This window comes from Lepidochelys kempii, chromosome 19, assembly GCF_965140285.1.
Source record: "Lepidochelys kempii isolate rLepKem1 chromosome 19, rLepKem1.hap1, whole genome shotgun sequence".
In the NCBI taxonomy this organism is placed as follows: Eukaryota; Metazoa; Chordata; order Testudines; family Cheloniidae; genus Lepidochelys; species Lepidochelys kempii.
Window position 1 is genome coordinate 8,728,577 of NC_136398.1, and position 144,179 is coordinate 8,872,755.

Below are 144,179 nucleotides of genomic sequence, written 5' to 3' on the forward strand. Positions count from 1 at the left end.
CTTACACAGCCCTCAGGGTGTGAGTTAAATGCCTTAGTGGGCCAAACCTCTAGCTTGTGTAAATGAGCAGAGCTCCGACGACGAGCTGAGGACTTGCTTGTAGCTCCTCAGGGGTCAGGCACTGGGGCCAGGGGAAGCGTTGGGATTGAGTCTGTGTATTTGGACAACACTGGTGAGCAGCACGAGGAAATCGAACAGGCGGGAGGCACCGCAGAGACTTGTAACCATACATTTATTATTCCACGTGGAAAGGCCTTAAAATGATTACACAGATGCCTGACAAGATAATCACGTACATTTGATAAGAACATCGACGTTTATAATAGAAAAGCAGAACTGGCCACTTCGCTATGGCTTCTTACAAACTCGAGTCCACCTATTCACAAGATAGGCTAAGAAGAGGGGGTCTGATCCTGCGCTCGCTGAAGCTAAAAGCAGCAGACTCCTGCTAATGACTTCAGTGGGAGCAGACCCCCGCCCCTCCCCAGTGACAAGTGCTACAGGTAAAAAGATGGGTTACATATTAAATATAGGGAGTTACCTTCAAGTAGGCCTGGTATATTACACAAATAACCACATTATTTGGTGTTACTAGCATTTTTGCAATGTCCATCATAAAATTCCATTTAAACAAAACAAATCTCTGCCATCTTTAGCTACAGAAAGAGCGTCCTTCTAGTCTCATTTTTTTGGTTGTTTCTGGCTTTGACCCTGCACACACAAGTATAGGAAGCATTATTAAGAACTGGATCCTTCAACATATTTAAGAATTATATTATTCTAACAAATAAGACCAAAAAATTAGATTTTACAGTTAAATATTTCATAAGCCAGACAAAGGTTTTACTGTACAAGCGATTGTGCATTTAAAAAAAAAACAACAAAAAAGCAAATGATAGTGCAAAGCAAATTCTTTTGGCCAGTTTTGCGACCATTTGCATAAAATTGAGGTGTCTGTATTTACACCTTCATATGACAATATGTCATAAAGGAACATAGTTGCAGATATATATATATTTTTTTGGTTTTAAATACTCCATGAACACCATTAAATTGGTATGAAGAATTCCTTATTTTCTTTGTGCTTTCTATCAGTGGAACTATTGTACTGATAAACTTGAACGCATCAGAAGACAGGCTGCCATAGTCCAGTTTGACAGACAGATAGCAATCAAGAGGCATGGGCTTGCTGTTTGCTAAGGCAAGTGGAGTTTGCAGTTTTTAAATCCATGAGTGGTCATTGCAGCTTTACAACTAAATCTAGGTACATATGATTTGATGTCCCAATCCCATATTTAAATGGTAATGCATTTTATGTCACTTGATTGCTGGAAAGATACCCACTGAGATTTGACAAGCCAACCATCTTTGCTTTAGCTGTGGTGCATAGGATGGGATTTTCAAAGGCGCTCAAGGTCTCATTGAAATTCAACCTTAACTCACTCAAACATAAGCAGCCAGATGCCAAATAATTCTCATGATAACTTAAAAAAACCCACTGAGTAGTAGGAGTTTCATAATCAGTTAAGGGAAAAAAAGGGGCAACTCTTGGCTTGTTCTACATCACCTTGCCGGAGAGATGCTTACCGCTTGGCTTGTTCTACATCACCCTGCCAGAGGGATGCTTACCGCTTGGCTTGTTCTACATCGCCCTGCCGGAGAGATGCTTACCCCCAGCCACGGGCTCTGTTAAATACTCACAGGGTTAGTATGAATTTAGAACTATGCTTCAGCATTATTATTAATATATCTCCTCTGAAGTGGCCACATAACTAGAGGAGACCTCTAGTTCACATCCTGAAGCACCCAACTCCCACGGGGTCTTCCTATTTAATAGGACTGGGAATCTAATTCTAAGCCCTGACTCTCCATCACCCTTCGCCGTGTGCAGTCATTTACACCAGTGCAAAGTGGAGGGAAAATGCTTCTGCTTTAGTAGCCTTTTGTATCCATTAACACAGGAGCAGGACCCCCCTCTGCTTAAAGTACCTCTTGCAACACACAAGTCCTGGGTTCTGTTCCCATCCCTGCCACCGGTGTGCTACATTCAGTGACCTAGAGTGGGAGCTCTTACAACCCAGCTGCCGGCTGAAGTGGCAAACTGTTATCCAGGCAAACGTACCTTATTCACAGGAGTCGTCTCATCGTCTTCAATGGAACAACTAGTGTGAGTAAGGTTATGTTAGGACCAGGCCCTAATTCCTGTTTGAAGCACAGGGAACTAATTTATGTCAGCTAGCAATGCGGAGGGGCAGCGTGGTCCAGGGAGATCCCAAGGACCCAGGAATGCTGGCTTCTAGCCCAGACTCTGCCACAGAGCTCCTGTGTGATGTCCCCTGTTTACTTCCCTACGCGTTGTCTATTTCAGTTGTAAGGTCACTGTGGAGGATAGTCACTATGTATCTGTACAGCACTCAGCACGATGGGGCGTAATCTCCGCCGAGGCCTCTAGCGGCTGCTCTGTTACCAGTGGTAAGCGTGGGTCAGGAGTGCCACTGTATGTGGCCTTCAACGAATCCCTCTACCTCAATTTACCTGTCTGTAAAATGGGGATAATAACAGTGCCCTAAATCACCACAGGGGTTGTGATACGAGGCATAATTATGCTAAGCACTTTGAGATGAGAAGTGCTATATAGTATGATTTCATTTGTCTAAAATAAAGCCAGGGGGTTACGTTTTATTTAAAATTGAGGGGTCAGTCAAATCTCAGTCAGTACTTCAAGAATCAGCCGACAATCTCTTTTCTTTAAGCACAAACGCATGGTGTGTAGAGCCACTCTGGGTGTAAAAATGGATGCGAATCATAAAATAAATACTAAGTATTGCCACAGCTGCCTGCGTTCCACCTGGAAATGAGCGAGGAGAAGCCGCTACGCTGGATTTCATATAATTCCAAAGGCTTCCGCGTCCTCTTTGCAGCAAACGTGTTTGTAAGTGCACCTCACACGCTGGATTGTCCCAAACGCCTTCTTCGTCTCGGACGCAACCATCGAGACTAACTAGAAGTAGCAAGGAATTAACGTCCAGGTCAGGACGAAAGGAAAACACATTGTGTTAAAAAATTACATCTCATGTAAACATATGGGAAGGGGATTGGGGAGGTCGTCAAGCGTGGGATCAGCCATGTTACTGTTGAAAACAAACAAACAAACAAAAATCACAATACAACCACTTTCAAAATCATATCACAGCACTTGTTCACATGGCTGATACCTGCTCACTCGCTAGCAATGTTCTTCAGAGCCTTAACTGCGTCAGCGAGAGCCAGTCACACCTGTTTTGCTGTAAACAAGACTCACGTCTCAGCTGATGCGGGCAGCTCTGGTTTGTTTGGTGATTAAAGGCCCTTTTCCGGAGGGGGCGAGTGGCTAAGGCTTCTTAGTTCGTTCTTCCTGCATTTGCAGAGAGATGGACTGGCTGATTTCTGGGGCCTTTTTAAAATTTTCTCTTAACACCTATGATTCTGCAGGAGGACAGGGGTTTTTTTGGTTAAGAGCGAGATGATGGATAGGCATTCTGAACATAGCCACAGCTGGGCAATTAACAAACATCTGATTCCACACACTCCTATATACAATCCACCCATTTCAAAGTGACCAAAGGAACCTCACTGAGTGACCAATTCAAGCCTTGTGGACGTGTGTTTTGAACTGTATACAGCTCTGGTCCATCTTTGCTTGCCAATTACCTATATTGGTGAGGGAAGGATCCTGATTTGCCTTCAGATTGGGAGACGTCCCGTGCTAGGCCTCATTTTGATCTATTTGCGATTGACAGGAGTAACACATTGATGGGCGTTTTATTTGGTTCAAGTTACACGTGCCTCCTTGAGTCCTTCCTAGTAGGGTCTCCAGACAGATTCATCCATCCTCCCGGTAGTCGTCATGGCTGTAGGCGAGTTACTGTGACTACCATCCGCATCAACGCCATCATTCTGATTAGCAAGGTTGGGATTCATTAAGTTGTTGCCCACTGAGGCACTCGTGCAGGAGGACAGCATCCTTGTGGGTGAGCGCTCACCTCCCGCCACCATGGAGAATTGGTACGATCCGGACGACGTACCGTAGTACAAATGGTAAGGGGAAGGGTTGGTTTGGAAGGGTCCACTTTGGTTCTGGGTGGAGCCAGGGTAGGGTGGCGGAAGGTAAGTGTGGTGGAAGCGGGTCGTGGTGGGCATGCTGGTCATGCTGATGCCACTGATCCCTGAGGCTGAGGGCGTCGCGGGGTAAGGGAAGGCCGCTGACATCGCGCCGGGGTAATGCATCCGGGGGTCGGAAAACCTGGTCTCGGTCAGGGTCGGCAGTGTGGGAAAGGAGCGATCAAACTGACGTGGGTCAGAGAAGGGGCTCAGATCCGACGTGCCTGTTTGCAAGAAAAAAGAACATTGGCTGGTTAGGCTTTTCCTGCTGGAAAACAAAGACCACAGCTGACGGGCGCAGCTTTAGGGTGTACTTGGGGCTGACGCTTAACGGGAGAGTGAGTGATTTGTCCAAACAGGGTCCTGTGAGCAACAAGTCCAAAGGTCTATTCCTGCCTCTGCAACAGGAAAAAAGCCACACTGATCTAAACACCTTTATACGGATAGAACTGCATCCACACCATGGGACTGCACTGACTCCATAAAGGGATTGCATCCACACTTACGGGACTGCACTGACTTAACTGTATTGGTTTCTAAACTGGGTACAAAAGTGATAGGAAAACTGGGTGCAGACCAGCCCTCGCAACCAGCATTAGGCCTATCGTTATCCTTTCTCAATGGCGAGAGGATTGCAGCCTTTACTCAAATCAATCCGTGAAACAGAAGACATTCTAACCTATGCCTCATAAATAAACAATTTAGGAATGTGAACAACAAAACACAAAGTAGGGATCTAACACCAATCAGCAGTTGCGTAACAAAGTCGTTTTGCCTAGTAGCTAGAGCACCGGACAAGGGCTTAGGAAACCTGGGTTTTATGCCTGCCTCTGGTCTGCTGAGTGATCGTGTGCAAGTTACTTCAGCTCCCTGTGCCTCAGTTTCCCTATCTATAAAATGGGGCCAATGTGCTTGGTAAAAGCTCTTTGAGTTCTACTGATGGGGAGGGTGAGGTATCTTTGCTTGTATACTCTGCACAGCACTGTATGGTACTCTACAGCATGGTTCACAGCCTGGTGTTGGTGCAGTCGTCCTTGCGTCTCCAGCACAAGAAATAAAATTCACAGTAAGAGGCACGTCCTAAATCTGCAGTTAAGCAGAGTTGTGGAAGCTACAAAAAGTCATTTGTTTAGGCCAGTCCGGTTTCCTGCCCTAAAAGCTGTTGTTTCTTATCCACGAAAGAACGGGGATAAGCTTATTTCTCTAGTGGTTTATCCGTCTCCAGCAGAAAAAAAAAAAGCTATAAACACAAAAAAATTGTTTAGCCATTGCGTGGGCTGTGTAGCAAATAAACCGGCACAGGGCCCCAGACAGCCAGTCCCTGAGCCAGTCAGTCAGGCCCCCTTGGTGTACACACACGCACAAACAGAGCCAGGGAGGGAAAGCCGGAGTCTAGGCCAGGTCGTTAAGCCTTCGTGTGGGTGGCCTGTTCAGGCTGATAGCATCAGGGGATGGAGCTGATAAACATACAGCTGAAAGCTCCCAGGCTGAGCCACCATGTCCCTGCTGCTTTTTGCCTCTGAGGGGATATAAAAAGAGTGGAAAACTTGGTCCTTCTGGCCGAAAGTCTGATGGAGGGGCAGGGAGGCCGATATAAAGGGGCGTCCCCTCTAATTCCCTCAGACATTGGGGCAGCCCCCATCTGTTTGGGGGGAGGTCAAGGAAATTGTCCACCACTGCAAACCCAAAGGATTTCCCAGGCAGACCAAGCTAGGAAAGGGAGTCCAAGATGGCATAGTTCCCAGGGGAGCACTGGTCCTTCTCATGACTGTGCCAGACTTCGGCGGCTGCCTTAAGATCTGTGGCTTCTCCCCCTGGATTCCAGCACGTCTGTGGGCTTGGGGGACCTGCTACAAAGCAAAGATGAGCCGAGGTGGTATGAGTCACTGCAAAGCCCAGGTGCTCAAGGGCCGAGTGTTGCCCACCCTGGGTTGACCCGCCTGCAGTTCATTGCGTGGGGAGGGCAAGAGTTAGCCTCATGGTTCTTGCCACAATGGTGAAAGCTGCTGCTGGGCCAGTTACAACCTCACAGCCCCTGTGGGTGGGTCAGAGAGTGGGCAAGACGTCTTCCCAGCATCTCCACTTCTGGGCCCTTGAACTATTCCTGTTCTAACCGAGCAGCAGCAGGAGAATGGAGCTGGCCAAAGGAGGTACAAGAAAGGGGCTTCCCTCAGCCCCATTCCAAACACCACCTTTGCGGGAGACTACAGTGGAAAGCAGCTCTCCTCAGACCCATGGTCTCCATGCAACATGTCCTTAGAGTCCCAGCCCGAGCCACAGGCTGGCTAGCCCCACTGCTTTCAATGGAGTGGCACCCCCTTACACCAGCTCTGAATCTGGCCCATAGGGTCAACCCTGGCTGCTCTTTCTCAATCCCTGGACCAGAACACTGTCGTTTTTTCACTGTAGCTTTTTTCTGTCATGACAAAATACAAGTGATGGGATCTTTCTCCATACACGTCTACACCGAGGGCGCTTTGTAGGTTGCACTGTATCCCTATGATATGAGCGTCCTGATCACCAAACAGTGACATGTTAATGGATTAGGAGGAGGGCAATAATACACTTAGAAGCTGTGTTTCTGATCTGCCTTACACGCGTGTGATTCGACTAACTTTTATAGCTTAACTCCTGATTTGCACTGGTCTAAGCAGCTGGTCTAAAGCTACAGCCCACAATCAGAGCTGGCCTGTGGCTTTGTATCAGAAGCAGAATTAGAACAATGAGATCCTTGCAAGCGGGTAGGAGCGGAGACTTATTTTAAAGGGGAGCAGATAGATTAGGCTACCCAGGAGTGGATGTGAGGTGCAGTGTAGGTACACTGCCTTTTTCTTAAATATGAGGCTAATAAATAAAGCCCAACCTTGATAGTGCTTTTTCAACCCAAAATGCTTTACAAATTATATGTATATATTGTAAAGCAGAACAAAATCCATCCATCCACCACCAAAATACAGCCCAGCAATGTTACTCAGCAGTTTGGGACGGGAAGTGAAGAAGAGGGTCCTGTCTTACCATGAATGCAGGGGGGGAATCTTAGGGCAGGAGAAGGGAATTATTCATGTTGGAATTTGTCCAGTATCTCCTGGCTAACACCCTTATGCTACTGGGAAAGGCACTGTGCGATTGTTAACCATTGCAAATGACCGAAGGACCTTCACTTTACATCTCATCCTAAAGGCAGGACCTCTGGCTGCACAATATCCTCCCAGGAAGCCATGAATCCACAAAAGAGATCTCCCATTCGAGCATTGGCCTGTCTAGACCTGCTTAGCTTTTGACACCTGATAAGTTCCCAATACAAGAAGATGGTACGGCTGCGTAAAAGGAACCGAGCCGTTCTGCAATAAGGGGAAGAGCACCACCTATTGCATCACAGCCCGTGGGGGGCCCCCCCTCCCCATCGCTTCCTGCACATGCAATTTCATTTGTCATCTTTGGACTCTTCTCAGGGAAGCAGCCTCCAAATTTGCTACATTTCTCCCAGGGTTAGGCCATCCCTAGGAATTCAGCTTCACCCGGTCGTCCAATACAGATGGTGACCATCTCACTTCAGATGGTGAGCAGACCCACCAAGCCATGTACCACGAGCTGAGCCAAGAGGGAGTTACCTCCCTTCATTATATTTCATATACCCATAAATAACAGTCCATAAAAAGCAAATTGAAATAAAAGATAAGTTCTCAGGGCGCATTTCCCTTTGCCTCCATAATATACTCAAAAGGGGGTTATTTTTAAGCCAACTTCTTATTGGTCTATACTTGCACCGCTTGGGAATCCATACTTGCTACTATTTAGATGCAACTGTATCAAAGTGTTAATTAAAGGCCCTGTGCAGGGAGCTCTATGGAAAAGGACATGGGTAGAATATGAGGGTTGGATGGGACCTCAGGTGGTCATCTAGTCTAACCCCCTACTCAAAGCAGGACCAATCCCCAGTTTTGGGCCAGAACCCTAAATGGCTGCCTCAAGGATTGAACTCACATCCCTGGGTTTAAGCAGGCCAATGCTCAAACCACTGAGCTATCCCTCCCCCATAGATAGGTCTATGGAAACTCCTTCTACGGCATGCAAATACTGCTAGCTTTCCAGGTGTCAGCTCTTACACCTCAGAACAAGCCAGTGACACAGAGATAATGAGCCAGATGCAATGGAATTAAACCAGGGCTGAATCTGGATCGGTATGCTGCCCTCTGTACATAATGCATGCTCATTAGCATTGAGTCCTTGCATGTTAAGTAGTGGTATGAGTCTCATCTTGACTCAACTTAAACTACAATGTACACTTTGCAGGCTCGCTGCAACACACCTACGCCTCTTAGACAACTGTCTATATCTATACACCTCTGACCGCCGAAATACAGCCACCTCAGTGCCAGCATGCCACAGTGCAGAGCGGTTTAACCAGGAAGTGAAGACGCATATCTTAGCCATCTGAAACTATGGAAGGAACAGGAGGGGGCTGGACCTAACTCCTCATGCTGGAATTTAGCCAGGAGACCTGTGCTAACATCATGCTTGCAAACAGTGGTCAGGACCTGGGTTTAACGTCTTATCCGGAAGAAGGTTTCAGCTTTTACAGAGCAGCAGTAAAACTAGCCCTGATTGTTTGTTTTTTTAATTCTCATCCTTCATCTCTGGGGGCGTTGTCCTGCCAGGAAAATCCAAACAGTGGCCACGGAACAACACACCACCTCCCTGTATAATGGCATTCTTTGTGTTCTGATTCCCCACTCCCCCCCGCCATCCCACCCACCTTTCTAATACAAAGGGGGAGAAATGGCGCCATCCTGGAGCTGTAGACACTTTACACCGCCAGCCAACTGGAAAGTGGGAAATATCCTTAGGGCAGATCCTGCCCAAACAGGGCAGATGGGGGAGGTTGACGGGCTGTAGGGATGGGAAAAAGTTTCCTAGTGTGCTGAATAGCAGTGTTAGCTCTGTTTATAGCCACTCTTGGGTTGTATAACAACCTCCCAGGGATCAGAACGGGTGTGCTGCGGATTAGCGCTCCCACGGAATATCCCCGACTGCTTGGGTGCCCGTTGCCTGCACTCCCGGACCGGGCAAGGCCCCGCTTTGCACAGCCACGTGTACGACTAGGTATCATCAGGCCTTTACGGCTGTGATAGCACCCATTCCAACAAGGAGTTAACACAAACTCCGGGCTTTAAGCTCAGGTTTTCTGAGGGGAAAGGCATTACCCGCCAGGCCTTACCGATTGAAGCTTTTTGTCCCTCACCGAGAGACACACTAAGGGGTAACTGAGTAAGGGACATGTGTCTATATTGCCTGCAAGCCACTGCCCCACCGTGCTAGCCAAACCCTGCCCCAGGCTGTCAAAACTGCAGCTGCTGAATGAGCGACAGCCCCTAGCGACAGAATGGGACACGGGCTGGACAGAAGTGGGGCTGGTGTAGTGAAGCTAAAGCAATGCAGGTGTAACACACCAGTGACTGCGTGCTACAGGTCCCCCCACTGTGCCACCCCACAGATAATATGAGCTGCTATGATCCGGCCCCTGCCTAGGGAACCTTGTTTCTGGTGCGCCCGACGTAGCCGCTCCTGCCTTTCGTTCCGGCAGGCTCCTGTTCAACCTGTGGTGCGTTAGCCAAAGTAAGAGTCATCCCGTAAGCCTGGCATGCGTCATGTGGCTAGACAGCCCCGTGGCTCGCATCCAGAGCCCACCCTGAGACCGAATCAGGCCTGTGCCTGGATGCTCTTCCCACGCTGCAGCGTTTGGCACCAGACCTGCCTTGCACAGGCCGCTCTGTGGACTGTGCCAAGCGGCACTCAGCCGCCAACTGATGCGATGTTGGGGTGCATCTTTGGGCCACTGTGGGGAGAGTGTTCCTACTTTCACACGGGACACTAGACTCTGGCCCCACTTGGACTTGATCAAAGGACCCTTGGCTACAAACCCTGCAGCTCTCCCATGCTGGGTGACCGGCTCTTTGTGAAGCACTAGTCGCTTTTATGTCAGGCCTCTTTTCCAAGCGGCGCCCATCAGATGGCAATACCCCTGCAAAGTGATCAACACCTGGACGAGAGCTGACATTCTGTCCGCTAGAGGGCAGTGGTGCACACAGACCCCATTCTGGACACTTTTAGACAACGACACACAGGTTGCAAGTGGAGACAAAAGATGATCTTGTGGCAAAGACACCGTCCAGGAGCTCTGGATTCACTTCCCAACTCTGCTGCAGCCTCTCTGTATCACTGTGAACACGTTATTTAGTCTCCCTCTGCCTCAGTGTCCCCCATAAAATGGAGATACTAATAATATATTATTTCCCCCATCCAGGGTCAGGCTCGTCTGTTTAGACTGTGAGCTCTGTGTGGCGGGAACTCTCTCTAAGTATGTGTACTTACAGTGCCTAGCACAATGGGACCCTGCTCTCAGTTGCGGGCTCTAGGCCCCGCTGTCATACGTATAATGGTGAACCTGTGTTTCTGCAGCATTCAGCCAACTCTATCCCACAAGAACAAACCGAACAACAGAGCCTGAAGTTTTATACAAGTAATAAGCACAATTAGTTCGCAAACGATGAACTGGAATTCATCACCAAGCTAAAATTTTCCCTACATATTTGCTGGGCATCATTGTCCTCTAATGAAATTTGGAAGCATGTTCATCTTGCCCGAGTTCCTAGTCTGCTCCTGCTGCTCTCAGAAGAGTCACCCCTGACGTTCTGAATCATAATAGACTTGACAAGTTCCAAATAGAACAGCTGTATTAATTTCAGGTTTCAGAGTCACAGCCGTGTTAGTCTGTATTCGCAAAAAGAAAAGGAGGACTTGTGGCACCTCAGAGACTAACCAGTTTATTTGAGCATAAACTTTCGTGAGCTACAGCTCACTTCATCGGATGCATACTGTGGAAAGTGTAGAAGATCTTTTTATATACACACAAAGCATGAAAAAATACCTCCTCCCACCCCACTCTCCTGCTGGTAATAGTTTATCTAAAGTGACCACTCTCCTTACGTGTATGATAATCAAGTTGGGCCATTTCCAGCACAAATCCAGGTTTTCTCACCCCCCCGCCACACAAACCCATTCTCCTGCTGGTAATAGCTTATCTAAAGTGACCACTCTCCTTACAATGTGTATGATAATCAAGGTGGGCCATTTCCAGCACAAATCCAGGGTTTAACAAAAACGTCTAGGGGGGTGGTAGGAAAAAACAAGGGGAAATAGGTTACCTTGCATAATGACTTAGAGACTGGGAGTGGCTAAGTCATTATGTAAGGTAACCTATTTCCCCTTGTTTTTTCCAACCCCCCCCCGCCCCGCGACGTTCTTGTTAAACCCTGGATTTGTGCTGGAAATGGCCCACCGTGATTATCATACACATTGTAAGGAGAGTGATCACTTTAGATAAGCTATTACCAGCAGGAGAGTGGGGTGGGAGGAGGTATTTTTTCATGCTTTGTGTGTATATAAAAAGATCTTCTACACTTTCCACAGTATGCATCCGATGAAGTGAGCTGTAGCTCACGAAAGCTTATGCTCAAATAAATTGGTCAGTCTCTAAGGTGCCACAAGTACTCCTTTTCTTTTAGCTGTATTAATGTATTAGCTGTATTGACACGGTCTCCCACAGTATTCTTGTCAGCAAGTTAAAGAAGTACGGGCTGGATGAATGCACTATAAGGTGGGTAGAAAGCTGGCTAGATTGTCGGGCTCAACGGGTAGTGATCAATGGCTCCATGTCTAGTTGGCAGCCGGTATCAAGTGGAGTGCCCCAGGGGTCGGTCCTGGGGCCGGTTTTGTTCAATATCTTCATAAATGATCTGGAGGATGGTGTGGATTGCACTCTCAGCAAATTTGCGGATGATACTAAACTGGGAGGAGTGGTAGATACGCTGGAGGGCAGGGATAGGATACAGAGGGACCTAGACAAATTGGAGGATTGGGCCAAAAGAAATCTGATGCGGTTCAATAAGGATAAGTGCAGGGTCCTGCACTTAGGACGGAAGAACCCAATGCACAGCTACAGACTAGGGACTGAATGGCTAGGCAGCAGTTCTGCGGAAAAGGACCTGGGGTGACAGTGGACGAGAAGCTGGATATGAGTCAGCAGTGTGCCCTTGTTGCCAAGAAGGCCAATGACATTTTGGGATGTATAAGTAGGGGCATAGCAAGCAGATCGAGGGATGTGATCGTCCCCCTCTATTCGACATTGGTGAGGCCTCATCTGGAGTACTGTGTCCAGTTTTGGGCCCCACACTACAAGAAGGATGTGGATAAATTGGAAAGAGTCCAGCGAAGGGCAACAAAAATGATTAGGGGTCTGGAACACATGACTTATGAGGAGAGGCTGAGGGAACTGGGATTGTTTAGTCTGCAGAAGAGAAGAATGAGGGGGGATTTGATAGCTGCTTTCAACTACCTGAGAGGTGGTTCCAGAGAGGATGGCTCTAGACTATTCTCAGTGGTAGAAGAGGACAGGACAAGGAGTAATGGTCTCAAGTTGCAGTGGGGGAGGTTTAGGTTGGATATTAGGAAAAACTTTTTCACTAGGAGGGTGGTGAAACACTGGAATGCGTTACCTAGGGAGGTGGTGGAATCTCCTTCCTTAGAAGTTTTTAAGGTCAGGCTTGACAAAGCCCTGGCTGGGATGATTTAATTGGGGATTGGTCCTGCTTTTGAGCAGGGGGTTGGACTAGATGACCTCCTGAGGTCCCTTCCAACCCTGATATTCTATGATTCTATGCGTTCCATAACCACCTATTGCAACAGCAAAAGAACCTTCTGTCACATTAAACAAGTGATCAAGGGGCAATCTAGAGTGAACATACCATTTGCACAACCAACTCAGCGCATGCCAGGAAAGTCGGAGTTAGTACCTTGTATCTACACTCTCCTCACCAGCCCTTCACTCCGTTTGAAATCAGAGCTGCTTTTTAAACTCTCTCTCTCTCTCTCACACACACACACAATCCACTGCATGCAACACACGCAGCTGCAACGCGTTGCATCTGCAAATTTACGATGGCTTGACTTGGTTTATAGCTGTCCAGCCCCTTCGCTTTTTAGACCCTGGCAATTTGAGCTTGAGTATTTCAGCTGTCCAGTTGCCAATCAAAATATTTGAAGGAAATGTTTATTTTCTTCTCGAAATCACACCAGCTGCTGCACTAACTGAATAAGCCCATTTAGATGTAAGAATTTAACCATTGTAAGATTGACTCGAGTGCCCAACTACTCCAAAATCTGACCCAGTCGCCCAGCGGAAATGTCAGTGTTTTGGATGGGAGATTGGGGAAGCGTGGAATGTGTATTAAATAAAAGCCATGGAGAGGTCAAAGCCCTGACTGCTAATGTCACTGTCTCGTAGGTGGGCTTGTTCTGGCATCGGGATGGTGTGGAGGAGCAGGCCAGCAAGACACCCTATTTTGTGCCAGTGAAATATGCATGTCTTAAAGCCCCCCCCTTCCCCCCTGCTTTTGCCACGCTTCAGACAAACCAGCTTTCAAAGCCATGTAGCTCTTTTCCAGCTAAAGCAGCTGAGCCCAAGTGACAGAGTGACTTCAGTGTCCTGCCAGCTTGGGAGCCCATATAGGCCTTTTCTGGCATTGAGGAGCTAAAGGACAAGCGCTGTACCAAATGCCTGCTTATGAACGGCAGCAAAGCCCGCGTGGGTCAGCAGCGGGAGCCGCCGGCTCACGAGGCGCCCGCACGGGGACGCTTTGTGTCCCGCAGCAGGAGGGAGGCGCGTCTCTGATGCGGGGAAGAAGGTTCTGCCTCCTCACTGAAGAGCTGCTAGCTGCCCCAGGAGGGCTGGGCAACCCAAAGCCGAGCCTCGCTGCCTTTCGGGGCCTGCACCGTTCCCACTGGACCTGATCCCCTGCCGAGCAGGGACATTCTGGGGAATGGGGGGGTCCAGCCTCCACGGGGGCCTGCAGCACGCCTCGGGATACCTGCTCTGGCGTGGAAGTAGCAAGAGCCGCTAACAACAGTGAATTGCAGTGCGGTGAAGCCACAGCAGCTCGGGTCGCAGCAGCCCTGGCTAGCCACTCGACTAGCCACTGGCTAGCCCTGGCTAGCCACTCGACACGCGGCTTCCCTGCCATTGTTCTAGCGAGCTCGGGGACGTCTGCACGTGCTCCAGTCACCCCTCGGACTGAAGTGTAGCCAAAGTTCAGGGCACATGGGCCGGGGGGAGGGGCGGGGGGGAACAGGGGATCCACTAATGAATAGGTGACTGGCTTAGGTTACAAGGAGGACGGATTTATTTGGGGGCCATGGGAAGTCCCTGGGGTATAAATAATATCGGCGTACAGAGGAGGAAAGGGGGCAGAGGAAAGTGTAGGCCGAACACTAGCGAACACGTCTTACCGTGAAGGCGAAGAGCCAGTGGGAAAGCAGCGACGCTTTGCCCGGCCCGTCATCAAAAGTGCTCCATACCGTGACCGGGTAAAACTGTCAGCTTCGCCAGGAGGTGATTTAGATGCCCAAGTCCCATTTCCAAGAGTGAATTAGGCGTGGAGAGTGGCAGTCACAAGGGTCTTTAAGTGCCTAACTCCCACTGAAACATGGGCGTTAAGTGCCGCAACACTGTCGGGAATCCCACCCTGTGGTGCTTTTGAAAATTTTGCCTGCCATAAAGTGTCATGAGCCTCATTTTATAGATGGAGAAACTGAGGCACAGACAGGTAACATGTCTTCCCCAAGTAAGTCAGCAGCAAAGCACTGTATGTGTGTGTGTGTTTCCAGGCACACACATACACGTTCTGTTTTCACACATACACAACAGAGCTGATAGATATAGAGAGCGAGAGAGTCAATGGAAAACTTGATAAAGTTTTAAAAAGATTTTTTTCAGCTTGACTATAGCTGTGTGATGTGTGTATGTACATGCCTTGCAAAATTGACATGAAAAATCCAGCCCAGGGGGGAAAAAAAACCTACTTTCCTGCCATATGGCATGATGATTGATGACAATGTAAACACGAATGATATTTTACACTTCTGTATATAATGTGTGTGTGTCAAAGACAGCGAGCGGTGGGGGAGAAAACTGCATCTCTACATCTCTCTGTGCCTCTGATTCTTTTCCCCCCTGTCCCTTCTAGTTTTTGTTCTCCTTGTACCTAAATTGTCTTCCAACATTCTTCTCTCCCTGCTCTTTTGTACTTCTAATGGCTGGTCCACCTGGGCGTATGGGCAGTAGGTGGTCCACAGAGGGTCCACCTGGGCGTATGGGCAGTAGGTGGTCCACAGAGGGTCCACCTGGGCGTATGGGCAGTAGGTGGTCCACAGAGAGAGACAGTTTGTTCTCTGGAATATCAAATCCTCCTGCTTTCTAGAGAGGAGTCCAAACCCTCCCTTAAACGCCCATCCTCATGGCTACTTGTCACCTCTCACATCTGTGAGCGAGTGCATTTACTTTCAAGTCAGAGTCAACAAAGAAGGTGAGAAAAAAAATGGTGAATGTTTCTGGAAAGAAAACAGAACAGAGTTTATTTTGGGGCATTGAAAAGCCAAGGTGTGAACAGCGTCCGTTGCAACCAGCAAAGCGGTTGTTCTGTATCTGATATAACTAACTCATGAACTACATGTGATTACTTCCTCTGCTGTGTCTGAAATACCATACAGCTTATCTGAGCATCTCAGGGGTACTTGCTCGAGCGTGTAAAGAACATTTACGACTTGAAACCTTCTGTTTTTGTAAATGTCTTGAAATTTAGAGCTATATGAACACACACAGAGCCCTCCGATCTACTCACCAAAATCCACCCCCACCAGCTTCTTTGTTCCCAGGTCCTTAAATTGACACACCTCAGCTTTGCTGGGCACCGGAGCTCACATTCCCAAAGCTATTTAGGTGCCTCACTCCCATGGATCTACCATGGGAGTGAGGCACCCAGGTATCTTTGTGAATCTGGGCCTAGGCTAGCAGCATTCTAGCCCACATTTCACTATGCACCTGTATTGCAAAGAGCAGCAAAAGCCCTGACTGGCTGGTATTCGGTGAGACTGACAGCCTGCAGCCCGACTACCTCACGAGCTGTGTGTCAGGTCAAAGCTTGGAGAGGGGAGACCCCTTAAGGAACGCCATGGTGATTCAGTACGCAGCACTTAGTTTGCTCTGTGGCCCCCAAACCTGCATCAGAACACAGTAGCACAGACCTGTGCAATGAGGCAGAGACCTACCGACTGTGCAATCTTCTTCTGGGGGGGTCTGGGCTAGATGATGTCAGTGAAGCATCAAGAGCTAAGTCAGTGTGGACTGAAGGAAAACCAAGATCCTGACCACTAAAGATCCCACGACCCACCCGCAAGAGAAGAGCTGTTAACCCTAGTATCGATGCCAAATTGCAGGTGCAAACAAAGAGGGTGTTTTGTTTCACTTCATAAATTGTTGCTGGTAAACAGTTGCCATGCTCTAATCCAGTGGTGGCTGCACATCAGTGATTCCTTTGCATACTCTTTATGAAATAAAGTGCTTAAGTGCTATTATTGTGTCTCATCGTGATGCTGCATTTCTTTACTAGGTTATATTCCATCTTTAAACATTTTAAACTCGATTCATTTCAGGGAGTATTGTCCAATGTGCAAATCTAATTCACTGGCTCAGAAGAGCAATTTAAAGACAGAGGAATACTCAGAGATAGAAAGAAGGCAGGAAACCCATCTTGGTATGTTCCTTCCTTTGAGGCGAAAATTATAGCCCACATTTTATTTTCTTCCCACTAATGCTTGCCTAACTTCCTTTGGAAACAATTTAGTAGCTGCCCAAGAAACAGCTATTTTAAAGCAACTATAAGTCAATCTGGATGGGCTCCTGGAGGACGAGGGAGCAGAAATGAACAGTATTGGCTAGGTCTATAATTTAGAATTTAACCTTAGAACAGCCACATTGCGTTTCTGAGGCCAGGTCTACACTACAGTCATTGCAATGGCCCAGCGATGGCTCAGCAGCTGTGATGATGCAGGGCTGTAATGTAGACACTTGCTACCTTGCCAGAAGGAGGTTTTCCATCACTGTAGTTAATCCATCTTTCTGAGAGGCAGGAGCTAGGTCAATGGAAGAATTCGCCAGTTGACCTAGCCCCTATACACTTGGGGCGGGGAGAGGGTTAGGTTGACCTCATCACACCATTCAGAATGCAACATTTTTCATAGCCCTGAGCCATGTAGCTAGGTCAACCTAATTTTGAAATGTAGACCATGCCTGAAAAACTGGGGTACTAGCAGGCTATTCCACGAGACCTATTAAAAGTAATACAGTACTTTACAAACATAAAAAGAGGGGGAAGGAAGATTTTCTTTAAGTGAATATGGTAAAGCATTCTTCTGTGGCCTAATCTGTACTTGACAAATTGTCCTGGGTTTAACTAAATTGATCTAAAATCAACCTGGTGAGAACCCCTAATGTAGCTGCACCATGAGCGGGACTTTCAGCATTGGCTTCGCCCTCTTTCCTTTGAAGTCAATGGATGCTAGGCAGCAAAGTTAGGTTTGCAAATTGCCCAAATAAGCCAGACTAATTTAAGCTGGAACTAAACTAGTTGAAGTGCATTTACACAAGGTGCTGCACTGGTTCTAACGAGATCAATTTAATTAAACCAGTGCAATTTTTCTAATGTAGCAGAGACCCGTGTCTCCCTGGTCCTTTCCAGGGGATTTGCAAGAAAGGTGACTTATATTTCATTTTTATTTTGGATCCTTAAAAAGCATCCTATTTGTGCACACAGGTAGTCTCTATTACCACATGTCCCTCTGACTGGTATCACCGTACGCCCTGCTACAGGCGTGATATTCGCACTCCCTGACGAAACCTTGTCTTTACACTATACTGTGAACACTTCAGGCTGAGGGCTGTCTCCTTTTATGTGTTTGAACAGCACCTCGCACAACTGGGTCCCCGATCTCAACTAGAGGCTTTGGCCGCTACCGCTGTCTGCCTGAGTCTGCGGGCAGTTTGAAACAATAACTCTGTGAGCTACCCCCAGGATCCTCCCAGGGGTCTTGACTTTGAACCCTAATTTGGCTTGTTTAAAAGTCACCCTTGATAATTATTTCGCTGCTGGCCATTTTAGGAGAACTGGCAAGCTACTAAACTATTGTTGGATGCCTGTGTTGGGGGAGCAGCTCCTGAGAGTTTCTGGGCTGGGGCATGAGGAATGCAAACTCCCCTGCACCATATTTAAAGTCGCTTCCATTCCCAACCCAAATCAGGGAAGGAAGAAGAAATGCAGCCACGTCCCCCATGTCCCAAAAGCCTCCCTTGTCCCACGGTCCCCAGGACACCAAAATGGACTCCCCTGGGGATTGAAAACCCGAAGCCCCCCTGCAGTGGTGGGCAAAACATCCTCCTTCTTCCTAGTAGCTTCTACGAGGCCGTCGTGCCTTGTCATTGCCAAACTCTGCAGCACCCTGAAAATGTGGGTGAGGTGGGGAGGGCACGTTAAATGAATTGAATAGCAACATAGAAAAATAACAGGGGACCCCGCTGGGATTGTACTGGATGAATGGGGTTGCAGGGGGTTGTGATGCTTAATCCAGGGGTCCCTGCTATGTAACGTGGGCTGCAATTGGACACAGGGCCTTGCCCAGGAGTCATTTCTAACCAGGCTACCTTCTTGGCTTACAAGTCATCACCAAGCGAATCCCACTGTGTTACCTGCAGTAGCCTGGTCTTGGGGAAGAATGGCCTTATGGATTACGCACAGCCCTGGGACTCAGGAGCCCTGGGTTCTAGTCCTAGCTCCAGCACTGACTTACTGGGTGACCTTGGGCAAATCGCTACATTGCTCTATGCCTCAGTTTCCCCAGCTATAAAATAAGGCTATTAATAAGCTTGGAAGGGACCACTCCAATTATCTACCCTGAATTCCCACCCAGCACAAGCCATTAATAGTAATGAGCTCACAGGGCTGCTTACAAGGATCGATGGGTTTACTGGCCTTCTTAAAAGTCAAGTGCTAGGTGACACAGACCCGATTCTCACGGGTGCTGAGCGGCTTCCATTGACATCAGCTGGAGCTGGGGGGTGGGGAGGGGGCTGCTTGGTGCCTGTAAAAATCACGCCCCATCATTCTGTGGAATACCACTGGCATATGGCCGGAGCCCACACCCACCCTAGTCAACGGAAAGATTCTCATTAGCAACAATGGGATGAGAGCCGGATCAGGTTCTTCCGCATTTGGGTTCACTCCAGCAACTGGCCAGCCAACCCAGGGAAACAATTTTGAAACACCCAACAGGAAGGTGACAACGTTTCTTGTTTTCAAAGGAGCCTCCCTCCCTTTCCCCCCGCCCCACCCCCGCAACAACTGATACTAACGAGACCCATGTCAGTTATGCGGCAGTGAGTCATTCATGAAGCCCCTACAGCCCAGGGGCCCGGACGGCAGCTAGAGGAAACATGTTGCAAGTGCGTGTATAAATCATGTCACACTTTGCTTTGTCACCGTCTTTGGCGCAAGGAGAAGGGCGCTTGAGGTTTGGTATATGTTTGGGTCAGATTGGCAGTTTGCAGTAAGGACGCATCTTGTCTCAATTCTAAAAAGGTAGGAAAATTCCACACACGAGAAAACCAAATTCTGCCGGTCTAAAGGCACACCGCCCCATCCACTTGTGTTACGCCATTGCTGGAAGAGACAGCAGTGTGAGTTTTTGAAATCCATCGCTCACACACACATCGTTATTTTTAAAAGCCACCATTTTGGGGTGGTTTGCTCTAAAAACAAGATGCCCTGTTCTCAGCTGCCCTCAAGGCATGGGTAGGTGGAGGTGGGCGGACGTTTGTGCCCCAGTCCCCGGGCTGATTCTGCACCGATCTGGTTCCCCAAGATGCCGATGGCCCCCAAGACCTGTTCCTGCAGCCAGGGATTGCACAAGTGCTGAGATGTCCTTTTTCCTGACCATGGTGACACATCCACAGCCAGTGGGCTGGCATAGCATACGGATATCACAGGAAGAATCCCCCATGACAGCGTAATCCTCACATCTGGATCCACTGGCTTTGAGTCTGTTTTGTGTTACTTCAGGCTTGTCCACACATGAACATTAATCCAGAATAAAGTAAAGTATGAATTTAAAGCAGATTAACTATTCCTGATTAACTCCATGTGTGGATCCTGTTGCTCAGGAATAAGAGTGCCTGATTCTGAATTATTTTAACCCAGGGATGAAGGCACTCACATTCCGGACTAAGAGCATCCACACACACAGTTAACCAGGCATAGCTGCCCCAGAATAACTCTCCATGTAGACAAACCCTTAGTACTCTAGAATGCTGGGTTGCATAGTATCTCAGGCCCTGCCCCACTCCTATTGAATCATTGGTAATGTTCCCACTGACTTCAGTAGAGCAGAACCAGGCCCATATTTTGGACAGAGAGAAAGAAAGAATCCTGGGGAAAGCTAGTCAACTATTAGGACAATTACATTTTTTCCTAGTACCACAGCTATTTGCTACCATTCAGACTGCCTTCACTGAACAACGTGACCTCAGAACAGCCTCAGGGAGTCTGACATATGTTCCTTTAACATAGCGTTTAATTTTTGGAGGCTGATCAACTATTCTAGTTAAGAGACAAAACCCGCAAGGTAAGGACCTAAGACAAATAGAAAAGAAAAAAGAAACAAAGATGGGAAATTCAGCAACACGGAGCTGTGTCTGTGCACGCCCCATAATAAGGGAAAAATTTCAAACCGTTCTAATGATAGCTTGGCATTTCACAGTGCATGGGAGAGCCAAGTTTTTAAAACCTCAGATTTCACAGGGCTTGCTCGAGAAATATTGGGCCAGATCTTCTACAGAAGTTCACTAGAATTAACTCAGCTCTGCTGAAGTCAATGGAGCTATGCTGATTTATGTACCAGAGCTGATGATCTTGCCTCGCTTATTTAACACACTGCAGAGCCAGATGCTGACCTTAGTTACTCTGGTGTAAACCGAGAGCAACCCCTTTGTCTCCAGTTGCATTTACACTGGTGCCAAGTGAAAGCAGACTGTGGCCTGACGAGGGATGGTAACAGGAGTAAACTGCAGTTGCATGCAGATATATGAAGGGCCTGATTCTCTTCTCACTAATGCTGGTGTACACCAGGACTGACCCCACTGAAATGAATGGCATTTAACGGTGTGAAACTGACGGAAGTGAGAAGACAATCAGGCGCTCTGAACTTGGGCATGGGTAAACTTTCCTTATGTACTTCCTCACCGGCCCACCAGAAATGATCAGGTTTTTCTCTTCCTGAGAGGTTTTTCATTTTTAGATTTAACCTCAGGATGATTGTTTTACGGGGACGGTGTGGGGGGTGGAGGAAGAGGGAGGCTATTTATAAACGCCAGGGGCTGCCTCAGTGAAAGGCTTGTGCAGAGGGTCAGATTCTGCTCTAAATTACCCCAGCGTTAACGCCAGAGTCACTCCATCAACCTCAGCTGGAAAGTAGGGTCTGGACCAGTATGTCCGTTTTCTATGCAATTTACAGACCGGAGCAGAAGCCTCGGCGGTGGCAGGCAGCGTGGAGGCAGGTGGGAGGGTTTTTCCACATGGCCAAAGCTGGAGCTGGCTCTGTCTCGGTTTGAGCAAGGCCTGGAGAATGAGGAAAAGGGTTGGCATGTACATAGGCAGGCCCAGAACACTGATCCTCCAGTGACTAGAGCAAGTGAGAGTCATAGCTCAAAAGTCCCCTATGCAACTCCAAGCAGGCATTGCCCACCCGAGGGGATTGTGTGTAGGCCCACTCAGGTTACAGTCGAATGCTGCTCTTCTAGTCCATATTGCTTCCCATTTTCTTTTGCTGGTGACGGTCACAAAACTTACCCCACATTGCCCAGAATAGGGCCATAGCCCATAGGTGCCCATTAACAATTTATGTTCCAGAAAGAAGATTCACTCAATCCCTATTGACAATCTGCAGCGACACACATGGGTAGCCAAACTGCATCCCAGAGAAGAAGGATTTCCCAGTGGTCAGGGTGCTTGCCTAGGACTGGGAAGACCTGAGGGTGGGGGGGGGGGTGTCAAAGGCTGGCTCTGCCACTGATTCTCTGTATGACCTTGGGCAACTCATTTAGTCTCTCTGTGCCCCTGTTTCCCATCTAGTCCATGGGAATAATGGCACTGCCCTACCACACAGCAGTGTTGTGAGGCTAGTTTGAAGATTCTGAGCTGCTACGACAATGGGAACTGTCTAAATACCATAGATAGCTTCCAGCATCTCCCCCTTGGCCCTCCCAACCTGTGTCATCTCTTTACACTTCAGAGTGAATCGTCTTCTTATACGTGTTACCTAAGAACGTGCCAAGACATGAGAAAAATTACAGGCCTGTTAACTCTTCTATTATTCTTGGCAGGGTTGAGTTCTAATGGCCTGGGCAAAAATTACGATCGTTGTGAATCACATGTGTGTCTGTGAGGGGCTTTATAATTATTATTGGTTATAGTTTGTGTTAAGTCAAAAGGACACTCTCAAGATAAAACGTTACAAAACAGATTTAGCTCCTGCTTACACTGGGGCAAATCCAGAGTAGCTCTGTTAACTTTACTGCAGTAACGCCATGTAACTGGGCACAGAATTTGCCCCCCTGTATTTTTTTAAAGTTCCTGATACCTTAGATTATCAAAAAGGAAAGAATGTTACACACCTAATTGGCTTTTCACCATTTCTGTTGTTGCTTGGCCTTTTGCATTTCAGTGAAATTATCCTGGCCAGTTTCACTTTGATTTCGAGTCAGTATCACTACCTGATTCTCAGGCACTTGCCCAAAACCGTTATGTAGGTTTTCAACAGGGGAACATGTCAGTTTTTAAAATACATATATATGCATAAAGTGAATCTTTTTAAATCATGAAAGAGCACGATATCTATGAGGTCTCTAAAATTTCCCTCCTCTAAACAAAACTTAAACAATGGTTGTAAAACGAGTTGGCAGCATCCCTTTAATAGGCGATACTAATCTTAATTAAATTTCCCAGGAGAGCTCGTCAAAAAAAATGATAATTTCAATTAAAAGAATCTAAATAAAATTTTCACTGAATTTTAGTTGTAGTTATTTACCTGCTTTGGAGCTGGGGTATAATTTTCAAAGGTGCTTAAGTGACTTAGCCGCCTAAGTCTCATTGACTGTCAACGACGTAGGTTCCTAAAGCCCTGATCCTGAAAGATATGTAGGCTCCTAACTCCCATTGGTTTCTAAGGGAGTGTGGCACCTAACTAATTTTTAGAGTCTGGGCCTAAAAACTTAAGTCACTTTTGAAAACGGGATTTAGGGACTTTTTAAAAATTTATCCCACTAAACGAAAATGTGAAATTTCAATTTTTTCATCAAAAATTTGAATTTTGAAAAAAAAAGTAACAAAATTATAGCTGAAAATTTAATTTTGTTTCTCATTCAACCCTTTTATTACTTTATATGTAATTTCCACTGGGAGAAAATGATGTGATTATAAATCACAGAAGTAAGAGGTGGGATAAAAAAACCGAGAACATTAAGCAAGCAAGTCTCAGGGGACGGGTCGCTGCAATGCAGGACAGTCTATTTTCAAATGCTTAGCCCAATCTAGCAATGAAATCCGAACCCTGTGCATGCTTGGAAGAACACACTGACATCTCCAGGTTAATTATCTATAGGCATAAGTAGCGATTTGTGCATTTTCACTTGCAAACACCTTGGATGCCCTCTCTCATTTAATGTGACCTTCCATCATGAGAGAATTCAAAGGGGAGCTAGAGGGAGTGCAGACCCCACCCCATCTGAAGGCGCCGCCTCTGACTTGGCTGGTGCAGTGAGAGAGAGATCTCCTCCTGTTTCAACCTCTTTTGACCCCTGCTGTCTCCTTTCTGAACTCTCAATCCTGCCATTTCCCCAACAGCAGTTTAACCCCTCCCACATGGGGACCTTAGGCCCCTCCCACATGGGGGGCAGGGTTAATACATCATCTGGCACACTCAAGGTTGGGGAAAGGGAGAGAAATTCCACCTCTCATGAACTGCACAAGGAAGATTCCTGGCAGAATCTGGGACACATTATCCAAGTCAGCCTAAGGGACTCAAGTGTCAAGGCAGGTGAGTGCTAATGAACCCAACCCGGTTACCTTGTATTGGAGTCTGAGTCTGTGACCCAAAGTGGCCTGGGGCGGTCAGGGATCCTCGGGGGTTGGGAGTTGTTGGGGTAACTCTCATAGTCTGGCGCAGACGTTCCAGTTCGCTATAGCGGTCTGTGTAGGGCTTGGCTTGGTCTTCTAGCTTTTGTCTGTGCCCTGAAACATTGTGAGAAAATCCGAGATGTAATCAATTACCCTTTGGCTAGAGAGCCCTTGTCAATAAAAAGTGAGACTAGTACAACAGGTTACAGTTTGGTCGTATTACTTGTATTGCGGTAGCATGTAGAGGACCCCAACTGAGATCAGGTCCTGTCGTGCTAGGCACTGTACGGACACATAGTAAGAGACAGTCCCTGTCCCAAAGAGTTTACAATCTAAACAGCAAGAGTGAGAGGGGAAACTGAGGCATGGGCGGAGAGGAAGTGACTTGCCCAAGGTCACCCAGCAGTCAGTGGCGGAGCTAATGGGGACTGGGGAAGGGGTGACTGCCCCCTTTAGTGGTATGTGTGGTGCCTTTTCCAGCATATTATACACAGAGGCCGCTCTAGGCATAGGCAAGTTAGGCAGTTGCCTAGGGCAGCAGATCCAAGGCAAGTTGGAGCATGAGCTATCCCGTACTAGCCTGTCACGGTGCAGAATAACTACCTGTGGGCACTGAGACGCTCTTTCACAGTTCCTTAGTGTGCTTTGATCTAGTCCTTTTTGAAACAGGACCAGATCAAGGCATGTTAACAAACTGCTAACAGGTGTCAGCAGAATGCAGACAGTGTGCATCCTGCATGCATTAACACACGCGCAGAGGCCTCGGCATGGACCATACTGCAGGAGAGGAGAGGAGAGGAGAGGAGAGGAGAGGAGAGGAGAGCCGAGCCGAGCCGAGCCGAGCCGAGCCGAGCCGAGCCTGGCCTGGCCTGGCCCGGCCCGGCCCCAGGTGGCCCCTCCCTCTCAACATCTAGAGAAAGACTATGTCCTCTTATAAAGGCCAGCTGGGCCCTGATTGGGGAGTGGCCTCAGCTGTGGCTGTTTCCCCAATCAGCCGAGGCCTGCTGCTTTCCCTAGCAGCAGCCCTCTTGCAGCCTCAGCCCTCTCCCAGGGCTGATTTCAAGTCCTTCAGGGCAGAAGCAGGTGACCACCCCGCTACAGCCCCCAAGCTCTACCTTCACCCCCTCTGCTCCTAACCCTCCAGGATCCTGCTACCCATTTCCCCTCGTGTCCAGCCCCCACCCCCACCTTCCTGGTTGCAAAACCCAGCTCCCCGACTGCCAGGTTGAGAACAGGAAGCCAGGTCTCCTGAGTCCTGATGCCCTCCATGTTGCCCTAGTCACCAGGCCCTACAACGGCTCTTAATTCATTTGGGAAAAGAAATGGAAACAGATGCAAATGACTGTAAATGCCATTTCTTGGCACAGCCACTACACGCCTGGGAAATAAGTAAAGGACAAGCTGAATTAAAAATATCTTCATTGTCCTTGCTCATTGCACAAACGACAGAGTATTTCACTGCAGTCCCCAGGAGTCAAACTGTTCACAGAGAACTAGGAAGGAAAGATGTGATGGCTAAGCCACAGCAGTGGGAGTCTGGAGAACTGGCTTTGACACAGTCACTGTGTGCACGATCTTGGACATCCACTGTGCTGCTCTCGGCCTCAGTTTTCTCATCTGTAAAATGGGGAGAATGTTCAGCTGCTTCACTGAGGTACTGCACCAAGCAAGGAATGCTTGTAAAGTACTTTGAGATCCTCAGACAGAGGCTGCTAGGGCAGGGGGATAATCATTCAATTGATGCCAGTCAGCCTGAAGCAAAGGGAGCATGGAATGCACTTGCCACACCATTTTCACATTTGACTGTCTCAGTCAACATGAAACGTCCTCTCTCTCTCTGGGCCAGATTCCAATCTCAGTTACACCAGCGCACACCTGGAGTGACTCCAGGGAAACCAGCAGAGTTGTTTCAGATTTACATCTGCACACTCCACACGCTCTCGGGCTGAAGTATACAAGTCCGCCTGATGAACCAACACTTCGCACATCTGCAGCACATCCAAGGACCTCAAAGCGAAGATGGGTAACACGTTATCCCAGTTTCAAAGGAGGGGCAACAAAGGGGAAGGCAACACGAGGAGTTAGTAGGGGAGGATTTTTGACTCACTGCAGATCACAGCTGCACGTTATCTGATGCAACCAAATAACATAATGTACAGGGACCGAAATGCAACTTCAGCTGGCTTTTAAAAAGGGACACACTCAGCTCTTAAAGGCCCCACATTAACTGCTCCATATTTGCTCCTCCCTCCCCCCACACATACGGTTATAGTATCTCAAGTTACAATTTACAGCCAAGTAGAATGAAAGTAGTTCCCACACTTCCGCTTTACAGATCTTCTGACCACTGTCTCACTATCTTGCATTGGTTCGTCTCATCTCACTCACGTCTGCATTCTGCAGTCGCCCTGTGCCTGGATCTCCACAAGCATGTAGGTGAGGGAAGGATCCTGTTGGGGTCTGAGTGTGAGATCGGAGCCTCACTTTGTAAAGCTCATTGTAAATGTATAGTCCTACATCTCTTATTGCTCATCATAGTTATTGAACTCAAACCTCGTATTCCAAGGGACACTGTCGACTAGTTTAAAGCTCCAAATTCAGCCAATGAATAAATTTGCTGATACTTCCTCTGAAATCAGTGGGAACGGCACCAATCTATTGAAAGGCAGAAGGACCCTCCTTAGATTTGTCATAAAAGGGGCATGTGGGTGTTTTATCCATATCAGGGATAGGAACAAAATAACAACAAGAGGAATAAAAATATTTCCATTTTTTAAATCAATGTCTCTTTCCCACTTCTCTTTCTCTGCCCCCTCATTCTCCTGATGTGTTGCAGACCCAAACATAGCACCACCAGGCTAGTAATGGGAACCAGAAAGCAAAAATGGTTAAAAATGGATTCCAAGCTATGTGGAAGTGAGAAAAGCTCTATTCTAATCTGCACAGGTCCTTATACTATGCTCACCACCAAAATACTGTGGGCATCAGCTTCCAGTTGTGCATTAAGCAACAAGACTGACATCTGTCACGTTTGGTCTCTCGCTTGTCAGGGGGAGTGGCGCACGCAGTGAAGTCTCCTGTTTTGGTATTTTAGAAGTGGCTAGTGATTCTGGGTTCCTCACTTAAACATCTTAAAAAGGACTGATTTCCAGACAGTGCTGAGCACCTGCTCTCTGCAAACCTGGCCTCTTTAAGGTGTCTTGAGCTGAGCCCCCCCGGATGGAGGTGCCTAAAATCAGTAGTCACTTTTGAAAAATTGAAGCCAAGGGGCCATCTACCCTATGAAACTGACAATGGTAAAGCACGGTGACTTAGCAGAATGGAAGCCAACTCTGTTATACAACTCTGTTGTTTGGCCTGTTGACCCTGTAGCTAGGGTTTCAAAGGTGGCTTAGCGCCATTCCTATAGGCAGGGCCCAACTGTGCAAAACAAATTGAAGAAAGAAGCACATGAGTTAAAAAAAAAACCCAGCCTCCACAAATAACAAGCAGATTTTTGCACACCCTGTGCTGCTGAGACTTCCTGTCACTTTTCTCTAGAGCTGGGAACGTCAGACTATGTCATGCAAGAGCGGAGTCACTATTAATGTGCTTCTTTCATGAGAACGTCCCCAGCTTTTGATTTCTGCAGCGGCTCATTGTATTAAAGCCCTTCACCATCAAACCACACTCAACACACAGAGGAAACCCACACGGACAAATTAACATGACTGCTGCACCCTAAAGAAAAGGAAGATAGTTTCCAAGCTCTGCAAACTCTGGGCTTTGTCTGAAGCCCATTGAAGTCAGTGAGAGTCTTTCCATTGACTTCTAAGAGTCTTGGCTCAAGTCCCAAGAACCCAATCCCAAGAGGTGTTGAGTCTTTTGCATACGGAACCCATCACTGCACTGCTGGGGTGTATTTTTGCCACCAGATAGCCCGCAAGGTTATAGCATTTTGCTCTCAGATGTCACCCAGCGGTCTCTCCTCCAGCTTAGCAGTCACATTCTGAAACAAATACAAGTAAATGGTGACTCATGTCTTTACGGAAATGTTAAGTCCTGATGTAACAAAACACAGACAGCTACTGACTTGATCTGCCTCTTGTCAACAAGGAAGAAGTTTTTAAAGACAGATGCAGTTTCCCAGTCAGGTAACTTTGACATGCAGCATGATATTAACCATGACAGGTCACCTTATATCACTGATGTACTAAGATCAGTATCACTACATCAAACAAAAACAACTCCATTGAATATTTTCCATATGAAAGAATCGATGTGAATCTGACACTCTGATCAATAATAAAAAGCACGTTGGAAGTTCTGGGTGTTTCCTTGGAATGGCGACAGTGAAATACTGTACATAAGCCAATGAAACTGTAGCCCTTAAAGCTATGCTTTAAAGACATGCTTTCTGCATTAAAACATTTCAAAGGCAAAATAGGCCCTTCTCTTTCTGTTAGAACTTTGGAAACTGACAAGGCTTCAGAAACTCCCTGATTGGAACTTTTCATGTGCCTGTGTGGGGTCTCCCCATGGTTCTACACAAGCATCTCATTTCCCTAGATTGCTAAGGAGCCAAATCACCATCGTTTTGAACGTGTCTGCGCGACTGCAGAGCCTAGCTAGCACTTGACTCTGTGTTAGACCAAAGGTAGAAATAGATCCCCAGGTCCAAAATCTCCATCCGGGTTTTGAACGCTTCCAGAGTTCAGCTCTGCAGTGTTTGGTCTGGCCCATTAGGAAGATAGGAGCCATTTGCAAAATACAGCTATGCATCCCCAAGCTTGAATGCTCAGCTCAGGGGTTTTGGCCCACACCCCAGTCGAACAGTAGGTGCAGCTATCATTGTGAAGGGCAGGGAACTTTTCTTTTCTCTCAGTGACTTTGGAATTCAGATGTCACAGTCATTTAGTGCGACCTCCCCATCAACATTGGCCCTTGCACAGCGATGGTGGTCAGGGGGAGATAGTTTTTCTAAGCAAAGACTTGTCACCACTGAAGTTGGTCAGTGTAAACTCTTAAAGGTGTTTGGCTTTTTCAGGAAAGGGAGGGGCACGCGTGACTTTTGCATTTCATTTGCCTGGTTTCCGCTAAGAAGAAGGGGGTGGTAAGAAAAAAAATCCTGCTAACTTGCAATGCCCCCTTAACTAGCTTGTCCTCAGCTGAAGTGGCTTTAACTGGAGCATCATCAGTGGAAAAGTTCTTAATTCACCCATCCTTAAATGGAGACTGCGCTGAAGGAAACCCCATCAGAGGTGTTCTCATCTGAGATGCCCTTAAACAAAGGCATTGTTAAAATACCAACAGCAAATTCTAATGGTTAGACATGAAAATGGCAAAGTAAGGACCAGATTCTGCCTCTCTTACCCACCCTGGTTAGTTCCTTGTTCTATGAGACATTCTGTTGATTTCAATGGCGTTATTACACGTGGTAAGTGGTCACCGATGGATGAAATTCATTCCTGTGCAGACAGCCACTGCAAGGCTTATGTCCCACTTAACACCTTGATATAGCCCCTTCAGTGGGTCACAGATGTTGCGCTGGGCCTCTGCAGGGTGTGAACTTCACCTCGAGCTGAGCACCAGCTATACAATCAGGTCCCCAGTGTGTCCTGTGTAGACACAAGCTGGATTTGAAATGACTAGCCTCCTCCATAGGGCCTGAGTTATGTGATCTCCACAGTCTCAATCAGGACAGATGGCGAAAGAGAGTTTATTTGCGCGCTCCTATCCATTAAAAATGGCACTGCTGATTTTTACCTGCGGGCTGAGACGAAGCGTGGGAGATGCCACGTTACAAGGACTCGCGCTGAGAAAAGTATGAGCAACCGAAAGAGTTGCGGGAGGGAAAGAACGGAAATTGGAACTCAGCCTTGACCATAGCATCTGCTGTTGGAAGGAGCACACATCCGCCGTTCACACATCTGCAGCTAGGGCTCTGCCTGTCAGCCTACCTGTGCAGGATGGCGAATGGCAAGCTGTTTGGGCTGGCTTTATAAAGTGAAGCCCAGACATTAAAGGGAGGGGGAAGGGAAGGACCCGTCTTTTCGCCGGCCTAACAAAGTCCACCACAGATAACTGATTATGCACATGTTTGAAGTTGGCTTGCTTACGCCATTCGGAAAGCGAATCAGTCACGCCGAGTCTTTGCTTTGGCTTCCTCCTGGCTTCTCAAGACACTGCCGCTACTGTCCTTTCCCAGCCTTGAAAGAAAGAGCAAAGTGTCGCAACACCCTTCAGCCCGCCTGATCTGTCGGAAGATTTACACTGACTTTAACAACCAAAGGAAAATAATATTGAAGGGCGGGAGGGAGAGGTTGATGATAATTTATAAAGATTTTTTAGCCTGTGGTGGTCTGTGATGAATGGCTGCCTATAAAGGGATGAAAATAAATATCCCTTTTTGAAGGAAATAGATTGGCTCCAGTCCAGCTGGCAGGGAGCAGAGAGAGATATGTTGCATTTACAGTAGGTCTTTACTGTCTGAACTCAGAACAGTGGGAGAGATGTTCATTATACACGGCCTGGTGCTGATTAGCTGAATTTAAAACCAGCCGACTGGTCCGTCGCCGCCTTACTCTCCTTTCGTGGTTGGGAAGCCCTTTAACTCTTTCTCTGCTCCTTCCACCCTTCCCCGCCCCCACCGGGCTGACTGATGTGGCTGTTTATGGAGCAGACTCTTCTGGCTGGTTTTGTGCTGGCGGTGTTTTAGTCTATCTCCTCAGATCCAAAAACCTATTTAATACCCTGAAAAAACAGGTCCCTGCTGCAGGTGCCTGTGTGTCCACCTAGGCTGCTATTTTCAAAAGGGCCTAAGTGACATTCCATGTTCAGAAGGGATTTAGACACTTAAGAGTCTCAGTCCCATCGACTGATGACGCAAGTCAGAATAAAAGCACTTTGCCGGGGGAACTATGTGGGTGGTGTGACGAATGGGAACCTCCACCTTCAGTCTGGGCAGAGCACAGAACACCTGCCCAGTAGCTCCAGCAGCCCAGAGGCTGCCTTCGAGGTGCACTCCCACATAGGAGGCTGGGATCAGGCGGATCTGTGCAGTTCACAGACCCGCTGGCCATACCCCTGCTGTGCCATCGGAACCTGCAGGCGGCGTCTACAGCATCTCTGCTTCCTAACCCACGCGATTCCTTGATCCTGGTCTTTATGGGACGAAGAAGAGAGGCAGGTGGGGAGCCCCAGGGATTTGACACCTTATCTGCACCCCTCTCTGCGTGGTATTGATTCATGGGAAAGAGGAACACAAAATAACACAAAATCATTTTGAAGCACCTTCCTCTACCGAATACAATTTCTCTCCAGTTGGTTTCAAAGGGGGCCTCTGGTATCCTGCAGTGGAAAAGCAGGGCCCTGGGAACAACTTAATCGCACTCTGAGTCAAATTCTCTTCCTTTCTCTGCCACATCATTTGAAGTTATTGGTCAAACTGCTACACTCTTGGAAGCACAAGGGACGTGGTGCAGCCCTGAGATCTGTGATGCTCTTGTGGTTTTGTTTGATAGCACAGGCACTTGAGCTGCTGTATTCCCCGAAATGAAACCTTTCTTTTAGCAGCGACCTTTTTTCTTCTGCATTTTCACATTATCCTCTCAGATTTGCTAATCCTGCCAAACGTAAGCCGGGATAACCTTATTAGTAATTTAGGAGACACGTTCCCAAATAGGCCTGAATAATTCCCTTCAATTCTACACCAGCCTTCATTTTGGGGGCATCCCAGTGCGTTCATTACATTCTCACAACACCCTCTGAGACGTAGGTAAGTAAATACCCTGATGGGTAAACCAAGGCACAGAGACGTTGGGTCAAATTCAGACCTGGTCTTATTGAACCATCGACCCCTCTCCTCGCTCATCAGTGACACCAGTCTTGCTTGTAGGCTTCTCCCTCAAGTACCTCTGCGTTCTCCCCCTGGCATGGGAAATCTTCTCATCAAAGGCTATGTCTACGCTATGGACCTTACAGTGGCACAGTGCTCTCCTGCTGGCATAATTGGGGGAGGGATAATTGGGGGAGGGATAGCTCAGTGGTTTGAGCATTGGCCTGCTAAACCCAGGGTTGTGAGTTCAATCCTTGAGGGATCTAGGGGATCTATTTAGGGATCTAGGGCAAAAATTGGGGATTGGTCCTGCTTTGAGTAGGGGGTTGGACTAGATGAGCTCCTGAGGTCCCTTCCAACCCTGATAGTCTATGAATTAAACCATCCCTAACGAGCAGCAGTAGCTATGTCAGCAGGAGAGCATCTCCCGCTGACCCAGCGCTGTTCACACTGGTGCTTTTGTGGGTGAAACTTTTGTTGATCGGGGTGGGTTTTTTTCACACCCCCTGACCGACAAAAATTTTACCGACAAAAGCGTGAGTGCAGACTTAGCCTAAATGTGTCAAGTCACCACCTTGTGTTCCTTTAAATCCCTCCTTAACAGAATATTAGGACAGGTTGTCTGATGGAGTAGGTCAGCTATGCCAAATCACGCCAGCTGAGGATCTTGGCTGTGGGTTTCCAAAAGGCTTTCAAGCGGGAAGTGTTGCAATCAGATGGATTCCATAGAAAGATGGTTTTGTACTGCACAACTGACATTGTTTCTTCTCTCTCGTTCTGTTGTAGTGTGTTGCTTAGGATGGTAATTTTAAGTGAAATCATTTTAGTTATATGCTAGTGATTCTAAAAGGGAAGCTGGGATTTACTACATGGACTGCACGCAGCAAATGAAATACCTAGAGGGGTGAAATCACTGGAGCCCGTAACATGGTCTTTCAATATTTCTGTTAAAACTGAGATTACACCCAGGACCAGTACAATACACGTTCAGAAGAGGCCCAGTAGCACTGAGCATAGAAATAATAAACCTTTGTACCTGTAGAGCTCCTGTCACACAAAGATCTCAAAGCACACTACAAAAAACTAACTTAACTGTGGTAAGCAAATATGATTATGCCCATTTAGCAGGTGGAGAAGCTGAGGCCCATGGTCACATAACCAGTCAGTGGGAGAGCTGGGAACAGAACCCAAGAGTCCTAACACTTAATCAAGGGCCCTAAACACTAGACTGCACTTCTCTCAATGCAACGCACCTCCAAAAAAGGCAAATGGGATCTCGGATGTATGAGCGAGGAACTGGTAAGACCTCATCTGGAATACTGGGTACCGTTCTGGTCACCCATGTTCAAGAAAGAGGCATTCCAAGTGGAACAGGTCCAGAGACAAGCTCCTAGAATGACTGCGGACTGGAGGGCCTGTCTTATGAAAAGAGATTAAAAGAGCTTGGCCCGTTTAGCCAGAACAAAGGCTGAGAGGGGAATCTAATCGCTTTCTATAAATACATCGGGGGTAAGCACCAGGCTGGGTGAAATGTTATGTTAAAAGATAATGATGGCACACGCACAGATGGGTGTAAACGGGGCATGAACACCTTTAGGCTGGAAATTAGAAGAAGGTTTCTCACCATCAGAGGAATGAGGCGCAAGAACAGACTCCCAATAGGAGCTTTGGGGGCAAATACCGTCATTAGTTTTAAGAGAGAGCTGGATAAATTTCTGAGAGGGGCTGTACAGCAGTCTTGCTTATGGTGAAGAGCAGCTCTGACAGTCTCTTCCGGTGTATGTCTGACATTCCTAAAATCTCATGCTTCAGGGCTACACAGAGGTGGAAGTAAGCTGGTCCGGTCCGGCGTACCGGCAAGAGCCAGTACGCCGTGCCGGACCGGACCGGCTTCCCCAGACTGGCAATTTAAAGGGCTCAGGGCTCCCTGCAGCAGCGGGAGCCCCGGGCCCTTTAAATCACCGCCGGAGCCCTGCTGCTGCTACCCCGGGGCTCCGGCAGCCAGGCTCAGGCAGTGATTTAAAGGGCCGGGGCTCCTGCCGCTGCAGGGAGCCCCAGCCCTTTAAATCACCGCCGGAGCCCTGCCGATTTAAAGGGCCTGGAGCTCCGCTGCCCAGAGCCCCAGGCCCTTTAAATTGCCCTGACCCCTGGGGCTCCCAGCCGCCTACTCAGGACTCCGGTGTACCGGTAAATCCTTTAAGTTACTTTCACCCCTGGGGCTACAGCTGGTCACCTGCAGGGGTCAGGAAGGAGTATTTTCTCCACCAGTTTATCCTGGCCACAGCTGAAGCTGGGATCTGGAACCCACTGAACAAGTGCTCTGAGGTCGCGCCCAGCTTTCTCTCTCTCATGTGCTTAGCTTGTGGCACATAATAATTTAGTCTCCTGTGGCTGTAATTTTGGTTGCTGGGTGTAGTGTGCAGGTGCTGGGTAGTGTTGGTGGCCTGTGACATACAGGAGATCAGTCTGAATGATCAAGGGGTCCCTTCTGGCCTTACCCTCTACTTCTCTTCGCATTTCGTTACTTAGGGCTCATTTCTTGAGGTTATTGCCCTCAACTTTCCTTAAAACTGGAGGGAACTCAGCACCTTGCAGAGTCAGGCCCACAACGGGTTAAATGAATATATATGCATGGAGCCTGGACTCAGAAACATAAGAAATTAAAGGCCCATAGCAGCTAACAGAACTTCTCAAGTTACATGTATCAACAACAGTCCAAAATTACCTCTGTAGGAATACAATGCATTGTCCAGGTCAGCCACGCACGACGGTTGAGTCCCACCCGTTGGGATCGAAACACAGAAGCAATGGGACTACAAATGCAGGAATGGTCCTTTCCAGCAAGTACTGATTTGCAAGAACTTTTGTGCTAACCTGGAAGCTCCCGAAACCTAAGCTAGAGTCTCCTCTGACTTCGGTTACTCCTGATTTACACCATTGTTTTCAAGAGGAGAACCAGGCCACTACCTTTATTCCGTAACTGAGGTCCACAACAACGCAAATTGCAGATCCTCAGCAGGTGTAAATCAGCATATCTCTGTTGAAGAAAGAGCCCATTTAGGTTGATATGCCCAAGATGGTAACAGCGGCTACTCAGTAAGACCCCCTATTCAACAAAACACTTCAGCATGACTCATTTAAGCAAATGGAGTAAATAGGACTATACACATGCTTAAATTTAAGCACATGCTTAAGTACTCTGCTGGATCAGGGCCTAAAGCAGTGCACATTTAGTGGCTAGGGCGTGTCATGATAGCAGATTTGGCCTTTGTGGGTTTCTTTATTTAAGTTTCCTACGCAGCCCATCAACCGCACAGCATCTGATGCAAATACCATGAGGAGAAGGCAGCAAAGCTCAGTCCAAGCATTCTCTTTGCCCGTCATTTGTCTTCATTAAAAGAGCAAACAGGACAGGGACGTGAGGAAGGAACTTCCAGGCCTCCATCCAGAAGAAGCACGACTGCTTAGTAAAGACATTTTGAGGCAGCCGATTTGGCTGTCAAATGCAGTCACTTTTCAAGAAAGACCTTCCCCCTTTCTTTATGCATTCTAACCCTGTCCATGAACTTCATGCCTTCTGACTAGAGTTAGTTGGAAACCTGATAAGAGAAGTTCCCATGAAAAACATCCATTGCAAAAAATCCACCATTTTTCTTGAACATTTTTCATGGAAATTTTGGCGCTTTTATAAGAAAGGGGTGTTATTATTAGGGCTGTCAATTAATAGCTGTTAACTCAAGCAATTAACTCAAAATAAATTAATTTGATTAAAAAATAAATTGCGATTGAATCGCAGTTTTAATCTCACTGTTAAACAATAATAGAATATCAATTGGAATTTATTATAAATATTTGTGGATGTTTTTCTACGTTTTCAAATATATTGATTTCAGTTGCAACACAGAATACAAAGTGTACAGTGCTTACTTGATATTACTATTTTTGATTACAAATATTTGCATTGTAAAAAAGATTAAACAAAAGAAATAGTATTTTTCAATTCACCTCATACAAGTACCCTAGTGCAATCACGTTAGTGAAAGTGCAACTTACAAATGTAGATTTTTTTGTTACTTAACTGCTCTGAAAAACAAAACATTGTAAAACTTTAGAGCTTACAAGTCCACTCAGTCCTACTTCTTGTTCAACCAATTGCTAAGACATACAACTTTGTTTACATTTATGGGAGATAATGTTGCCCACTTTTTATTTACAATGTCACCTGAAAGTGAGAACAGGTGTTCGCATGGCACTTTTGTAGCTGGTGTTGCAAGGTATTTACATGTCAGATATGCTAAACATTCATATGCCCCTTCATTCTTCGGCCACCATTCCAGAGGACATGCTTCTATGCTGATGACACTTGTTAAAAAAATGTGTTTAATTAAATTTGTGACTGAACTGCTTGGGGGAGAATTGCAGGTCTCCTCCTCTGTGGTTTTACACGCATTCTGTCATATATTTCATGTTATAGTAGTCTTGGATGATGACCCAGCACATGTTGTTCAATTTTAGAACACTTTCACTGCAGATCTGACAGAACTCAAAGAAGGTACCAATGTGAGATTTCTAAAGATAGCTACAGCACTCGACCCAAGGTTTAAGAATCTGAAGTGCCTTCCAAAATCTGAGAGGGACGAGGGGTGGAACATGATGTAAGAAGTTTTAAAAGAGCAACACTCCAAGGCAGAAACTGCAGAACCTGAACCACCAAAAAAGAAAATCAACCTTGTGCTGGTGGCATCTGACTCAGACGATGCAAATGAATGTGCATCAGTCCGCATTGCTTTGGATTGTTATCAAGCAGAACCCGTCATCTACATGGAAGAATGGACTACAGTACTTGTAGGAGGTGAACTGAAAAATACGATTTATTTTATCTTTTTTACAGGGCAAATATTTGAAATAAAAAATAATAATATAAAGTGAGCACGGTACACTTTGTATTCTGTCTTGTAACGGAAACCAATCTATTTGAAAATGTAGAAAATATTCAAATCCCAAAACATTTAAATAAACGGTATTCTATTATTATTTAACAGTGCAATTAAAACTGTGACGAATTGCGATTTTTAAAAAATCTCACTATTCATTTTTTTAATCATTTGACAGCTCCAGTTATTATGTTTGTTAAGGTGGAGCGGAGGAGTCTAGAGACTCAGACAGAAAAGCCTGAAGTCCCTGTTCATTTACCAGTGATTGGGAACTACTGTTACAAAAAGCACCCGACTTTTCCCCCAGTTGGCGAGAATGTGCTCTGTAATGCATTACATTCATAAAGAATGCTCCCTGGTACACAGAAAGACTGTAAAGGCTGTTTACTCTGGACAGATTTTAGTTATTAAATAAAGCAAAATACGACTTAAAAAATTAATGAAAAGAAAACCATTACCAGTGGCCTGTGAATTCAGCACTGCCTAAGCTACAACGCGAATCCCCAGAGAAAGGGGCATAGGTCAGTAGCTGTTAAAGATGGGCAACAGAATGATTGCCATGGATTTTGTTTAAAATGGGCATAACAATGATCCTGTCCCCAATATGCATGGATATGGAGAGCCCTAAACACAGCAGGGCTAGTGCTACTGTGCAATCTGGCAGATGCAGACGTAGCCCAGGAAAGCTCATGCTCTAATAAATTTGTTAGTCTCGAAGGTGCCACAAGTCCTCCTGTTCTTTTTGCGGATACAGACTAACAAGGCTGCTACGCAGAAATCTATGCACCTTAGGGTCAGTGTGAGATCAGTGCCGCAGCAGGACTCTAGGGGGCACTATGCTGCTGGGGTCCCGTCATTCAGGAGAGCTGTCAAACTGAGCTGCTGACCATGTGAAAAAGCCTCTAGCCAAATTTCAATCTACATTTTTAGATTCAACTACTCTAAAGTCTCTCTGCCATTCTGACAAATTATTCCTCTGTCCCACACCGTGGTGTAGTGCTACAATGAACTGTTGAGCCATAGCTCAGTGGTTTGAGCATTGACCTGCTAAAACCCAGGGTTGTGAGTTCAATCCTTGAGGGGGCCATCTGGGGCAAAAATTGGGGATTGGGCCTGCTTTGAGCCAGGGGTTGGACTAGATGACCTCCTGAGTTCCCTTCCAACCCTGATATTCTATGATAATATTGTGTTACACCCCAGAGATGACCGCATTTCAGTGGCGGACAAAGAGTAACAGCAGGTCTTCAGTAGTATAGCTGGTCAGGAATTTTTCTGGAGAACTGTTGTTGGGTTTTTTTGCTGAAAAATGCCAAATCGTCAAATCCAAAACTTGTTTGTGAAACAGGGTCAGTTCTGACAAATCTCCCAGCTCCAACCATTTCTGGGAAAAGGTTTCATAATTGTCAAAATGTCCTTTCTAAAGCAAAAGTTGGGGGAGGGGGGAGGGCTGGAGTGAGAAAGGACTTTTTGCTTAGAAATTTTAGTAAATGTGGCATCAAGAAAAGGTTAAAAAAGAAAAAGTTTGAAATAAGAAATGAAACATCGAATTCTAAATGAAACATTGCGATTGACCCAAATGAATTTTATTTTTTTTTTTTTTTGGCTTGTCAGTTGGTGAAAATTTTCGAGCTTTTTGTTCTGATTAGAGAGGGTGAAAAAATTTCCAAATCTCAAAAAATCTTGCAAGATGGGAAAACTACTTCAGGCCCAGCTCTCTTCAACAGATGCTTTGCTTGGGTAAGAAATGAGAATCGCAACGTTCTCTCCTAACATCCTTCACCAGCGTAGCTGAGAACCTCCCAGAGTTAAGAATTAACAGGGAAGCTAGCATCTGTTATTCAAGGCTTCCTTTTCATCCTCCCCTGAGAAGAGGATGGGTCCCAACAAATGATAAATCAGCATATTTTTAAATAATTTACATACTTTAAATTAGAACCAATTGTAGCAATTTTCTATCCACAAAGAGCCGCCTGCGAAATGAAGAGTTCAGTCATTTCGTTCAATTTCATTTTGTTTGTTTGATTCCCCCCTCCCCCCCCCATTTCCCGTTTTTCACAATTCTCGTCCAAACTGGGGAATGTTTTTCTCTGGCTCAGGGTACGAAGAAAAAGAAAACCCCTAATAATACCCCAAACTATAACCCCGGGGGAGCATTTCAGCAACTAGCCTGCTCTACATTATACATAAACATCTCAAGTTCAAGTTTAATTCATCCCCTTGAGAAACTATTTTTTTGCCAAGATAAAGATCTTGAAATGTACTGCCCTGGCACAATACATCCTGTATCCTGAGTCTGAAATCAGGCTTCCGAGAAGCAGCCCCCTCCTGTATTAATTATCCCGTCTTCTGGTACGGTACCAACGTGGCATAAAATTTCCTCGGGTGAAAGTGGCAGCAAATGCTCCTGGTTATCACGCTATGGTTCTACGCTGTACATGGATTATGGGCATAACACGAACAGCTGGGTGTGTTCAGCAGAAAGACCCATCTTCGCCCCACCACTGACACCAACAGGAAGGCGTTAAACCGGGCGGAAAGCAACTGGGGAAGCAACTGGCACGACAGCATCCTCTCTCCCTCCTCCGGATCCACCCCAAGTCCATGGATTTGGGGCCGCACAGATCAAGGGTATCCACAGCTGGGCTGGGCAAGGACTGTTCTCTGTGGCCCCTTCAAACAATATCTTCAAACAAGCAGATATTTCCTTGTGGAAAAGCCAAGCCGCTCTTATTAGTATCATCTTTCACAAAATCCCACTCAGCACATTGATAACAACCCCTGCTCCCAGACAGGGGTGATGGAGCAGTAGCTGGGGCAGCTGGAGGAACCATGCTTCTGTGGACAGGGGAGGTGATAGGTCCATAGAGTAAAGCAAAGGCCCTAGGGCACCACTGGATTCCCCCCATGGATCTCAGGACATCCACAGGTTTTGTAGGTACCATTCCCTCCCCACTCCTGTGTGGGGTGTGATGGGGGGACAATTTGCAGGAAACTGTGAGTGAGTTCCTGGCCTTTCCACAGACTCCAGCTTGGTTCGGAATAAGCTTTCAGACTAGGATCTCTTTGGCTGGAAAAGAGAGGCTGGCAAGCTCATGCATAACACAATACACGGGATCACAGTCTACCCTAAACAGGAGGCTATTATTAAAGAAAACAGACAGAAGCCACAAAGCAGGCTTCTTCCACATGGCTTGAGTTCCAGCTTTGTCTCCCTTGTTTACCAGGAACCACACCCTGTCTAGAACTCCATACAGCATATAGAGACATCTAGTGATTGAATAATATGCTGCATGCAAAAATATTACAGTGACGACAGTCTATCCCACAGTATTTCACTACCTAGCCCAAGCCAGAAATCAGGAGTGGGGAAAACAAACAAACAAGAGCATCTCAGAACAAGGTTTAGTTTAAACACAAGTGAAGCTTCAGGGAAGTTCTTGCTCTTCCCAACAAGGACAGATTAAGGTAGGGGCTTTAGGGGCTGCAGCCCAGGGCCCCAGGTCAAGGAGGGCCCCGCAAAAATAAATCACAGGCAGAGACCTCCTACTCTGGGCTGCTAGACGTCCCGTGGTGCAGCGGGGTGCTCAGACAGGATGCGTGCATGCTGTGGCCCTACGCCGCTCCCAGAAGCAGCTGGCTGCTGTCACATCTCTGCGGCCCCTGGCGGGTGGGGGGAGGTTGCTCCACGCACTGCCCCCGCCCCCAGCACCATCCTCATAGCTCCCATTCGCCGGAAACTGGCCAATGGGAGCTACGGGGGCAGCACTTGCGGGTGTGGGCAGCTCACGGATACATGCTGTCCCCCTCCTCCCAGGGGCCACAGAGATGTGCTAGGAGCTAGCCGCTTCCGGGAGCAGCGTGGGGCTAAGCCTGCCTTAGCCCTGCTGTGCTGCTAGCCATGAGCCATCTGTGGTAAGCACCTCCCGGCCGGAGCCTGCACCTTGCACCCCTTCCTCCCCCAGATCAGAATCCCACTCCTACATCCAAACTCCCTCCCAGACCCCGCACTCCCTCCTGCACCCCAATCCCCTGCCCCAGACCCCTCCTGCACCAAACTCCCTCCCAGGAAAAAGACTTGTATACAGGGGCTCCACAAAATCTAATAGCCCCGGGCCCACAAGAGAGTTAATCTGGCCTTGCTTCCCAAACCAGTAACCCTTGCCCAGACCCCCAGGCCTAGATTCTTTGCTACAATCCTCTTATTCTCCAAGCAGCTACTTTCAGCTGTTCATTCATAAGCCACATTACTTTCCCCACATCCCAGGGATGTATAGAGATTGTTCATATAATAGAATTTATGGCCAGAAGGAGCCATTGGATCATCTAGTCGGACATCCTTTGTAACACAGGCCATGAATTGCACCAGTTTACCCTGTATTGAGCCCAGATGCTACAGGGAGAGAATCATAGAATTGCAGGACCGGAAGGGACCTCGAGAGGTCATGTAGTCCAGTCCCCTGCATTGAGTTCCGTGTCTGTTCTAAAGTTGCTTCCAACTCTAATAAAATCACTATAGAAATTACTCTGTTTTCCTTTAGGAGGAAGTGTGCTGTGGATTTATGCAAATCTGCCCGCAATGCATGTCAACGTGATAAAAATATCCTTCGATCGCCCCTCCCAAAATACTACTTGCTTGCTTCACCTGGGCTGGTGGGCAAGCAAAATATCATTAGATTGTCATCATCCCAGTCTACCCAGGGGTGGGTAGATTTTATAACTGGCCTGGTTTGTTTTAATTATTTTTGCAAGACTGCCACAGTGAGTCAATAGTCACCCAGACCTCAGTGTAAGTCAGTGAAGCTGCTTTGACTGCAATGGGGCTACACTGATTTACATCACCCGAGGATCCAGCCCATTAAGTCTAACATGGGTTCAAGAGAGGAAAAAACACAGTTGTCTTTAATCAGAGCTGCAACATCATGTGTGGAGAAGTGGCCTTACAGTTAAGGCAGTGGCTGCTAACTCAGGCCCAAGTCTCACTTCTGCTCTGTGACTCAGTTTCCCCACCTGTAAATTGGGGGAAAATAACCTGCCTCCCAGGGGTATAGCAAGACTTCATTCATTCAATGTGAGGAGGTTTGATACTGTGGTGGAAAACAGTGCAGAACTATTCTAATAATGAACAGCTTCCTTAAAGCACTGTGAGTTCTGTAAACAGCCCCATTGAGAAATTTTCTCTACCTATTGTGTGGCTCTCAGGTCTTAGTTTCTCAAAACTGCTAGCAATTTGCCTTGAACGAAGTGCAGTTTACCAAGGGGGGGGAATGTAATGAGTGCATTCATGCACCATTTAATTTAATTGTTTGACCCCCATGCAGTCATATTTCTGAGAGGTAATTGGAACATTTCTTTTTTTTTTTTTTACACAGTGCAAATAAAGGAAGCCCTGAAAAGCTGCTCTTTGTTACTAGTAATTACCGAGGAGTCAGAAATTTGGCCAGACTTGATAATTGTTGTCGTTTCTTGAAAGAAAGAAAAAAAAAAAAACAAGCCCAAAGCTGGCAAAGAAACAACCAACCCTACAATTTATTAAACAAGTCGTTTCATATGTGTTATGGTGTTTAAGCCATTAAGGCATGAAAATATGAAGCTGGTCAAAGAATTATTTTGCAAGGCCTGAGCCTTTTAATAACCTCCCCAAGCCGAACTCTGGCTTTACTAGCAACACGAACAGAGTTTGGCAAGCAGGTGCCATGTGACATGGTGGAGGGCATTTGCTCTCCTGGTGTAACCAAAAGCAAACATAAAACCACATGGTGTGAAACTGATGGAGCCAAAGCCCACTGAAATCGACGGAGAGAGCATCAAGGGGCTGTGGATCAGGTGCTCTCGGGAGAGACACCAAGCAGGAATGAATCAGTGCTGAGCTCAGATTCAGAAAACAAAATTGAGATGAAAGGTCTGGAGAAAACAATGGCCCTTGTCTCCGTTCAGCATTTCCTGTCGATGTGGTGGAACGTTTGTGAGAAGGGCTAATAGATTGGGAAAGGGGTGGGGGGGGTTATTTTTTAAAAACTCTCTCAGGTTAGAGTGAAAAAACATATAACCCCTCTTTCTTAAAAAAAGAAATGAGAACAGTCTGTAACATCTAGGGACACAGCCTGCCCAGGACCTGACCTGGAATTGTGGGGACTCAAAGAAGGGCGGGTGGCCTGTCAGCCTAGCCTGGAGCTGCAAAAATCGTGGGTTCTAATCCTGCACAAAGAGACAGCGAAGCTGTGAAAATTGCAGCAGGCAAATGGGCATGGCTTAAGAACCTGTTAGGGCTTCCCAGAAAAATTCTCCCAGGTTTCATGCTGAATCCTGGGTGGACACATGCTCAATAAAACAGATAATTATGTGCATCACTATTAAAGCTCTACCAAGTACTTAGAGGGATGAAGCTCTTCTCCAACCCCTCCCCCCAGCTCCCAGGCAGCTCCAAGTCCAAACTTCTCACCTCACTTCTACAGGCCAGTTCCTCAGCTGGTGTAAATCTAATGAGGCCAACAGTGCTAGCCTGATATACACCAACACGGATCTTTATGCAGTGCTTCATTTGTAATGAAAGCCAAGCCTACAAGTGCCGGGACTCAGCCCTGGCACAAATTAAGCACTGTCCTTGTAGGAGCTGGAACCAAAACAGGATACAAACATCCCTAAACTTCGTGGTTCATCTCTATTCAAAAGACCAACCAGCATCTCTGGCTCTAAACATCCCCCTACTCCAGAACGTTCTGTATGATGTATTGGTCAGGTGAATTTGTGCTTTGAAGCTTTTCCTCTCACCTAATCGTGTAGTTAACTTCACACTGCGTGCTTTACAATATACAAGGACTGTTTCATCAGCTGTGTACAATGCGACCCACATCCCCCACTTTACAGCACCCAAAAATCTCCCAAGCCTTTCTTTCGGTGACCCAAATCCCAGAACCCTTTGCAGCCACATAAGTCCCAGGATGGTTCCCCCTCCTAATGTGGCTCACGGAGGATCACTGCTGAACAAGACTCAGATAAGAATATTCTTTAGAAAAGTGGAATGGCCATGCTGTTTTGGGGACGGTGCCTTTAAGGGCTGAGCTTCCCACTCGGAGAGTCTGGGCCATGCAGAATTTTTAAAGAAAAAATACACCTTTCAATAGCTCTTTTTAAAAAGAGACCTTTATACCAGTTCCCGAATCTCCTTCTGTATCAGGCTGGATTCTGCCCTTAGATGTGCAAGAATGGGCAAAGGAGAAGGAGCTAGAAACCTCAGTGAGGTGTTCAGATTTCATGACAATGGGTGTGGTATGAGAACCGAGATAGATAAGATAAGATACAGAGCGCGTGGGCAGCAAGAAATGAGGCGTGCCTGCCTTTGATATAAATATACAGCAGGATGGGGTGGTGTGATATAAAGGGTTTTAATCGGTATGGGTTTGGGATGGCAAAGTCACAAACTAGTTATGTAGACCATCCCAAGTGAGTGCTGATATTTAAGGAATTTAAGAAGTTTATGGTGCTATGTGCTATATCCATCCATCTGCAGGGCTAGAATGCCTTGGCTAAGCAGAGATCCCACTCCGATCCCTTCCACCGCCATACAGATAGGTATTGAAGTAACAAAGGGGCTTTTCCCAGCTGGATTTCCTATCCCTGTAGCTCTCTCTCTCGGAGTTCCTCTCTGCCTTCTATAGCCCTGAGTCAGAGCTGAAGTGACCCATCTAATCCAGCTGCCGGGGTGAGTCAGCAGAATAGCTCTGTAATCCCCTCACAGTGTTCGAAAGCTTGACCCACAGAGAGTGCCTTAAGCCACCTGAATCCAAACATACTAGTTGAAGAAGGGAGAAACTAATAATAATTTCACAAACTTCTAAAAATAGCTTTTCCATAGATCATGTCATGACTTAAAAACCCAACATGTTACTCAGGCCTGTACGCCAGGAGCTGCACGTGATGTAAGACTCAGGCTATTAGAGTGGCCATCACAAGCCATTAACAGAAACATGACCGCAAGCACAAAGTCGGTGTATTACATCCACATATTAAATCAGTGGGAGCTGCACAATATCATCACTGAATCAGGCCCATTTTACACAAATAGCCATTACTATGCATTAATTTGTTCATAATAAGAGAGAGTTCATTCCTGCCAGTGCTCCAGTGGACAAGGAAAGTGGCACAATATTAATTAATTCATTAAGTAATCATGAATATTGAATTTGCAAAGGAAACGTATTGCAACATTGACAGAAATCATTTCATCTTTCAACATGTCTGATTATTAATAGCCCCACAGTAGGTATAAATGAAGTCGTGACCTGTGGACTTTACAACAGACCTGCTGGAAGTCTGGGTGTTAGAGGAAAGATCCTTCTACAGAAGCAGAATTCTGAGCTGGAAGGATTTCATATTTTCCTCTTATATCATTTAATCCTTTACCTTTGGACCAGAATTAATAAGTAACAGAAAAGCAAACCACTAAATGAAAAGAAATGAACTTCATGCATTAAAATAACATTATGGCCACTCAGACGACATTAGCCTAGAATGAGCAATGGATCACAAAGAGTCTTCCCTGGGATGAATATATAGGCTGGGCCATTTTTGTGCATTTCTCATTACAGTAGCCTGCTTACTTGTCTACTCGGGTTTTTGGCTGGAGGGAGAACATCTATTTTAAACAGGTTTTCCAACTGTGACTGTAAACATTAGAAACAGGCTTGACGCTTGGAGCTGTCTTAGCCCTCACGATGCAAATAGGGAAGGCTTTGAACATTGCCTGCTCCTGTTCCTCTGGAGCAATGATCAGATCACACAGGCACTGGCTGCAAAGGGATTTGCCAAAGGTTTCTTACCCAGAAGAAACCTTTGGCAAATCCCTTTGTCCCTGTTCAAGTTCTCCTTTCAGGGCTGGAAAAGTCAATCTTCCTCGGGGTTTCTTTACCAGCCCCGTTCGGGAGGAAGGATGGTCTTGTGATAAGACACTGGGCCGGTCTCTGGGAAAGCTGGGTTCGATGGGCTCCATTAATGGTTATGATTAGCATTCATTCGTATGATCGTATTGCCTAGGAGCCCGTCATGGAACAGGACTCCATGGTGCTAGGCGCTGTACAGGCAAAGAACACAAAGACAGGCTCTGCCCCAAAGAGCTTACAACCAAAATATAAGGCAGGAGACAAAAGGTGGATACCGACAGATGGGGAAGCACAGGGAAACAATGAGACAATGTTGATCAGCATGACGGACAGCTACCTAACTGTGGTAAATCATATAGAATGATAGAACTGGAAGGGACCTTGAGAGGTCATCTAGTCCAGTCCCCTGCACTCAAGGCACGACTAAGTATTATCTAGACCATCCCTGACAGGTGTTTTTCCAACCTGCTCTTAAAAATCCCCCATGATGGAGATTCCACCATCTCCCTAGGCAATTTATTCCAGTGTTTAACCACTCTGGCAGGGAGGAAGTTTTTCCTAATGTCCAACCTAAACCACCCTTGCTGCAATTTAAGCCCACTGCTTCTTGTCCTATCCTCAGAATTTAAGAAGAACAATTTTTCTCCCTCCTCCTTGTAACAACCTTTTATGTACTTGAAAACTGTTCTCATGTCCCCTCTCAGTCTTCTCTTCTCCAGACTAAACAAACCCAATTTTTTTCAATCTTCGCTCATAGGTCATGTTTTCTAGACCTTTAATCATTTTTGTTGCTCATCTCTGGACTTTCTCCAATTTGTCCACATCTTTCCTGAAATACTCCAGTTGAGGCCTAATCAGCGCGGACTAGAGCGGAAGAATTACTTCTTGTGTCTTGCTTACAATACTCCTGCTAGTACATCCCAGAATGATGTTTGCTTTTTTTGCAACAGCGTTACACTGTTGACTCATATTTAGCTTGTGATCCACTATGACCCCCAGATCCCTTTCTGCAGTACGCCTTCCTAGGCAGTCATTGCCCAGTTTGTATGTGTGCAACTGATTGTTCCTTCCTAAGTGGAGTACTTTGCATTTGTCCTTATTGAATTTCATAGAAATAGAAACAGAAATAGAAATAGAGCTGAAAAATTTTCAGGGGAACAGTTTTCTGTCAGAAAATGGAATTTTTGATGGGAAAAGGTCAAAATGAATCATTCCAGCTTTCCCGGTTCGATAACGTTGAAATTTTTTGTATATAAAGTCAAACCATTTCATTTCTCATTTTGGTTAGACTTTTAAATTATATCCCAATATTAAGATGATAGGATATTTACGTATACAATATTTAATATTAGAATGATTCAGCATGATTTGCCACTATTAAAAAAAGGTCCAAATTGGCTTTTTTTTTTTTAACTTTCATTCCACAGGAAATGTCAGCTTTTCACTCCAACTCGGAACAAAAACAGATTCTGAAATGTCGGCATTTCCTGCCGAATGGAATTTCCATTTTCCAGCCAGCTAGTTGTTAAATTATTGGTTCTTTTGTGACCCAGGGCGAGTCATTTAATCTCTCTGCATCACAGTGCCTCGCCTGTAAAATGGGCATAATAACACTTACTTTCTCCCCTCCTTTCTCTGCCATGTCTATTTAGATTGTAAACGCTTCAGGGCAGGAGTTGTTGCTTATACGGTGTATGTACAATTGGAACGTGACTTTGGACAGGGCTCTAGGCACTACTGCAATGCTGGTAAATAATAACCACCACCAACCATCGTGCTGTGGAAAGCCTGCGCCAACTCTTATAGCTCAGGGGCAGAGTTCTCAAGAACAGTGGAGGCTAGTGGACAGGCAACTGGGAGACTAAAGCACCTAGACGCTAACCCTGCTCTGAAACCGACTTCCTGTGTGACCTTGAGCAAATCACTTAACGTCACCAGGCCAAGCTTGGTGACACATGTGCATGCCCACTGAAGTCAGTTGGGGTTGAGCATGCATAACTAAGAGCGGGAAGCTGGTTTTCAGTTTCTGCCCCCCTAAAAGGGGGGTGATGGTACTCATCTACCACAAAGGGCAGGCTGTGAGGATTAGATGTGGGCCCCTTTTCTACCTTCAGTTATAGCCATGTAACCTGGTGAATTGATTTGTTTTACACAGGTGACAGCATGAGCACCCATTGTATGTAAAGCTCCACCTACGGCCTATGCTTCAGGCCGATGACTCATGGCTCGGGTGAAGTGGGATTAGGGGGTACCCTCACATTGCTGAATCCACTCTGAAGGCCAGTGTCTCACACTATAAGACAATAAGGAAAGGGGGCGGGGCTTAATCATCTCCATATCCCCAAAGGGAAAATCAAGTATTCATTCACAAGGCCCTTGCATGTACCCGACCCCAAGGAAGCAACTTTGCTTGCCTCTTGGAGAAGAGCTAACCTACAGATGTTTAACATCTGTGGGGCTGGCAGTGGATGCTGAAGGGAGCTGTGCCAGGTGAGGAGGGAGGGTTTTGGTTGCTCAGAAGTGGGATCAGCTGGTGGCTTTTGGGGAGAGTTTGCTCCAGCCTCCTGCTGCGGTGTGAACTGTTCTTAATGTGACCCGCCCCTCCCCACTTGGAGTGTTTGGGTGGCGGTTGGCAATTCTGATGACATTTTACAAAAGTAAAAAAATGTCAAACGTCTCAGCTGCTCCCAAACAAACACAAACAAAAAAGTCAATGACACATGGGTCGTCTAACTCATACCAGGAGGAAGGAGTTTCCCTAAGAATAGAATTTTCAACTGAAAAAAAAAAAATCTAAACGGGACGTTTTTTCTGCCCAGTCATGATTCTTCATGACACAATGTGATCACACGATGCAAAAAATGCATGTTGTGACACCAGGTTGCGAGATGGCGACATTTTCCCCAGCCTGAAGTAGTTTACAGGCCAGCTAAACAGTGCCATGAATGGCACATGAAGAATGAGGAACTGCCCTGTTACATTTCAGACACGTGCTTGCAAAATTCAGGGTAACGGCCGCTGTCATATTTCGGCATTATGTTTTGCAGGGTAAATTAAACAATTCACTGCCTCTCCCGCTATCTAATCTTAACATCTCTCTAGGTTTTTATACCATTACCATCAACGCCCAGTCCCTGCAAAGTTTCAAAGTGATTGGTTTAAGAACAATATTATGGGCCAAATTCAGCACCGATTTAAGCAGGTACAGTGAACAGGACTGTCAATAGTAGATGTACCAATTTACTCCAGGGTTGAATTTGATGTTACTAAACAACTTCAGACTATTGATTTTTCAGTTTTCTGCCTCCCGTGGGTTGCTAGCTGCTGTGGATATTTAAAGTTCTGCACAAGAGCTGCAGTTTACCGACGTTTGGGCTCTCTCTAAATAAAGAGCTTGCAAAGAAAAAAACAAAAAAGGAAATTCCACAGGAAGTTCAAATATTTTATTACTTCCTGTTTGAACAAGCATGTCAACACTTGGCATTTGAAGTGCAATTTGTTTAGAACTTCAGGTGTCAGCTTAAGAAATGTTATTTCCAGATCTAACCCACAACCAATTTTAGCGCAGTAATAAAAGTAATAAATGAAAAAGAAAACAACCTCAGCATTTCAGAGTAACTCTTTCCCGTTGCAAACAGCACATGATCTGGCATGCTGAGGGAGGGTACATGCTGCAAAAGCTCCCATCACGTTCGTTGAATGGCCTCTTTTTCAAAACCCACCCCATCACATTTCCCGCACACACTTTTGCACACAGGACTGATTGGTGGGGAAAACTGCAGGTGCAAATGAGAGATTTGCCCAATCCAACTTCCTGGCTGCATCTCATTAGATCAGTTACTACATTCTCTTGTTATTTGTGCCTGCCATTTGTGCAAAATTAGGGACCAGATAAAGGTCCCTCTGAAAATGAGAGCCTTGATGACTTGAATACATCGCCCTGACTCTTTTGTTCTTACGGGATTTAAACAGGTAAAGAGCAGATGAAGATACCTCCGTTGCAACATTCACCCCACAAGCTAGATTTCAACTTCCAGCCCAACCCGCGGCTCCTGGGTTTTGGTCTAACATAATGTAGATATAGGAACATACAGAAAAGGAGTACTTGTGGCACCTTAGAGACTAACCAATTTATTTGAGCACAAGCTTTCGTGAGCTATAGCTCACTTCATCGGATGCTGTAGCTCACAAAAGCTTATGCTCAAATAAATTGGTTAGTCTCTAAGGTGCCACAAGTACTCCTTTTCTTTTTGCAAATACAGACTAACACGGCTGCTACTCTGAAACCTGTCATAGGAGCATATGTACTTATTAGAGCTGGCTGAAACACGGAATTTCAGTTCTGCTGGAAATTCTGACATTTCAAAATGTGTTTACATTCCAAATTGGAACAAAAACACTTTCACAATTTCCCATGAAATCCCCTGGATGCAGATTCCTCTCCTTAAAATGCAGGGATGTTCTGATCTGGGGTTGGGATCTGACCACATCTCTAGTTTAAAGAGATGCTTGAGGATACAGGTGCAGAGACCAAAACCCAGGACAAAGCTCAATGTTCAAAAGACATGGGGGTTGGGGATGAAGAAAAAATCAAAACCTCAGTCCCAGCCTATATGCGTGGCCTCAGAGGTACTCCACACCCATTCCTGCAGGCTGGTGATGATGTTGTATACAGGGGCTGGGGTGTATTTCTGGTTGAAAACCCTACAAAAACATCTGCATGTGGACCTCTCTCCATCTCAGAAGATGATACAAATGGCTGATTCTTTTAGTACTAAAGATGGCTTTCTTTCCATACCCGGCTGGCCCAATGGCCTTCCCAGCCCTGTAACCCCGCTTCCACCACTGGCCGACGCCTGGTGCTGCAAAAGACAAAGACAAAGCTTTCTGCCAACTGTATAATGCTGGAGATGGGGCGGGTGTGGGGAGACCATTGCTACCCTTGCAGTGATCAGCTAATGGCCAGAAACAGGGGATTAATAAGAAGAAGAATACTAAGCTCTAATCAATACATCTCAAACTGCTTCACAAAGGAGGTCAATATCATTATCCTCATTCTATAGAGGGGGAAACTGAGGCATAAAGAGGTGAAGTGACTTGCCCAAGGTCACCCAGCATCAAAACTAGGAATAGAACTCGGGTCTTCTGAGTCCCCGACCATGATTCTACTCACTAGACACGACCTCCCATAGAGGAGGAGCATGACAACAAGCCATGAGTTTTACAGCAAAGTAACTGCAATGTACGTACACAAACAAACCAAGGAGAGAGGTTGCTTCTGGCTGAAGCCCATAGTAACCCAGCCGGTTAGGAAATCTTAGCCCACACACCACACAGTTACCTTCAGACCATTAAGAATCTTTAATGTAAATTCTCCATATTGAAATTCAAAGGAAGAGTGGAAATGATTCAGTTTGATTGTTGGCAAGTGCTGATTATTGGAGAAGTCAATCAAAGAAAACCAAATTGTAAAAATATGAACTATGAAAGCTTTTGTTAGAGAGGCAACGTGATACAGGGAATGGATTGTCAGAAGACCTAGGTTCTGAACCTGACGATGACCTTATCCAAACTCCTCTCCCACCTTTTGTCTATTTATATTACAAATTGTTCAGGCCGGGGCTGTTTCTTACTATGTGTATGTACATCGCCAGACACAACAGGACCCCAACTTCAGCTCGAGCACTACTGTAATAGGGAAAAACCCCATTGTTGCTTAAAAAAATTGCATCCCCTGGCCTCTGACCATTTCAAACAATAACTACCACATCAAGCCAGCCCCAACATTCAAAACCTCTGTGCTCTTGTCCAAAATTTTTTAAAAACACCACCAACGCTCCCGCCCACACGCATACAAAAACTAAACCAAGTCAAACCATTTCACACAGAGCCCTGATGCTTGTTAGGCTCTGATCCTGGTCTGGCATTAAGAGGAACATATGGCCACAGCATCAACAGAAAATATTTTCTAAAGCATATTTAGAAGGATCAAAATGTTCCCCTTTAATCTTGACACTGACAGCTCTACAGCCAAAGAGAACAAATTCTGCCTTATAGTCCAGGAGGGTAGCACTGCGTAATCCTCAATAAAGGAATGTAAGGTCTGGGCAAAGCATTCCAGTTCATTGCCAGGCAGAAAGCAGAAAGGTGGCAACTGGGAGCTAAGGAGCAGAAGAAAGGGCTTGATCTGCAAATAGGAGAAGTGATGCAAAGTAAATGGTGGGGAGGGGGTTATGCTCCTATATAGCGTTATTCAGCCAGAGACAACCCATGGGGGAGGGGGAAGGGCAGAGTGAGGGCCGTGGCTTCAGCCGATGTTACTAAGCATGCTCAGTCTGTGTGAGCATGCTCAGTACAAGCCAACTAACAAATCGGGGGTGGGGAAGCACATGACCCCACATGACACCCCCAAACACACACACACGCATCACCTCTGCACACACGGTTCATGACTGGGGCTCCTTGGTGCTACCGCAGTACAAATAAATAATAATGCTGGAAGAATTCTTCCAACTGATTAACGCAGAGGACTTTCCCGGCGCTCCTAAATCCAGCGGAGCAGCCATGCAAATCTAGGAAGGCCCAAACCAGCTCGGTTCAAGTCATGTGGGGCAGGCAAATTTGAGATGCCCTCAACTCAGCTCTGTCCAGAATTTACATTTGATCAAAACAAAACCTAAAAGCAACAAAGGTGGTTCCATGACTGAGCAGTGCGGAGAGTTTGAAACAAACGGACAGCACATGCCAACCAAACGCTGCAGTGCTGGGAACCTGAAAGCGAAACTGACTGGGAACGAAAGAGGGCAACTGGCTTCAGTGCTTTGCATGACTCTGATGGAGAGAAATGCATAGAGAAAATGAACCATGAAAAGGAAACGGGACTTAGAAAGCCCTTTCTGTTTTAATACTCTCAGAAAAACATGTAAAGAAATGGGCTTGCTTAGGGTCCGACTACTAAGCGGCGGTGGGCACCATTGGCTTCAATGAGACAGCTCAGGATTTGAGCCAGTGGTTATTTTTTAAGCCGACAGCATTTGCCTGCATCCCGATGGCTATCAGGGACGGAGCAGTAAAACCATATCCCACCAATCATATTCACAGTGCTACTTGCGTAAGCACACAGGGTTGTATACAGGCAGCTTTCAACACACATATTCAGCGTGTGCTTACAGCATTCACCATCTCAAAGAAACCCTGCACATGCTGCAAATCATCCTCTCTTACGAGCGCTCTCATGACATGCCAGCACTGGCGTGCACTTTAATCAATAAAAAGGCCAGCACTTTGTGCCAACCTGCACCGTAACCACCTGACTGGGCTGTGCGCTGGCAAGGAAGCATCTTTCACATACATATACGCGGTAATGTCAGCCTGGTCCACACACACACTCCTACTCACCCACTTCCAAATAAAATACATAACTTACTTCTTGGCTCCCGGGGTCCATCCACAGTCACTTTAATGGCTCGGTGATAGGTAGCGACTTGTGTGGGGTTTGTGAACACTGTGATCGTCAATGTAAAGCTTTTTCCTAAAGGGGGAGAGAGAAAAAGAGGAGAGGCAATGCACCTGGGTTGATTTCTTCAGTAAGCAGAGTGCGGTCTTAGGCCTGGAAAGCCTAGGCCCGGATTTCAGAAATGATCATGAAGCCGCAAATGCTGCTGTACAAATGAAACTAAGGGATTCATATATTTAAATTTGCGAGGCTCCCTTTGTTGCTGGCAGGTACCAAGAAATTGACCTTGGTCCCACTGGAGTCAACGGCAAACCTCCCACTGAGAGACCTGGGCCCATTTCAGAATCAAAGCCAGAGCCCTCTTTGGTGCATTATAACATTGTACATTATTTCCCCCCTCTACCTAGAACAGCTTCCTTCTTCCCATGTGCCAGGGCATTTCCTCCTCCCCATGCACATCCAATCCTCGAAACCCAATGCTGTCAGCTCACTTCCCGTCATTACTCGCAGACCTGGAGCTCTCTGCTCCCCAGTGGCTGGGCACCGAGGGCCCGACTGTGCAACCATTGTTCGTGCCACCGGTCCCAGAAAGAGCTCAGGGCATGAGCAAACTTCTCCGCATGAGTCAGGGTTCCAGAATTGGGCCCATAAAAACAAAGTATTTTTCAAATGCTAGATACATACATTTGGATGATAAGGATAGATAGATAGATAGATAGATAGATAGATAGATAGATAGATAGATAGATAGATAGATAGATAGTAAAGACCTGATTGTGCAAACACTTACTACCAAGAGTAGTACTTACTACCATGTGTAATTCTATTAACTTCATTGGCACTGCACCCAGTAGTCAATATTTGCATGATGAAGCCCTGATTCTTTTTGAATTTACTGTCACGAACGTCCTTCTCTGAGCAGACCGCTCTTGCCTCTTGTTTTCTGTTCTTCCCCACCCTCCCTCCCTTCTTTGTTCTGTTGTCGTTCTTCGCCTCATTATCTGGAGACAGGGGCCAAAAGAGCTGAACCCTTCATCTGAACGGCCCCGAACTTTGGGAGCAAAGATAAAAAGGAAACAGGATCCAGACCAATCCCCTTGCTTTCAGTTTTGCAAAACCAAAAGCAGACCAATGAGGGTTTGAGGCTCTGATGATCTGCCTTATTCAGACTGTGGGTTCGTACTCATTTGCTTACTTGTCTGTACAGCACTAAGCTGTACTGGGGTGAGGGACCTAGATCAAGAGACAAGCTGACAGAAAAATGATTTAAAATACCAGTCTTAGGGATGAGGGGTTAAATTACATTTTTCAAGTTAATAGCGTTTATTTTTAGATAGGGACAATGTGAAACGGCCCGAGGAGCATCTGTGTCTTTGTTAATAATGCAGTAGCAATATTTTGCACTGATATAGACACACTTTGTTTCACCCAGAGCTCTGAAAGAACTTTGCCAAGGGGGGCGCTATCCTTATCCTTGTTTTACCGAGGGGGAAACAGAGACACAGAGAAGCTAAATGACTTGGCCAAGGTCACGGGGTGACTCAACAACAGTAGAACCAGGAACGGAAATGAGGTCTCCAAACTCCTCCCCCATCATTCCAACCACTAGACAATACTCTTCTCTACAACCAAGAATACAACCCAAAGGACAGATCCTCAGCGGGTGGGAACTGCCATAGCTGACACCAGCTGAAGATGTGTCTCCAAGAATCTTGCCTCCCAACTGCCTTCTCTGACTGCTAGACTATATTCTCTCAGAGCTTGGAAGAGAAAACCAGGAGTCCTGATTCCAGGCCCTACGCCCTAACCATTAGATCACAGCTGCCCTTCTGGATTGGACTATGCTCAGCACCAGTGTTGGCTCATTGGTATTATCACCAGACTCACTGTCTAGCCTGAATGCAGGATTTAACAAAACCATTCTTATAATGGACACTACTCTTGCCAGCTCTCTGGACTGCTTGTGTTATGAGTTTGTAGCTGTTTCACCTTGACTACCAGCCACAAAGAATTTTTGCTACCATATATCTCGTCTGGACAAATCCCATTTTACAGCCCTTAGGTCCTTGTGCATTCATTACACACACACACACTCACGTTTTCACTGGTTGTCATGAACTATAGCTGAGCAAACACTGTACAGAAAAAAAATCATTCCAATATCATTTTTTAGATGTCTACAATCATTTTAAAGGGATGCCCTATCCAAAAACTTTATGCACCCCAGACACCAGTGACAGAAACAAACGTTATAATTAAAATGATTTATTCATCTAAAATCAAATAGAAATTTAAAAAAACGGAGTCTCTCCCCGTGGGTTAACGTTCCAACATCTGTTCTACTGAAAATATTTCCTTGCAGGATAATGGAAAATGGCTAATTTTAAGTGGATACTAGAGAATATTCATGTAAAGGGTGACATTCACCTTGATGCAGAGAGCCAGCACAGAGTTTAAGATCTCAGATTAGGACTTAAATGGAGCAAATACCTTGTACTGGCTTTCTGCATAGAGGTGAATTTTCCCCAAAGTAAATTTCAGTATCAAATGCAAAGTATTTGCACTCACATCCTATGTTTAAGAGTTCTATTTATGCAGGCTAGGAAACACAAATAACGTGACGTGACCTTTGCATCCAATCAGAACTAGCCAACACAGTGAGAACATCCCATAGCAAAATACTCTCAGTGAAACAATTTACAGATCAGGAATTATTAGCAGAATTTATTCATGGAGCAAGTTCAAATATAGGCAATACGATTAGAGACAATTTCTGTCTGTTTGCGTGCAATTCGCAAACAGAACAGGAGGAAAAAGTCTTCCAGTACATTATTTGTTACAAAGCTTAGCACAAATACATGAACAATAACGTTCAGATTATCAGTCTGGTCTAATGCATAGCCTGGACATTTAGGAGATTTAAACCCTGGGTTCTATTCCCTGCTCTGCCTATTTTACGCAAATTACTTGACTTCTCTGAATTTCAGTTTCACCCTCTGTAACACAGGGTTCATAATAACACTTTCCTCCCTCACTGGGGGCATTGTCTTCAGTGGGAGCAACCTGTATTCTTCTTATAACAATATGTGATGCTTAGTGTTTCTAAAGCACAGTAGCAATCCTCAGATTAATTGCATTATACAGAGCAAATTATTATTATTATTATTACTCAGCATCAATTTATTCATTGCCATCCTTCTTTGGTGACAGACTAGAACAAGTACAACTTGAGTAATGTCAACCCATCTCCCTCCCCAAACATACCACTATGCACATCAATCATTCTAGGCAGTCTGACTGCATAAGAAGGCCTCAGTTCAAGTCCCAAGCTTCCTACTTTGGGCAAATTGCTAATTATGGGCCAGATTCCAAACGCTCTTACTCACATTGAATAGTACCTTACTCCATAAGGAGTTCTACTGATTTCAATGGGGCCGCTCCCAGAGCAAGATAATGTTCAATGGATCTTTGTGCAAGTCATTCAATCTCTCTGTACCTCTGTTCTCCATCTGTAAAATGGGGCTAAAAATATTTTTCTTCTCCCCCCCACTCTTTGTCTCGTCTATGATTGTAAACTCTTTGGGGCAGGGACTTTTTCTTGCTATGTGTTTGTGCAGCTCATGGAATAATGGGGCACCGATCTCAGTTGGTGCCTATCAGTGTTACCTTAATAACAATAATAATATACCAGAATCTAGTATGATGAGATCTTGGAGTAGATTCTAATTGGGTTTTACACATACAATTTATGCATCTATATATAGCTGATATGGAAATATATATGAATCAGAGGCCCAAATTCGGCTCGTGTACAACATTCCAAATTTCTGTTGGTGTAGACAAGTGCAGAATCTGGCCCTCTTAGAGATTTAAAAGCTCAAACAGGAGGAAGCAATGTGTGACAGAGAAAGCAGAAACCTGACGGAAATCATTTCTATCACTAATTTTTAAAAAAAGATATTTGGCCAAATTCTGCTTTCAGCCTCGCTATTCAGAAAAGCGCTTAAGCATGGTGCTCAATTTTAGCCGCATGTTTAAAGTTAAGCATGTACGTAGGTACTTTCACATACCTACAGATAAGTGATGTATAGATAAATTAGAAAACAGACACACATTCCAGTGCAGATTCCAAGTAACTCCATTGAGCTCAGCTGAGTTATTTTAGATCGAAGAGAGAAGAATTTGGACCATTGGGCCCAGGTTGTGCATTCTTGCCCCCCAAACTCCTATTGACTTCCTTGCTGCTCAAGGAAAGCAGGATTGTCCCCATTATTCAGCACAAGATGAACATGTTAGGGTCCAGTCTTGACATAGGCCTAAGTCATAAGTGCACGTGGGGCCTGATCCAAAGTCCATTGAAGCCAATGGGTGTCTTTCCACTGATTTTCATGGGCTTTGATCACGTCCATGATTTGGGAGACAGACTGTACACCTAAGTGCTTTCAAGAGACAGTGAACTCCTGATGTTTCCAAGCATGAACATGGGGACCCAGGGGAGGAAAGTTAATAATGAATTCAAGAGTCATGCTGAGATTGGGTTAGATTCATAGGGCAAGAAGGATCCTCCAGTCTGACCTCATGCACATCCCAGGCCACAGAACCTCACCCACTCGCTCCTGTAATAGGCCCCTAACCTCTGGCTGAGCTACTGAAGTCCTCAAACCTTTATTTTAAAAACTTCAAGTTACAGAGAATCCACCATTTACTCATTTGGGTTGGAAATTTGTGCAAGAAAGATGGAAAAAAGAGAGTGCCTCAGAGAATAATTGACTACAGAAATGAAAGCTGTTTTCATAAAAGAAAAACATTTTCCATCCATCAACCTGCAACCAGTTAAGTGGAGAGTTTTAAAGAAAATCTGCAACTTGGAAAAGGAGCCAACAGGAAAACGGAAATGTCTGAAAGAATGTAAACTATTCAGGTTTCATAAAGAGTAACAAGTAAACAATTATTACATGCAAATAATTTTTAACATCACTGGTTTTAATTAATGCCAAGAAGTCAAACTATCTTTGACATTTGTATGTATTCATTTGAAAAGTTAGAGAAAACACTGCCACTAAAATATTGGGTTTAACTTTTTGAGACGAACGAACTGCTTAAATCTGCAATGATGAAATTTTAAAATTTGATGTCAAATATGGCTGTAATGAATAATGCATGACGGTAAGGGATATAATACTTGCCTTCAAAAGTTGTCTGGCCTGCAGTATAGATAAGGGGATTCACAGTAGAACTGTAGATAGTGATATAGCACAATGTCATTTCATTGATGGTTGTTTTGAAAAGTTGGCTTGTACGTCTGCTGCATTATGATTAGTTTAAGGTTAAATTATCGTGTTATAGCTTTTTAAGACCAGAAGGGATCATTAGATCATCTAGTTTCACCTTTTGTATATCACAGGCCATAGAATATCCCATTAGTCCTGCATTAAGACCAATAACATGCTGGACTAAAGTATATCTTCTATGCAGTCTTGCTCTGAAGACTTCCCTTCGTAGTTTGTTCCAATGGTAAATCACCCTCCCAGTTAAAAAGTTGTGCCTTATTTCTAATTTGAACTTGTCTTGCTTTAATGTCCTATAACTATTCAATTTAACAAATTAGTTTAGTCTCACACCTTTAGAATATGACACTATGTCAAGGTATATACTTCACTCTGGAATTTCTTCTCACAAAAGAGTTTCAAATCTTTTTTTGTTTAACTCGTCTCCTAATAAGTGTAGCATTTAACCTGGAAAGACCGTAAATGGATTATAATAGTCAATTATATATTTTACTCATAACTTCTTTTTCTCTGAGGGGTGAGGGTCGGGTAGGGGAATAGTATTAGTCACACTTCAATCTCTCCATCTACAAACGCTAGTAATAGTTATAAGCTTGTGCTGATGATGTCCAGTCACTGAAAATATTTACTTCCCTTCTTATAAATCCTGAACAGATGTAGTATAAGTGACTGTTTAAAGTGGTACTGAAGAGACATTTGGACCTTTATGCTGCTATCCATTTAGGGATTAATCCAATGGGGATCTTTTCATAGATTTTAATGGGCTTTGCATCAGGCCTGCAGTCTGTAAAAATGGATACGTGTCTTTTTGTGCAATTTTAGTGTGAAAGAGTGAGAGACAAAAGAGAGCAGATTTAGGTTACAATAATCCACACCTTTGTATGTTAAAAATAGATTATTTTCCCTCTTCACTTATGACGTTTGTGCATAAATGTAGGTAAAGCCCAAAAGAATAGCTGTAATGCAAACCAGTGGAATCCAGCATTTACTGACCCTAATAATAATTGAATGGGCCCAACTCTGATTCCATTGAAAGCAGTGGCAAAACCTCCATTGACTTCATCGGAAGCATGATCAAGTCCCGCATCACTCATTTCAAAAGCTGGCAATTGTGGTGCCTCTCATGAAATTACACATAGTTATCAATCATTTCCCCTCCTCCCCACGCTTTAGGAGGCCATTCCACTTCTACAAAGACATCTCCACGCTGATTTGCAGTTGCTTTAAAATCAAAGCACCGTACAGTTACGTCGGTGACAGTTACCTACCTCTGCCACTTCGCCCAACAAATCTCAGGTCATTAAACCTTGCCACTTGATTTTTCATGACTGCGGAGGCATTTCTGAGCTCTGCAGAATAATTCTCATCGTTTCCAGCCATGACCGTTACTACAGTCCCATCAGGTACATCTCCAAGGGCTACCACCTAGGGATCAGTGCAACAAGGTTATTTTATACTATTCGTTATTCGTAATATTATTATTAAGCTGATCAAAGCAGGCTCATCATTCTGCAACCAGACATGAGGAATTGTCATTCTGAGTAGAAAAAAGTATTGATTTTTTTAAAAAAAAATTTAAACTGAAAAATATTTCTTTAAGAAAATTCAAAAGAATTCTAGTTCCTTTCCAAATTCTAGTTCCAAATAAATCTGGCAAATTATGTCCTGATAGCTGAATGATCCCCCTGTTTTCTTAATTGGCATATTTGTATATTTTGAAATCCCTGGGTTGTTTTTTTTTTTAAAGTCAAAGTCGAAATATTGTTAAAATGCGAACAATTTTCAGTGAAAATTTTGCCTATGTAAAAATGGTAGGATTTCTCTCGTAAGAGATCGATCTCTATATAATCCACCTGCACTGGTCGCTAATAGCATTACCCGAGAATAGAAGAGAATTACACGTCAAGAATTTCATGGTATATCACGCAGTTACAGACTCTAGGATTTCATCTTTAACTTCCACTTCAGAAGCTAAGCTCCCGATTATACACGCCACAACGCACGCAGCTGTAGCAGAAAATTCCACAGAATCATTGCAAATATTGTCAAGATTTCATTCTTTAAAAGGGCCAGGTGCAGCTGTTATTCTAAACAGCTACGGAAGCCAACACAAACTATCCTCCTCAGTCCTACGACATACAGCCGGGCCTGTATTCGTTTCCAAATAATTGCTAAAGGGAGTCTTCCTGCCCCCACGCTAGTTGATATAAATACCTGTTTGTAAAAGGGGTCAAATAAACCGCTGGAGCTGAAGAATGTTTTAAAAGCCCTTGAATGTAGGGGCTGCAACATCCTGAAAGCCTCAAGCGAAGAGGGCTCACTTTTGCTATTCTGCAGAGACAGTTTCCCTCTAACCACTTTGGATCGAAACCTACCAGGGTTCTCCTTTGATTTCAGCTGCGGGCGGGGAGTTGGATGTAGCGCTCTTAAGCTTTAGAATTTTGGCAAACGGAGACTCTCAGAAATGAAGGAACTCGTATTTCCCCATCGACTTTCCAGATTTGTCCTTTAAGATCTTCTGTAGTGAGAGATCTCCCTACTATTTAAGACCATCGGGGTTTTTTTAAGCAGGGATTTTTGTTTTCGTTGTCAGCCTTTTCTTGGTTTGAGAGGGGAGACAACATTCAAAAGTTATATTTACACTCCTATCGCTGAAATGTATCTTCTTACTTTGATCCTTTCCCCGGGCTTATTTGCTCAACGTTTGTGCTCTTAAAAGATCATCTGCACCAATGGCGTCAAGCCCCTTTAGGTTTATCTCCTGGTCTTGCTCAGTCTGCTTTCTTGCAGATCTATCATTTGAGCAAAAGAAATTAAACTCGAGTTTTAAAATAGCATTCATCACTTCCCTCCGCCCCCGAAATACAGCAACACCGCTCTGAATGTGCTGGGTTTGGTTTTCAGTTTCTTTATATCATTTTTATATTAACTCCCTTCCCCATACGTTCAGATCAGATACATTTTCTAGTCACACCTCCCTAACACACACACAGAGTTACTTTTTGCAATACATTCTGTATAGTGTGCATAGCCAAAAAATTTACAGATGTGTCCCCCATAAAGAAACTTTCTTCTGTCGCCTTTCCTCTGTCGCCTTTCCTTAGCTAGCTCTGCAAGACTTTCGTCCTTCTTTATTAATTCCAGCCTTCAGTTCCTGGTTTGTTTGTTTTTTCCCGTGTCTACAGTTTAACACCCATTCTTCCTAAGAAACCGAAGAGAAACTCCATAAATCCCTAAAGGATTCGCGTTCAAGTTGACCACGAACGATTTATGTTCGCCTTTATTGTTTGGCCTGATCATGAATCCAGAATAAGGGAAAATATTTTTTTTCCGTTGTCAGACTTGTGTGGCTTCTTAGTTTGGATCCGTGGGGAAAGCTCGCCTGGATCTGTGTAAGGTGACTGTCACTTATTTTTGCGATCTTTCTTCCTCGGATAGTTTTTCCTCCGTTCAGTCTATACCTCCAGACACAGAAACCCGCTCGGTTTTTAATGTTTAAATATCCCACAGGACCTAACTGACTGAGTTAATTACAACCGGGACAAAAGCAACGAGGAAGCAACATGGAAAGGAAAGAAGCTGCTCTTTAATGTAGCCCAGTTGTCTCTGCAGTTCACTTCTTCCCTTTATTATTTCAGAGCAGATCTTCCCCCTGCCACTTAGGTAATTAGCCTCTACTCTCATTAAACTTCAAAGTTCCCTGAGAGCTCCTAACCCTATGTTATATCGGAGATGTTATAACCGCAGGGCAAAGCAAAAGCTTGATTAAAAATAAATACGCGCACTGAAAGTGAAGGCAGAACTGATTTAAAATGAAACGGGGGGGGGGTGAGCTGGGGTGTCAATATTAAGGTTTATTTTCGTGGGTGAGTTTCTCCCCACATATCCTCCCCACTAAAAAAAAGCCTCTCATCCTTCTCCTCCCGTCCCCAGCCGTTGCACAGGGGGATCAGACAGGGTTTTAGCTCATCCCTTTGGAAGAAGCCACATCTGGCTGGTCTGGAAACATCCCCCCCCCCCTCCCAGCCCCTTGGCTTACCTTGAAGGCCACCGGCAGGGTCTTGTTGCATCGCCAGTGTGAAGGCAGCACCGAGCACAAGAAGTTGGGGCTGTCTGTCCGCACCAGCTCGCCCGCGTGGTCCGCCAGCACGTCCACCACCGAGCGCACCTCGGGCCGACTTCGGGAGCCCGGCGCCGGCGCGCTCAGCGCCCCGCTGTTCTCGCCCATCTTACCGCAGGGGAAGGCCGTGGAGGGAGGTGTGAAGCGCCTGCTGGTGCTGGGGTCTACGGGAATACGCATCACAACAGCGGGCGTTAGAGAGCCGGCGAGCGAGGGGCGCGGAGCTGCGGAGAGGCGCCCGGAGCGCGGAGCTGCCCCTCTCCAAGCCAGGGGCCGGCCGGGTCCGATGCAGCTTCTGGGGCAGCGCTGTACAGAGAGCAGGGAAAGAAGCAGCGGCCCAGGGAGCCGGGGTGTGACCTGCGCTCAGGAAACGCGCCTCCGCCGCGGCCTGGGACCCGCAGACCAAAGGAGCCGGGGGACAAGGTCGAGTCACAGCTGGGGCGAAGGGGGACCCCAGATCCTGAGGGTCACCCGTGGGCTCCGGCGCCGTCCCCAGTCACTTGGCCGCTCCCCGGAGAGCGCTGCCCCGGGCTGGCGTCGCGTGGAGGCAGGGCTCGGGTGGCGAGCTCCTGGGCTCTCTCCTCCCTCCCTGCCCGCAGCAGCCGGCCCTGGAGTCAGGCAGCGAGTCCCCCTCTTTGCCGGCTCGGGGCGATTCGGGACACACACAGAGCCTGGGCGCGCCCGGGTCCCTTGGCAGGGGGCAGGTCTCCGTGCAGCTGGCCGGAGCCCACGCTGGGTCCCGGGAGGTTTCCTTCCTCTCTGGTGCTGAAGCCGCTTTGCCAAGCGGGGCGCGCTGGCGGGGCCTGTCCTCCAGCCAAACTCCTGCCCGCGGAGCTGCGCGAGTTGACACCCGGGGGCCCGGCCACCCAGTCTGGGAGGAGACGCGCCCCCACCAGCCCCCCCCCGGCCCCGCGCAGGAGGGGATGCCAAGCGGGTCCCAGCGACAGCGCCGACGTCCTCTCCTGCCCGTTCCCAACACAGTCCTCGCCGGCTGCGGGGCGCCAATCCTGACCAGTGCCCGGACCCCCAAAGCTTGGCTCCCCCACCCCCACTTCTGTGGCTCCCAGGTGGTGGTGGTGGTTTGGAACGGCAGACGCGGCCCCCTGTCACCAGAGAGCCCTGCGGAGCTCTGACACCAACCCAAAGTGTCCGCAGCAGGCTCTGAGATACCCTATTTACTCAAAGCAGCCATGGGGCGGAGCTGTCCGCTGACTGACGGGGAGGAGCGCCAATGGAGAGGACCAGGACGGGCTGGGGACCCCCCCCCCCCCGTCCCCCCTATTTGCACACGTTGCCTGGGAAAGCGATAGAAGCAAGGGGAGGAGGGGGCGGAGCCAGGAGGAGAGGGAGGCGGGATCTCAGCGGGAAGCCCCGCCCCCAAGCCCCAGACTGGGAGGAGGACGCACCTAGCGGACCGGTGGCATATTAAAAACACGCACAGACAGAGCGCTCCATTCAGCGGGGCTTCATTAAGTGGCTGGAGCCAATTAAAACGTTGCTTTGCGGCCTCACCTATTTGCGGGACGCAGCACAGTGCGAAAGAGCCAACAAGGACGCCACAGGCGGCAGTTGTCCCTGATTCTCCCCAAACTTTCACACGCTGCAGAGACACATGGCTCTTAACCTGAGAGTTCTTCTAGATGTCCGCCTGAATACGCGGCTTCTAGGCAGCTAAATGGCGGCCCCCACCAGCTCGACGTGTCTGAAGCCGAGACGCAGCCCTGCCGCCTCGGAAAGGGTCCAGCAATTCCAAAAATAAATGGTCAAAATAAGAACCGACCTCGCCAAGACACCGCAGAGCGATGCCATCCCATGTACCTTCGCAAAGCGCTAGCGAGGTGGCAGGGAGGCTGACAGATTTGCTAGGAGTTTTTAAAATGGTCCAGCCTCAGAAGGGGGGGGGGAGATCTAGGGATTAGTGACTACTTATCAACTAACCGCTGTGTATCAAAAGATCCCAACCGACAGCCCTCATGATTAGTCTAATACCTGCAACAAGTCGGATAGCTTTAGCCACTGTGTAATGTATTTTCAGAGGGAAATTGACACCTGACCCTAAGAATACAGTGTGCAAAGGAGTTTGGGGGGCTTTCATTTTATTAACATGCTGCCTCCGCCGTCTTACTTTCCCAAAATGAAATGGACAGAGGCACAGATAGAAATGCCGATCGTTTCAGAACAAAGTCCTGTTTACTATTATCTTTTTTTTTTTAAAAATGTCTATTTTAGCAACTCTTAAACCAGTCATGATCCTTCCCAAAGCGTTTGTTTGGATTTAAAACCAGGGAAACACGTGTTTTCAAAATGGAATTTTAACAAGAAAATCTGTAGGGGGCAAAGTGATACTGATTCTGCGAGAATAAAATTAATTGATCGTTTGTAGTTTTTGTTTCATGTTTGCATACAATTTTGTTTTACAGATGAGTCGTCTTTCTAATAAAATATAAAAACCGATACAACGAAATGCACCGCAGAATGGTCTATAAAATCAAAGAGTGTTTTTGTCACATTTTTAACATAAATATTACCAACGGGTCTAATGGAAATGGAGGCACCGTCGCACACAGTTTAACTGCTGACTTATTTCTAAAAGGAAGTTATTTTTCTGCACCATCATGTCCAGGGAGGTGGATCGATTGCTTTACTTCAACAGCTTCGCTGGTCGGTTTTACAAATTCCTTTATGGGACATGGCATGTTCTGTATAGCAAGCCATTCAGTCTACACCAGATCAGAAACTGTTTAGATTCTGGGCTGGGTAAATCGTTCGTTGGACTATGTAAAAAAAAATACCCCATAATAAATAAACACAGGTTATGAGACACTTTTCTTTTGAGGTGGTAGATCCTGAAAGAAGGTTGAGGTTGCGGCACATTGAACTCGATTAGGGGCTTTTGTCTTCCAAATCCCTCCAGTTTCTATCTGTTCCCTGGAACTTTTTAGCAATATCATTTTATAGGGTTGTTTACTTTGATCCTTCCCTACAGAATTCTAATCTAGGAAATTGACGAAGGAGCCAACATTGCAATGTTTGTTAAACAGAAGAAACCCATGTCAATTTCACTAAGCTTAACGTTTTTTCCCCTTGTGCTTTCCAAGCCGATTTATGATTTTTCAATAACCAAATATCTGTGAATGGTTTGGTGATGTATTAAAACGGATCCAAACATGCTTATGATGAAAGTTGCTTTTCTGTGCGTGTGTGTGTGTTTAGACTCCTCCGTAATGAAAATTAAATGAAAAGAAACCTCAAACTTAGACCGTCTTGAAACACAATAATGGAAAATAATGGGGGAGGGGGGAGGACGGGGGAGAGGGGAAGGAACAGGGCGGACGGCTGGATGAAATCACAAAGGGAGAAATCCAGAATAACAGATTTCTATTTATCTCACAGCTGTGATTTTAATGTATGTGTGTGTGTGTCTAATAAACTCTTAACAATGCTGCAATCCTTCCCTTTTTAGGTGAAAGTCTGAGGACCGTAGAATCATTCCTATTCTTTTCCACAACAAAAGAGATCGACATAGCCATGTTCCACGGAAAGCACCAATGTCTGGTTATACTTACACACAGTAACTGGGGAGAGGTTTGAAAACAGGGAAGAATACAGCCCTGGCAGCAGGGCGCGGATAGATGGGACCCAATTGCTCTATCTCTTGGAAAGATTTTTTTAGAAGGGGTATCTTCAAACGAAGCCAAGTTCCTCCCTGGCTCCACTTAAAGGGCGTGTTTTGGGTGGGGGTGGGGGCTCACAGATGTTGGGAGGGGGGGTTGTCACCCCCCCACCCACGCTTGCGCGTTGGAAAACCTGGAGGGACGGCTTAGCCACACCCAAGCTGAACGGCCGAGGAAGTGAAGTGATGCGACTCAGCCGCTAGTTGGCGCTTTAGCCACGTCTCTGAGCGGCCCTTTGGTGCGATCGGTGCAAAGAGAAAAGGGACCCGGACAGCTGGGAGCTGCTTTGCCGGCTTGGGGCTGCTCCGGTTTCTATCTTGCGCAGAATCAGAGCACCCCGTTTGCTCCCCCCCCCACCCACACATGCACCTTCACGTCTCCCCAACAATCCCTCCCCTCCCAACCTGGCTCCCTCGATTAGACCCATCAAAATAACCACAGGATGATTGTTACATTCCGCAGCCAGGGGGTTCCCATTGTACCCAGCCAGCTTTGTTCAGACGCCGGGCTTTAAAAGCAACGTGCTCCCCAAAGATCCGGCGGTGCGGCCCGGGAAAGGTACGCCTGTTACCGACCCCTTCCTCCCCATTGAGGAGATACTGAGGAGTCTCCCTTTCACCTCAAGGGAAGCATCTGCCGGTTGAAAGCTTCCATCGACTTCCCAAAGGGGAACTTCGCGTTACAGGCTGTCTGTGTCACGAGCTTTGGGAGCAAGCTCACGGGAGGGGAAATCCAGGAACGCTCCTAGGGTTTCAGAATTTATTGTGACATGTAAACTCGATTTGCCTGGGGTTTTTTGTTTGTTTGTTTTTGTTTTTAAGTTAAACTAGATACATTTACCCCTCCCCCCCCGATTTATTCCTGGGTAATGTGATGAGAAGGAGATGGGGGTCTCTTTACAGAGAGCTGAGCTGCTTTCTTAACAGGAATTTTTTGATCAGGCCAGGTTTGACCTCACAGAAGTTGCCAGATGGTCAAAATCTCACTCCGCAGCTGCCAGGGGACAATCGTTGACTGGTTTATTTAGCTGCCTAAATAGAAGCCGGGTTCTTTGGAGCACCTGGTTTTTAGAGACTAAAGCAAAAAATAAATGTCTAACATTTCCATCTTTTCCCAGTGATCGAACTCTGCTACTTTTAAACTCCTCGCGTCAAAAGGAAGCGGGTTAAAATGGCCGGTACAACCTGGGAACGACCTGTCAGTGGAAACGGATTCGAAGGATCCAGATCTAAAGTGGCGTGAATCACAAACGATCGCGGATATTTTCACTGATTGTGACCGGCTCTGATCTACTAATCTGAGCAAATAAAAGTTGCCAGGGGATTGACTACGCCGAATCTCACAGCTAAACTTTCCCAATGCCAGCCCCAGGGCATTCCCGAATTCAACAGCTCAAAAGTTTGGCTGCACTTTAACTTCACGCCTAAAATAAAATAATAAAAAAAGATAAGCTACCCCAGACTCTCGGGTGTAATTTTTTCTATACACTTGCAGCTCAAGAGAATTTCACCAGGGGTTTAAAGCACCTGAATGGAGAAGCCAGAGATAAATGCTGGTTTTCTCTCTCTGTAATCCATACACAATATGGTGTGTGTGTGTAGACACACAGAGAGTTCGCCAGACTGCACTGCATACAAAACAGGGCAGACTGCTCTTACATACAACATCCCCAAATGGCAAACAACGCAGATAGTCAGTTGCAGGGAGCAATTTTTCCAGTGATCCCGCTTGTTCCAGCATTTCTCGGTTGCTCCACCGCTTTATCCCGGCTAACGGAGGCTTTCACCAAAGTATTTCCCACCCAAATTGCAATCCCGACCCCCTTTCTGCTTGGGGAGCAAATATTCTTTGCGATCTACCCCTCCAGCCGCCTTTGGGGCAGACGGTTGCTCACTTTTTATCTCTGCAGGAGCCACGGTGCTAAACGGTGCTAAACCCAGTACATGCCAGGGGTGTTTTGAGAAGGACTGAAAGTGAAAGGGGGAGGGGAGGACGAAATAATGGCCTCCATATTCCCCCAAAGCAACCTGGACACCACCGACATTCTTGTATACGAGTATGAAATAAACACAGAGCTGCTTTCCCCCGAGCCAGATCTTATAGTGTTTAAAGTTTCTCCCCCCCTGGTTTATTAAAATGCCCTATGGACTGAAATCACCTTCATCCCCTTACGCTACCACGTCCATGGCAAAAGCCAAAGCGATTTCCCCTGACCCCTGCAACCAGACACATTCTTCGCCCACCCCTTTTGTTTCATTCCTAACTCTGTAGTTCCCCTGCCCGTGCGCATCATTGTCTTTCTCCGAGTTGCAACGCTTGGCGTGGCGATCCAGTTTGTAGCCCTGCGATCTGCAAATGTGGGATGGTTCATCTTGTATGGTTTGATCGCCAATTATACACCCCCTCCTCACCCCCCCCCCCCCGCCAACTCCTTCAGGCAACGCGTTCCTTAAGCAGCACGTATTTATGGAGAAATAATGTAATACAAATCAGACCCCCCCCCAAGAATAAATGTAGCATGAAAACAATTTTCTATTCAGTAACAAGTTGCTGCATACCGAATGCACCATTATTGTTTAAAATAAAGAGGTTGGCTTATTCTGCAACCGAAATCAACATATTGGCCATCATCTTGATACTCGCGACAGGGGAAATTCTTGAATTTATTTGGCCGTTTACATAATGCACCTCTTGCAGGCCGCCTCTACCGGTTGCATGCTGGCATTAAATACACACATGGGGTTCGATTAAACCGAATGATCTGTTTATACGGTATTCAGTCCAGTTCGGAATTAGACCCATCGGGAGTTTCATTTCGTTGATTCGGTCCTGTTGCTTGGCTATCGAGGAATGCACTCGATGGATTTTATTTTCAGGTAAGGAGCGATTTAGAAGTATCTTGGCGTTAACAAGAGTTTAGAGTTTAAACAGTTTTTTTTTTTTCAAAAAACGATCTCTGTGGGTAAGTTGCTTGAAGGTGGGTAGGTGGGAGCCTGATGGGTTTTATAGATGGGAAGGTATTTAGATGAAATCACTGATTTTAGCTAAACCCATCCAGGGCTGTAGGTTCTGATCGGTTTGAAAGATTCTTTTCCAAGGTGCAAACGTGGTTGGGTCAGTTACACTGACAGATTAGTTTCAGAGTAACAGCCGTGTTAGTCTGTATTCGCAAAAAGAAAAGGAGGACTTGTGGCACCTTAGAGACTAACCAATTTATTAGAGCATAAGCTTTCGTGAGCTACAGCTCACTTCCTCAGATGCATATGGTGGAAACTGCAGCAGGCTTTATATATACACAGAGAATATGAAACAATACCTATTCCCACCCCACTGTCCTGCTGGTAATAGCTTATCTAAAGTGATTTCCAGCACAAATCAGGCGTTTTCTGCCCAGTGCACAAATCCCCCTCTCCACCCCCATGAAGAGACTCTAGCAGAGGGTGTGTCTTGCTTTAGGGCCGGGTGGTGGAGGGCTGGCCTGGCTGACCGCAGAGATGGAAGCCCTCACTGTCTCTGGGCCTTTTCATTGGCTGTTTTTTGAAAGCCTCCAGCCTGTAATATCTCAGAGAGAGCTGATTAAATTCAGTACATATACTAACCAATTTATTTGAGCATAAGCTTTGGTGAGCTACAGCTCACTTCATCGGATGCATACTGTCCATACCATACTGAAGTGAGCTGTAGCTCAGGAGAGTTTATGCTCAAATAAATTGGTTAGTCTCTAAGGTGCCACAAGTCCTCCTTTTCTTTTTGGGAATACAGACTAACACGGCTGTTACTCTGAAACCTGTCAGTCTAGATAGACAGACATCTTAAAGGTGCAATTCCCTGAGCTCTAGGACTCATCTGTGCATGATCCTTTTAGAGAAACAGATTTGTTTTATTGTGCGTAATGTATAAACCCTTATTTTAACACTGAACCTCATAGATCAACCCCCAAAATAGCCAGGAAGGGGCTGCCTCTGGACTGGTTGATATTGACCTGAAGAAGAGCTCTGGGTAGCTCCAAAGCTTGTCTCTTTCACCAACAGGTGGTGGTCCAATGAAAGATATTACCTCCCCCACCTTTTCTCTTTGACTTTGTGTTTGGTTTAAAGATCTTAAATCATTGCTTCCACACTGCAGTCAGGTTTGTTTTCCTTTGTCATGCTGCATGCTTACACTGTGAAGATTTAAAAGACGCTCAAAGTTTGATCAGAAGATGCCAGTCCCATTGAAGTTAATGGCAAAAGGACCATGATTTGACAGAGAACAGGGTAAGAGCTGTTGAGCTCAGGTAAAATTATGCAGATACAAATCCCAATTACCCAGCCAAGTTAAATAACTTATTAAAAAAATATTAGTTGCCCTTTATTGGTGATTTCAACGGTGGTCACTATATGAAAATTAAGGTTGAGTGTGCACTATCAAATATTGTATCATCTAGTTTTAAAATAATATTTACCCTTAAGAATGAAGGTCTATTTTAAAACTTTAAGGACATCAGCAGAGATATCATTGGATTGTGCTGGGTGAATGGTAAAGCTAAAGAAAAAAATCGTGGCATTTAGAGTCCATCTATAAAGGAGCTTAGCTCACATTTAGGCCTCTAAACCAGTGGTTAGATTTTCAAAAGACCAGAACACCTTGGGGGGATGTTGAGTGCTGAGCACATTTGATAATCTGTCTTCTATTGTGGGTGCTTGAAAACCTGACCATTAAAGCCTGTTCAGCATTTCCAGAAGAAAAATTAGTAGATTAGAATTTTAAAAGGTGTCTGTTTATCTGATTCAGAAGTAAAATCCTGATATTTGAGGTTTATTTGATTGTTTTAAATTCCCTTCTGTTTTCTTTAAAGGCAAGTTGCCGCTAATAATGTAAAGGGATTATTCCTAAAATGTGACACACACAGACAAAAAGCCAAAACAAACCAACAACATATACAAACCACTCCACCCTAGAAGACATAAAGTATAACCAAAAGGTCACCAGTTCTGTTTTCCGGTTTACAGACGCTACAAGGGACAGGGCCGTTCATTTTGCACAACCACGACCATATTGTTGAGAACACACATGAAATAAGCGTGATGAACAGAGCTGTTTATCAGGTTTCATGGGCACATGCAGAATTAAGGAAGTAGGAGCTCAGAGAGCAAGTGGAAAGGCAAGGTGGCTTCTGTGGGGAGATTAAAAGGAAACTTGCAAAATGAAAGCAGAGAAGCACCTTGAAAATAGCCTCCAGATTCCTAACTTTGGACCAGGTGATCCCACAGACCAATCTACCATAGAAAGAAATGGGAGTTATGCCTATGGACTGTAGGGCAATGGGCTACCTTCTGTCCATAGTTACAAATGGGATGCAGTAAATGTTTAGCTTGTAAATTCTCGGTTCTGCATTTGTTCAACACCTAACCCAATGGGTGTCATGGTCCATGACTGAGCATCAGAGTTGCTGCCACCATCTAAATAATAAACAACAATAGGGTTTTCATTGGAAGTGTATTGGTACTTTATTGATTTAGCTTTATGCAAATGCTAAAAAGGGCACCTAACCATATGCTCTAGGAGTTCCTAATGCAACTTGTAAATACATCACAAACATATCCTGAGGGCAACAGAACAATTTAACATACCCCGGTGCTAGCAAGACATGCAACTCAAAACGCTCAAAGCCTCCTCCCACTTCAACAGGTCCCCTCTCTGGTTTCCTGTCCCTTCTCCCCCTTGTTTTCAACTGCTTGGGGTAAAAAGATGAGCTATGCAGCCTGTCTAGAAAAGCAGCAAATTCAAGTTATTTCAAATCAGTGGCTTTTGGTCCTTTACCCTGAGACCCTATGGAGTCAGTTCTACACTTACATGCAGAACTGAGATGGTGACATTTGATTTGCACCTGTGTAACTGAGGGCAGACGTGGGTCCCAGGAGCCTAATTCACCATTGCCCTGCACCTTATGTCTTGATTTGCACCCATGCCAAGTCAGTGCACCAGGGTGTCAAATGCTCTGGCTCTGATCTGGGAGCCTTTTACACACAGGTTGCCCTGGTCTGAATGATGACACAAAGTGCAAAACAGTGCAGGATCAGGCCCAGAGATCGACAACATGGCCAGTGGATCTGGGTGCCCATCCTGAGACACGCAGCGCCCAGTTCATGGTAGTCTGGTGGCTCCTTTTGCAAAGGAGATGCAAAGCAAACACCCAACCCAGAGAATACCCCTGGCACAACAGACCCTCAGCACTGAAAGAAGCTTAGAGGCTTGATTCCCTTTCCACTCACAAGAGCATGTCCTCATTCTTTTCAGTGGAGTTACTCCCAATTTATACCAGTGGAAGTGGGAGGAAAATCAGGCCCCATGTGTGTTTTACAGTGGGGAGAAATTTACACAGCTTTCATAAACTCAGCCTAGTCCTTCCTTTTGCAAGGGAAAACTGAATTTTCCAAGCTCTCTTTCTTGAGGCTGTGGTGGGAATGGCAGGAATGGAGCCACAACACCTGACCTATCACAGACCTTGTTTAGTCTCTGATCTTAGCTCTCCTCTGAGCACATTCTTTATTCCTTTGCAAATCAGTAAGTACCGACTGGTGGGAAATAGGTTTTAGAGCTCTTAATAGTTAAGCTTTCCCCTTTGGTAGTGAGTGCATTTTAGAAAAGGTTAATAGTGAATAAACCCTAGGATTTGCATGTGCCTCTTCTAAAATACTTAATACTTTAAAGCTACTGTTCCTGTGTCAGGGAGGTCAGCAGGCCTTTAAATCACTGCTTGCTGGGATTACTTCACTTACAATATCCTCTGTAGTTTTTAATTCAATTGAGCTGGTATTTAGCAACAGATCCATTCGCTTTAACATCAAGGAAGTAAATGCATGGTCTATAGGAAGCTTTCTATTAAAAATTCATTGCAAACTGTGTCTCAAAGCTCTCAGGAGCAACCATCTCTCAGCAGGGCCATTCGGGTGTCTGGATCTGTTTTGCAGTTAAGGGACGGGATCTGAGAGCAGCATGTGGGGAAAGGGACGTGCCATTCATTCATAAATCAAACAACAGAGGCTGGGCCCAATGGGGAACAGGCTGTGACATTTTATAACCCCAGAGTGCCTCTCTCTTTGAAAGATCAGATACTGTTAACATTCGTATTGTGGAAGTGCCTAAGAGCTCCAGGGATGGATCAGAACCTCACTTTGCCAGGTGCTACCTAAACACAGAATTAAAAGATGGTCCCTGCCCCCAGCAAAAGTCAATGAGAGTTTGTCTAAGCAAGGCAAACAATAAGAAATCAGCTCTTGGGCTGGGATTAGCTCCATGTACAACTCCACTGACTCAGTGAACTTGTATGGTGCTCAGAAACTGCAGTGATGCATTTGTCCCAAAGAGTCTTAATCGGCTTGACCGTGAGTGTTTGTGTGATTGATTACACCTGAAAACATGCTGACGTGGGAATGGTCCTTTTTTCATGCATCGGGCCTGCTTTTCTGACAATCAAAACCAAGTCTTTGCTCCCATTAGCCCTTCAGAAGCCAGCAGGCCTCTGAGAGAGTGAACTCAGTTCCATTTTGCTGGGTGCATTGTCAACAGAATCGTAAGCCAGGCTCCAAATGAAGGATTTTTACAATTAGCAGCAGTGTGAGAAGCAGGAGGACTCCCTCCAGCTGGAATTTAAGATCATAGGGGTGAAATCCTGGCCCCAAAAGTAAATGGCAAAATTCCCATTGACTTCAGCGGAGCCAGAATTTCACCATTGGTGTTTGCAAGACCAGTAGGCCTTCTTTGGTCTAGTGGTTAAAATGTGTGTCTGGGAGCCAGAAGAATCACTTTCTATTCTTTATTGTGCTTATACACTAGCTTTGTGTCCCTGGGCCTGGTTCTCCTCCCATTTACACCAGTGTAATTCCATGGATTTCAGTGGAGCTACTGCTGATTTACACCCACGGCAGTGACAGAAGAATCAGGTACACGTACACACACGTGCCTATTTGGGACCCAATTCTTTACTCACAGACACTGGTATAAATCAGGAGTAACTCCACAGAAGTCAGGTGATGTGTAAAATAAGGGCGAAGAGAATTGGGCCCAGAATGTGCCACTTTCTTCACACCGGTAACATGAATGAGCATTCCGCCTTTTGCCCTAGAATGAATGTTTAAGATTATCTGAAACCCAATCAAAATGGATGATCGTTTTGGCGGGATTTTCAAAAGCATCAAAGTGACTTAGAAGCCTAAGTTCCACTACTTGAGACTTGTGCTTTTAAGTCAGTTAGGGCCCGGTCATCATAACTACCCTCCCCCTTTACTACATAACAATTAAGGTTATACTCTGTGTACAACTGACAGTGAGGTTGAGGGGTTTTTTGAGTGTGGGTCCCATCTGCTTCTTCCACTCTTTTTTAAAAGACCCTAATGACTGTCAGTCCCTTTTTAGTTCTTAATTAATTTCAGAGTTCAATTGCAAATAGGAAACAAGGCAGCTTTTGCCCTTACGCACATGAATATTACTGTTCCATTTAATGTGGTTACGTGTGGAATGCTGTTATCCATTCCTGCCTGCAATAAAAGCCACATGTTTTTAAAATTTTGCACTTGAAAAAACTTTTAGGAAAGGAATCAAGTATGTTTTGTATGCATGGCATGAGATAAAAACTAGTAATAAATATTCAAAGAACAGTTAGAGCTTTATGCTTGATTTAAACAAGTGAGCGCAGGGCTAAGGCCGTTCAAATAATGAAAGAATGAAATCCCAACTTTCTTTTAGGAATGTGCTTATGAAGAGAAAATGAACTATTTGTGTTGAAGGGTTATAAAGCACCAAAAGACAGAACAGCCCCTTCAAAAGCGATCAAGATTTGCTAATGGAAATGGGAATTTAGGGGCTGATCCAAAGCCCAGTGAAGTCAATGGGTGTCTTTCCCTATGGATTTAAGTGGAATTTAACTGGTGCATAAGGTCTTGAGCTGGGCCCTATGTGAAAGCGGTGAATTTCATGACTGGGTGGAGACTCCATTTGCCTCAAAGGTTTATCATAAATAACACCGCATTCTAACCCGAAATGCACATGCCAGATTTTTCTCTCAGGTACACTGGTGTAAGTCCAGTATCCTTGAAATGCACACTGTGATATGTCTGACTCTCAGATACATCTTTCAGAGTAGCAGCCATGTTAGTCTGTATTCGCAAAAAGAAAAGGAGTACTTGTGGCACCTTAGAGACTAACCAATTTATTTGAGCATAAGCTTTCGTGAGCTACAGCTCACTTCATCGGATGCATAAAAGTGGAAAATGCAGTGAGGATGTTTTTATACACACAGACCATGAAAATAATGGGTGTTTATCACTTCAAAAGGTTTTCTCCCCCCCACCCCACTCTCCTGCTGGTAATAGCTTATCTAAAGCGATCACTCTCCTTACAATGTGTATGATAATCAAGGTGGGCCATTTCCAGCACAAATCCAGGTTCTCTCTCCCCCCACATCTGAGTATCAAAAAGAAAAGGAGGACTTGTGGCACCTTAGAGACTAACCAATTTATTTGAGCGTAGGCTTTCGTGAGCTCCAGCTCACTTCATCGGATGCTGTAGCTCACGAAAGCTCACGCTCAAATAAATTGGTTAGTCTCTAAGGTGCCACAAGTCCTCCTTTTCTTTTTGCGAATACAGACTAACACGGCTGCTACTCTGAAACCTGAGTATCAGTGACTCTGGATGCAGTCAAGGTTGTATCAAATCCCCCGCCATTACAATCACTTTGTAGGATGCTAGTGTCAACCAGCCACTGGCCTTTGGAACCCAGTGAGGTCTAGCTCTGTTCACAGCAGGTGTGGTCGACCCAACAGTCAACTCACCGGCAGCCAGGCTATATTAGTGCTTCCAGGGTTGCTAGCACTGGAAGTCGAGCCATGCTGGGAGATGTCCCTAAAATCCACACTGTAGACGAGGACCTGTGATGCTGCAAAGGCAATATGCTGAGCCCTCCAAAAAGCGCAAGAAAGAAAAATTCCAAAGGAAAGAAAAAGGGGAAACGTCTGGATGACGGAAAGGGAAGTGAAAGTCACATGGCAACGAAAAAGTACAGCAGAGTCAAAACAAACAGCGTTATAGTTTATTATTTATAATCTGGTAGCACGAAGGAGCTCCCATCACGTATCAGGATCCCATTGTGATAGGTGCCATAGCAACACAGATCAAAAAGTCTGTGCCCCTGGCATCCAGTGCAGCAGAGGGGCAAGATCTCGGGCCACCATTTGGGGCTGATGTGGAAATCTGTTGTCCTAGCACAATGAGGTCCTGGTCTATAACTAGGGCTCCTGGGGGCTACGCTAATACGAATAAATAACGGTAATAATCTTGGACGCAGAAAGGACACCTAAAGCCAACTTTTGTACAAGGTGGTCCCTATGGCTTTCAGGACACTGTCCTGGCACAGGTACCTTGGATGCTATCCACCAGCAGAACATCTGCTACCAGCGCCTGCAGCCATCTCCAATAGACGGTGATCTCGTCAGAGGGCACAAGTCAGGCAGGATTGGGCTGGGTCATTACTTAGTCAGGTGACCCTCAAGGAACACCAAGGTGCTGCAATGACAATTGTTGGTCATTTAGTTGGGGGTGCCCTCCCCTGTGATTCTGCACTGAGCCAGCACCCCAGGATGCACAAGGGGCTGTGGCAGACGTCGTCTGTCAGCTGTAACAGTGATTTGCACTTACATGTCACCTTTTGCCAGAAGATCTCCCATAGCCACACAAAGCTACTCCAGTGCCATTAGCCTCATCTGCCAGATTAGGGAAACAGAGGCTCAGAAAACTGCAGGGATTTACCCAGGATTCTACAACAAATTAATGGCAGCCTCCATGCCCCTGATTCCCCATCCCCAGCTCTAATCACCAGGCAATCCTGCCACGTTATGTCCATAATGGGAGGTAAAAACCAGGCTCCTGCCTGTGTGGGATCATTGCACACTCAGTGGCCCTTTTCCTAAGAGCAATGGGAGTTAATCCCAGTGTTCTGGCCAAATTCCAATTGAATAATCCCATTCTGCCTCCCCAAATCCCCCCCACAGTTTCCACGGGACACGGCGTTCTTTACAGCCTGCTCTAAACTGTTGCACGGGAACAATTTATAGAGCGTGGGTGCTGAGAGACATTGAACCAACTGTCAACCCTGTATGTGATGGAAACCGCTTTAAGCCAGGGGATGCAGCAGCACCCCCAGAACCCCTAGGTCCAGCACCTACGCTGTTGCATGGTGTTACTGCCTACTAACCAGTTGCCATATTTCGTCCCAGAGGTGGCTACACTGCAGTGGCGTAGGGAGGGACCCCTGTGGGCGGTCTGAAGCTTGGAAAGCCCTTGGGGACGAAAGCTCCTCTAGACCAGATTATCAACACGTATAGTAATAGAATACATTGTTCTTCATTCATAGTAACATCACCGAGCTGACAGGGCGAGGGAAGAGAACGTGGAAGGACTAAGGAAACCAGCGCTAGCGAGAAACCTTGCCTCAGTGTCTACCAATGACTCATTCTCATCCAGGTCACAGGACAAGTCTGGGATTGCATCATAGACCACCGTCCGCTCCCTATAGATGCATTGATTTCACATTCATCCTGACCAGACAGTGAACTCTGAGAGAGTCATTCGTGCATGGCGAGAAAGTAAATACCAGTGCAAATCATCTAGGCTCCTATGCAACCCTCCGTATGACCAAGATTTGGAGATGCGACCGGTGTTCTTGTGTGGCTTCGGCTTGGGTTCCGAACTTGACATACCTGAAAAGGGGCCTGAATTTCAGTGAATGTTAAGCACCCATCTTCTTAAAAATCAGGCTCCCTTGAGGTGTTTCAAGTGGGTCACCCCACAACGGAGGCTTCTGAAATCACTAGTTACTTCTGAAAACCTTGGCTCGGGTTTGTGGTAACCTGCTGCCGTTATTAGTATCGAACAGGAAACTCAAATAACTCATGATGTTATAGTTTAATACGGCATCTCGAACATATGTTGTGGCCTCTTCATTGTGGTATTTGTACAGCACAGAACCAACAAAACCAGCTATGCAACCATGTGTGAATACACCATATTCACATAACTAGTCTGTGGATGACAGGACACTTAAAAGTCAGAACCACCCAAGAAATGTTTCAGCGAGCTTTCAAAGCAACTTCTGATGGGTTCAGCCAAAATTATGCAGCTGCCAACGCACCATCAGAGCCAAAAATGAGGAAACAAAACCCATACCTTGCTCTTGCAATATCATACAAAAGTCTTTGATATGCAAGTTAACAACAATTCAGTCCCCAGCATCCTAATCTAGATGTTTGAAATTTTGAGTAGAAAGGAGACAGGAAAGAAGTGTCCTAAATTACAGGTATTCTCAGATTATTTAGAACCACCACTTGGGTAAATCAGCTCTCAAAAGGGGACGCTATCATACCAGATCTGGGCAAGGATGTTTCTGGGAAAGGCATTTTAGGATCCGACAGTAATTGGATCCAATACTACAAATCAGAAGTCTTGATGGGGAGAGGAGAGATGGGATTTCAGGGGAAAGGATGACTGCAGCATCAGTGGGTAGCAGAAGAGTGAATATCAATACATCCAACCTTCCTGTCAGTCATCAAAACACCCCCATAGTCAGAAACAGTCATCATTTTCAAAGCCATGTGGGTGCTAAAAGGGAAGCTGTGTGAAACTCAGCCATTTTGGACTCCTAAGAAGGAAGGCATCAGGTTCCATTAGCATAGGTACAGGGTAAGGAATAAGAAGAAGTAAATTTTATTCCCAGCTCCACCACCAACCTGCTGTGTGACTTTGGGCAAATCAGTTAACCTTGCCGTGCCTCAGTTTCCCCCATCCATAAAATGAGGACAAGAATATTTTTCACTCTTTTGTAGGCACTTTGAGATCTACAGCTGGAATGTGCCAATTGTAAGTATTATTTATTGCTCAATAGGGATTCATATCTCGTAAGTTTTGCTTTAAGTGTGGAGTTAGGATAAAACCACAGTTGAATACTAAGACTATTTTGAATTTATATTGCCCCTTTCAGCAAAGGGTCGCATGGATTTTTTCCCCAAACCCTAAAATGCAACAGAGACCACCGAGGAGCAGGTCCAGAATCACATGGGCCCCAATTCAGGAAAACACTTAAGCAAGTGTTCAGTGTTTAGCATGTGCTTAAGCCCCATTGAAGTCAATGAGATTCAAGCAGGTGCTCAAGTGCTTTCCCAAACTGAGGCCTAGTTACTCATTCCCCCATCAGCTGTCACAAACATTCACAAGCTTTTCAGCCAGTGCTGGGTCTGTAACAAAACCTTGGACCAAGCAAAGTTTCAAGGTTTCATTACAAAAATTTTGCTCACCTCTAACCATTATGCATATAGCGATTGAAGCCAGAGCTAGCTAGATGGATACAGAGAGCGAGAGAGCGGAAGCTCACTAGCTGGCACTTATCGTTACAGGAGTGCTCTGTTCCTGTATAGCTGTAAATAGTTTGTTAATAGATAAGGTCTCATGAGCTGGTTTTCAAGTCTGTGTAGCTCAGTTCCTGGGCTTAGCAGGATCAATAAAACTTGTTCTGCACTTAAGTTGCTACCTCTTGCAGCTCTGTACATCAGCTCTGAACACGAACGACACAGAGACCCATTGCCAATTGCTGTTATGTGTGAATGGGAAGCACACGCTCAGCTGATGGGCCCTGTGCTGAACAAGGGCCAGTGCAGAGCCAGAAGTGGGAGATCATTTTTATACAAGCAGTAGAGTTTTCTCATTGCACTGATGATGAGCACGGCATAAGAAGCCTATAGATAACTAAACATCTCATGCCCTGTGGATTCTGCAAGATCAGTCTCTACCTTGTGGATATTGCTGGATGATATTGACCCCTGGATGTGCCAGAATGATCTGGCCCTACAGTAACAGAAGCAGCTATTATAAGAATATTGTCACTTCTGTCAAGTCCCTATGTCCCCCCCTCGGCCAGTGTGTATGATGTGCTCCCCTCTGTGCCCAATCCAGAGGATGTGGGTCCATTCCAGACCCTGGCTATAGAGGCTGGCTCTGTAGCCCAAGCAGGAGAAGCTCATGCTTGGAATTCTTTGGTTCAATTAATCCCGGGTGCGAAGACCAAGAGAAGAGACTTATTGAGAGCTTAAGGACCTTGGGCGAAACGCTGACCTCGCTGACATCAATGGGAGTTTTGCCATTGACATCCTTGACATGTATTTTTGCCCAGATACTGCTTGCCCTTTAAAAACCCATCAATGTGTCTTCAGGACGTGGACCCAGTTTCTCTATGATATTTAGGTACCTAACTCTCATTGATTCCTAAGTATCTTTGAGGGTCTGGGCCATGGTCCTTGGAGCTGAGGTGAAGCTAACTAGTGTTATACCTCTCAAGACCCCAAGACAGCAGCCAATCAAGCTCAGGGGTGAGTCGACCACTCCCTCTTGACATCTGTATCAGCCCAACTCGCCCCACATTAAAACCACTCCTACTACCCCCTTGATTTGGGGGCTACAGGCCCCCATATTTTTTCCCTTCCACTCCCATCCCCTTCCCTCCTGCATTGGACTCCACTGGATTAATCTCCTCTGTTGTTTACAGAGGGTGGTTTCTATTAACATGGTTACGTTGTTTTAACGCCTTTGAACCGTTGTGCAGAACCCTGAGCACCTCCGCGAGGACTGGGGGGAGGGGAAAGGGAGTGGAAGGGGTGTTGTATAAATAACAATGAGTTTATTATTGGTATATGTGGTTTGTCACATCACCCAGCCTATGAGCACTAATCTGTGGGAGGTTTCAGAGTAACAGCCGTGTTAGTCTGTAGGTTTTTCAGCATTTCCTTTAAATTCAGATAAAGTTTACAATGCAACAGGGATTTCGGGTCAGCTGGTATTTCTTCTGCAGAGGAAGGACCGGTAGAGAACTTGCAAACTGACACTTACAGGCAAAAATCTGTGCTCTGGTTCATCCTAGAAAGGAGGAAGAGAAAGAATGGAGAGAAAATGGCACAAGAACAAGGCAAGCTGTAGGACCAAAATGAGCCATTCCGGGCTAGATCTTCTCCTTTGCACTGCGATAGTGCTTAGTCACTCCTCTCAGAGACCCAGCCCGGGTGCAATATAAGCGCAGAACAAAAAGATAGAATGTAAAATGACTGACGGACTCCAAAAGCAACCCTAGAGGAATTAGGAGACCCAAGATAGCCCAGACCCACACTAGGGATTGCTTGCATAGAGAGCGTTTCAAATGCACTTGGTTCACTTTGCTGCACAGATCTCTGGGCCATTCTGCTGGAGCAAGGAATGGGTCACTGGGCCAGGAGCGCGCGTGTGTGTGTGTGGCGAGGTGCCTTCTACTGAAAAAATACCATGAGAGCAGATGTTGTGTATGTGTCATTGTCATTGACCCCTGTGATATTTAATGTGAGAGCCGGTGAGTAGGATGGAGTGGGGAAATTGATCTAAACAGAGTGGGGATGTGGGGAAAGGGACTGGAATAAGGGAGGTGAAAAGGTAGAGAACCAAGGAGAGGAGATGAAGGCAAAGCCGGGGCCGAGAGGGGTAACATCAATGGAGTTTGTATTCAAAGGGAATAGGGCACTGCCCCACTTTGACAAATATAGTCACTGTGAGAGGACATGTGCCTTCATCCCAATTCTACGCACTGTTCTCAGCTGTTAAAGGAACCTCCTCCTTCATCTTCTGGATGAAAGACCCATCCTGGGGGAAGCCTTCTAAGTGCCCCAGACTGTGAAACCCATTCAAGTGCAGATTGCAAAGAGGCAGTGAGTAACCAAGACCTATAATTAACCAGGAGGAAGTTAAACGAGTCCCCATTCAGATATGGGGGACGGCCGTGCTGCGGGTGGCATAAGAGAGGAGGGAAATAAGGCAGAGAAAGAATGAGAAACCAAGAAGCAGAAAAGACCGCACAGGTTGATCCAAATGAGAAATGAATGAGAGAATGGGAAAATAAAGGAAAAGAAAAGAGAGAGAGAGAGAGAGAGAGAACTCAGCAGCATGGGCGAATGGGGCGGTCCTGAATGGACAGAGACTTGACGGAAGAGAGCGTTGCTGCTTGGATCGGAGACAATTCTAACTGGCCTTCCTTGGTGTTTTAACCCACAAGACCCATTTGTCGTTAGTATCTGATGCTCACACACATGCTCCAGGTGTAGGAATAAAGGTGGGATTTTATTCCTGGTCACTGTGACATGGGATCAGCACCCACTCTGGAAGGACAGGCTGCACCCGCAGAGGCCAGAGCAAAGCCTCCGGAAGGGAGTAGCACTGAGTGTCCAGAATTCTACAGTGTGTGGCAAAATGGAAAGAGATACTTGACAGCCTGCCACAAAACACACAGAGATCAATGGCAAGCCTCCAGTTGACTTTAACGAGCTTTGGATCAGGCCTTTGGGGCAGGCAGGAAGGGAGAAGGACTGGGATTCTGATGCAAAAGTCTTGCCCAGTTTCAACAGGATAGCCTGCATTTACTGTAAGTTTAGAACACAGGGTAAATCTAACCTAGCTCCAGTCGGGGCTGGACACGCTGCCTGACTCACAGACAGCAGAATTCCCACTTGATGCCATTGAAGGCAGCTGCATTTTTATCGAAGGGCAACATGTGGCCATAAAACTCTCCAGGGCACAAGGGGCTCCTCTAAATTCCCCTTAGCCAACGTTTCCCACTTGCACTGGTCCTGGATGGGGTTCCTGCATTTCAGATTCTAAGGCCAGATGGAACCGTTGCGAACCTGTATAACCCGGGCCAGAGCACTTCCCTGAATGAATTCCTGTTTGAACTAGAGCAGGTCGTTAAAAAAACCCCAAAAAACATCCAAACTTGATTTTAAAATCGACAGTGAAGGAGAATCCACCCCAGCCCTTCGGAAGTTGTTCCAATGGTAAATCACCTTCTCTGTTGAAGATCTGAGCCTTCTAGCAGAGTAACCATACTTCCTACTTTGGGTGTAAACTTGTTGCCACACATGTCTGGAAGGAATTTGTGGCCCCACGTTTAGCATTGTGCAATTGGCTAGATGCATTATTGAGGGGTCACAGGCAGGGTAGCTGGCTTGTGGGATCAGTGATCAGTGGGCTGAACAGGTCTTCCCCTTCACTAACTGCAATGGGCCAATTCAGATGCCCTTACCTTACACTGATTAGTAAGGTTTCAGAGGAGCAGCCGTGTTAGTATTCGCAAAAAGAAAAGGAGGACTTGTGGCACCTTAGAGACTAACCAATTTATTTGAGCATAAGCTTTCGTGAGCTACAGCCCACTTCATCGGATGCTCACGAAAGCTTATGCTCAAATAAATTGGTTAGTCTCTAAGGTTCCATAAGTCCTCCTTTTCTTTTTACTGATTAGTAAGTATCTTACTCATTGAAATCAGTGGGACTAGCTGCCGAGAGCTACTACTCAGTGTGAGTCAAGATGAAAGATTCTGCCCCCCCCCGCCCCCACCCAAAGTCTCAGATCAGTAGCTACACCTGTGAGGAAAGCAATCAGGAACCTGCATCTGGTTCCGTGTCCCAGGGCATGAGCAGACTGTATGTGCACCAAGACTCACTGTTTTCTTCCAGGCACTCAATGGTCACACAAGTTACAAATTAAAGCATGAAATCACCAGCAAACACAGCTCATTAACTCTGCCTAAAAGCACAAGGCAGAAAGAGCTAAATAAAGTCATTAGTTAGGCCCGGCTGGGAAACCATTTTCCAGCACCCTGGCCCTGTAACCACAGTAGATTCCACTGCCAGCGTGTCACTTACTGTAACTGATTGGTCCTTTTTCACACTTAAAAATAAAATCTCCATTTTTAAATAAAGCTTGCTCTGCTCAGGAGTCCTGCTTGATTTCCTTTTGTGCACAGAGTTCCTGTCCAAATAGCTGATTTCGACTAACAGATCGCAACATAGCAGCTCAAGGCCGTGGTTAATCGGGACCTTAACAGTGACTAGAGCATGGAGGGTTAACAGGCAATTTGTCACCAAACGCCTTTCACTGATGTAGGCATAAATAAAACTAAGGTTTGTGCAAAAACGAGGTACGGCTTTGCTTTGAAACTGAACAGACCACGTTTCCAATGGGCATAATTTGAATCCTTACCCATGTGTACAGGCCAAGACCTGCGGGTATGTGCAATAGGGCACAGCTCACCTAATCGATTCCCTGCCATTGCAGGGGCCACTCTCAGGCACTAGTAATCAGTATCTATTGTTTTCTGCCTGTGGCACACAACAGTGTAATCTCCTGAAGACTGAACTACTTTAACTAAAGCCATTGGGATCCGTACAGGGGTATCTGGGTGAAGTGTAATGGCCTGTGCTAGACAGGAGGTCAAACGAGAGGAACTAACTGTCTCTTCCGGCCTTAAACTCTAGGAAAAAATACCGTAGGAGGTTGGGTGACATGGATGGCTCAGGGGAATGGGATCGGGAGTCTCCTGGTTAGGCGGCCTGCTCAAATCCAGCCCTAGTCAATAGTGACCCCGAATTGTTACCATCACGTGGCCTTTGTGAAATGTGTTTGGTGGGGGTCAGGCCCAGCTCATAGTGCCCACGCTACAGACGCAACTGGAACCAAATGTTGGCAACGTCCACAGAATGGCCCCAAAATGACTGGTCCAGGGAGAGCTTCTCATCCCAGAAGATGGCTTCTCCAGGTCAGGAGCAAGGCACATTGGAAAAGCAGTCTTTTGGGGCCTTTTTCTTTCGGTGCTAAGCCCCCTGTGACTCTCAGTCATTGTATTGGCGAGGGACAGTGCACGCCAGGTATACAGTTACATAACAAGTCCTCCTTTGTTGCCAGTAAGGATAGCCCCTGGAATCTTCAGCACAACAAGCAGCCCCCTCCCACTCAAGCTAGAGGAGCAACTCCATTAGCTGCCTGGTAGCAGTAGTAGGCTCTTAGTCTCTGGGTGCACCAGCCAGTAGAGGGGAATATGACACACTTAGCCAGCATGTTCCACGTGCAACTTTTGAAATGACTAGTTATTTATAGGCCACGGCTGTCTGACAGTTTGCATTGATAGGAACAGCAGAGATCCCTTTTGTAAGAACATCACACAGAGGTCAAGCGGTTTCAGTTTCACATGAAAACCTAGCGCGAGCTGCCAGCAGTAAGTGTGTCCTGAGCATACAAAAGTTGCTGTGGCAGCTGCTAGTTGACGGAGCACTCCCCAGATGTCTGACTCAGTTCATCCATCCTCCCCTTTTAAACCACAGGGGGAAAAACTTTTTCAGAAGGGATTTCTATTGCCGACACTTGGCTCTTCTCGAGCATCACCTCTCGGAGAGCCTCCAAGAGCCAGATTCTGACATCCTTTCTCAACCTGAGTACTGCCTTACCCTGTGAACACTGCCACAGGTTTGCTCCTTCTAGCATATTTGCTTGTGAATGAATCATCTCTGCACTGGAAACACCTTTTTCCAGATAAATATTCAACAACTGGGCATAGCCCAAAGGGAAAGGCAGTGTTGTCTAGTGGATAGAACACTTGTCTGCGATTCAGGAGACCTCGGTTTCATTCCTGGCTGTGCCACTGACCTGCTGGGTGATCTTGTGCAAATTACTTCCAGTCACTGTCTGTCTTGCCTATTTAGATTGTAAGATCTTCAGGCAAAGACCGTCTCTTGCTATGCATATGTACAGCACCTAGCACCCTGGGTCCCCAATCTCACTGGGGTACTCCAGACACTAGCCTAATACATAGAAATAATAATAAATTACCTTTCCAATGACACATGGAATGATCTTCAACTCCTAAAAGAGCTCAGTGAAGGAACTCACAGGGAATTTATTTGACACAATTAGCCTCTTTTTCTGGTTGTAAATTGTCTTCCCACTGCTTCAGATTTTTTGATTGATTTGTTTTTTGGAATTATTGACCAGCTTCATTTCTATGAATAATTCTTGGCTTGCAGATTTTTTACCGGCATTCAAAGTTTGAGCAGTGTCTTGCGTTTTGACTAGGCAGAGGTCACATGGTGTTGCTTCTGATCCCTGACTGGATGAATTTATTTCTTAGTATCCGGTTACCGGTACAAATGCTCACATTTACCATTCAAAAGTTGTTATGCTCTAAATGCTCCCTAAAGAGAGCTGGTTCAGCAAACACCCGTGCCAGCAAGCTTGGTTGCTCTAAAATATTTGTGGAAAGCAATTGCACAGGGGACTCAGGCCACTCTCTAACACAGCACTTATGCATCCATTGAAGCACAGAAATGTTTCCATTGACCTCAGACTCGAGGAGCAATTCACATGCTTGAAGTTACGCGTGCGAATAAGTGTTTTGGTGGCTTTGAACACAGACAAATCAAATGCACAGCTACTTAGTGAACACTCATTAATCAATTTTGTTTTGTTTACCCAGCTCTAACTAATAGTGTAAAGAGGGATTCAGGTCTGTCTGTTCCATTCAAAGTTCCCAAGCCCTGTGATCATCTGATTGGATGAACTCATTTTGCAGAAGTTTCTCATAAAGTTTGTGTGCAAACAGGAGGCGTCTGTCTGCCTTGGTCAGCTGTCTGAGACGACGGCTAAAACTCAGACTCCCAGCCTCAGCCTAGACAGGGGGCTAGGGCTGGAGCGGATAGAAATGGAGAACTTGTCCAGACCAAATGGTAGTGGCTTTTTTGGTCTAGCGTGAGCACTGTGACGCCGCGGTAAGAGTTTGCATCTTATCTGTAAAGTACAGCCTCAGCTGGTTCCTGGGTTCTCAAGCTGAGTTTTGTATCTGTCTGAAGTTCTCATCTGAACCTCAAAAGCTGGAAGCGATAATGTGGTTTTTGAGGATATTTTGAGATTTTCTACTAAAACTGAAGGGGGGGGGTGCTCCCTGTGAGGAAGGTGAGGAAACTGGCAGAGGTTATGCCCACACTGCAGGCGGGAGGCATGACTGCAGCTCATGTAGATACACCTGACCCAGTGTAACTCGCTAGTTCTAGTAACCAGAGCAGCGAAGCAGCATGGGCAGCGGCCACTCAAGTATGTACTCCGGCTCTTGGCCAGGTGGGGCTAGCCCGGGCAGCCCCCTGTGCTGCCCCAATACCACTGCTATTGTTACGCACGCTGGATCAAAGCTCGCTTGGATACGTCTCCTTGCGCTGCCATCACGCTTCCGGCCTGCAGTCTCAACAGACCTAGGGACTCAGGAGGTCTGGGTCCAATTTGCAGCTCTTCTGTAGACTTCCCAAGGACTCTGTGCCTCAATTCCCCCCCCCCCCCCCGTAAAGCTACCAGGACAATATTTCTCTTATCTATCGATTGCTGCAAGCTCTTCAAAGCAAGGCCAGCTTAGGGTGTGTCCACACTCCAGAATTCGTTGGCGTGATCTGCCCTCGAGTTACTTCCCACACAACAGTGTGTACAATGGAACCCTGATCTCAGTGGGGGACTCTGGGCATTAGGTTCACAGAACTTTACAGTGTTCAAGATAGGCCATGCTTACATTCTTGACATTTCAATTCCCGGGATGATGAAACTAAAACATTTCAGAGCCCTCTCTGCCAGACCCTGAACTTCACTTCCACTTCCACTTCAGTCAGTGGGAAGTTGAGTTTCCTAGATTCTCACAGGATTGGGCCCTGTATCTATAAATAGACAGGAATTGCTTTGCACACCGCTGAAATGCTGTCTTCCTCATTCAAACCTCAGCAGCTACAGGTCAGTTCTACCGAAGCCACTGGGGGAGTTTAGACAGACAGACCGTCATTCCCAATTTATAGAATTTGGCCAGGACACCTGAGTTAACATCCCCACTCTTGTGAAAAATGACATATTCAGTGTCAAACCCATGGTGCAGTATTTCTGGAGATGCCACCCTTCAGATTAAACCAAGGGGTCTTCTGACAAACACCTGTCATGGATGGTCTAGGAATACTTCAATGGATGTATGAATGGTCTAGGAATACTTCATCCTGCCTCAGTGCTGGGGAATGGACTCTTGAATGGACGCTTGCTATGATTCTGTAATATCCACTAGCTGTCCAGGTGGAAAACAGAAATCCCAGAATGCTTTTCAAAATGAATAGGGGATCACCCTAGGGTCCTGATCAATATTCCTCCTGCAAGTTGCAATGTTCCAGGTGGCACATGAGCTATTGCTGAGTGCACCATGTATGGGGGCAGCCTTGCATTTTGTCGAACCAATCCCTGCATTAGGTTCATTGAATTCACTGCTCTGAGCCACCTAGACACTGGTCTGAACTAAAACTCCGGATCCAAACACCTCCAATACTTGTGGGTGTTCAAAATCTGAACCCAGATCTAGATTCAAATTTTGCAGCGGGCTCCCTAACTTGAAAGGGGTCCAAACCATCCCTCTCTCTTCAGCCCCCAGATCTAAACACCACCAAGCATTGGGGTGATGGAAATGTGGCTCTAGATTTTTAAAGCTTAAGCCCATCTCTGATTCTCACCAGTCTGAGGCCAAACCAGACAAGCTCTGGTAGCAGGTCAAATCACAGGAAAACCTAGGTCTTGTCTGCACTGGGGATTAGCCCCAGTTCCAGACACTGACATAGCTGGCCCAGTGCACAATGAAGACAAGGTAAGCCATGATTTGCATCCCTGCTCAATACTGGGGCAAGCTCCATCACTGAAGATCACAGTGTTCCTGGTCTACATTGGAGGTTTGCACTGGTCCAGCTACACCAACATGTGCCCAGTTTTAGCTGGGATGGGAAAAAATTGCCCATGGAGAAGAGGCCCTTATACCAGATCAACACACACCCACGAGCAGCTGTAGGGAAAGCAAATTCTTGCTCTGTTTGAAGTGGAGAAAAAGAGATTTTTTGACAGCTGGGGTAAGAGCTTTGCTCTCAAAGAAAGCGTTTGCATTTTTTAGCTGAATGCTAGGTTGCTTCAGAATGTACACATGAGAAAGTTTGGGGTCTAGCCATAAAATCCTAATCTCCTTCTAATAAATTCAAACAGCATTTTTGCATTACCCTAATGTTCTATAACGTTCTTTCAGAATGAACAGAGATGATCCTTGATTACCTCTAGAACTGAGATTAGAGGGATTAAGGCAGGGGAGTTTAAACCCAACATACAGGTTTTGATTTCAAAAAGTTACCATATTTGGGACTAACCCTGAAAAACTTTCACTCAAACAAGTTGTTCCATTAACTTCAGTCATGCAAGAAAGGAACATTTCTGAAAGGGTTGCAGGACCGGGCCCATTGCTCTCCAGTGTCCCTCCTTTCAAGAGACATCACTAATTTTCGTCCCAAAGTTCCACACGGTGGTGGCATCCCTTCATTTTTGTCATTGAAAATTATTTGCATCAGAAATAAAGACACATGAAACTGAGATTTCAGAAAGAACCATTTATGTGAAATGAAGGCATACCCACAGCATCTGAAGTTTCTTGTATGAATAATTTTTTTAATGTCCCTCATTCTGGGGCTTTGTCACACTTGGGGTTAGAGTTTCATCTGGGTTGAACTGGTTCAGCTTCACTGATTTAAACAAGAGTTTTGCCAATTTGCACCAGCTAACCATCAGGCGCAATGACTGTGCCCTTCATTTAGATTTTAGCAGGTTGAGAGGCATGACTGAGTCCGTCCTTCCAAATGTCTCCCAGACATTTTTTCAAAACACAGTTTCAGTTAAAACAATTTTAAAAAACAGATTAAACAGTCCCTTCTGATGTTTGCAACCTAAACATGGCAGCATCAAGCTGTACCACAGGAGAACCAGGAAGGTGAAACTGACAAGAAACCCTAATGTGAAACTGACAAAAAGCAGAAAAGTGAAACCTACTGATCCAGCTTCATTGCCCAAACTAGATGCAAAAAGAAAATAAACTACATTAAAAATGACAAGTAAATCAGATTCTGAAAATTCTTGCAGTTTAAAAGGTGCCTATTCATACACAGATAAGGAAGTTTTAAAATATGTTCATGGGATTATTAATAAGGGTCTAACACACTCTGATATGGGTATGTAGCTATAACATACAGACACCCATCTGATGTTAGAAAGGTGTGCAGAGAATAACTGCTCTGTGTGCCATATACCAGATGAATCTTTATGGCAAAGTCCCTAGCAATGAGACCAGGCATATTTAAAGCCTCTGGGCCTGGTTCCCACTGAAATTGGTGGGTGTTCTACCATTGACTTCAATGGAAGCAGGAGTTGGGGCCATTGCTGGTTCTCTGAAGGTTGGCAGCTTTGCTGAGTTTTATGGAGAAATGGAGGGCTCATTCCCTGGGTGAGATTTTCCAAACCTACCCAGCCCTAATAAAAAAAGGTGTTTAATTACAGGGTTCAATGCGAATGGGCACAAAAGCGGCCAATAAAACCCAGCATTGTACAAAGGAGCTGAGTGTAAGGGTTTAATTTTGGAATGGCACATCTGATTTATTCGTCACGCTTTTTGGCTAGTGCTGTCCCTACCTCCTCCTAATGAGGGAAAATGGCAGCGGTATTTCAGGAATCTCCACTAAGTAGTTTACTCTCAACTTATAGTTAGTGAAATCACAGCCCTGTGTTCTGTCCTTAAATTATCTCCAGGCATATGCTTTGAGTTTAAAGAGAACTGCACACTCTGTGCAGGCAATTTAACATCTGCCAGTCTGCATTTGTCTATACCAGACATTTGGAGAGTAAGGCCAGGGCTGCTTTCGTTGGTGAAAAGGGGTTTGAAAATCTCTGCTATGAAAAGTTGGATTTTACGTACAAGTCTGATGCTGGGGGTTGAGGGTGCTCAACACTTCACAGGCCCAGACCCACAGTAACTTGGACACATCCGAATTCTGTAGATAACATAACCAGAATGAACTCCCTCTGTCTTTCCAGGGAGTTAGGCACCAAAATGCCTTTGAGGGTCTGGGCCACCTTGAATTGCAATTTACAGCTCTGGTTACAGTTCCTGATCCTACAAACAGGCACATGCATAATTTTATTTAGTCCCATTGACTCATGTACATTTGCAGCACTGAGCTTGTAGGGAGACATGTGGAGAAGGGGTCTGAGCAGAGACCTAGGACCTAGGTGTTCCTACCTTCTGATCTTGATTCCCTATACTGCCTCTGGCATCACATAACCTCTGTGTAAGGAAACACAGGAGGGCTAGGAAAGATCAATGGTTAGTTCCAGTCACATGTCATGAGGCAGGGGTACAAAACGTTGACCCCATGTCACATGGCGGAGGTCAGCCTCTACTTGGTACAACCCGTGCCTCAGTTTCCCCAGCAGCAAAATGGGGGAGAACCCTCCTTACTAACTGACATGGAGGCTTGTGAAGACATTAAGTACTCAAGGATGCAAAGTGCTGGAGCAGTGCGAGGGTGTTATTATTCCTAAACGAAGATTAGCATGTATTTCCGTTTTTATTCATTTGTACGAGTATTTTAATATTTGTATTAAATGGATTCCCCTCCCCCCCATTTTCATTATTTTTTGTTCCTTTTTTTCCTGGTGATCATGGAAAGCCTCTTCCCCAGTCAGATTCATCCCATTAATAAGGCTTAACTTTTCTTCCTAGAGCATTATTCATTTCCTTGAGGGGACTGTTTAGGGATCTGGAGCAAAAATTGGGGATTGGTCCTGCTTCAAGCAGGGGATTGGACTAGATGATCTCCTGAGGTCCCTTCCAACCCTAACCTTCTATGAATCTATGAATCTATTTCAACCTTGTGCACCATAGGTATACAATAAAATGGCAAATCCTTGAGCTTATTAATTATCTTGTCGCCCCTCTGCCGAGCAGTAGCAGATTTTGGAGTAGTGTAGGTTGTCTCTTCATTGGAGAAGAAATCAGTGACACACAATCCGGGTGTATTCTTAGAACAACTTGTTTTAGACTGCATACAGCTGTCCTTGAACAGGGATGGTCACAAACAGCATTCAGGCAATGCCTTCTTTCAAGAATCTCAGCCAAAACACTGATGCCCAGTTTCCAGGGAGCAAGAATTGACTCTAAAGAGATTAAGGCAGAGATCAAACTTCCCTACTGCTTGCCACAGCTTCCCAAAAAGAAACAAAATCACAAAACTGACAACAACGCAAGCATTTCTTCAAAACCCAATCAGTGCACCAACATTAAGAACTTGGAAGACCTATGTTTAACAGCGCCGCCCGGTAAGTCCCATCATAACAGTGTTTACATAGTAACCAAAGCCAGCCTAGCATTTTACAGACATATGAAAGACACAATCTCGCCTCCAAGCAACTTACAAACTCAGTCCTGCATTGTGAACCACACAGGTGGTCCCCTGCACCTGTGTAGACCCTCACTGAACTCTGGGTCTAGGCCCTGTGGTGCTCTATGCAAGGGCACAAGAGACAGCCCTCCTATGAATAATGTTAATAACGTCAAGGCTGGGTTTGCAAGCTCAGGCTGTACAAGCCCAACCTTGCTCCCACTGGAGGGAAAACTTTGACTGACTTCAGTGGAAGCAGGATCAGGCCTCCCATACATGTATGCTCTTCTTGGCACCATCCAGCACACAGCAGTATTATTAAGCCCCTTGTGTTTATTTTGATCCCATCACTGTAGTGGTAATTGTAATGTTTCAAGAGGGCTGGAGAGTACCCCAAGCACTCCCTGAAGGCTTACTCTCAGATAGAGAGGATCTGGCAGGGAGGGTTCACCAATAAACAGCTGAAAACAGAAATTAACGGCTATTCCAGCAAATTAATCCATATAAACTATCAGCTACTTCGGTGTTTTCTTACCTCCCCCTCAGGAGCATTGTGAGGACTAATTAGGGAAGGTTGTAAATCTGTAAGAGCCCCAGGTACTGTATTACACATCTTGGAAAGGAGTGGAGTGCTCAGTTCTCAGTTGCTCTGCTTATTAGATCCTGTGCCCACAGGGAGCACTTTTCCTGGATCTCAAACTACTTTTCCAGATATGACACTCCTGCAACACAGGTCAGTACAATCACCCCCATTTTTCATATGAGGAACGGTAAGTGATCCGTCCCAAAGAACAGAGTGAGACAGAAGCAAGGCTGGGAACAGACCCCAGAGAAGGACGGCAGCGTCTTGCAGCTATGCAATAGCCATGAACTACAGCAGTCGTCATTAGTACTGTGCTGTGAAATATCCATAGCATGTATGGTACTTTACAGCTGAGCATAGATAAGGGGCCTGATTCTGATCTCCCTGGCACTGGTGGTTTTCCACAGGTATAACTTTGATGGAGTTACTTTGAATTTACACCAGTGTAAGTAGTAGGAGATCTGGGCCCTAGACAGGCAAAAAGCCTGGAAAACAGGATGCAGCAAGAAGGAGACTCAGGCCCTGCGGATGTGGAGTAAGCAGACCGAGGATGTGTAAGTCAGAGTCGAGTCTGGTCTATTACCATAGCTCTTATCACTCCCACCAGTCGGTTTTGATTTTTGTAAGTTATTTTCTTAACGATAGCCACGTTTTGTTGTGAGATCACATCCCCATACAGCTAACATCACAGGCCACTTACCAAATAACCCATGAAGCCCCAGGATTACGAGGCAGCATAACCTCTCAGGCATGCCTGCTCCTGAGGGATGTCATTTCTTTTCGTGTCAAAACTGCCTGCACTCCACCCCAAAGCAGCCTCTTCTTCTCTTTTATTGTGGAGAAGAAATTTACATCAGAAGGAATCATGAAACTGATGTTAGGGAGAGAGTCGCTCGAGCTAAACGAACAAATCCCCGCAGCATCTGAAAGTCTCCCCACATGAATAATTTTTATCTCCCTCATTCTGAGGGGTTGTCACACGCTGGGTCAGCTGGTGTGAATCGGCAGAGCTCCACTGACATACAAGGAGCTACACCAGTTTACATCAGCTGAGAATCTGGCCCAGTGATTGTATCCCTCACTTGCGTACCGGGAAGTTGAGGGGTATGGAGACTATAAGCCAGCTGACTGGAGAGTGCATCAAAAATCACTCCCACCATCAGCAATAGTTCATGCCCTTCTCTTCAGGGTTGAGTTTTATTTATCTAAAATCAAAACAATTCAGCGCTACATAAATCAAACTGGTAAATCAGGCCCTGTCTCCGCTGGAGTCCTCCTGCTCCCTGCAGGTATCACTCTTATCTAAGCTCCAGCCTCTCAGGTTATGTCCACACTGCAATAAGAAATCCACGGCACCAAGTCTCAGAGCCCAGGTCAGCTGACTTGGGCTCATGGGGCTTGGGTTGCAGGGCTAATGTAGACAATCAGGCTCAGGCTAGAGCCTGGGCTCTGAGATCCGCTGTCCTCGCTGACCTGAGCCAGCTGCTGCTGGTCTTTTATTGCAGCATTGACCTACCCTCACTGGGCACAAACTCATCACTTGGGAGGCAGCTAGTCAATTGCAAAAGGGGTGGAGACAAAGCCCAATTCCCTTAAAGGGCCGTTCTGCCTTGTGGCAGAGGGTAATGTTGAATGAGGCTAATTTTTCAGTATCTCCCTTCACGGTCTATTTCAATAAAACACTTTTTGCCTTCCCCCACTCCATGTTGGTTGTTTTTATATTTTCTTTTATTTAATAAAAACTCAAGTAATACATTCCTCATGCTCCCACTGTGCTCACTTCTTCCCGGGAGAATGGAAAACAATTTATTCATTTCTAAATGTGTTTATATTATGGAAAATTGTAGACGCTTTGACTGTCCCATTCCCTTCAAAAATCATGTTTTTAAAAAAGGCAAGGAAGGAATGGAGAGGAAGGAGAGCCTAGTGGTAAAAACACTGGACTGGATTCAGAACTAGAGCAGGCTGAAATTTTTTGGCCGAAACTTTTTGTCCACTGAAGAATGCAGATTTGGGTCGATCAAAACATTTTGCAATGTCATATCGAATTGGCTGGCTTGTTTTGGTTGAAAAAGCAACCAACCAACCAATCATCCACAACAAGTCAAAATGTTTTAATGTTCCTATTCAAAACAACTTACCATTTCAAAATTTGCTTCTATTTTATTTTTTAACCAATTAAAAAACTCAAAAAGGAAACCAAACATTTAATTTTGAGTTGAGCAAAACATTTCATTCAGTCTGAGACATTTTCCCCCCCCAGGATTTCAGATTGGGCAGTGAACCAAAAAAATTAGTTTTTAGTACAGCTGTACTCAGAAGCTCTAGGTTCAAACCTGGTTCTGCCAGACTCCCTGAGACTCCCTGTAATCAGTTTGCTTGTCTCGTTAGATGGTAAGCTCTTTGGGACAAGGGATTGTCTCTTACTGTCTATCTGTACAGCACCTGACATTAGGAGACCCCCATCCTGGTCACTACATATTGCTGTGATTTATTTGCACTAATGATCCCATAAGTTCCTGTCTTGTTTCTTTCAGTATAATCCATCCCCCTCATTACTAATTCACACTATTGACTCTCTCTTGTTTTTCCCGATGTTTATGCTAAACTTTAAAATCGCAAGGGGGATATATCTGGAATCAAAATGGCAGAGAGTTCTTATCCCAGCTTCAGTGAGAGCTTACCTGGGTAACTGTCACCCCGCGAAGAGCAGTCATCCACATTTTAAGGCCAACAGTTTCAAAACTGGCCATTCATTTGGGGGTACAGAAGGCCTTCGTTTTCAGGAGTCCAACTCGACACACCTTGCTTTGATTTCAAGAGGTGTTGAGAAAGTATGGAGCAAGGGGTCTTCAGCAACTCTAGAAATTAGGTCCTGAGGCATCTCAAGATGAGGCACCCAAAATTAATGGATTCTTCTGAAACCTTGGCCGTAGCCTTTTAAACCCACGTTAGAGTAGACCCAGAAGAGCGAGTCAAAGTAGTTGATGGAGCAGGAGCAGGGACGGCAGTTGAGCGTCGGGATTTATAGCCAAGAAGTAGCGCAAGTGAGAAATCTACCCTGATAGGGCTTTAAAGGGCTAAGGCCAAGTTTTCAAAAGAGCCCACTAATTAAGGGTGGATCAAATTTTGCAGCCTCTGTGGGAAAGGAACTGATGGGAAGAAGGCGGGGGAGAGGAACAGGTACAGGAGAACAGCCATGGGACTTATTGCTCAGAAGTAGCACAACTGAGACACGCCCCCTTCCTCTCCAAAACAGGCTTGCAAACACTGAGCTACAGTCAGGCACCGGCAATAACAGTAAACGACGATATCACACCTTGGTTAACTGTTTGTGTAACTGACCAAATCAGTGCAAACTACAAATAGTCCAGTTGACTAGACAATGGTGCAGTGTTGGTTAGCTTCCTACATCATCCAGTCAGGGAAAACGAGTTTTCTTCTTATAGCAGATGTACACTTAGTTCCCTGGGTTCTCAAAGGGCCACCCAGAATGGCAGATCAAAGTTGTCAGTCAAATTGGATCATTAGTCTGGAGTCATATTCTTAATAGATAGGCTCTTGAGGGAAAGAGGTTGTTTTGGGGCTAACACTCTCAAAACTTGGGGCGGGGGTGGTTTCAAAATCCAGATCCTAATTTTGCAACCAGAATTAGATCCCCACCTTGCAAACATTGCTGTACTTAAATTTACTACTAAGAGTAGTAACTTCTTTGCAGGATCAGCGCCTACCTTTCATTATTATTTATCTAGTGCCTTTGATGGGCATCACACATTACACAAACATAGAAGAAGACTCAGTCCCCACCCTTACGAGTTTACAGTATAAGACCTGGCTCCAGCAAACCCTTACACATATGTTTAACGTTAAGCGTATTAGTGTGTGCAGGATTGAGACCTAACAGCATGACTGCTGTTCCCATTGGAATCAGTGGGAGTTTATCACTGATTTCAGTGGTGGCAATATCATACCTTACATCAACTGATCATTCACCAAGGAATGGCAATAGGCCCAAATGAGCAGAGTGAAGGGGAAGAGAGGCGGTAGTAAATAATGGGAGTGCCCATTAAATAACAATATCTGGAGTGGATTGTATATGTCACTGGATGGGAGGCCTTACACTACAGACATGCACATAGAATCATAGAATCATAGAATCTCAGGGTTGGAAGGGACCCCTGAAGGTCATCTAGTCCAACCCCCTGCTCGAAGCAGGACCAATTCCCAGTTAAATCATCCCAGCCAGGGCTTTGTCAAGCCTGACCTTAAAAACCTCTAAGGAAGGAGATTCTACCACCTCCCTAGGTAACGCATTCCAGTGTTTCACCACCCTCTTAGTGAAAAAGTTTTTCCTAATATCCAATCTAAACCTCCCCCACTGCAACTTGAGACCATTACTCCTCGTTCTGTCATCTGCTACCATTGAGAACAGTCTAGAGCCATCCTCTTTGGAACCCGCTTTCAGGTAGTTGAAAGCAGCTATCAAATCCCCCCTCATTCTTCTCTTCTGCAGGCTAAACAATCCCAGCTCCCTCAGCCCCTCCTCATAAGTCATGTGTTCTAGACCCCTAATCATTTTTGTTGCCCTTCGCTGGACTCTCTCCAATTTATCCACATCCTTCTTGTAGTGTGGGGCCCAAAACTGGACACAGTACTCCAGATGAGGCCTCACCAATGTCGAATAGAGGGGAACGATCACGTCCCTCGATCTGCTCGCTATGCCCCTACTTATACATCCCAAAATGCCATTGGCCTTCTTGGCAACAAGGGCACACTGCTGACTCCTATCCAGCTTCTCGTCCACTGTCACCCCTAGGTCCTTTTCCGCAGAACTGCTGCCTAGCCAGTCGGTCCCTAGTCTGTAGCGGTGCATTGGATTCTTCCATCCTAAGTGCAGGACCCTGCACTTATCCTTATTGAACCTCATCAGATTTCTTTTGGCCCAATCCTCCAATTTGTCTAGGTCCTTCTGTATCCTATCCCTCCCCTCCAGCGTATCTACCACTCCTCCCAGTTTAGTATCATCCGCAAATTTGCTGAGAGTGCAATCCACACCATCCTCCAGATCATTTATGAAGATATTGAACAAAACCGGCCCCAGGACCGACCCTTGGGGCACTCCACTTGATACCGGCTGCCAACTAGACATGGAGCCATTGATCACTACCCGTTGAGCCCGACAATCTAGCCAGCTTTCTACCCACCTTATAGTGCATTCATCCAGCCCATACTTCCTTAACTTGCTGACAAGAATACTGTGGGAGACCGTGTCAAAAGCTTTGCTAAAGTCAAGAAACAATACATCCACTGCTTTCCCTTCATCCACAGAACCAGTAATCTCATCATAAAAGGCGATCAGATTAGTCAGGCATGACCTTCCCTTGGTGAATCCATGCTGGCTGTTCCTGATCACTTTCCTCTCATGCAAGTGCATCAGGATTGATTCTTTGAGGACCTGCTCCATGATTTTTCCAGGGACTGAGGTGAGGCTGACTGGCCTGTAGTTCCCAGGATCCTCCTTCTTCCCTTTTTTAAAATTGGCACTACATTAGCCTTTTTCCAGTCATCCGGGACTTCCCCGGTTCGCCACGAGTTTTCAAAGATAATGGCCAATGGCTCTGCAATCACAGCCGCCAATTCCTTCAGCACTCTCGGATGCAACTCGTCCGGCCCCATGGACTTGTGCACGTCCAGCTTTTCTAAATAGTCCCTAACCACCTCTATCTCCACAGAGGGCTGGCCATCTCTTCCCCATTTTGTGATGCCCAGTGCAGCAGTCTGGGAGCTGACCTTGTTAGTGAAGACAGAGGCAAAAAAAGCATTGAGTACATTAGCTTCTTCCACATCCTCTGTCACTAGGTTGCCTCCCTCATTCAGTAAGGGGCCCACACTTTCCTTGGCTTTCTTCTTGTTGCCAACATACCTGAAGAAACCCTTCTTGTTACTCTTGACATCTCTTGCTAGCTGCAGCTCCAGGTGCGATTTGGCCCTCCTGATATCATTCCTACATGCCCGAGCAATATTTTTATACTCTTCCCTGATCATATGTCCAACCTTCCACTTCTTGTAAGCTTCTTTTTTATGTTTAAGATCCGCTAGGATTTCACCATCCGCTAGGATTTTCACCAGAGCGGTTTAGCAGGCAAGAGTCCCTTCTTGCCTGCTAAACCGCTCTGCTGCTTGTGTCTTTAGAGCAAGAAGCAACGCAGATTTAATGAACGGGGATTCAACGTGCGGCTCTAATATTGCCAAAGCCTATGAGCCACAAAGCCTGCAGCACTTACTCCTGGAGCTTAGTATAAAACAGAGTCAGCTCACAACAAGGGAGCCATGTGGTGAGTGTCAAGAACCAACCATTCAGAGCAAACCTTATATTTGTGGCTTCGTTCTCTTCCAGGCACAAACCAAAGTACCTGCAAGTGGTTCTATAGCAATTGTAAAAAAAAAAAAAAAAAAAAGACAAAAGCCACCCGCTGCGAATGCTGAAGTTATTGCAGCAAAACCCTTCTAAAAGACACGTTCTCGTTCAACCACAAGTTACTGGGCTAGACGCAGAAGTCTGGGTAGAGTCTCTGGCCTGTGTTATGCAGGAGTTCAGACTAGACAGTCATAATGGTCCCTCCTGGCCTTAAGAGAGACGAGCCAAATTCTATTCTCTTGCTGATCTACTCTGGTGTAACTCTACTGGTTTCAATGGGTTTACACCAGAGTGAAATCAGACTCAGGCCCTATGAATTCCTAACATTATTGGAGTCAATGAGCCACATGCATTCATCCGGGCAGCAGGTTTTGGGCCTTTATAGAGAGCATTCCAAATACAAGGCTACTCAGGAATGGGCTAGACAGAGGATTCTCCACGAGGCCATAAATCACCTTAAATTAGGGAAGTTTGGACTGGTTTTCAGGTGGGAAGAAAAATTCCCGGTTCAGCTTTCGGCCGGGACAGCGATGCCCTTGCTGAACTTAGGGGGGATTCCCGACTTGAGCAATGAACAATGCCAGGAGTTAGCCACCCTGTTGTTTTTCTCAGAACCCAGTATAAGTGGAGTTTTTCAATATCCTGTGTGGGAGTCGTGTGCAACAGAAATAAAAAAACCCAACACCTGGGTTTTCAGACGGCCCCTTCTTCCCATCTGCTGTTCTCACACTGTCTGCTTCTCCTGTGAGAGACTGATGTGTGAACTGCTCAATCAGAAGGAAGCCTGACCTGTGTGTACATGGGACCTATTCTGAGAACTTTCACATCGTTCCCATTGACTGGGAAACCACTTCCTCTGTCTGCAAGAGCAGCTACCTCATTTGGAAAGTTACTCTTGCACACGATACCGTGTTCTTTCCTCATTGGCTTGTCTGACTTGTGAACCGGGACTGGGAGGGAGGGAAAACAGAGGAGACAAATTTACCAAACAGGTGAGACAAGAGAGAAACATTTCCAGAGTATCGATTGGTAACATTTTGACAGCCCTCTCTCTGTGGGGAGGGGGTGTGAAAATCATGTTTGTAACAGAGATCAGAGCAGGACCCTACATTTTATAGAGCTGGACCCTAAAGCCCTTTGAGTTTTTATCTAGTCTTTACTCTGGCAATTTTGGTAAACTGAGGCACAGAAAGGCTAAGGGACTTGCCCAGGGTCACACCGGAAGTCTGTGCACAGCAGGGACTTGAACACAAGATTCTGGCTAGGGTCCTAACCACTGGACCATCCTTCCTCCCACAGACTTCCTCTTCCATTGATTTTGTCTGGTGTCTTGCCCGGGCATGGACTGCAGGCTCTGGTCCACAGGTTTAAATGTTCCTGATCCATAACAGGACCTCACTCATTCTCCTTTTTTTCATTCACCCCACGGCAACGAGCCTGGCTTTGGCCATCTTTAGGACACGCTGCAAGGCACATCTGTATCCCCAGGCTTTCTCTGGGGTCAGAGCTGTGTGGAAGGAGCGGGGTCGAGGATGACATCTATGTGGAGAGACTGATTAAAAGAATATTTGTATTTACAGAGCAGTAGCACTCAGGAAGTGCTTGGCGCTTTGCAGACAGCAGGGAAGAGACAGTCTCTGCATCAAAAAGAGGAAGGATGGTTCAGTGGTTAGGGCCCTAGCCTCAGACCTAGGTTCAATTCCCTGCTCTGCTACAAACTTCCAGTGCGACCTTGGGCAAGTCATTTAGTCTCTCTGGGCTTCAATGCCTCGTCTGTAGAACAGGGATGACAGCACTGCCCTACCTCACAGGGGTACTGTGATGACAAAGACATTAATGAGAGTAAGGCCCCAGGATATGACATAGTGGCGGGGTCATCTACACGCCGTAGACAGACAGACTGAGCTCTGGACAGGCAGTGCTGTGGATTGAAGGGCCTCTATCCTGGGAATCTTTTGGAAATTTCAGGCCCAATTCTTTGTGGCCATGCCCCTTGGGGAGCCATTTATGCCGATGCAAAGTGAGCGTGAAACACCCCCACACCACTTTGCACTGATGTTAACTGCTGCAGATGGAACGGGGCAACACTGGACTGGGCCCTTGGACTAAGATTTTCAAAAGCGACGAGTGATTTTGGGAGCCTCCATTTAGAGCCCAACTTCAAGGACCCTGACTTTCAGAAAGGGCTTAACACCGGTTCTTCTGGGGTGTGGTTAGCTGGGCACTCCAAAGCAGTTGGCCCTTTTGAAAATCTCAGCCTTTGTAGATGGAGTGTTTTTGTAAGAAGTTACACCTCCAATATCTCCTGTTCATGACATGCTTTGGGTGTGAGACAGTGGGCCGATGCCACAGGGATTGGCAGGGCAGAAAACCCTGGAGGGGTAGGTCAGACGTGAAGGAGGTGAAAGCCAAAATAACTTTTCATTTCTATTTATTTATTATTATTCAGCTCTGCCCAGAGCTCAGTCTGTCTGTGGTACATATTTGGCACCCGTCACTGTGTCATCTCTTAGGGCCTTACCATTATTAATATATTTGTCAACACAAAACTCCTGTGAGGTGGAGAACAACACAATATTCCTGTGTCACAGATGAGAAACCAAGACACAGAGAGACTAAATGACTTGCCCGAGGACACACTGGAAGTCTACAGCAGTGGTTCTCAACCAGGGGTTCACGTATTATTCCTGGTGGTACGCAGAGATCTTCCAATGGGTACAGCAACTCATCTAGATACTTGCCTAGTTTTACAACAGGCTCCATAAAAAGCACTAGCGAAGTCAGTGCAAACTAAAATTTCATGCAGACAATGACTTGTTTATACTGCTGTATACACAATACACTGAAATGTCAGTACAATATTTATATCCCAATTGATTTTATAATTATACGGTAACAATGAGAAAGTCAGCAACACGTCCGTAATAGTGTGCTGTGACACTTCTGTATTTATATGTCTGATTTTGTAAGTAAGTAGTTTTTAAGCGAGGTGAAACTTGAGGTACGCCAGACAAATCAGACTCCTGAAAGGGGTACAGTAGCCAGGAAGGGTTGAGAGCCACAGCAGGGCGGAGAGATGTTTAAAAGTCCTGAGCGTTGACCTAACTCTGTCCCCATTGAAGTTAATTGTAAAAAGCCCAATGAGTTCAGTGGGAGCAGTTAGACCAATGCTGAGTGCATCCCACCCATATTGTCCATTCTAATATATATTGATCATATATGTAGCAGTAAATATATATACTGTAATTTTAGTAACATGTAAGGTTGATGATATTTGCAATGGGTAAAAATATGCTGGCGGTATAATTTAGAAGATATTTTGTATAATATATACAATGGAAATATGTTGCATAGGGTGAAAATGATTAGCGTCTCTACTGAACTAGCTAGAGTCACCCATTGTGCTGTCCATGATGGAGCCAGGTCTGCTCAGCTATGCATCAGAGCCTCTACACTGCAAGCAGTTAATGGAGAGTCTCCTTTGACCCAGCTAGTTGGGTTTTGATGTGATGAGGTAAGATGTCTGGATCCAGAGCCAGATCTGACTTTCCAGGGAGTTTAGATGCTGGAGGCTCCAATTCATGCCTGTCTCTAATAACAACGCTCTCAAATCACGCTCTAAAGATGTGCACTGAATCCAGGCTAGGGGTAGTTACTTCAGGTCTTCTGCCTGCCTTGTACATGTTATTTTCATAGAATCATAGGACTGGAAGGGACCTTGAGAGGTCATCTAGTCCAGTCCCCTGCACTCATGGCAGGACTAAGTATTATCTTGACCATCCCTGAGAGGTGTTTGTCCAACCTGCTCTTAAAAATCCCCCATGATGGAGATATCACAACCTCCCTAGGCAATTTATTCCAGTGCTTAACCACCCTGACAGTTAGGAAGTTTTTCCTAATGTCCAACCTAAACCTCCCTTACTACAATTTAAGCCCATTGCTTCTGGTCTGGTCCTCAGAGGTTAAGAAGAACAATTTTTCTCCCTCCTCCTTGTAACAACCTTTTATGTACTTGAAAACTGTTCTCATGTCCCCTCTCAGTCTTCTCTTCTCCAGACTAAACAAACCCAATTTTTTCAATCTTCCCTGATAGGTCATGTTTTCTCGACTTTTAGGATAACATGGCTTCCAGGTAACATGGTAGCATCCGTTAGGCATAAAGAAGCAGGCAAGGTTAAAGAGAATTGATTCACTGACCACAGTCTGAGCTTTTATCCTCGGCTGAGTCATTTGCTGAAGGTATTTTGCCTCTCAGACCATTTTCATTAGCTTACTGGCTAAGGTTCTGCCTGTCTATATCCCCTTTTGTAACATGCACACAGCAAGCAGCTCGTACTGTCTGCATGATGCGAAACACGAAGCTGGCGTGTCTCAGGCTGTGTTAAGCAGCAGACAGAGTGGTTACATTTCAGTGAGGTTGGCGTTAAAGGAACTAGTACAATTTATTATCCATAAAATCATTGTAGAAACCTAAATGAAATCTGAATGCCTCCTGGGCAGATTTTACCCAGGGAAAGGACCATGCCTCTGATGAGATGACACTGCTTCCCTGGCCTAACAATATCATGATAGAATATTATGATGTGTGAAATTCAAAACGTCCCTCAAATCCCTCTTTAGTACTCCCATCTGACATGCAGCCTAATGCAGGCAGAAGTGAGCTACGTTGTGCATGCAAAGAGAAATGTAGCAACATGTCTGCACTACTGCAGTCACGGCCTGCCTTCTTCCCATCAGTTATTTATCTTATCCACCTGTTGCATCTTGTCATTAACCAAGATTGTATGCCCATTGAGGCAGGGCCTCTCTTTTTACTACATGTTTGTCCAGCACCCGGCACCAAGGGGTCCAAATCACGGACTCAGGCCTTTAGGATCTTCTGTAAATAATAACCAGATCAGTTTCTTCTTTAACAGCAGCTCCCGGTAGCAAAATACCCTACACTTTATCCATTGTGATGTTGATTGTATCTGGTTTCTAAAGACCCATCTGTGGATGGGACTTAAAACCAGGAAGCTGGCCATAATAATTAAAGATCACATGGGCCTCTTGTTAAAAAACAACTAGATATTAGCTCTACTGCCCTAGCCAAAACACACGTCGGGGGGCTCCGAAACGATCTGTAAATTTGAGTCGAATCTGACTAATAATTTTGGCCCAAAAAAAAAAAGAGGCCCCCCCGAAACGTCAAAATAGTTCATTAAAAAAAAATTACCATGAGCCCTCTTGAGAATGTCGACTCGATTCAACCTTCCAAACATCTTGCCTCAAACCGAATGGATTTTGGATTTTCATTTCAGTGAGAGAATTGAAAACGTTCCATTTCTGTTTGAAATGAAACGGGGTTTTGTTGTTGTTGTGGTTGTTTTTCAGTTTGGCCCACCATTCTGAAAGTTCAATTATTTGCTCAGCTCTTGTTAGGAGTCAGGGGTGGGGGATTTGATTCAAATGGGCGGGTCCCCCAAATTGAAGGCGGATTGTGCAAATTGCCTTTTGAATACTTTCACTCTTGTTTGTCCCGGGAACGCGCCCTGGACACCAGTAGAGTGGCGTTATTCATGGGCCATTTGCCCTGCATGACTGGTTGATCTTCCTCGGGTTTGATGTCACGATCCCCTGCCCCACTTGCTGTCTGACCTCAGTCTCTCAAACACTCTGTGTCTCTGTGTCACCCTCTGTAAAATGGAGGAGGCACCAGTCTTTGTTGAGCATTTTCCAAGCCTCCGATGAAAGGAACTACAGGCATGCAAGTGAGTGACCTCTCCTTCTCTGCCCTTTGCCCCATGAGTGACCGGCCCATGCAAGGTTTACGAGAGCAGTAGCCCGTCTGGGAATTGCATTAAAGAGATAAGGTAGGTGAGGTAATTAATATCTTTTACTGGATCAACTTGTTGCTGTGAGAGACGAGCTTTTGAGCTGACACAGAACTCACAGAGCTTCAGGACCTGAAGAAGAGCTCTGTGTAAGCTCGAAAGCTTGTCCCTCTCACCAGCAGAAGTTGGTCCAGTAAAAGATATTCCCTCCCCAACCTTGTCTCTCTAATATCCTGGGACCAACATTGCTACAGCAACACTGCATACAACAATGGGAGCTGCATTGTCATTTAAGGGATTGTTCATGTCAGATGAATGTTTGTTTCATGAAAGCTTTCACAGCAAGTAGCTGTTTGGCATGCATGGCAGTCAGTGAAGGGTTAAACCACCACTCTAGGCATGTTCCCTGCCTCTGCTCTCATTAATCACAAGTGGAAAACTCAACTAGACACACGCAGCCAGGGGGCTGGAACAGTTTGTATAGTGGGGGTGCTGAGACCCATTGAACCAAACTGCAAACCCTGGATATAATGGAAACCACTTTCCAGTAGCTATACTCACAGCTGGCCTGTGCCAGACAGTTTGGGCTCTTGGGGCTTGGGCTGCAGGACTGTATCATTGCATTGTAGACTTCCAGGATCGGGCTCTGGGACCCTCCCACCCCTTAGCACTAAGGGCCTGATCCTCCACTGTTGACATCAATAGGAGTAGGAATGGGACCCCATGGCGCCTTAGTGAACACCCCAGTTTTTCCTCCTCCTTTCTCCAAATCTAGCTCAGTTTCCAGGCAAAAATCTTCTCTCTGATCTGCCTCCCAGATTGCTAAATGCCTGAGGCAGTCCTGTGTGTGCAGTGACCCCAGGATGTGCAATTAGATTCCCATCAGCTTCACACTGACTTCAATATGTCTGCTGATGGTCTAAGAATTAAGGACATGCTTAAGTACTTTGCTGAATCAGGGCCTTAGATTCGTTCATCCCAAAGAGCGTTACAACCTACACATTGGAGTCATTTTGCCCAACACTGAATTGCAACCACCTCTACCTTGAAACCCAGTAACTTTTTGCATCGTATGTGCTGTCTTCACTGCTATTGTTCCCTGAGCTAGCTCAGGGGAGCTACTCGTACACAGCTTTTGCAGTCTAGACATACCCTTTGTTAAACAAACAGCAAAGACTTCAAGATGCGGCCCACTGAATTAGTCTTTGGTAGCATGGTATCAAAACATACATTTGGGCTCTGTCATTTAAAGAGTTCCCCACTTCTTTTGTGACCTTGGGCAAATCATTTAATCTCTCAGTGCCTCAGGAGCTGTAAAATGGGGATAACACTCCTTTTGTCTTGTCTATTTAGATTATGAACTCTTCATGACAAGGACTGTCTCTCATTACGTGTCTGTACAGAACCTAGCACAAGGGGGCCTGATCTCAGTTGTGGCCGCGAGGTGCTATTGTAAGACTAATAAATATTGCCCATGGGGATCAGATTTCAGGACTGGGGCCTTTGATTGTAAGTGCCTCAGATCCAGGAATGCCTGTCTCCTTCTGCTCTTAGTTGGGACCTCTAAGTGCAACCACAGTAAAATAATAAACAATGCTTTCCAGGATTTTAGGACATAAATTAAACAAGAAGAGAAAAGGGACCAGTTTAGCTCTGCCACATGAGGAGATTAATGTAGGTACTATTTAGAATGTGGAAAAATATTCTCCTTTCTTTTAGTTCATGGAAATACTCCAGAAAGACTGGATCAAACCACAGACATTTTCGCCTGGAATCTACTCCTATCGTACACTGCATTATAGATGAGTCATTCCTACGCTCCCATCTTCCTTCACTTTGAGATGTGGCGTTTCACATAACACGGCAGAAGAGAGAGAAAGAGAGAGAGAGCGAAATATTGTCAGGGTTACAGTTTTCCGTGGTTAAAAAGCAACACAGAAATCCATTAAAAGGAAAAGTTTGTAGAGCGGGAATCCTGAGGTGGTGAATTACGAGAAGATTAAAATACGAAACCTCTGCTTGCGTGGAAGTGGACATTCCCTCCAGCCTACAACAAATGAGACAAGTGGGGCATTTTATTACAGTGCCCGTCCCATGAAACTGGAAAGAGTTCTGTTCAAAACAAGCAACCACTCAGCTAGACTTGGCTTGGGGAATAGGGCGGTACGCTGGCATGGGAAGGAGAGAGGTTCTGCAATGACCTTGGGAGTCCGGTAGCTTGTTGGCCCATCGGGAGAAGAAGAATGGCCTTGGTAAGGCACTGGAGTGTGAGTCAGGAGATCTCCCTTTGCCACAGACCCCTTGCATACGTTGGGACAAGACACTTCCCCTCCCTGAGCCTCAGTTTGCCATCTCTAAAATGAGGCTCATCAGTCTTGTTTGCTCAGATTGTAGGGACTGTCTGTTACTAGGTTCATGGACAAAGCAACTGACATGGGGGGGCCCATCTTGGCACAAGGACCATACCAATGCATGGTTATTATGGGACTTCCTAGAGAGTTAAGGATGCTCATCATTGCCCATGCTAGGGCCTATAATGAATGCTGATTGGTATCTTCCTCCATCGTTTCCTAGTTTGGATCTGGAGCGCGGTTTGGCCTATGGACTGTTTTCTAGCCCCTGAATGCAGCGGTTTTTAAAGTGTCCTTTCAGGTGGACCTTGGTGCTTGTGATAGGCTGTGCTGCCTGGATACACCTCGAGAATGATATCGTGTCTATCCGAGGCTGGGGGAAGGGAGCAAAGCCTGAGTCCACCCGAACCCCACCACCCTGGGCTAGGGGACAAAAGCCCAACCCCCACTGCCCTGGGCCACGGGGGGGTAATAACTGAAGTCCAAGGGCATCAGCCCCAGGCGGGGGGCCTGTAACCTGAGCCCTGCCACCCAGGGCTGAAGCCCTTGGGCTTTGATTTCGGCTCCCAGCAAGTCCAACGCCAGCCCTGATGACCCCATTAAAACCGGGTCACAACCCACTTCGGGATCACGACCCACAGTTTGAGAACCGCTGTTTTATAGGCATTATTGGTTCCTGGCTCTGCCTTTGGTTTGCCACCAAAAATGGACGGGCTAAAATTTCATCCACGGGAACATTACAGAGAATCGCTGTCATCTCTACCTGTGCATGGCCTTCCCATTGCTTTCCTGGGCTTTACAATTCTGCCCTTTTGCGACACCCACACGGATACTGCTCTGACGTCTCCAAGGAGACTCTGGACTGAGTTGCACGCAACGACCCAGGGCTCAAGTCTGCTCATCGTTACCACAGTAGAAATCCACAGGAGCACGGCTGGAGTCAGTGAAGTTACTCTGGATTTACATCCCATGTAACTGAGAGCAGGATGTGGCCCAAACCATGTGGCACATTGGCTTACAAGTGTTTACTGAATGACCGAGACCACAATCTCTAGAAAACAGTCATTGTGAAACCTCTGACTAATCTGCTCTGGTCTGTTCCTTGGTGTAATTCCAAGTTCAGTGACATTTCTGAACTTGCAGAGAAAAGAAGAAGAAATAATGGCTCATCTTGGTGCTTTCGGTTGTACCTGTTCCCAAGGGAAGGGAATGAACGAGCATGCTAATATATTGCTAACACAAGAGAGACCTGAGCTGTGGAAGTCAGATCTGGCTTTGAATCTGAAATTGAATCTGAAACGTAGGGGCATTTGCTTTGGATGTTCCAATCTGGGTAATTATAGAGCTAGGCTTGTACTACAAAGCGGATCCAGATCTGGATCTGCAGCTAAAACTGCTGCAAAGTTTCATCAGCTGCAGACCCATTGCTCCATTTCAGACTCATCTCTGGCAGCTAGCAATACAGCTGACTTATGCTCCTGGGGGCTTGTTGCTATTTGCTGCCTCAGCAGTCCTGTCTCCTTGTATTTTAATGAAACCACAGAAATTAGAGATAGAAAAGACCTATCAGGTCATCTGATAGGTCCTTCTTCCAAGCAAGTGCAGAATCGCTTTATTGTACAATGGGGTTTCCCTGACTTCCTTGGGGGGCTATTCCAGAGTCGAGTAGATTTTGTTGTAAGGAAGTTTTTTTTTCCTGATCAGAGTCATCAGTGGGGAAGATCTGGTGGCGAGATGTTCAGGGGGTCTAGCAAAGTCAGTTCTTTTATTTGAGTCACTGAGTTGGATAGCTGCTCAAGAACTGTCTCGTCTTCTAGCCTCAGTTATGGGGAAGACAATTTTTTTGGAACAGTTCCAGAAAATGCTCCTGAAAATGTCAAGAATGCTTTGTGCAGGGCTGGAGCCAGTGCCTTCGGACTTCCTCGGGCAAGGGATAAAACAGATCAAGACAGCAAAATCAAGATATTTTTGGGCACCACTCACACTTCAAAAAAAAATTGCAAATGTTTCCTGGCCTGGGCAGGAGAAGTTGCTTGGAAGCAGATCAAAACTGGCTGCCCATTTGATCTGTTCCTGTCAGATCCTTCTGGTGGGTCGTGATTTTTTGTGCCTGTTGCTCTGTGGTCTCCCCAAGGCATAACCTTCGCATTTCATAAGGATAAGGCAGTTAAGGGAGGTCGCTCTTGTTCTCTCCTGAGGCATTTGACATAGAGCCCTAGTTGTTTACAGATGTGTTGAGAGGGCGGAAGTGTTCATGCTAACGCAAGAGACTCAGCCAGGATTGTGGTGAACAGAGTGATCACAAGGAATATTACAGTTCTGCACCTTCTCCCCCCTGCCCAGGGTAGTGGCTTTGGTCAAATAGGGTGGTCTTTCAGCTTGGACAATTTAGAATCCGTTTAGAAATAAAATCAACAAGCAGTTATTAGATTCAGGGCCAGAGTTTTAAATTGCTGAGGTTTTTGATTGGGGGAGGGTGTTGGAGGGGGGAGCTTCTCAAGCTTCTCTTAGGGCCAGCATGTTGCTGGAGTCTGGAACCAATTTACTGGCTTTCAAGTGGTCTCCTTTCAGAATAGCAGCAGACCAGAAACGCTGGGGACACCTTGGTAAGACATGCCTGTGAGGAAGTCAGTTGCCTCTTTGTCCCAGGGGCTCACTCACCTTTGGTTCTCTCCATTTCTTTCTACAGAGAAAAGGGTTTTAACCCCTAGGTGACCAACGCTAACAGCTGGCGATGGGGTCGGTGGGAGTGGAAGAGGAGCCTGCATGCCTAGATTGCTTTGCAGTGGGTTTTACTGTCAAACAGATGTGACTGGAAGGAGTCTCCCTAACACAGAGTCAGCAGGGCTTCCCTCAGCCCAAGTCTGCAGTAAAAGAGGGGAAAGGGCCAGTTTGTTTCAGCTAAGGGAAAAATGAAGATCTAAAGCATGATTCAAAGTTCCAGGTAGGAAGAAGAACCAAAGACCCTTTCTCCTGGTTCTCCTCTCTCAGCTCCAACCTTCTTCCCAGCGGCCAGCCTTCCCTAATGCCTGCAATGGTATGCAGCTTCCCACAGCACACCCAGCGGGGATTAATTCCCCAGCCCTGCCATCCTACAGCCAAGGCAGGCATCACTGAGCCTTTCTCTAGCCAGAGGGAAAGGATTAGCCCCTTCTCTGCCAATCTGTGTGTAATAAAAGTGTGACACACAGGATTGACAGTAAAAGACTGAGATCTTGGTTTCCTGGCTTCAGTCACATGACATGGGACACGGTTGCTAAGAAGTCTCTGATCTCTATCATATGACAGGGTTGAGCACACACTAACCTCTGGAGCACGGTGGTTGGGGTACACCCAACCCATCACACAGAGCATGCAGTCTGTTTTTGGATTATCACTCTCTGCAGCAAGCGCTGGCTCATGGAGGGTGTTCCACTTCTCCCAGGTTAGACAGGACATTTTAATGGATAATACTTTAGAGGGTGGGTAGGACTTGTAAGTCTCTGGAAAACCAGAGCCACATAAACTAGGAATGCAGCGTGAGAAATATCACTGGAGCTGGAGACAGGGGTGAAAGGAGGCATGTGTTATCTTCTGGTTTGGGGCGTGCCCTGATTGTAAAGGGTTGTCCTAGCCTAGGGAGTTAATCAGAGTGGACCTTCCCATTTGACCAGGAGATGGTCCAAGGAGATGGATGCAACAGTCTTAGAGTAGGAAGTTCTCTGTACCGAATATCATGCTGTGTCTCCTGTAGTCCTGCATTTCTTCTCTGCTTTAAGCTCTGTGTCTATCTAGGTATCTATTTAGCATCAGAACATCCCTACAAGCTCAGTCAGTATTAGGCCCATTTTGCAGACGGGGAACTAAAGCCCAAAGAGATTATTAAGGAACTTGTCAAGGTCAAACAGGAAGTTTGAAAATTGCACCCTCATCTCCTGATCCCTGCCTCCCTCTTGTTGGCTGCTGTATTTTTAAGAGCTCTGTTGTATGGCACTGCTGATGACTCTTATTGATATGACAGGAGCAGCTAGAGGCCTCTCCCTAGATCATGGCCCCATTGTGCTAGGTGATGCACATACATAAAGTAAAACACATCCCTGCCCTGAAGATCTGGCAATATAAATAGACACAGGTGGGAAGAGAAACAGGCGCAGAATGGAGAAATGTTTTATGCAAGATCAATGGCTGAGCAGGGAGTAGGACCCAACTCTTCTAAGGCCCTACCCACTAGACCACGTTGTCTCAGCTAATGTTGAAATTTTGCATAGGTTTGATTGCGTAGATAAAACCCAGCCTTAAACTCCCAGCAGAGGACCCTATCCGCCTTCCTCACACAGGCAGACCTCCCATTGAAACTGAAGTCACAGAGAGTTTCCCGGGGAAAAGCAGTAGGACTGGGCCTGCGGTGTAGAAGGAACCAAGGTAAGCCACAATATGTTGCTGAGACGTAGTAGACTCACTGAGGGGCATGTGGCAGCTGTGGATGATGATGGAAAGGAAAATCATAATTTTCTTTTCACTGGGAAATGTACAGATGGAAGCGTTTGACAAGCCACTCCTTTGCGTTACTAGATTTACGGGGCCCAAGTGGCATTTACTGGAAAAATATAAAATGTCAGTGATCGGAAACCCAAGCCTGTTCGTGAACTCAGGATCATCCTAGATGGCTTGCAACAGAGCATGCTGCAGAGATACCATGCTCGGAGCTGGGCGGCTTGGAAGCCAAGGATGGCAGGCAGCCACTGGGTCAATAATACGTAGAGCTACTGACAATTTTGTGAGCTAAGAAGAAACAGCGTGAATAAGCACATTCCTGACATCCTTGAAGTCAGCACTCACGAGCGACCACAGGCAAACTCTGGCCTCAAGCACCTGTTTTAAAGTATCCATAAGGACTTCTCGTATACTACAGTTTCGTGTGTGCTGCGGTCATGCCAGCTTCCATAAATCCTATTTCACAAGTTAGGCTAGTTAAGTACTTGGATGGGAGACCTATAAGCAACATCTCCAGGATGAGGTGTCAGTTACCATTAATAATTAGGAGCATGGAAATACTGAGAGACCCCAATGGAGATCAGAGCCATGAGGTACTGTACAAACACACAGAAAGAGACAGTCCCTGCCTCCTTCAAGTAAATAGGCAAGACATAGGAGATGAAGTGACCAGCCGCACAGCATGGGGCAGAGCCAAGAATAGAACCCAGGTCTCCTCAGTTCTAGTGAGGAGTCCCAGCTACTAGACCACACAGCTCAGCAAGAGAGAATCTCCTCAGTGAGACAGTACCTGACCAGCAGGGTGCTAGGGGTAATACTTGAATTAGGGGAGAAAGTTTATCCTTTTTCAGGTGAAAAGTTGGAGTCTGGCAAAACCATCCTCACCAAATTAAAGCACTGGGGATGAGGATGTGTCTGCTAGTGTCCTTGTGGCCCTTAAAGATCCCATTGTATTTTTTGAAACAGCAGGGGTGCTAAACCCCTTGCCCTGGCCCAATTTCAACCCAGGTAATTTCATTCCATCTCTCTAAGTTCCCTTCCCAATTGGATCTCCAGTGAAAGGTCTGATTAAGGATAGAGTGAAATTGACTACCTTTAAGACCCGTCTCTGTGAAGCAATGGAGTTTTGCCGGCCCCATGGACGATTGCTTATGACCCGTTTCGCTGTCTATATTTAAACTGCCCGGTGGGCACTAATTCCATTGAAGTTCTTGTGGAGTTGAGGGTGCTTGGGAAGAAATTAGGCCCAGGTGATCATTTCTCAAGCCTTGGCTGGCATGACACAAGCTAGGTTAATGAATGTGACGTTTGTGGTTCAATGAGCTATGCTCAGAGAGGTAGACTGAGCTGCCAACGGGATAGAATCATAGAATCTCAGGGTTGGAAGGGACCTCAGGAGGTCATCTAGTCCAGCCCCCTGCTCAAAGCAGGACCAATCCCCAACTAAATCATCCCAGCCAGGGCTTTGTCAAGCCTGACCTAATGGCTCTACTTCAAGCAGTTTCAAGAGCAAATTACAGTGGGCAACAGTTCTTGCAACCAGCCACAGTCCTCAGTGTCAACGGCCTTGATGAGTAACATAGATTGGAGAAAGATTCCCTCCAGCACAGTTCAATAACTCCTCTTCTTCACGGAAGACATGGAAAATACTCTGTGATCATGTGATGCCTATGGAAGAGAATGTATCTGTGGGGGCGAAGAAATCCAGTCTTCCCCGTATGCCCTCACCTCCCTTTGTTTCCCTGGGAGCTTTGATTATTCATGGTGTGCAGGAATGAAGCATTAAGCACTAGACATCAGTGGGGTCACTCCCAACTTAAATCAGCAAATTTAGGAGCAGAATTTGGCCCTGTAGTATTGGTCAGATTTTCAAGATAGCCCAACGTCTCACTTATTTTGGTGATTGTGTGGGAGCTGAGGCTCAGATGCTCAGAGGTATGTAAGAGCCTAACACCTATTGAAATCAGTGGGCATTTGAGGCTCTTGGCACCAGGACACTTACGAAAATTTGGCTGTATCTCTCCTACATGCGTACTCCTCCCTTCTAAGCAAGAGTGAGGCATTCTATGACTTTGTAGGAGTGTTCTGCACCTTCATTACATTTCACTCTGCATTTATGTGAAGAGCTGGGAGAATTATTTGTAGGCAAAGAGTTTCTCCTATATAGTCAGTCATTTTCTGGTCTCAAATTCCCCTCAAACAGCCCATTTTTCTAAATTAGATTTTATATCCAAAATTGTTCACTTTATGCAATTACATTTCAGCCTCTGCCAGTTACTTGGATTGTGATTGGTCATCCTAAATCACATGGCATTGCTTCTGCTTCATGATTGGGTAAGTGAAAAATACTGCAAAAAAGGACGGGGGAAGCATTTCCAGTCTGAAGAATGAATAGCTTTTGGATTTGTTTGTTTCATTCCTTAAATATTTGTGCAAACAAATAGCCATTTGCATGGACAGGCACAGAAAAGCAATCACAATATGAATGTAGTTGAATTAGAAAGCTATTTGGAATTCAAATGAAAACAGTAATCACCCAGATCCAGCTATGCACCCAACTGCACTGGAAAAGACACATCTAATCTCTTAAAGAAACAAGGATTTCTTGTCCTAATTGTAAACAAATGTTTCCCAATTTAGCCATTCTTCATCTTCAGTGTAATCTTTTTTCTCTCCCCCCCTTTTAATAAAATTATGTCTGAAACAGAAATGTTTATTACTTTTATAAGTTCCTATTTGTATGGAAATTGAATTCAAGATGTGATATTTCTGTCTCTCTTTTTTCTTATGACCAATCCTCAGCATTTCTTCATCTGGCTTGTGGCGGGAAAAGCACAGATTAAAAAGAACTGTGCAAATGTTTTTTATAAACTTCTCTTATTTTCTTGCCATAGGACTGCCTTTAATTAGCTCTGTGGAGTACAAAGGATGCATAATGACACCATCTCATAGCGGAGGATATAAAGATCTACTGTATTTATTGATGAATATTCACACTGTACTTCAGTACTTTGATAAGTGCCAACCTTGGACTAGGTTCCATTCTCATTTACACCGTTGTAAATCCTGAGTAACTCTGCTGAAGTCAAGGAAACTACTTTGGATTTACACCAATGTAACTAAAAATAAAATTTGGCTCATTATTCTCACTTTCCAACACACTCCGCTCAGAAGAAAATTCAAATACATAAATATACTGGGACAGAATTAATCATGTTAATCCATTTAATATCATGTAACCTTTTGGATTGTTGAACACTACGCCAAATTCTGGTCTCTGACACTGGTAAAACCCTGATATGGTCCAGTAACTTCTGTAGTATTTTGCTAATTCTAGATAACATTCAACTTAAGATTTATCCCCAATCATTTTAGTAGATGGGTATCAAGTTGATTGATTTTGACACCGTTTTCTTTCATCCATTTAGTTTCAGTATATTGTGTTAAGTTGCTATTTGAGAATTCTTTTTTTTTTTTATGCTTTTTCTTAGGAATCAGCTTGAATGTTTTATCTTGTTTTGGAAATACAGCTACAAAACAAGTACAAAAAAATCCAACAAACCCCCACAAGTTACAGTGTTCTGGCATACCTGTAGTACTCTCATGTTAAGGTCTAATCCTGCATTCCTGAGGCGTCTTCAACTCCCAGGGAATTAATGAGGGATCATTTGGATTGCGCAAGAAATGAAAGATCGAGTCCATCCTGGTTTTCATTCAAATGTTTTAGAACTGAGAACATGCCAAGCTCCCCAGTTCAAAATAAGTCAGTGAGAAGACCATCTGCACATTCTTTATGTCCTGATGAGTTGCGTTTTTAAAGTATTCTGTAACCAGCCTCCCAGACAATAGGACTTGCAATAGCACAAATTGATTTTGTGCAGTTTACTGGATTTACAAAAGCAGGTAATGCTGAGAAACACCCCCGATTTTAGCAATATGTCACAGAGCACGAGGTGGTCCCTCTACACCAATCGGTTGAAAAAATGGCACAGTCCCAGTTTGCAGTATTCTCCCAAGTAACAGAGCGACAGAATGGTATTCTGGAGCCTGCTTCCACACTGATGCACTGCAGAAAAAGGTGCCTTCCCCATACAGCAAAACATAAATGCAGTCTAGTTTTTAAATTCATTGGGTCAAACCCTAGGTGCTGTGCTTTATTTTTACGCAGGCAAAAGTGCTGAGTAAAAATGAAGTGAGGGCACTCAGATTCAAGCAACAGTTTTCACACTCTGACTCTTTTGCTGGTAATAGCTCACCTTACATAATCACTCTTGTTACAGTCTGTACGGTAACACTCATTGTTTCATGTTCTCTGTGTATATAAAATCTCCCCACTGTATTTTCCACTGCATGCATCCGATGAAGTGAGCTGTAGCTCACGAAAGCTTATGCTCAGATAAATTTGTTAGTCTCTAAGGTGCCACAAGTCCTCCTTTTCTTTTTGCGGATACAGACTAACACGGCTGCTACTCTGAAACCAGACTCTTTTGGATGTTAGTACTGAAATTTACAAATAAAACGTTCATTGTGTGGCCTAGTAAAGCTTTCAACTCAGTTGTGGTCCCCAGTTTATATCGATACAGAAAAAAAGAGAGCGGAAAATGATCCGACGTTTGCTCTCTGTAAACAAGACCCAATTCAGCTATGCTCTAGGACGGAGCTAAACATCCATGCTGAATGTCAGAAGTGTAAGGTTCCTCTGTGATAACAGGAAGATATAAAGTCTCATCTTTGTGCATTTGCTGCAGGGTTGGAGCAGAAAGAGTAGGTGGAATAAACTTTGTCCAAAGCAATTACATTTCTGAAGTGCCTTTCAACAGTGAAACACTAGATGCTCACACACACTATAGCAAAGTCTTTCAAGCCTACCTTTAAAGCAACCATCCTCAAACCCTCTTGTGCCCTGGAAAGCTAGCTTCCCCCTTAGAAATGGAAAATGTTGAGTGCTATTAACTTTTGCAGTTCTTACCTGATTACTTAAGTTCTTTCCTTTCACCTGCTGGCTGTGCCTATTCTAAGGCATCCATCCCCACAGTGCCTGGATACTAGCTACTTTGGCTCACATGGGGCTATGCAGGCAGAATAGGACTGAAAGAAATATAGCATATATCTAGCACCAAGCAATGCCCTCTGGACAAATTACCACTCAGTTAATGTTCATGGTCCTACAACCGATTTCATGCCACACCTGGTGAGTCAACAACCGTGTGAAAAAGTCACCCTGAAGGAAAAGGCAGGGCCTGGACAGAAGAACCGAGACGATCCAGAAGCTCATCATTTCACACAGCAATGGAGTGCTCTAAGCCTGGGTCACACGCACAACAGAAAACTCATTCCATGACAGCCCCCCTGTGTGAGCAGCTAGCATGCAACTGAAGATATGCCAGCGACGTTATTAAAATAGGCCGCTCTTCAGCGACAAACAACAACGTTTCCTGCCTTGAAGGAGATGAAAACAAGGGTTCTACTCACCACGGAGGAAGGTGGGTGAATAGGTTGTGAACGAGTCAAAGATGCTGTTGGAAGCCATGACCCCAGCCCAAGATGATTCCTCGGCCAGTCCTTGCGGTTTGTTTATATTCCCCCCGCTAGTCTTGAAGAAATAAGTTTGAACTGAAATACAAAAGAGAGAGAGAGAGAAATCCACAAGGAAGCTAAGTGCCTGTTTGTAACCAAGAATCTGGCTTTGCCGTGCCACAGGAATGCTTAGCCACAAGGTTTTCAACAGAAGCATATGCACGCTGGATCATTAGTACGAAAGGGGGGGGAAGAAAACAGGGATTGCAAAGAGATAGACAGAGGGTGGCGTAAGGTATGGAGAGCAAAATGAATGAATGAATGGAACTTACCCTAGACAGACAAAAATACAGCTGGTGTTAACAACTGGGGTGGGGGGGAAAAACCTCCTCGCTGAGGTACAGGTACTCTTCTAAATTGGAGATTGCAGTTTGCTTGTGGTTCTGTGGTCGCCTATGAGGCCTGAAAGAGTGTTAACTCAACCCCGGTTCTGAGACAGAAAAGACTCCAGCTAGTCATTCACTGAGTGGAAGAGGAGAGTCAGCTGACCCGTGATGTCAACGGGGCATGAAACATCTTTGTGGCTTCTTCTTCTTCTTTTTTTTTTTTTTTTTTTATGGTTTATATTTATTAGTTCATGGGAGGCCTGGTTGATTCTCCCGGACCCTATGGTGAATGACATACAGAAGCAGAACTTAGACGCATTCAGACATTTCCTTTTAATTAATTATATTGTTGCCCTAGAAGAGACAGAAGAGAGACTTCAGATTTCTAATTGGTTGATTGAAGTAATAACCCATTTACATTCAGTGGTTTTCTCCTTTTAACTGCCTTTTCTCCCACATTTACCACTTGTCTGTATCATAATTTTTAGCTGTTCATAGCTTTCTAACTCCCAGCTCTCTTGGATGATTATTGTTACTGCGTGTCGAGACTATTTCCATATGTGTAGATGGGTGGCTCTTCTTCACTGGGATTTTATGTGAATTAGTATTAAGCAAGACACAAAGCACATGCTGCAGAATAAACACTGCTAGCTGAAGAGGAGGAACCACAGCCATCCATCATTCTTTAAAGGTGCAGAATCACATTCCAGGGAGAAGAAGGCCATCAAACTTGCAGGCTCCTGAGTCTGAAGCCTTTGCTCATGCTGGGTAGTGCTTATTCATTGGGGTCAATGTGAGTGTTGCCTGGGTAAAACAGCAGGGACTGGCACCTTGTTTTTCAGGAGTAATAGTCACCAGCTGATTATTAATGACAATGCTTTGATATCCATGGGTGCGTACGTGCAAAGGGCCAGATTTTCAAAGGTATTTAGGCATCGAAGCAGGTTTGGTGCCCAACCCACTTTGGTCCTTTTTGAAATCCCACTAGGTGCCTATCTTCATCTTTAGGTGCCTACATACCTTTGAGGATCTGGCTACGTGGCCCTCAAAATAAGGCTTAAATGGGACATAGACTTTATACTGGCCTTCTCCAAGGGGTAAATTTCCCCTGGTCAGGAAATAAACCTCACAACATTCCTGGGAGATGCACGTTGGGCCATCACTTTTTAAGCAAACTTCCCCAATGGTTTCCCAGGGAAGTTCTGCATAAAATCCTGTGACACTAGATGGTGCAGGGTTATTAGTAAAAATATGGAGGTATTTTTACTAATGGAGGTAAAGGATCTTTAAGGTATGCTCTCCATACCTTAAAGATCCTTCTGAACTGGTAACGTCAACATCTGCAAGGCCTTCAAATCCCTCCTTAAAACGCTCCTTTGCCTTGATGCCTACAGAAAATTTGACAACGATGAGGCAGCTGGTGCACGAAGACCACTGCCAGTCATGCTGACCAATATTGTCTCCCAGTTTCCCTGTGCTCCAGTGTTGGTCTGTCTGTATCCATCTGGTGTCTCTTGTCTTAGATTTACATTATAAGCTCTTTGGGACAGGGACCGTCTTCTAGTTCTGTGTTTAAATAACCCCTAGTGCAAGGGGGCCTGGTTCCTGACTGGGACTCTAAAGAGCTACTACCTTACAAATAACTAATTTTCCACTTACACTTGTAAGTTTTGGGCTTACCTTTTTCCTTACTCACAGTGAGTAGTATTGACTCATGTGAGTAGTTATTGAGGATTTGGCCCAATACACATGCCCACGCCAAAGGTGAAAAACACACACACCCCAAACTGAAGTAATGACACATCACTTAGAAATTCCGCCCAGAGAATCCTAGAAATCAGAGATGAGAAAGACCAATCTTAGGTCATCTAGTTCACTCCCTTGCCAGTGTCCGATTGGTGCCTACAGTCCATTTCCCAATCCTTTGAACAGCACGATTTTTAACTACCACAAGTGCTTGAACCGCAGGGGGACCTGATAACAGTCTTCAGATATGTTAAGGGTTGTTACAAAGAAAACGGTGCTCGATTGCACTCACTGTCCAGTGAAGGCAGGACAAGAGGTAATGGGCTTACTCAGCAGCAAGGGAGATTGAGGTTAGATATTAGGAAAAGCTTTCTAATTATGAGGGTAGTTAAGCTCTGGAATAGCCTTCCCAGGGGGTTGTGGAATCCCCATCAAGAACTGGTCAGACAAACACCTGTCAAGAATGGTCTAGGGTCCTGCCTCAGCATGGTGGGATGTACGACATGACCTCTCAAGGTCTCTTCCCACCCTAGATTTCTATGATTCTACTCACTTCCCTTGGAAGATCATCCCACTTTAACTGTTCTCAGGGTCAGGAAACTTCCTGATATTGAACCTAAATTTCCCTCTCATGCTCTCCTCTTTGCCCTCAGTCAATCCCCCATATTATTACTGGTTTCCAGTAATGTCCCCACTGTACACACCCAGACAAAGGCCCCTTGTACCAACCTTAATATTTCCTGTTTCTTCTTAGTGTTTACACCCTTCAGGTATTCCCAATTGGTTATTAGGTCCCTCCATGTTAGTGGTCAGTTAGTCAATGTTAACCAGATTCTGTTCTCACTGGCAGCAGTATAAATCCAGAATAACTCCATTCACATCAGATTCTGCTCTCTTTAATCAGGCAAAAATCCCATTGGGTCAAATTCGGTTCTCCACTGCACTGGTATACTAAATTCACAGTAACCGATGGATTTCCTCCATATTTATCCCAGTCTAGGGGTCTCATCCAAGGCCCAATGAAGTCAGTGGGGGTTTTGCTGTTGGTTTGAAAGAGGTTTTAGTTTGGGCCTTACATGAGAACAGAATTTGGCCCTTTATTTTTCTGAGTCATCATTAGTTTCTAGAACCAAGTTGACGCAAGGCTGGTATTATGCCTATAGTCCGCAGTGTTATCTGGTGGGCACATGTGATCATGTCCTGGTGATAATCACCATTCAAATATTATCCTTTCTCTGTGTGTTTTTTGCAGAGACCTACTCACTATCATGTCAGGTTAAGAATTAGTTTCATTGGGGCCCTATAGGTGGAGAAGTGACTAACTAAAACGCGGAGAGATTTTTCTTCCAAAAAAAGGCATTTGAGGAAGTGAAACTCATAGTAAATTAAGTCTGAATGAAATCTGCAGGCAAAAAGTACCAAGGTTTGTGGTATTTCCAGGGCATACAAGTATGATACAATAGCATTTATACAGTCCGGTGTTCACCACATTTTGCTGCGCGTACCTGCGGGCCCCAGTCTTGGCTTTCACATAAGAGTGCAGCGGTATTGGACGTATTAGACATTATGGACTCCCGGAATATTAATACTGAGATGTGTAAGAGCTGATCTCATTTACTGTGGCTCAAAACCCTGGGACTCTGTTTGCCCTTCATAAAAGTGGCCATACTCGGTCAGACCAATGGTCCATCTAGTCCAATATCTCATCTTCTGACAGCAGCCAGTGCCTGATCCATTTCTGACTAATAAAAGAACCCCTGTCTCCAGGGTGATAACACAAAGTTGCAGGGAGGGGAAGGTATGCTGATCGTTTTGCAGCACAAAAGGAAGGGGGAAATATCAAATGATCTTTTAAAAGTTTCAACGCAAGCCATCATCTGCAGGGCCTGTGGAGTAAGGACAATGTATCGCCTTGTATTTTTTCAGACCACAATGTCAACACGCTCCCCTTTCCCCAGACCCCACTTCTCCACATTTTGCCAGCTGGCCCTGCAGTGCTATAAGCGTGCAAAGCTCCAGGACCGCTGGCCATTTTCACGAGTCCTTTGACAGGGCTTACGTCAGGGTCTATGGTGAACTGGAGGGGACAGAAGATTCCTCAAACCTTGCCCCGCTTTATAAAGCAGGGATTTCGTCTCCTCTCTCTACACATGCCTTGATCTTACTGAAGTCATTGATGCATGTGCAAAAGGTGGATAATAGACTTATTTTTCCTATAGTGCAACATTTTTCATGTTTGACACAGCAAGACTAAAAGTACGTGGCATGAACGTGTGCCATGGTATCATTCAGATTTTATGCTATTTTTTGATTCCTTGGCCCCCATCCTTCATTGAGGAAAAAGGACTGGGAGTTTCAAAACCACTGAATTCGTGCAAAGCAGAGTTAGGCCAAGGAGGCACACTCTGGAAAACCCTGCCCACTGACCACACAGTGCAATTTAGAAAGTGGAGACAAGGAACAGAGATGACTTAAGCCCCCTTCCTTATCCCTGATCCTTGTGTGCTGGGCTGGACCCCTGACGCAGCTGCTCGGATTTACACCAACTACAAATGTCCCCTAAGGTAATTAGGCCAGCTGGGGATCACTAAGGTGCAGAGAAAAGTGGTCACACCTCCTTTTCCTGGGCCACACCCCCTAACTCACCAGCCAAGGTGGAGCAGAAGCTGCTACCCCAGGTTTACTCTACTCTGCACTGCGTTAATCCTCCCGGGGCACAGATAAGTTGGCTTTACAATTGCTTTGCTCCAGCAGGGGTGCAAAGCAACCTAAGTGTAGCCAAGGCTCCTGCCCCTGAGTGCTTTCCTTGTTATACTCATCTCTGAAATTATCCCCAGCTGTTTTCTTTATGATAAAATTCCCCCTGCTTTAAATTGCTGCATTTTTCCCATGGGTGTGTCTCTAAATCTAAATACTCCAATTTTGTTCATGCAGTCAAATGCAAGGGCTCATTATGTGGTCTAGAAATTGATGGGTATTCCATGTGTTATCTATATACTGTACCAGAAGCTTACAGTGTGTTTCAAGGAAATTAACAACTAGTTTAGGCATTGCATTTCATTATGTACATTCATATGCATCTATGAGTGTGTAACGGATAGGCTGATATATTTTATTTATTTATGACTATTTACACATGGAAATATGAAGCACCTATCCCACATTCTAAGAACTTCTGACAAACTTCAGAAGACAAAAAAGTATTAGATCCGTTTACGAACGGTTGGGTGGGGGAGGAGGTTGTTAGCTTAGGAGCTGTGAAGTGAAATGGAGCCAAAATTGGGTAAAACAGTGAGCTCATAAAAAGTACAAAAGAATCTAAAATTATTCCTTTGTTTTAAATTGGATTTTTGGTTTGAGACTCAGCCATCATTAAGGGTATGTACATGTGCCCAAAGTCTGGTGGAATGGGTGTATTTAAAAAAAAACAGTTATAGATGTCCATGCTAATAACTGTTAGATCAAACAACTCACCCAATAGAGAGAGATACGTCTAGCTATATAGATATTATATACACCTACATGAGCACATTTCTTCAGGCCAGAGACCACGTCTCACAGGTGTTGGTTCAGTGCATAGGACCATGGGGTCCCACTTCTGATTAGTCTCTCTGGATGCTGTTGCAATATGAATATTTAGTAACAGCTCCTCTAGGATTGCTCCTCAGAAGATTGCTACAGCTATCTTCATTAGTGGACACACAGTTTGAGATTTTAAACACTTCTGGGAGACTCGGATGAAAAGGGATCTGCATTTGTTTTTTCTTTAGTTGAACCCATTAAATAGCTGCACTGTATTGCAGTCACCGAGGCCATGGATATTTGATCCAAACTGAAGCTGATTTTGAGAAATGCTGGGCACCCCCCGGTCCCACTTACTTCAGGTGGAACCCTGGATGCTCCCCACCTTTGAAATGTGTTGGATCCTAAGCCCGGTGAAGTCAAATGTTTCCAAGTTCTCCAGCAGGCTTCAGATCAGGCCTCTTTCTAGTGTTACAAAAGTTGGAGCCCCAAAAACCCTCAAAACCAGCGAATGCATTTGGAGATGGTAGACTGTGGGGTTGGGACAGTTTTTTGTTCTGTATTTGTACAGCCCCTAGCACAAACGGTCCATGACTGGGGCTCCTAGGGGCTACGATTATACAAATAAAAATAACAACAAGCCGACTTTGGAAAACCAATTGCACAAGCCTATCGATTGCTGGCAGCAGGAAAAGATGCAAAGGCCCCTGTTCTCTGCCCTCACTTATACTTTGTGCATCATCGAGCTGCATTTACCAGCTCTAGCCCCATTCACACACTGAAAAAACCACCTTCCCTGGGGGGAGGGGAGATCTGAAGAGAACCCCACAGCCTCTTGGAGGTCTGCAGTTACCCACAGGCTGCACGCAGCCTTTAAAGAGCTGACAATGCCCTTCAGGAGCGGGCTGTCTGGAAGAAGCAATTTTTTATGCATTCTCCTCCGGCGAGCAAAAAAACAGAACAATGTCGTCCTGTCAGAAAACCAGGCAAGTCAAGTCACAGGCTGCTGCAGGGCAGCTCAGAAGCAGGCAGTTTGGCGAGGCTGCCATCAGACCCAGTGCGCCACAGGAAACCACTAACTCTAAACATGAGACAAACGCTAGGCCATGCGCGCCCACCCCTGCTTCCACGAGTGGAGAGGAGTCAGATGCAGCAGAGCGCGGTGGCGTGTCTGTGTGTTGGGGCCAGCTCTGCAGCATGTTCGCTCATCTCCATCCACAAGAGAGCCAGAGGAGCCTTCCTCTGGGCCTGCGTTTCTGCAGGGAGTGGAGTGGGTGGAACCAAAGAGCTGAATTCTGGGACTTGGTCCTCTTTGTACGTTTCCCGGCTCATGCCAATGAAGAGCTCAGGAAGTTGGACGTGGCTTATTAGTACCGCCGCGCTGCTTTTGTGAACTGGCGACGGACCCATCACAATTAGGCCATGCTTTGCCCCTGAAGACATCCAGCTGAACACATAGAGGGGCAAAGCAGACTGGGAGGACGCTGGCAGCGTCAAATAGGGTGAAGTCGGCAAAGGCAGTGGTGAGGAGTAGGGATCAGAATGCATTACTACTGCTGTTCACAGTGAGCATGTGGCAGCTGGACTTGTATCAGATGGGGAGTGCCAACAGTAGCAATTAGTATGGGCTAGCTAAGTCGGCACTGGCCTGAGCATCAGAAGACCTGTGTTCTCGTCCCATGTGACCTTGGGCAAGTCACTTCCTCTGTTTTCCTACCCACCTTGTGTCTATCTTGGCCGTTTAGCCCCTGGTGCCCAACCTTATTACACAGGAGGGCCACATAAACTTAAGCACAACCTTATGGGGGTCAAAGAGATTCTACATATTTTAATAAGATTTAAAGTCACCTGTTTTTATTTATATTTTAAGTTCAGCTTGTTTCGTATATATTTAGATAGGTTGTTTCTTTGTACAGTGTTCTCTACTTATACACTTGGGTAAGCTAAAAAGATGACAACATGACGGCAAAACGCTAATGAATCGGCCACCAGTATATTGTGATGAAGCAAGCCACAGGCCTTATCAAATGCCCTAGTGAGCCATGAACGGCCTGTTGGCCGTAGGTTGGGCACTGCTGATTGAGACTATATGCTCTTGGGCACAGGGACTGTCTCTCTGTGTTCATATCCCTCCCCAGCCTGCTCAGCTGGAGCGTCTGTGTGCTACCAAAACAAATTATTAATTATTATTATTATTGAGGAAACAGACAGGAGATGCGTCTGTCGTGCCCTTTATATTGCAATCATCACATGAAGCCTCACAGAAAGCTTGTACCGGGAGGTGTTCTCTGTGAAGCTCTTCTCCCTGAGAGGGTGGGGCTATTTTTCAATACCGGGGGGTGGGGGGTGGGTGGGTTACCTGTGTCAAGGTTCGATGGCATCCACTATTAGGGCATGTTCCTTCACCCCCGTTTTGGAAAGGTGGCTTTGGGTGGGTCTACAGGTTTTTTAAGGCACAGCCAGAATGTGGCCTGTAATGAGACATGGCAAAACGAAGGGACAAATACATTAAAGGGGGACATTTGTATAGTCAAAAGACAGGTTTTCCCTTATTGCCATATGGAGGAATTCCCCCTCAGCCCTGAAGGTAGGGTGGCAGCACAAGAGAGTGGCAATGGGCCATCGGCCTAGTCCTGGCTTGGTGACCGCACAAACAGGGGGAGTTGGCCCTCTGCACGCCGGTGAATTTCTCCCCTACGTGGTTAATTCAGATGACGTATCACCAGCAACTGTCGGGTGGATCCATGAAACAGGCTCACTCCACCCCTGCCCTACCCCCACACGCTCGCTGGCCCTCCTCCTTCAGACTCCCCCCTCAGCCTTTGTCTTCTCACTCCCCCCCCCCCCCCCCAAATTGGCCCTCCACATGATCCACTCCCATGCTGAGGGGCAGGGCCAAGTGACAACAATGTACATGACCAGCCAGCCTCTCCCCAGGGCAGTCGTCTCTTCCCTTGGTTTGCTTTTGCCTCTCACCCACCTGCCCACGCTGTGGCCTGTGTTATGCTGACAACAGGGGTCCCCTGTCGCCTTGCAATCTATGACTCCACAAACCACCCCTACAGGCTGGTCTATTGGGTGAGCTCTATCGATCTCCTTCTGCTGATAAACTCCTCATGACGTCTCCTGCCACATCCAATTCTATCTCCCCAGCATCCCATTGGAGGCTCCCCAGCATCACGCTAGGAGGCTATGCCATCTCCTCAGCCCCCAGAGAAGGAAGCCGGGCCTGGAACCGAGAGCGCTCACCCACTGCAAAGGACGAAGGTACTGCAAGCAGCAGACAGGTGCAAAAGGGAGTTTTAGGGCCATGCAGGTTTGGCTCTGCCCTATTTAAAGGCCCAGCCTGAGAAAAGCATGATGGGGGAAAAAAAGATCCTATAAGAGGATAGGCCCTGCAAGGAGGGCAGGGTTAGCAAGGAACAGTCACAAAGGAAAGAACAGGGCAAGAGAACACCTCTACATCAGTTTCACTTTCAGCCTTCCTTCCCTCCTCTGTCCCCTCTCACTTCGAATTCTCTGCCTGAGGTTCCTTTCTAGCTCTCATGTGGCCCACTACATTGGAACAGTTCCCTGTTCTTGCTCACCAGCCTCCCCACCTTCAAAGCCACGCCCACACACACACACACTTTTAAAATAATCCTTCCTACCTCCTTCTCTTGCTATGAATTCCCCATGCCGCCCCTTTCCTGGAATATTTCTCCCGTATCTGTTGGCCTTACCTGCCCCGGAATGCCGGGCCTTTGCCCGGGTCTCACTGTACATTTATAAAGCACCGTCTCATTTTAGGGGCTGTACGTGATTTATAAGAATAGTGACAATGGCGGTGCACCCTGACCACCGAAAGGGTTAAACAAACGAGCCAAGCATGTAGTCCCCATCTGACAAGCCATATAAGGCAGGCAGTGCCGAGCCAGAACTAACCCCAGCAGATCATAATGCAGCCCACAGATATTTATGTGGAGGTTGGAGAAAATATGAAGCTGACCACTGTGCTCGGCGAAGATGTTAGGAGGATATTCAGTGAAGATGAAATTGCTCCTTCCGTTCTGGGGACTTCTTGGCTCAGGGCGAATTACAGGCCCTGCTGGAAATAGAAAGAACCAAATTCTGCATTCACCTCCACACAGGCAACTCCTGTTGACTTCCATGGGAGGTAGGCAGGCAGATCTGAGAGCTGAGTTTGTTCCAGAAGCAACAGAACTGCTCCTGGTAGTGGAAGTAAACATCCTTTTACTTGATGTTGTACGCTGCAGGCCCGTTCCTATTGAAAACAACAGCAAACCCTCCATTCGCGTCAACAGGAGCAGGACCAGCTCCCTGTATGCAGCCCTGATCCTGCAGTGAGATGCACTCAGGCAGACCCCTGCACCCATGAAGAGCTACGTGGCGCTCTGTGTAGGGGAAGGGGGTCCACCTACATGCATCTCATTGCAGCATCAGGGACTTAGCCACGTCATGTCTAGTGTGTTATGGTACCAATTTCTCGTGGCTGGCAGAAAAGATGCCCACTCATCTTATTGACCATGGACAACAATTTGAGCCCCGGGTTTCACCTGTCACGGCTTTTGATGCCCCTTCTCTTTTCTCATGAAATTAACATTACACAAGATTGTAATTCTCCAGAGTGGCCTTTCATTATTGAAACGTCACTGATGGTTTTTAAGTCACTGCACCACAATCTGGGCTTGGGCACCTCAAGCTCCTTCAGCATTTCAGGGTTTCAAAAGGAAGAACAAAAGAGACTTTTCGATGGTTTTTTTTTTTGGCATCACCCACAGGTTTCCTCCAGGCTACATCACTTATATGGCGTGGATGAATATTATTCCATACAGTGAAGTGAAACTGTCTCCCTCAATGACCCAAAATATTCTCATTCAAAAAGACGCCATTTCCCGCAGTGGATGTTAATGGCTGGTTTTCAGATATGCTGAATGCCCCCGACTCCACTGAAGCAAAGAGGTAGTTCAGATGCTCAGTGGCTTTGAAAATCAGGCCATGAATGCACTGAAAAGTCCTCTGCTATATATATAGTAAGTCCTACTCTATTGATTTATGTTACTTACTATACATAGTCCCAAGGTCTACTTGTTGGGGTTAGAATGGCCTAATGGCTAAAGCAGTGGCCTAGGAATCAGGAGACCTGGATTCTGTTCCTGGCTCTGCCACTGAGCACCTGCTGGACATTGGGCAAGTCACTTCCCCTACCACCCTTCATCTTTTCTATTACATTGTAAGCTCCTCAGGGCAGGGACAGTCTTTAACAGTGTTTGTATAATGCCTATCCAGGCACCACTGTAACAATAACAAGGTCCCCTATTTAGGTCCCCATCCTGTAATAAGCTCCACACAGGGAATACAATGGCTGGAACCTCCATGAGAGCACAAGGATCCACTTGTGTGGAGATTCCTGCAGGATCAAGGCCTTAATTCTGCACCCACAGAAAATGAAACAAATGAGACTAGGATGCTGTTAAATCCAATGCTTTAACTGTTGCTTAGGCCGGTGGCTCTCAACCTTTCCGAACTACTGTACCCCTTTCAGGTGTCTGATTTTTCTTGCGTACGCCAAGTTTCACCTCACTTAAAAACTATTTATTTACAAAATCAGACATAAAATACAAAAGTGTCACAGCACACGATTACTGAAAAATTGCTGACTTTCTTATTTTTACCATATAATCCTAAAATAAATCAACTGGAATATAAATATTGTACTTACATTTCAGTGGATAATATATACAGCAGTATAAACAAGTCCTATGAAATTTTAGTTTGTATTGACTTTGCTCGTGCTTTTTATGGAGCCCATTGTAAAACTAGTAGGCAACTATCTAGATGAGTTGATGCACCCCTCCTGGAAGACCTCTGCGTACCCCAGGGGTACGTGTACCCTTGTTGAGAACCACTGGCTTAGGACATACAGGAGCACTGGCTTCACTCCACCTCCAGGGCACGGCAGGGCATGAAGAGGCAGGAGAAAGTCATATATAAAAATATCACTGAGACGTGTTCCCTGTCCCTAAAAATACAGTCAAAAAATTCTGTATATGGAGTAGTCTAGCTCTCTGATTTCTGTACCATAAAGTATTCAAATAACTGTCTGTGCTTTTCCTGTCTAGGAGTGGTATCAAACAGCTAGCAAGAACAATCTTATTACTCTCAGTAATAAACATTTTTTGAAAGAAAGAAAGAAAGAAAGAAAGAAAGAAAGAAAGAAAGAAAGAAAGAAAGAAAGAAAGAAAGAAAGAAAGAAAGAAAGAAAGAAAGAAAGAAAGAAAGAAAGAAAATCTCATGTTAACTGGCAACTCTGGAATAAATTATTTTTAGTATAAGGGAGGCAAAATTGCTAAAAAAGAAGCAGGGTTTTATGGATAATTTCAACTTCCCACAATGTACTGCAACAAAAACACAGCCACTTAGAACTGCTCATCTGTCCCTCTGTGGTAAGCTATGGCCAGTCAGAACCTCACACCGGCAGCAACTCAGGTCTACCTGCTCTAGCCAAAGGACAGCCCCTACTAGAGATGAGCAGTACAGGGGTTGTGATACCCAGCTGATCATTTCAGATCGCCACGAGTAAAGGACAGTGCCTCCCCATCCACCCACCCACATATCTATATGAACCGAATGAGGCATGGGGTCCTGGGGAAAAACTAGTATGTGATCATGGAATTAAAGACTGTGCACAAAGGGGAGGAAATAAAGTTGTGGCATTTCCTAACTTTTGAGGGCTTGACTTTGCAACCTTAATAACATGATTTTAATGTAGCATTTGTGTACACACACACGCGCGCGTGCAAGCACACTATTCTCATTCACCAAAATGCAATGACACAACTCCCCAAGGATGTTTACTTCCACTTCCCCATTACATGTATTTTGCCTTTGGTTCAACTGGATGCAAAGTGAAGTAGACATAAATTGAGCACTCAGACCTGGGGTGCCCTGCACTGCATGCTCGTTATCACTACATGCTTATACTATTAGCCAGAAGTATTAGAGTAGATAACTGCTGTGCCTCGAGAACCGAAGAGGCTGGTTGTGCTGCCATCCAGTGACTGCAAAAGCAACCTGGGAGCTAAAGCCAAGGGAATTTGAAATTAATTCCAGGCTCCAAGGAATTATCCACTGAAGTGACTAGAGCCTAAGGCACATACTGTACGACCGAAAAATGAATAGGCAGCTCTATCATAGAATCATAGAATCATAGAATATCAGGGTTAGAAGGGACCTCAGGAGGTCATCTAGTCCAACCCCCTGCTCAAAAGCAGGACCCATACCCAATTAAATCATCCCAGCCAGGGCTTTGTCAAGCCTGACCTTAAAAACTTCTAAGGAAGGAGATTCCACCACCTCCCTAGGCAACGCATTCCAGTGTTTCACCACCCTCCTAGTGAAAAAGTTTTTCCTAATATCCAACCTAAACCTCCCCCACTGCAACTTGGACCTGAAACGATCAATACAGGGATGATGATAAAATCCTTGGAGAGCAGATTATTGCCTTTGATTTTACCTTTCTGGATCATAACACTCAACACTGAGGCGCGGAGCTCAGGCTGTGGGGCTATAAAACTGCAGTGTAGACATTTGGGCTTGGGCTGGAGCCCAGCTTCTGAAACCCCACAAAGGGCCGGAGGGAGCTCAGAGCCCTGGTGCCAGTCCAAGTGGGAACGTCGACACTACAATTTGATAGCCCCACGGCCCGAGTCAGCTGACCCAGGCTCTGTGACGCAGTGCTGCGGGGTTTTCATGCACCCTAAGTGACCACTTGTCACTTCCAAAGCTCTTTGCAACAGTCCTTTCAGCCCTGAGAGGCAGGGGAGTCTGATCACCACCATTTCACAGATGGTGAAACAGAGGCAGGGAGAGGTGAAGAGACTTGCCCAAGGCCACAGAGGGAGTTGGTGTCAGAGCCAGAATTAAAACTCAGAAGCTGAATCATCCTGGGAGATGCTTGTTTCAGGTCCTAGGTCTGTGCTCAGATCACATGGTGCTCAGTAACTCTTGACCTTGTCCCATAACCCTGAATTTCGATTGGACTCTAGAATCAGAGTCAGAGCCATATAGGAGGGCGAGCGTGAGGTCTAGTGAGAGCCAGGACTCCTGGGTTCTAACCTTGGCACTGCCATGGACTAGTTCTGTGACCTTGGGAAAGTCTACAAAGTGGGTACAGGTAATGCCTCCCCCTCAACAGGAGTGCTGTGAAAATGAAGTAAGTTTTGTAACTTGCTACATAGCCCCTTAGCCATTACACAGCCCGCATCCTCTGAAGATCTCAAAGTGCTTTGCTAAGATGGCTAAGCCTCAGTTTCCCCCTTTCAAAGAGCTCTCACTTTCCATGGCACCTTATCAAGCTGAGAATATGGTCTAGTCTTTAGTACAGGCATCTGGGTTCTGCACTTTGTCCCACTGGCTCTTGCACCCACTGTCTCACTGAATGAGTCAGTTATATCTCAGATTCTGCACCTGGCACATGTGCCATATGATTTTACAGATAAGAGCAATGCGAAGCCATGGACAGCCTGGTAGAGCTAAGAGAGAGGCCAGGCAAGCCAGGAGCCACGATGCATCTCACACACCCACTGCCTTTTGGTTTAGGGTTACAACGCATCTACTGCTGCCAGATTTCAAACCCCCGTGTTTGAGTGTCTTGGCGCTGGGGGTTTGGCAGATGGGGTCTGTTCTTGGGAGCCTGGGTTTCTGTTCAGAGCCATCTCTAGTTGTTTGGGTGAGTCTGGCAGATTTCAGAGACCTCCACTGCCAAACCAGAATTGATGCCCAATGATCCATCACGCCACCCAGCACCAGCCTGGAGTTCTTCCTCAGCGGATAGCTCCATCCTTTCCCCAGGCAGCTGCAGGTTTTGCCCCTGGTAGTCCCTGCCTGCCCATACTGCTTTACCCATCACCCTTTTCACGTCTCCCGACACCATCCGCCTCACACCCAAAACTAACCCAAAGCCTTCCACAGACACTGCCATCAGCACAAATCTCTCTCTCTCTCCCCTGCCTCCCACCCCACTCTTCTAGCCCCAGCTTTCACATTGTCCCCTCACGCAATCTTGCCCTGTTTCAGCAAGAGACTTCTCCTCTGCAGCTCCTGCCGCCTGTTTGAAACACAGGTCAGCCATGGGTCAACACGCAAGCATCAACCCTTTGCCTCAAAACCCCTCCTAAGGATCCTGAATGGGGTGACACGTGAGTTTCATTTTCACTTAGCCCAGGGAGGTTTTGCTGCTGCTGACACAGATTTCAGCTGAGGCCAAAAGAAGAGCAAAACCAGAAAGGCAACCCAGGACTCCTTCCCAGGACAGTGAGCATTTCCCCACGGCTGCATTGCTGAGCTCAGTGCCCCCAGAGTGACCTAGCTGAGCAGAAGCCCAGTCTTGCTGCACTGCAGCCTCTTGGTCCTGACCTCAGTTCTGTTTCACCTGGCATTTGAGAAGTTACCATGCATGCACCACCGAGCACATTACACATACCTTTAAACCAGGGCTGAATTCAAAGCAGCACATTCACCCCGAACCCTCAGACACCACGGAAATAGGCGTGGTGTAAACACAGAGAGAGCAAGATTAGCTAGAACTGTCCCTCCAAACTCTGAGGAAGGGCAGATTTGGATCCAGATGCAGACTTAACTTGGACCTATGACCAGATTCACGAAAGTATTATTCATCTAGCACCACGAAGGAAAAGGACATGCTACGAGACACATAGAAGGAGATAAGAAGGCATCTAAGCACAGGTCAGAAAACAGAACAGGGCAGCAATTCAGGTGCAGGAGGTTGTGGGGAGATCTTTGGTGATGAGAATGGGGTAGGTTTTGAGGAGTAAGGTGGCAATGGGCCAGCAAGAAATGCAAAGCTGCTGTGCATGAAGGATGGCACCAGGCTGAGCAGGAGAATGATACTGTTGCCTGGGAGCAGTTTAAATGCTACAATAATAGGGGCAACAATAGACCCCAGTGAGTATGTAGACAGGGAGTGACATTAAGGGAGAAGCAAGTGGTTTGGGAGGAGTCCAAGAAAGGGAGATAGAGACTGGGGGGAGGTTATGCAGCAAGGAGCCTGGGTACACAGAACTAGACAAGACACAATAGTCAAGAAGTCCCACTGACTTCTTGAGACTTTGTTTCCTGTTGCCCCAAACCATTAATAAGAGCCTGGGATGCGCACAAGGTCCCATAGACACAAAGGGTCAAATCCAAAGTGGATTCCAATGGAGATGCACACCTCCTTCCCTCCACTTCCCTCCCCTCCTCCCACAGCAATCCAATGTGAATCTGGCCCATAGAGAGAGAGTCTGAAAATAACCCAAACCTCAGCTCATCCCTGGAGGGGTCAGAAATTCTCATTCCACTTTCAGTTCTAAAAAATCTGCCCATTCTAAAAAACCAGGGGAATATATAATAATCACCCATCCATTTTAACTATAGCCCTTGCTAACAGCGATGCAAAAACAAACAACAATTTATGGCAAGCAGCAGGGATTTTTGTGTCTGGTCTGTGGTCTCAGGGAGTGTGCTATCCAAGGACAGTGTTCCAAGCAAGCCAGGAAAACCCAGAATATTACTGGTGCGCCCTCGTTTGACTGATCTCCCTTGGAGGCGACCAAATTATAAATCAGTCAAAGAAGCCTGATTTAAAGGAAGCCTGTATCTTTCCCACACTTTTTCTTGTTTGTATTAAAGGCCCCAGCTGAGACTGGAGCCCCATGGTGCTTGCCCCTGGATAAACCCTTACGCCGGGTCTAGACACAGGTTTTGTACTATGTCAGTTAGGGGTATGTTAGACCAGTACATCCCCTAGTGTGGACGCAATTATATTGGTGTCTTATACTGGTATGGCTTATTTCCCATCCAGTGTGGGAATAGCTCTTCCACTCTAAGCACGTGTGTAGCATTATAACTGTATCCAAACTGGGGAGGGGAGATAGGTGCCCGTTAACTATGCTCATAGTGTTAAAGCCAGGCAATGTTTGTGTGTAGAGAAGGCCCTGTCCCACAGGGCAGGGAGTGAAACCAGAAGTGCCCAGGGAGCCAGAAAGCAGTCCAGTATAAAACCCAGGTTTCCAGATTCCCAGTGCAGCACCCGATCCACTAGGCCACAGTGCAGGGTACCTGCCCGTTTTATGTGGCCTTTCGGGGTTCATTCAAAACCAACACACTTGTTTGGCTTCAGTTCTCTGCCCTTCCTCCAGAAGTTTGGCAGCAATCTCATCCGTCTCCAGCCCTCCGGTCCATTGCCTCAGCCCACTCGGTCTGGTAATGTCACGCACTGAATTGTGGGATGGGGGGCGGCCGGGAGTGAGTGCCCAGCTGTTGGCCCTGGGACACCTGGCTGCTAACCCCAGAGTCCTCGGTTAACGTGCTCTGCTCTCATTAGGCGTCCTGTGGTGGGAGCATCCTCCTCCCTCTCCTGCTTCACCGGGGGTCTTCAGAAAACAGCTTGGGATCGGCCATGGAAAGCTCATGCTAGCCCCGCAAGGTGCTGTGATTGTCAACGGGGGACTACAGCTGCTGAGAACAGTCAGGTACAGTAGAATCAACAAGTGCCACTCACCGCTCTGAGCCAGGACCGAATCAGACCCCACCCAAGCTCATTTGCTTCTCCCAGCCTGCCCCACCCCCCTTCACCTACTCTGCCCTCTATGCTGGGAACACACCACTCATTCCAATCCGCCTCGTCTCGTTCTTGAGCAGCCTCCTAACCATCACCATCCTCCCTTCTTAGCAATAATCCTCACCCCCTCCCTTGCCCGAACCATTGCCCGGTGTGCTGACTGCCTTAGACCCCCCCAAGCCTACAGCCCACTGTGCACATACACAACGAATTTTCAGGGTCGGAGCCTTAGAACATAAGTGATTTGGAGCAGGGAGTGTTAGGATTAGTCTATGTAAATATGTCAATAGGGTTAATCTATGTAAAATGGCTCAGAAATATACGATGATCTAAAGGCATTGTTTGGAATAATGAACCAAATAATACTTTATATGTCTTTAATTTTCACCACCTAGCCAGTATGTAACTGCTAGGCAGTGGGCTTGATTGTTTCTATGCTGCATGGTGTAGCTGTCTTGTCCTGTGACTCTTTGGTTACATCTGTTGTATCGAAATGTTAAAACTAATAATATTCAGTCAAAATGCAACAGCTCTGCCAGCATGTGTAGGTGAGCTGAGCCCCTGCTCTGCATCGAGGCTGGTGAGGGATGATGTTTCCTGGTTTGGTTTGGAGTCCCGGCGGGAGGATTTGAAGGCTGCGTGTCAGTGGCTTGGGACGAAGGCAAAACACTTGGTCAGGACTGGAAGGCAGACACATGAGTCTGACTTGCCAGCCCTGAGAGCACCATGTATGTCGAGCCGGTTGTTTGATAAGTGCCTTTGATGATGGGGAAACACAGCCAAAGAGCACACAGACTGGAGAGACCATCAAAGAGATACAATCATGACCAAAAGTCTGACTGTAGGTGAGAAATCCGACTGGGGAGTGCATTGACACAGCTTGAGATTGTGGCGATAAGAAGGGAGGAAATAAGCATTGAGAGAAATTGCACATTATCAGCATCCTGTAGTGGAGAAGGCAAAATTCTTTATATTTGTTTCTTTTTCTGTCGGCGGAATATGGTGCCGCATTTTCTTTACCAGACCAAGGCCCAAGAGACGTCTTGTGAGCATGAGCCTAGAGCTCTTTTCCGATGACCAGGGTTCTTTTCGCAGCTCTGTCACTAATTCACTCTGTGTTCTCAAGCAAGCCACTTCCCCGCCCCATGCCTCAGTTTACCAGTCCATATAAAAGGGGCAACAATACTCATCTCCCAAGTGGGGCTTGTGCGACTTAATTCGGTGGGGTGGGCTCTTTGAGGTGCTCACACGGATGGTGAGTATTCTTAATGAATGGGATGCTGACAGCTAGTTTAAATAAGCCCCAACATGGATTTCTGTCAAATAATCAACCTGTTTTACGAAACGTTTTATTTTCACTTTTGAAGAAAATGAAGTGTCAGTGCAAAAGGGTTTCAAATATAGATATGTTTGTGCTGTGCTGAAAGCCCCAACAATGCCCCAGCTGCACCCTGACAGCACGCTCTGCCTTGGGTTAAACTAAGGCCCCCATCCTGCAATGTGCTCCATGCAGGACGGATTCCTTGTTAACGTCAATGGGACGTGGTGCATGCACAGATCCTCAGCTGGTGCAAACTGGAACAATCAATTGAAACTGGTATAGCCATTGAAGTCAATGGAGCTACACTGATTTACACCTGCTCCATATCTGGGCCTGTTTTTAATTCTCTGTCGTGCAGCCCTCATTCTAATGGAACTGCCACATCCTCGGGGTCACTGGGTGTGGCTGTAATACGAATAATAAAGATAATTAGAATAGCCTATAAAGAAAAGGAGGACTTGTGGCACCTTAGAGACTAACCAATTTATTTACTGATGCATTCGATGAAGTGAGCTGTAGCTCACGAAAGCTCATGCTCAAATAAATTGGTGAGTCTCTAAGGTGCCACAAGTCCTCCTTTTCTTTTTGCGAAGACAGACTAACACGGCTGTTACTCTGAAACCTAGAATAGCCTATGAGACCCCAGAAGTGAAACTAACTAAAAACAGAAGCCCGGTTTGAACTGAAGTGAAAAAACTAAACAAAGATGAGACAAACATGGTGAAGGGTAGGGTTGATTTTGTAAATTCTTACTAATCTAAGGAGTTTTTAGTAACACAGATCATGAATTTTTAATGCCATCTTTTATCTTGGTAATGTCACTCCACCTATCAGCAACTATCATGTTTACTTATTTTTTCGCAACAGAAGAAACAGTTTTGATCATTATCTTATCTGACAACTGCAATGTGTTCTCAATTCAGCTGCAAATCAGGGGTGTGAAAATATGCAGGATCAGAGCCTCAGCTGGTGTAAATCAGCATGGCTCTACTGAAGTCAATGGTGCTGTGATGTACAGATCAGGCCCACAGAACGTGTTCCAAAAAGCAGAAGCAAGCAATGTTGGTACAGAATCGCCCCAACACTTCAGCCTCTGTTGTAAAAGTAGGACATCAGACATCTTAAAATGTGTGAGTTCAAAAGATCTTGGGTTTCATATAGATCCAGACACTTTGGCCAACAGTAAAGTGGCTCCGTTTGGGATTTGTATCGTGTAAATCTGTAAAGGCTGGTGAAAAGGGCACCGCTTTATTGATCCAACAGCATCATCTTTTTGGAAAGCAGATATGTTTATCAAAAAATGAAATCAATAGGTCTGAGTTGGACAGCTGACCTAGTGTGCGGAAGACAAGAGGTAGCTAGAGTCTTGCTCAGCTTCAGGAATAAAGCAGCTGTCTCTTTTGCCTTTTAAAACCTGGGATGCAAATGTACCACTGTCAAATGCCAAGTCACCACGTGGTTTGTCCCAGCTGCATCCCCTAAACAAGGGGATCAGGTTTTCTGTAGCAGCTGTGCTGGCTTTAATATGCTTTTCAATGATATTTAATAATTGTTAGCCCTTCTATAGTGCTTTTTATCCTTAGATCTCAACAGATCTTACAAAGCAGCATTCATATCATTATCCCTTACTTTACAGATAGAGAAACTGAGGCAGAAAGAGGGGACGGCCCAGATCCCGTGATTTCAATGGAAGTTAGGCGCTTAAATACCTGTTAGGATCTGGGCTGAAGTGACTTAACCAAGGTCACGCAGCGAGTCAGTGGCAGAACTAGTGCCTTAGCTATAGAACCATGTTGCCTCCTCTTTACAAAATGAGATGGGCCCTCTGGAGGCAGGCCACAGAGACAATCTGTGATCAGCAGAGAGGATGGATCTCTAGGCTCAGTCCCTAGGTCTACCACAGACTCCCTAAGTGACCTTGGGTGAGTCTGTTGTGTCTGGAGACCTGTTCTCCCTTGAATCCTCTATCTGCTACTGTACTAAAATCCTCAAGCCCTAGGGTACCTGGGGTATATTTTCTGGATTTAAAAGAAAAATAGCACTGATGTATTTTTTCCCCTTTCTTTTTTATGGGGAGGGAAATCTCAAGAGTTTCAATTTCACAGGTCTTCACCTCTGAGACAGGATCCTCTTGTGTGGCCATTTGAATCACAAGTTCCCTGGGCAGGTTTGCAAGTAGAGGACTATGACGTGTTTTGGTTTGTTTTCTGTTTCACAGTTTTGGGAAAAGGATTGGCTTTTATTTCTCTTTGTTTTGAAGCGTGTGATACATGAGAACAAATGTGGGCTGCAGTTTGCTATCAGGGAGCCTTTGAAGTGGTTAAAAAAATGAGCATTATCCCCACAGCCTGTGGGCAGAGGTGGATTCGGAGACTTTTTCCACCATTAAAAAAGAAAAATCACACCCGTACATGCACACACACACTCCACCCACGTTCCAGTTTCACTGAGCCACATTACAGGTCAGTCTCGAGGAAAGCAGTAGGGGCTAGGTATAAAGTACAGAGGAGATTCTTTCCCTTCGACCTGTAGAAATTCAGGCTGTTTTATGGAAGGGACACAGAGCTATAGGGCCTGATTCTCTTCCCATTTCCACTAGCATTGATTTCAACGGGGTTACTCCTGGGTGAGAGAACAGTCAAGCCCAGAGACTGATATATGGGAAAGCCCAGATTCTCCAGGGTATTTAGGTACCTAACCCCCATCGATTTCACTGGGAGTTAGGCACCTAAATCCCTTTGAGGTATACCTATCTAAGTATTTATGCCACACTCGTCCTTGTGGTATCTGATTGCCTAGTTTGTGGGTTCAGGCCCCAATCCAGCAAAGCACTTTAAATATGCTAGTACACCCATTGGGTGCAACTGAAACACTTACAGGGACGGTTTCATTGTCGCCATCTCTCACCATTTTATCATGAGGCTTGCAATGGTTGGGTTTTTCCCTTAAAGCCCCAGCTCCTGGAGTCAGGTGTTTACGTGAGACACTCAGGCTCTGGCCCTCATGGTTGGGGAGAAAAGATTGAAAACATGAACCCTAAAAGCTCAAAACCCAGAAGGCCAGTAAAAATAACCCAAATACAGCATGATGGTGAGGTATTATTTTGCAGGCAAGACCCAGCCCATAATTTTTTAACATTTGGGGCTGTAATGAGGTGCCCAACCTCCATTAGCTGTCAAATTGCCCTTTGAAAATCTCATTTCACATGCTTAAAGTTAAGCAGCTGCTTAAGTGCTTTGCTAGATGAGAGCTCAAGACTAGGGCAAGGATTAGATTGGAGTTTGGGTTAAGGAATCCTTTTACTCAGTTTCAAGTCTAAACAATGGGTTCTTCTATCAAGAACAGAATTAAACCCTTTTGACATTCAAGTTCCATTTGGCTCTAGCAAAATATGAGTTCCTGGCCAATGCACTTTTTCTGTTCCTGTTGCTTTTTTAAATTTCCTTGGCTTTCTTAGAAGCATGGCAGATTTCAAACAAGGAGTACCTCACAAGTTTCTATTCCATATCAAATACATGTTGGTATATTTATATTAAATACAAAGGAACAATGGTTTGTGGAACTCTCTTTGTAATTATAAAATATATCTGCCAACAGAAATCTAATTAATTCTATAGGTTTCAAAACATCACTGGATTTGCCCCTCCCATTTAGGATTTACATTCAAACTTTAGGCTTATTGCCTGACATTTACAGAACTTTTTACCATCAAGCTGCTTTACAAATATTACGAACTAACAGAAGGGGTTGAACATTTTTCATCAAAACATTTTTTTCAATGAAAAATAGCTTGTTTGACCAAACTGGAAATTTTCATTCTGACTGAAATTTTCTGGGTTGGTTTGTTTTGATGTTTTTAAAAAAAAAAAACACACAAAAATCTCTCCCGTTTTGCTGTAAAATGTTCCAGGTTTCATTTTTTGGAAAAAAAAATTTGTACTGAAAACTGAAAAAATAATGGGTTTGTTCTCTCCCCCCCCCAAAAAAAACCCCAACAAATAATTGCGGATTTCTTTTTTTAATAAAATTTCCCCTGAAAAATAACTGACATTTTTCAACCAGCTGCACTAATCAACCTACTAATTAATGAATCTATTTACGAATCTACCTACTACCCATTTGTGAGAGCAATATTATTAACCCCCATAGTATAGATTGGGAAACTGAGGCACAGAGAACAAGAGACAGCGTCACAGAGTGAGTCATTTTCTGGGCCAGTTGCTGGAACTTAGGAGTCCCTTGCGCCAAACCCTTGTTTCAGACCCTCAAGACTACAGCAGAGTGGGATGGCACTGTGAAAACTGGGACTTCTCCATGGGCTGTGCTGCCTTATTAAAGACTAAAGCCCCCTACAATTCACCCACTGGCAAATGAATTAGATGTGCTCTCCAGGCTGCAGGCTGCTTAGCAGTATGATCATTGGCTGTACACTGCCTAGCCTCCCACTCTGTATTAGGCAGAGGAGATTTTTAAAGCCAGATTGCACTGTTGTGAAACGGGCGCTTGTATTTTTATAGGAAACGTTATTCAATATTTTTTTTTAAACCACCTACTGTAAAAAAAAAAATCTTTCCCTTTTTGTTTTCTCTCAGTCTAGATAGGGTCAGTTTGGTTTTGCTCGCATTCCCTTCTAACTACACCAGTGTCAGTGGAACATTTAATAAGCATACGTCTCCTGGAGGAATGTGTAGCTGATGTACTGATAGGAGAGACTTAAAGAGACAGGATCTCTTTTTCTTATATGTCTAGGAAACCCACACAGCATTAAATACATACTGTAAATAGATTTTCGTATTGCCTCAAATTGAGAACAGTTTCCATGTACAGTTTTACTAGGAACATAGGGATTACCATGTCACCAAGACTAGGGGGCAGTCTAGTTGGTATCTTGACTATCCACATGCTGAGTTCAGAATCTGGTCACTAACACCAAGTTACTTCTAATTTACTCTGGTGCAAAGGAGATCAGAACCTGGAACACAGTGTTTCGTTGTACTATACTATGTCATGGGAAGGAAACTTCTTGCAAGAGATAATTTTATGTCCTGAAGCTTGTGGGCTGATTAGCCTTGTCATCTGTATCCTAGCTAATGTACCTGCAGATGCAATTCCCAGTCATATAAAAGTGGAATGTTAATTTAACAAGATTAAACAAATTTGCCATAACAACATCCTGCAGCAGCAAGTTCCACCAGTGTTAATTTTATAGTAACTTGGGTTTTAAAAAAAATCCAAATGTATCATCTTTTCAGTCCATCAAGTGCCCTTTCTCTCTTGCATGGTGGGAAAGCATGAATGCCTAGTGAGCAGAGCAGGGGCCTAGCTGTCAGAACCCCAGGGTTCTAATCTTCACTCTGCCACTGACTGGGTCACTCTGTGACCTCCCTGCAAGTCGCTTAACTTCTGGCCACCCATAGCATGAAGGCAATTCCCACCTCATTATGAAGTGCAGTGTTTGCAATAGACACACTCCTTGGATGAGCTGCACTGGGACCTAAGTGCACCCAATTAACTTTACCCACATACATCATTATTTTTTAAACCTCATCCATATCTCTGCAATCTCAGCAACATAAGAATGACCAGACCACAGGTCCATTTAGCTCAGTCTCTTATCTTCCGTGTTGGCCAGAATCAGATTCTTCTAATCAGGACAGGTTCAGACAATCCTGCCAAACCTGCAGCTGGAGGAATTCTGAGGGTAAGGGGTCCAGCCACACCAGTGACAGGTAGGGACACAAGCCAAGCTTCAGTGTAAGCTGTTTCATGCTAACTGATTTCCATGGGGATAACAACTTGGGCCCTCTGGGACATTGGAGTGGTCTCCTGCTTTCTCACCATCCTGCCTGGGGAACAGCATAGGTTTCCCATGGCTCCTGTTTAACAGGAAACGGTAGCTATTAGTTACTGGGCTCAATACAGGGATAATCAGGGGAATCCTCTCGCCCAAGTGACACAGGAGGTCAGACTAGATGTCTAATGGTCCCTTCTCACGCTCAACTCTATGACCCTATGAATTCCGAAGAAGGCACAAGAAGTCAAGTAATGACCAACACTGGCCATATTGAGGAAAGCACAATTTTACAGACAGTTCTCCTGCGGGTTACCTGTCTACAGCCAAACTCTGCCACTGTGTGTATCCCTCCGCTGCCTTCTGTGGTGTCTCAGGGTTGGAAGCCAAGGCAGAATTTAGCCCAACCAGTGTTTGTCTTTTACAAGGTAAAATAAAGCTTTCAACTCCAGCACCCCGTAAGGTATTTCATTTTGCCCTTTCATTACAGGGCGTCAGGGCTGTCATCTGGTTTTCAACTCTGGTTTTTCTTGCTGTCCCAGGAAAATCACTTTGTTATGGTCCATCTTTATTGAGACCAGATTCCTTTCTTGGCCGACGATAAAATAATGGAAGGGCCAGCTAACAACAAGCCTCACAATTCAGTCTTAAAGGTCACCTTAAGCGAATGGTTTGTGCCAATGTGGCTTTTAATTATTTCAAATTCACCAGCATTTTTTCACTTGAAGGAGGGATGCATTTTATTTCAATGAATGGGCTGCGTGCGAGTCCCTGGGCAAAAAGCCTCTTGATGTATTTCAGCTGTGTTGGACAGTGTATCAATTAGAAGCCGCGGCAGCCAATTAGATTGCTAGGAGGGTGCCAATTAATTATTTTGTTTTTTTAATTAGCCGGTCACAAATCAGTGGCTAGATGCTAAAGAGTTGGTTGCTGTAGAAAACCCTACAATAGATAGAAATCACTGTCATCTGAGAGCGGTTGTATAGTTTCCCCCCCCAAGTAATCTTTGTGACTTTCGCATCTTTTTCAGGAACCTGATCAACAGCCCTGGGGGCTCAAGAAAGAAAAAGGGGTTTGTGGTTAAGGCACTGGACTGGTGCCCAGGAGCACTGGGTTCCTGGCTCTTCCAGAGCCTTCCGATGTGATCTTGATCCTCCAAGGTAAGTAGGTGCCTAACTCCCATCTGAACCTATGCGAATCCCCAGCCAGGGCCTTAGCCACAAGACTAGATTCCAGGGCTGTCAAGCTAGCAACTGCAACCAGCACCAGGTAAGGAAAAACCCACTGCAAGGAAAGACTCGGTTTGTTTAAAATGTCTACCTGCACCACGACAGATGCCAACGAAGAGCCAGAGGTCTGTGTATTCCCCCAGCTCTGCCATTCTCTGCATGGAAATAAACTGCCTCGCCTTTGGCATGGTGTTTGAAGCTCTGCACCCACAGCAGCTCAGTGGGCATCACATTCACTTCAGAGCTGGGGGCCTCAAAAATCAAAAGCTCATTTGCAGTCAGTTTCCAGCTGTGAGGTGATAGGACATAGCTGTTATTCTGAGCTGCTGCCTTTTTATTTGTGATCCCAATCCAAGATATGGACGTTAAAGATCCCCTGGCACATATAACCAGAATGGGTGACTATAAATCTGGCTACTTGAGTAAAAACAATAAATAAATCCACCCCCCAAAACAACACACTTTGCTGCAAATTTAGAGGGGAAAGCAAAGTCTATGGAAACTCCATGTGGGAGGAAATAGCCTCTCTAATTTGGGAGCTCTTGGAAAACAATGGACTTTTTAAAAAACAAAACAAAACAGGAATGTGTCTGATTCTGCATTAGACCAAAATAGATTCAACCCTAGTACAAGTAGTTTGTAATGAATGAATGAATACCTTTGTGAAGGAAGTAACCTGGGAAAAGGTAGATAACAATAGGTAGCAGGGCTGCTCCTTTAACAGCAGGCTTGGAAGGGCTAGATTTTTATCTGTAACTGTGGGTAAATGTCGATTTCACCAAATACATGGCAATGAAAAAATATTTCCATCGATAATAATCAAAACTGACTAGCAAAGTAAGAAAAATGCGGCTTGAGAACTCAACA

At 45.7% G+C, this 144,179-nt stretch overlaps 1 protein-coding gene across 1 annotated transcript; it reads right to left on the reverse strand.

The window, feature by feature from the left end:
- Window positions 1–249: 249 nt before the first annotated feature.
- Window positions 250–63,097, reverse strand: RUNX3 (RUNX family transcription factor 3). Its single transcript, XM_073317732.2, has 5 exons — window positions 62,664–63,097; window positions 59,893–60,049; window positions 53,307–53,411; window positions 24,204–24,368; window positions 250–4,364 (listed from the first exon to the last, which is right to left on the reverse strand). The coding sequence occupies exons 1-5, from the start codon at window positions 62,922–62,924 to the stop codon at window positions 3,841–3,843; spliced, it is 1,212 nt and encodes a 403-aa protein (XP_073173833.1). The 5' UTR covers window positions 62,925–63,097; the 3' UTR covers window positions 250–3,840.
- Window positions 63,098–144,179: the final 81,082 nt, after the last annotated feature.

Bases quoted from the DNA above. Each gene is read 5' to 3' on its own strand.
- RUNX3 (XM_073317732.2), bottom strand. From the start codon at position 62,924: ATGCGTATTCCCGTAGACCCCAGCACCAGCAGGCGCTTCACACCTCCC. The intron at 60,050-62,663 runs GTAAGCCAAGGG...ACTGATCCCTAG, and splicing joins CCCTGCCGGTGGCCTTCAAG to GTGGTAGCCCTTGGAGATGT. The intron at 53,412-59,892 runs GTAGGTAACTGT...CTCCCCCTTTAG, and splicing joins TGTTGGGCGAAGTGGCAGAG to GAAAAAGCTTTACATTGACG.